General features: G+C 44.4%; 2 protein-coding genes across 2 annotated transcripts; both read left to right on the top strand.

Moving 5' to 3' along the window:
- The first annotated feature begins 772 nt into the window (after positions 1-772).
- LOC148091490 (FERM and PDZ domain-containing protein 2-like) lies at positions 773-49,451 on the top strand. Its single transcript, XM_087824230.1, has 13 exons — positions 773-860; positions 4,518-4,665; positions 5,037-5,175; positions 11,925-12,077; positions 15,572-15,757; positions 21,247-21,394; positions 23,050-23,166; positions 25,504-25,714; positions 35,059-35,159; positions 37,008-37,115; positions 37,203-37,319; positions 48,250-48,320; positions 49,335-49,451. The coding sequence occupies exons 1-13, from the start codon at positions 773-775 to the stop codon at positions 49,449-49,451; spliced, it is 1,704 nt and encodes a 567-aa protein (XP_087680356.1).
- A 740-nt stretch (positions 49,452-50,191) lies between these two features.
- LOC107527942 (putative protein FRMPD2-like) lies at positions 50,192-63,553 on the top strand. The gene is made up of 6 exons (XM_016200843.2): positions 50,192-50,299; positions 52,544-52,691; positions 54,391-54,605; positions 55,977-56,075; positions 60,843-61,180; positions 63,505-63,553. Exons 1-6 carry the CDS (start codon positions 50,192-50,194, stop codon positions 63,551-63,553), a joined length of 957 nt encoding a protein of 318 aa, XP_016056329.2.
- Positions 63,554-121,896: the final 58,343 nt, after the last annotated feature.

The raw sequence follows: 121,896 nt of genomic DNA, 5'->3' as shown, positions 1-121,896 counted from the left end.
CCAAGAACTTGCCATGTGGACAGGTGGAGGGACAAGCGCTCCATGCAGTGGGCGGTGTGTGCAGAGCCCCAGGCTGGGGGCAGTGGAATGTGGGCATCTGGGCTGCTGAGCAGGGCCGTGGTGGTCAGGCTGAGGCTGTGGCGGTGATGAGTCTGGAATTAATCTGAGCTGGTGAAGAGGCAGAAGGCTGACTGCTGCGTGTTTTTGAATGGGGCTCTGCTGACCTCTTGCTTCAGCCTTCATTGGGTCTCTGCCAGCCCAAGTTCACCCTGCTGGGCTCTGGGGAACCTGGGGGACAGTATAGGTGGAGTAAATCACCCAGGGGTATATGACTTGTTAATAAAGCCCTGGCAGTCTTTTTGCGAAGCAAGGTCCGAGGGACACCTGGGCTTTGGGCAGGATAGTGGCATCAGCTTCCCCAGCCTTCCTGGCTCCCGCAGAGCTGGCCAAGGATGCTATTTGAGTCCAGCTCTGCCTGTTACATACTGTAACACTGGAAATAAGTCCCTTACCATTGCTGAGCCCCATTTATCTGCTGAACAGCGTCATAAACATACTCATCCTCAGGGTCTTATGTCAGCTAAATGAGATGATGCATAGTAAGTGCTTAGCGTAGCAGCGAGCCCATGGTGAAGACTCCATGTCCTGTAGTTGTTGTTACAATTAATACTATTATTGTTTTCAGACCAGAAAAGGGAAATCCTGCTGGACCCTCAGGGACCTCTGTGTGGTGCTGCTGAGTGGGCAGTGTCTGGAGGTGACATGTGACATCATGTCCACAGTGGGGGCTGTCTTCAATGCTGTTATGTCCTTTGCCCATCTTAGGGAGCTCACCTACTTTGGCTTAGCTTACATGAAAGGTAAGTGTCTCCTGGGTAGCCCACAGCTGGCCTGGTGCCTCAGGTAACCCAGGTATCTAGGTATCTGAGCACTAGTCCTTCTAAAGGTGGGACTGGGCCACCTGACCTTGCATACCTGGACACCAGTGAGCCGGGTGATGGCTCCAGTGCTTGTGCGCAAGGTTGAGTAAGTGCAGAAGATTGTAATGACTAGTGGTAGGAGATTGTAATGACCAGTGGTAGGGCTTCTGTGGTTTGCTGGTCTGGTTGATGGATCTCAATGAACTGATAAGCAAATGTTAAAAATGTTGAAATATTAAAAACATTTCCATCTAGATTGGATTATAAATGGTGCAGCCACTGTGGAAAACAGTATGATGGTTCCTCAAAAAATTACAAATAGTTTTACCATATGATCCAGCAATTTTACTTTTGCATACATCCTCAAAATAATTGAAAATGGGTCTCTCAGAGGTATTTGTATGTCCATGTTTGTAGCAGCATTACCCACAGTAGCTAAAATGTGGAAGCAACCCAAGTATGTCTCCATGAATGAATGGATAAACACAATGGGGCCTATACATACAATGGAGTATAATTCAACCTTAAAAAGGAAGGGGGTCCTGACATAGGCTATGACATGGACAAACCTTGAGGACATTGCACTAAGTAAACTAGTTGCAGAAAGACAAATACCATATGATTCCATTTATGTAAGGCTCCTAGAGTAGTCACATTCACAGAGGCAAAGTAGAATGGTGGTGGCCGGGGTGGGGGAAGTGGGGTGGAGGATTATTGTTTAATGGGTATAGAGTTGCAGTTTTGCCAGATGGAAGGGTCTGGAGATGGATGGTGGTAATGGTTGCTTAACCATATGAATGTACAGTGGTACATCGGTTTTTGAACATTTCAGAACTTGGACGGTCTTCCGGAACAGATTACATTTGAAAACCGAGGTACTTAACATTACTGAACTGTGCACTTAACTATGGCTAAGATGGTAAATTTTATGCTGTGTATTTTATCACAACCAAAAATTAAAAAATTTTCATCTAATGCCCAGCCAGACATGGCGCAGCAGTTGAGCATCGAGCTAGGATTCAGGGGATTGCAATTCGATTCCCAATCAGGGCATATGCCCGAGTTACGGGCTTGATCCCCAGTCAAGGGGTATGCAGGAGGCAACCGATCAATGACGATTCTCTCATTGTTGATGTTTCTCTCTCTCTCCCTCTCCCTTCCTCTCTCTGAAATCAAGAAAGATATATTTTTTAAAAAATGTTTCCTCTAGCCATGCAGTACTAATGGGAAAACAGCACCCTAACCCTGCAAGCCAAGGATCCATTCTGAAGATCCAAAGACAAGGGTTTCCCCACCTTCTTTTCATCTCCGCCCTCTCATTAAGGGGCTCTTTATTTCCATCGACCTCAAATGTCCCTTTGCTGTAGTTGGAGCCCCTTAACCACTTTGCTGTGGAGTAATGGGAAGGCAGCCAAGTCGGGATCACACGGGCCTTCAGGTTGATCCTGGGCTCCCAGCCCACCTTGCCAGCTGTCATAATCTCGCTGTTCCTCTCTTCTTCCATCTCCAGTGGGAGGAGCGCGCTAGCTTCAGTGGGTCATTCAGTGTGCTGTGCCACGTGCCTCGGGGGCCTAGGAGAGTGACTCATCTCCCCATAGTTCTCAGCAGACCTATGAAAGGTCTCTCTCCTGAGTGAAAAGAGCAAACACTATCTGCTTTGGTGGGAACAGTTGATGTTTGCTCAATCTTTTGTAAAATGTGAACAGAAGAATCTTTAGGAAACGTTGTGTTTTGACTGATCTGTCACATGCAGTCTAAGCCAAACCAGCGAGCTTGCTCTGGGAGTACAACCAGGGCTTCCCCTTACTGCCTGCTCCCAGCCGGGTGCTGGCCCAGCACCCCTCCCACCCAGACACCTGAGAGCTGCTTAGCTGGGCCTCCCGGGTAAATCACTCAAAAGGACCCGGCTGGGGTCTGGATGTAGACCCACTCGGGAAGGTTTGCCAGCCAAACTGCGACAGGCGCCCAGCATCCCTTGGGGGACGTGACCCTAAGGGAAGGGTGAGCTGCTGTGGAGAGTCAGATTCAGCTGCAAAGATGAAAGTGTGGGGGCAGGTTCAGAGGAGGTATCTTGTTTTTTTTAATGGCATTTCCAGATTTCTTTACCAAGATCTGGTGCTTTGTCACTATCAAGAGCCTCTGGTGTCCCCCTCCCCCATGTGGGCAGTAAGTGGGGTGAAAATTAGTTGGCATATGCTAGAAGCCATTTCTCAAAATCATTATATTCACTCCTGCCTTTTTTTAGAGTTGTGCTCCCCTAAAATGTTTTAAGCACTTAATTTTGCTTTTATACCATTGTTTTCATTAAATCAAACCATCAATAAAACATTTTACTAACTGGAAATTAATATGTATCATCAAAATCAGACACTGGCACTGTGTGGTGACTATTGCTTGAACTTCTCTGGACACTTCCTTCCCCCTCCCCGGCATGCATGTCCCCTCCCCAGTGTGCATGTCCCCTCCCCAACATGCATGTGCCTTTGGAAGGAAAGGCTTAAAAGCTTTGCCTCCCCAAACGTGGCAGGACTCCTATGGCCAGGCAACCTGCTGTAAGAGCATCACTGTGCTGAGAGGGTGGAGCATGGACAAGGGTGTGGGGCAGAGCAGGCCTGGGACAGATCTGCAGGAGGCCTGGGAGAGGGGCCAGGGCACCCAGGCAGAGTGGGGAGGGGTCTTTGCCTTGAAGAGAGCAGGGGTGGAAGCAGGGCCTTAAGAGGCTAGAGCTGATTCCACCTCCCTCCCAGAGGGGCTCAAGCACAAACTCAACAGGAGCTGAAGTCCTGAGCTTGGATTGATGGAGTTTTCGAGTTGGCAATGTTCAGGCCAAAAGGCAAATGTGACTCTACTTATTCCCTATCTTAGTCAGCTTGGGCCTCTGAGAAAAAAATACCGGGTGGCTTAAACATCAGACATTTATTTCTCACAGCTCTGGAGGCTGGGAGTCCAAGGTCAGGGTTTGAGATGGGCAGGTTTAGGGATCTCTTCCTAGCTTGCAGACCTTCTCCTGTCCTCACATAGCAGAGAGCTCTAGGCCCTTCCTTTTATTACATTAATCCCTCCATGAGGGTCTGCCCTTAGGATCTTATCTAAATCTAATCACCTCCAAAGGTCCCACCTCCAAATACCATCTAATTGAGGGTTAGGGCTTGAATATATGTATTTGGGGGGGGACACAAACATTCAGGCTATAACACAGATATCTCTTGGGATGCTTGGGGACCATCCAGTTGATGAAGAGGGCCTGGCCCATGGCAGGAATGGAATAAATACTCATTCATTTGTTTTTCATTTTATCTCCAGAAGATGGTGGCTGGAAAGCAGATAGTAGAGATATCTTCTCTAAGACAAATAATCACATTTTCTCCTCTTGGTGCTGTTTCTCTAACTTGACGCTTTCCTCTTTGCCTCCCACTCCAGCCCCTCACAGACCCAGCAAAGGCCCCGCAGTGGCAGGTGTCCAAAAGGCTTGCTTCTTTCTCTCCTGAGCTGAGAACACTCCTGTGCCACCTTCTGGGCGGGTCCCAGGGCTGTGGAGCTGAGGCATGGTGCCTCCCTGACTTCTTTCCCTCCAAACACACTCTACTTCCATTTCAGGCAAAGAGTTCTTTTTCTTGGACAATGAAACCAGGTTGTGCAAAATAGCCCCTGAAGGCTGGAGGGAGCAGCTGCAGAAGCCACCCTCGAGGGTCTTCACACTCTTCCTGAGGGTCAAGTTCTTTGTCAGTCACTTCGGGCTGCTCCAGTGAGTGCTGCAGACCTGCCCTTGTTCCATAGGGATGGGTACATCCAGGCTGACATTAGAGACAGTGCATGGGCACGTGTTTGGTGAGCTTTAACTTATAGAAATAACAGTTATTGTGATTGTTCTATTGACTGGATCCCAATCTGATGGAAAAGGGGAAAAGTCAGTGTTTGGGGACAAGCTCTGGTCAAAATGAGAACCTGACCCTTTGTTTCAAGCTTATTCCACTCCAGGTCAACGTTCTCTCTCCCCTACCCCAACACACTCCTCCCCCAGCAGCAGGACAGGGTCAGGGCTTTGGAGTTCAGTCACTGCCTCATTGTTCCTTTGCTTACTAGAAAAAAATCTTTATTCCTGCATTTCTTTCCCAGGCAGAGTCGGACAAGACATCAATTTTACTTGCAGCTTCGGAAAGATATCCTGGAGGAGAAGCTGTACTGCGATGATGAGACACTGCTGCAGCTGGGGGTCCTTGCCTTGCAGGCTGAGTTTGGCAGTTACCCGGAGGAGGTAGGGGTGGAAACCTGGGTCTGTGGTGGGGCCAGCAGAGAAGCAACTATGGGACAAGGTGAAAATGTTGGAAATGTGGAGACTGAAAATTTGAGAAGTATTGCTAGCATCTACCACTGAGATTGGAGTAAACATCCACCATCCATGCATCTGTCTATCCATACATCCATCCATCCATGCATCTGCCCATCCCTGCATCCATCCATCCATGCATCCGCCCATCCATGCTTCTGTCCATCCCTGCATCCATTCATCCATGCATCCATCCATCCATGTATCCATCCATGTATCCATCCATGCATCCACGCATCCATGCATCCATGCATCCATGCATCCATCCATCCATCCATCCATCCATCCATACAATAAGCATTCACCAAGTGATCTTTGCTAGGCTCCGGGGGATACGAAGATGAACGAGTCAAGTGTACACATTGCAATGCAGTTCTAGTCTAAGACTCCTTCTAAAAACAATAATTTACTAACTTATTGAGTTATTATCATCATCATCCTCATCATTAGTAGTTAACAGTCAACCTTTATTAAGATCACTGTGTACCTGCCATTGACCTAGACATTTTCTATAGTGTTAACTCACTTATCCATTAAAACAAAATCACATTTTCTAGAAGAGCAATTTGACACTCATGTGTCAAGAAAATGGTAAAGTCTAAATTTGAGCCCAGGTGCATCTGACTCCATGGCCAGACCCACTACCCCTTGAACGGCAGCTCTGATCTTGTTGGCCAAGCCCTTGTCCCTGCAGCAGAATCACATGTAAGTGTCTTTGTTTTAATTTCCCTCTGATGGTCCTAGAGGACAGTCCTCAGGGACTTAGTAGAGGCTACTGGTTATTTAATTTGCAAATACATCAATATAGGGAGGGATAATGCTAATATATTTATTAGTCAATTAGGACTTAAAATGAAGATGCTGGGCAGGAGGGAGGGAACCAGCAGGTGAACTGTGACAGAGAGCAGTGCAGCTCTTCTCTTGGGTTCATGAAGGCTGCCTACCCATGTTCAAGATGAAGGGTAGGGGGTTGGCAACAGACTTCAACAAAGACCCAAACCATGTGACCTAGCAGTGTGACCTGGCATCCAGATTTGGAGCCTGTCTCTGGCTGCATCAGTAGGAGCAGAGAGGGAAGAGCCAGGGAGGTGGTCTCACTGATCTCTTCCCAGGGCAGCCAGTGCACTAGGTTTTATCTTGGAGGGCATCACCACTACCACATGATAAAAACTGACTGCCTCTGGGGGGCACTTAATTTGGAGAAGAGATGCTCTAAAGAGGACATGAGAGCTGTGTGAAGGAGGAATCCATTGCTTGAAAGAAAACATGAGGTTTAATCCCTATGTCCTTGGTCCTTTGACGGCTTTCTCTGTAGGGTCAGCATGTCCATCCCAATCTCACCTACCCTCCAAGACCAACCCCAACCCCAACCCCAACCCCAACCCCAACCCCAACCCTAACCCCAACCCCAGCCGCACAGCTTTCCTGGCCTTGCCACAAGTAGAAAGAAATCCTCCCTGTACCCTCTGGATCCTTTTGAACAGCCCCCCACACCCTTGTCAGGACAGGTGATTACTCAGTGTTCTCTTGATAGCAAGTGACAGAAAAGCTCAGATTAGCTTGAATGAAACATTTTTGTAATTTTTTGGCTCCCAAAACTAAAGTGTCCAGGCTTCTCTACCCCTTTGACAAGCCCTAGTCCTATCACTACTTATCTTGTAGCTTCCTCCTGTCTCCTTGGCCCCCAGGTCCCCTTGGCCTCCTGTCTCCTTGGCCTCCTGTCTCCTTGCCTAGGGCTTGCTGGGTATAGGGACCCAAATGGCATCAGCAGGACTTGGGCTTTCTGCATCTCTGGGCTGCGTGCTCTCCTGGATCAGGTTGCCTTCAACAGCTTCTAGATCCCCTACCCCCACCAGGTTGCAGCCCAGCACCAGGAGGAGAGGCCCTCTCTCAGCCATGCTGTGAAAATCCTGTTGTTCTGTCTCTTTGACTCTGAAAGGGTCATGTGCCTACCCTACACCAGTCACTGTGCAAGGAGATGCTGTGCTCTGATTGACTGGACTTGAGTGACATGGCCACCCTGGGAGCCAGGGGTACAGCTTACACTAAGCAAAATGTTTGCACTGACAGGGAGGAAGGTGGTTCCAACTTCCAGAAAAAGGGGCACAGTTGCATGTAACTGAAAATACATGTCCACCAGCCGTGAGCATTCTGTGGTTAGGAACACACCATCTGTGGTTAGCAAAGGAGATGCACTTGGCTGAAGTTCTGAGTCTGCTGGGATCATCTGGGTCTGGTCTTGTGTTATGCGTTGCATTATGTTCCCCATGACTCATATGTTGAAGCCCTAACTCTCGGTACCTCAGAATGTGACTTTATTTGGAGAGAGGTCTTTAAAGTAGTGACTCAATTAAAATGAGGCTTTCTGGGTGGGCCCACAATCCAATATGACTGTGTCCTTATAAGAAGAGGGAACTGGGACACACAGAGGGACAGCAGGCATGCAGATGAATGGGAAAGACCGTGAGAGGGCGCGGTAAGAAGGCGGCTGCCTGCAAGCCAGGCTAAGAGGCCCCAGAGAAACCAATCCTGTTGACACTTTCGTCTCGGACTTCTAGGCTCTAGAACTGTGAGAAAATTAATTTCGGTTGATTAACCCAATTAGTCTGTTGTGTTTGTCATGGAAGCCCCGACACACTTACTTACCTGCGTGTGGGAAGGAGAAGCTGCAACCACACAGAGTGTGGGCGCCTCGGCAGCTTCTCCGGTCCTCCTTCTCACACAGTGCGGGTGGAGAGGGCAAGGGTGGGACCTGTCATATGAGTCTGCTTTGTCCCAGTAACTGGAATTAAGAGCAAGGACAAGCTCAAGAGTTAGAATGGCTCTTTGAGAACAGTGATTTTCAAAATTTCTATGCTGTGACCCATGGTAAAAAAAATGATAGATGTTATAACCCAACACACACGTGTGTATGTATAACAGAACTGAGGCAAAGGTTTAAGAAATAAGATGCATCCTTTCTGTGTGTCTTGACATCTGTATTTCCTATTCTGTTCTAGTTAATTTAAAAGTTCTGGTTATGAACCACTAAACTGATTTCATAGCTGCAGTTTGAAAATCACTTTTTAGCTATATTAACAGCGTCTTGCTTCCTCCGGTACATTTTCAGAAGAGGCTGCTGTGTCTGCAGTCTTCACAGTTCCTCTCCATCCCCTCAGGCTGTGTTTTTCTTTATAACATTTCTCACCACCTGGCAGGGTATATTCCTTTTATTTGTGAGTCTCAACCTAGTTCTCTCCATTCGAATGAAACCCGCCTGAGAGTGAAGGCTTTGTGTGTTTTGTTCTGCCCTTTCCCTAGCACCAAAGTGCACCTGAGACACAGGGAGTTTGCTCCTGAGCTCTTGATGTAAAGGGTGGATGAATGAGTGGAGTACAGGCTCCTGGACTGGATGACACTGTGGAGAAACGTCACCCATCAGGAAAGTTTCACCTTGCTTGTCAGGTGATAACTGTAACTCAATCCCAGCACCTCCCTCTGCCCTCACACCCGCGTGCCCCCATCCTTCTTATGGGATCACTTGTCCCAACGCTCAGGTGCCCAGACCTGTCTCTAGGTGCCCCGTTGGTGACTCCCCATGCCTGTCCAGTTTCTGACTGACCTCACCCATCCCCTACCTTATCCTAATCTCACCCTCCACCTCTGGCTCCTGCCCCAGATCCTGCCTAGCCTCAACCTGTCCCACGTCCCTGGGATCAGTCGTTCTGTTCTGCGAGCTCTGATGCTCCCATGTGGCCCCCAAAGGCTGACCTTTTCCCTTTCTCTGCATGTGTAAAGGCAACAGATTACACAAACTCCTTCATTTGTGCACTTTCTCACTCAGTCCTATTCGTGGAGGACCTGCTCAGTGCTTGGCATCACCTCAGCCTGTGTCAGCCCCGCAGAGCCAGTGTGATTTCCATTTGCAGTTGAGAAAAGCTGTGCCTCTGTGAGGCCGAGCTGGTGAGAGCAGTGAGGACTTGCTCTAGGGCTTGCTCTCTACGCTGCAGGCACTGTGGAGGGCACATCAGAGGATGCTAGGGGAGACTCGGAGGAAGACTCAAGGACTCTTGTCCTTGAGTGCCTAGGACAAGAGGGCTGCCTGGTCAGGGAGCTGTGGGCACTCCACTGCAACCCTGCCTGCAGGGCACTGCCAGTTAGCCCAGGAGAACCTACAGTGCCCTCCTAAGGGGCTTGCATTTGTCTCATAAATGGTTTTGGTGATGGAGAAACAATAATTTGAAAACCACTATAGTGAGAGATGGGGAGCCACTGATGAATTCTAAGCAGGGAAGTGACATGATTACATTTGCATTTTAAAAAGAGAGACAAAGACAATTTGGTATAAAAATAAATCTAAATCACATCCTTGCAGCAGAACAGCTTTCCTCCAGCGCCTCCCCGCAGGCTCTTGCATGCGGAGGTTCACACAGTGTAGACACTGCACGCTCGATTGGTGTTCTGCTCTCTCACGCGATGGCCAATGTCTCCCGTGGCTTCCTAGTGACCCTGTGGGACAGCTCTGTGGGACCCTACAGGGCTGGATTCCGTTACTTGTCAGTAAGAGTGCTGCAGCATCACCTAGAAGGCCATGGAAGTGACAACTCCTGTTGTTATCGCAGTTCTATCTAATCTTCCTTTTAAATAAGTGACATAGAAATAAATGTTTGTGCCAGAGCTTTTTTAGTTCCACATCGACTTCTTCTCTTGGACATATTCCTGGCAATGAGATGCTGGGTTAAATGTCTTAAATACTTAAAAAAATGTTTAATCATTTTAAGTTCACAGCAAAATTGAATGGGAGGTACAAAGAGTTCCCAAATACCGCCTGCCTCCCGCCCATGCGCGGCCTCCCCCATTCTCAACAGCCCCCACTGAACAGAGTGGTACATTTGTTATGATGATGAACCTGCAGACACATTGCAGTCACCCCAAATCCATAGCTTACATTAGGGCTCCCTGTTGCTGTTGTATATTCTATGGGTTTGGAAAAAATTCTAATGACACATACCTACTGCTGTAGTATCATACGGAGCAGTTCACTGCCCTAAAAATCCCCTGTGCTCCACCTGTTCCTGCCTTCTCCCTCTTTCCCTGGTGACCACTGAGGCTTTTACACTCTTTATAGTTTTGCCCTTTCCAGAATGTCATATGGTTGGAATCCTAGAGTACTGAGTCTTTTCAGGTGGCTTCTCTTACTTGGTAATATGCATTTAACTTTCCTCCATGTCTTTTTGTGACTTGGTGGCTCATTTCTTCTTAGCTCTGAATAGTGTTTCATTGTTGGTTGTGCACAGCTTGTTTATCTGTTGCTCACTGAAGGGCATCTTTTGCTTCAGGTGTTGGCAATTGTGAATAGAGCCGCTATAAACACGCACAGGCAGGTTTCTGTGTGGACATGTTTTTAACTCCTTTGGTAAATACCAAGGAGCATGATTGCTGGATGGTTTGTAAGAGTTTGTGTGGTTTTGTAAGAAACCAACAAACGGTCTTCTGAAGCGGCTGCAGCACTTTGCATTCCCACCACCAGTGTTGCTCCACACTTGTCAGTACTCGGTATTTTCAACGTTCTGGATCTTGGCCATTCTGATAGCAATCTGAATGCCTTTTCATGCACTAGATTGCTGAGCAATTTTTTTTCCTTTGTGTTTCTGAGCTGAGCTCAGAGCCGGCATGAACCAGTCCTAGGCTAGAGGATTCAGTCCAAGGCCACGTGGAGACTGGCCTGTGCCATGTCAGGAGCTTGCAGATGTAGTGGACACTGCTCTCCCTCAGATCCCTCGTCAGGTCAACTTGCCCCTCCCCTGGGGTGAGAAGGCCAGATGCTCCGGCTTCCAGCTGCCTTCACGAGGGTGGTTGGGTAGTTGCCCTCAGCGTGGGGAATATATTGCCTAGGGTTAGGCTGGGACCGGCTGCCTGAGACCACAGGTGCTGATCCAGGAACACAAGGGCAGGGTCACCTTCTCCTCCTGTCAAGTCCTTCCTCCCCCATTTTTACAGGGGACCCCAAGACCGCTCCCCCAAAACTTGCCCATACCCATTTGTGCCCGTGTGTATCAGGGAATCTGGTGTCAGGCAGGGCGGTGCCGCCTCTAGCCCTGCCGGTGGGCTGCAGCCCAGGTCTGCTGAAGAGCAGACTTGATGAAGGTTCTGGCCTGGCGCGCAGTGGGGCTGTCAGTCTCCCCTTGTTCATGGGCAGCTTCTTGATCTTCTGTGGACAGATAGTGTCATAGGCCAGACCACCTTGTAAAAGGGGACAGTGCACCAGGAGCACATGTACACAGAAATGCTGAATGAAGGGTTTTCTGTGCCTTGGGAAGCGGCGTGGCATCACGGTGGTGTCACCTGGGCCCCTTTGAGTGACCTCCCCGCTGGTTCATTGTGTTCATCTTGGCAGTGGCAATAATAGTGCCCCCATAGGATTACCCAGAGAGCCAGAAGAGCTAGAGTGTTCTGAGGAGCAACTGGTATACAGAAGGGGCTCAAAACAGGTCGTCCCTCTTTTGTCTCCCTTCTGTTCATGGCATGTGGTTTGACCCAGCCTCTAATAGGGGAGAGATGTGCCGGGCGGCACTCTGAAGGAGCGCCCTTGCCCGGGCCCTCGCCTGGGCCCTCGCCTGCAGCAGGCTTCCGTCCTGCCCGGGTCCCGCAGAAGGCAGCCCGGTCACGCCCCTTTTCTCTGGATCTGTTCCCAGCAGGCAGAAACCGAGGCCTATTTCTGCGTCGAAGACTACATCCCAGCAGGTCTGATCGAGAAGATGACAGCTCGCAGGGCCCAGGCCCACGTCTCAGAGATGCACCGCCTCAGTCCTGTGCTCTGGGGAGAGGACGCCGAGCGAGAGTTCCTGAGGGTGAGGCCTTGTAGCCCTGGAAGGCGTGTTGGTGCTCAAGGGCTCACAAAGTCATCGCTGAGGGCTGATGGTCTCAGACCCAGGAGGAGGTACAAGCGAGGCTCGGGGAGAAAGGAAGCTCCAATGCCCCGTGGGGCAAAGAGAGGCTTCTGGAAGCAGGTGGGATCGCAAAAGAGGGGTAGGACTTAGTGGGCCGGGGCAGTGTGGCAGACCTCCCTTCAACCCTAGGCTCACAGTCACTTTTCTAAGGGTGGGGAGATCACGTTTCTTATAGACGACATATGGGACAACCGAAGTACTTGATTGGGGTGTGAGCCCAAAGCAAAGCCATCAGAAGACCCCAAGTTTGTAGCCTTCCAGAAAACCTGTCCTCAGCACAGCACAGATAGTGTGGTCCGTGCATCTGGGTGCCTCTCTGGCCCACTCGCTCCTCAGCCCTGAACCAAAGGAGCAGCATTCCAGGGCCCCTGTCTGTGGGCACATACAGAGCCTGCAACGAATAGGCTTTGCTCACTCCCGAACTCAAACCTGCCTGAGCCAGGCACTGCGGCAAGGGGAAGTACATGCTGCCTGCCCCCAGGGAGTCCACGTCTCCTGGGGGGGCGGCAGACAGGTGCCCAGAGGTGTGCGACACTGTGATGACTGCCCCAGGAGAAGGGTAGCAATAGCGGCTACTCTCAGGGTGGGAGGAAGCGACTATTATGCCCCTGGAGACAGAGCTGGGGGCATGTGGGAGGAGTCCCCACCAGGCTTCCCCAGGGCAGGGTACCTGCCTGGGCCTTTAGGGTTGGGAGCAGTTTTAAAAGGAAGTTCTGAGACATGCGTTTCTCTGTAGTAAGTCTCCTGAGGCAGACAGAAATATTCTGTCATTGTTTTTGCCTTAAATAAAGACAGGCATTAGGAAGCCAAGCTGCTGAGGGGGTTCTGGTCTTTCCTTTTTTTTTTTTTTTCTTTTTCATATGTGTTTATTGATTTCAGAGAGAAGAAGGGAAAGGGAGAGAGAGAGATAAAAATATCAATGATGAGAGAGTCACTGATCGGCTGCCTTCTGCACGCCTCTTATTGGGGATCAAGCTTGTGCCCTGACCAGGAATCAAACCATGATCTCCTGGATCATACATAGGTCGATGCCCAACTTCTGAGCCATGCCGGCCAGGCTGGTCTTTCCTTTTTGCTGGGTCACTTAGGACTGTTTGCAACATCAAGCATGGTGTAACCTGCAGGCAGATCACTGAGAAGCCCAGGCAGATCGGTGCTCATCACTTTTCAGAGGCTGGCCTCCTGGTGCTCCGTGTCAGGAGGGGGCAGCATTCCCTGGACAGGGCCGGTGGGGCTGCTAGGCCATCAGCACACACCTGGTGGAGAGTGACCACAGACCACAGAGCCAGTGGGGAGGCCCAGGACTCAGGACTGGCTTTGTGGCCCGGCTCACAGTGTCCCTCCCTGCCCCCGTTGAAGAATGAAAAATGATTGTAAAGGAAGCCACCATCTCACAAGCAAAACCCTGAATAGATCTGATTTCATTTGCATGAGATCTTACCAGTTTGCTTGGTTGGTTTGCTGACACTGTGTGCCACCTGAGGTACAGAGGCGGGACCCAGAGGGCACGGCAGCCCTGAGTACCACGGGACCCTTCCTGTTAGAGTCAACATTTGTTAAAGCCCTTCCCCCCATGACTGTAAAGCAACATTGGTTCCTGGTTATGCCCCTGGAGGTAGCACAGCGTACTGGGTTGTATTTACCCTCCCCTCTCTGTTCTGGGGATTCACCGGTGGATGTGCAAATATATTTAAAATCTGGTTTATACTATAGATACAGTTTTGTGTATTTTTATAATCCCATCTCACTAAAATGTTGAAACTATTTTAAATCAACACATTGTGTACCCTAAATTTTTTTTAATACTCTGGTTTAGCACATATATGATTTTAAATGTGGGACTATTTTAAATGATACTGAGATTAGTATTTTTTTTTACATGAGTCTTTCGCTTCACTTCTGCTCAATCCCTTAGGAACAGAATCTCATGAATGGAATTGCAGGGCTGAAGATGTGAGCATTTTGAACATGTAAACATGCTAAGACATTACATTGAAGTAATCTCTGTACATTTCTTGTTCCCTCTACTAGGTTGTAAATGTCAAAGGGACCATTTCAGAGCCCAGTTGCTCCATAAACAGGCACCGGGTTATTCAATTACAGGTCCTCGTGTCTCCCTTTACCTGATCAGATGGAGCCTTTGGCCCTCGGTTCACTGATGACTAATTCTGCCAGTTCATCATCCCACACAAGGAGACTGGCAGGGGTCCTGTTTGGTGATGCTGAAAAACATACTCTGTCTGGAAGATTCACAACTACATTAGCATGTTAATCCCAGAACAACCTGTTCAGGGTTAACTCAGTGTTTTCCAAAGTCCCCCAACTGTGGAACCATTTCCCACACAACTAGGGGTTGTGATATGCTATCAAAACATTTTTGTTGTTGAAATCATACTGATTGTATCTTGTATTTTCCTCCACTTAGCATTATAACATATGCATTCCCCAGATAATTACAAAGGCTTTGTTAAGACTGCCTGACAATCCCTATAAGGCAGCACAGCCTTTAGGAAACCATTCACCTCTGGGATCTGGTCCTGCCAACCCCATCTTGCAAGTCGGTACCAAATATTTCTATGAGGAGGGTTTGTATTGATTATATAGTATATTCTCTCAGGGCAGATTCCCAGGAGTGGAACTATAGGGTCAAAGGATATGAACTGTGAATCTCTTGATGAATAATAAACAGTCCATTTGTTCCAACAGTTTTCAATATAGAGGGTGCCGTGTGGGCTGGGAGCCAGGAGAGCCTGGGTCCAGCCTCAATTTTGCTGCCCCTTTTGGGAGAAAGGGGAAATAAGGGAGACGGTCCTAAGCATGTGGGGAAGAAGTGGCCCTGACAAAATTCAGTCTCTTAACCTGGTAAACTGGCAAACTAAGGACAGACCTTGGGCTGTGGGGCCCCACTGATGCACTGCCACATGGTAAGAAATACCAGTGATTGGTCCTGGGCCATAATTTTGCCATCTGTAAAACGAAGGGGTAGGACCAGGTAATGTTGCAGTTGACTTTGATTGATGCAATTAGAAAAGGAATCTCTTACTGTGAGATTACCCAGAAGAGTGAATTCTAAAAACCTGTCCAGAATATTATCATGCTATTGTGACATTTTCATAATTACAGCATTCCAGGTGTTGTTTTAAAAAGGTGCTCCATGAGAAAAGAATTCCTTGGGTTAAAAATATAGAAAAATGCTATCCTATCAGAGCTGCAGAGAAATTCTGGAGTAAGGAGATCTGTTTATCTCAGTGTTCCATGAAATTATTTGGCAATCCTACTCTTTCCTTCTTTCTTTGTTTTTAGAACATCTGTTGAGGTTTTTTCATGGCTGGCTTGAGGCCCTTCATTTACAACAGTTGCCTGTCTGCTCTAAACTGCCCTGTTTTTGGTTCCAGGTCTCTCAGCAGCTCCCAGAATACGGTGTGCTGCTTCACCAGGTTCTCCCAGCCAAGACGGGGCTCGGAGGGGACATGGCCTTGGGGATCTGTGCGAAGGGGCTCGTAATATATGAAATGAAAAACCACCGCAGAATTGCAACTTTACGACTTCAGTGGAGAGAAATTGGGAAGATTTCAACTTACGTGAGTGTAGCTCAGTTGAAAAATGGCCAGTGCTTCATTTTCCTTTGACCTGTTGCCTCTTTGAAGGACCATGGGTCATGTGGCTTTCTCCGGCCGGGTCACGCTCACAGCCTGCCGCTAGCCTGTGCTGGATGCACTGTGGCGTGTTTGGAAGAAGTCTCCCCGGGGGTTTGAGCGTCCCCAGGAGGCCTCTCTTCCCTCCAGCCTCTCGCCCAGCCCCCAGGGACAGCCATTAGCCTAGAGGCTACACTTCCCTCTGCCTAAGGCCACGTCGATGTGGAGAACCACCGATGTTGACGAGGTTGGAGGTCGCAGGCGGGGGAGAAAGGCGTACTGTAGGTGCCGTGCAGTCTGCAAGGTTTTAAAACATTTCTCTCGTGTTTTCCTTTTGCCTCCGCACAGTGCGCCGAGGCACCTGGCCTGTCTCCCACGGGCTGCAGGACACTGGCGACGGCAAACCTTTGATGCCCACTGCAAGTCTTAAAAGCCTTTTCTTAAAAAAAAATCCCTAATGAACAATAAGCATTTGAAATTGCATTTGAACAGCATTTACCTGAGTCCATGCCCTTCCTGAATTCAGTTACAATAAATCTGGCACCAAAGAACATGTGTCCCCACAGCAGAGAGTGTGCTCTGGAGCCTGCCCGCAGGCCATCCCAGTCTGTGCCACAGCCTCGCAGTGACTTCAGGGTCAGACATGAAGCTCTTTGTCCTGTGGCCCGCGAAAAATTTACTTTTTCTTCCTAGTGCATTCTCTCTCATGGTTTTTAAGTGTTTCCTACTAACCAGATTGCTGTTTTTATTGTCATTATCTGATGTTAGAGTTTCCTGAGTAGAACATAATTGGATTTATTAATTTTCCCTGATTCTTTTGTTCCTTCCATCTTGGCTGTTGAAGTTAACATATTGTTAAAGTGTGATTCTTGATAAAATTTTACAAGACTTTGACTTTAAACAAAAAGCTTACATTTAAAAGTAAATAATAACAGTATATTTTAATTGAGTTCATTAAAGTGGCCTTCATACTGTCAGGAAAGTGATTTTTTCCCCCTAAATATTTTTAAACATACCTAAAAATAAACAATATTTATATTTGGGAATTGTTCAGAATTTTTTTTTTACTTCTCACCTGAGGATATTTTTTACATTGCTTTTCAGAGAGAGTTGGGGGGAGACAGAGAGAGAGAGAGAAACATCGATGTGATCGGTTGCCTCCTACACTCACTCTGACCGGGGCCAGGGATCAAGCCCGCAACTGAGGGATGTGCCCTTGGTCGGAATCCAACCCGGGACCCTTCAGTTTGCGGACTGATGCTCTAACCACGGAGCAAAACCAGTTAGGGTGGGAACTGTTCAGAATTTCTAAAAATATATCTTTTATTGATTTCAGAGAGAGGAACAGAAAGGGAGAGAGAGATAGAAACGTCAATGATGCAAGAGAATCATTGATGGGCTGCCTCTTGCATGCCCCCTACTGGGGATTGAGCCCGCGACCTGGGCGTGTGCCCTGACCGGGAACCAAACCCTGACCTCCGGGTACATGGGTCAATGCTCAACCGCTGAGCCACACCAGCCAGACAATTGTTCAGAATTTTAATGACAAATTATTTCAATTCGATTGAAAGATTATTTGAAGAATTTTTATTATTGAATTAATTCAATACTATTGCATTACTCCCTATTTTCTTTACATCATGTTTAATTGTTCGAAATTTTCAATGTAATTTGTTTTAAAACAAATTTATAAAAATGCAGATAGCCTAAAAAGTAATTTTGAAAAATAGAATTTTTTGAAGTTGTAAAGTTTAACAATTCCCTTAAGTAATACTTTATATTTCAGTCAGTTTAATTTTTACAGATGTTTATTTTACCAGCAACCAAGAATAATTTCTTGATTACAGCTGAGAAGTCATCAGGTTCACAAGACAAACTTAGTAGCTTGAAGGAAGCATTGCACTGATTAGGATTTCGATGCCCTAGTGACCACCCTGTCTTAGCAGTAATGTCTTTCAGTCACCAGATGAAGTAAGTCCACCGGCTGCTTACCACACACCAGGGATCTTACAGAAGATGACCTGGACTCTTTGCGCTTCTGCAAGCACGAAAGGGGGACTCTATGACCAACAGGGGAATGAGTTCAGGAAGCTGGTTTGAAATTCCCTTAATTAATAGTGGGAGCCAAAATGCTTCAAACAATCACAGATCACAGATCATTCATCCTGCTGCCTGCAGGGAAGTAGCAAAGGAAATAGAGGAAAATGCCCTTTTCAAAGAATATGACTTGTAGATGTGTTGGCAGCCTGTCTATGATAGAGAAACACCAGTTCAGAAGGTTACTCTGTCGAGAAAGTGTTCGTCGTAGGGTGATGCTGGTAGCTGTTCTTGGTTATTAGCAAGAGCTAAATGCCTGAAGAGGGAAATGCAGGCTTTGTGGGCCTCTCTCTAAGAAAGAGAACAGAAAGTTCAAAATACAAACTACAGTGTGCAAGTGAATATTCATTGAGGATGAGAAAGAAAATACCACGACTTGTGAATTAAAAAAAACTGAACAAAGGCTGCAAAACCACAAAAGCCAAAAAATAATGTTTTTATTAACACCCTGAAAAACTCTATAATTTTTTTTTTCTTTCAAATTTTTCTTGGCATACACTGATTATGTTTTTATATGATGACACTTTTGTAATATATTTTTTCCCAGAGAAAATAGGAATGTAATTCAGTCTTTCTCTAGCATGGCTGATTGAAGATTGTTTTTATATTTGATGCATAAAACATGTAGCTCTGCCCAGAGCACAGTTGCTCTTTGTAGTGCTGAGATAGGTTTCTGTGCCAACACTAGACGTCTAATAAATTCAATTTCGTGTGATTGCCATCAAGAAAGAAAATTGTGTGGTGTACTACTAATGCAGTATATAAGTTGTATAAGGCAGCCCGATAGGACAGAGCTTCCACCTGCTTGGGCGTTTTGAGAACTAAACTGCAGTTTCTCGTTTCTGACGGCTGGAGGGATGTCCTGCAGCCTGGCTCTGCGTGTCTGGCTCTCGCACGTTCCCTTCTGCGCTGCCCGGTGCTCCCGGGGGGCGCGCCGTGGAGCAGTCGGTGTCATGGGGCATCTGGCTTGATGTCCTCAGACTCCGGGGAGCTGCCCAGTGGAGGGAGTGTTCTGGGACGACTAACAATAAATTATTGCAGGACAGACTGCAAACCACATAAGTAAATCCCGCCGTCTCCACTGGCTGTTTTCTCATCTCAGCTTCTCCTTAGCGGGACCTGCTGGGTGCCACACGTCGCCGCGGCCAGGAGCTGTGGGCGCCAGCCGGGCTTGGAAGGAAGGACCATGGTCTCCGCTGACTGTGGTGAAACACAGCCTTCGCCACACTTTACAAGAAACGCCAAGACTTTGCCCAGGCCACCCTGGCAAGTGGCCAACCCAAGCGAGGGCCCCGGGGCCTCCGCTTCTTGGCCTCAAGGCCGATCACCTCTGCCTGGAACACGGCTGCTCTGCAAAGATGCCCAAAGCAACCCAACGAGACGGAGCGGCGGCGACAGGCCAGCTGCGGGGGGGCAGCCGCCACGTGAGGGTTTCCCGCAGATGTGACTTTCTCGTTAAATGCTGTTATCAAGACGGAAAAAAAGTCTGAGCCATACAGTCAAGGCTGTTTGCAGCTTTATGCCAAGAAGTGGCATCAGGATCCCGTTGTCTGTGGTGTTCAATACCTTAGAGCAGCGATTTCCAGCTGTTTTCATCTTGTGGCACATAGAACTATATATAGTTTTTGCTGATCTGACAAAAAAATAGGTATAATTTAGATTCATTCACAGTGGATGGCTATTGTTGTGTTGGCTGTGGTCATTTTTTTATTTGACAATCTAAGAGAAAAGAGGTCAGTGCCCCTGACTAAATATCAGGTACTGCATGTTTTAAAGTTTTTTGCACCACACGGGTTGAAAATTGCTGCCTTAGAACATTGATGTTCAAAAGGAGAGTTTTGCTGAGAGTTTATGAGCTGAAAGAAAGAGCGAGGTGTGTGTGGTGGTGTGTGTGCGTGCGCCTATGTGTGTGAGAAAGATTTTCTCTTTTCAGATTTGTTGAAGAATAGCTATTAGATTTTAAAAAATGACATCAAAAAATTTTAACACCTGAGTGAACTCAATATAAAGTTGTCAGGACTGTAGGAAAGCATATCAATTGTACTGACAAAGGAGGTGAATTGCAGGCAGTTGTTCAACGTTGGCAACGTGCGGCTAGAATGACCCACTACTGGAGGTTAGGCATTGTTGTAATCTGAATTCTAGGGAAGAATTCCTAAGGCTAGTAGGACAGCCTCTATAAATGTTTGAGAAAATACATCATTTAAAACATAGTAGATATAGTATAGTTCAGTTGGATTCAAAACCCATCACATTAATATAATGAGGTTCACCACTACACTTGTCAGTACAAGAACAGAGAATTTAGATACTGCTCAAATTGTCTGAAGTCAGGTTAATGGTAAAAAGGAGTTTCTCAGAGGGAATGCGATGAGTAGTTCCCTGCCTTTTGCTAACGTCTATTCGTGTGGATGGTGTTCCTTCGAAATGGTGAGGACTGTGACTTGAAGGGGTTGGCATGGAAGAGGACCGGGAGTTTTGGGGAGCCCTTTTTAGCATAAGCCTTGTATTTATAAGGTTATCTGCAGGAGAAACTCAAGGTTCTTACGGAAATAGCTAGAGTATAGATTTTATTTGGAAGTTATATATAAATTTATATTTAATGTCATCTCTATTACTTTGTATTGTATTCTTCTTCTTAGAATTATATGTTGCAAAAGTTATGAGTTTTTCCATGAAGCCCCATATAGATAATCCTCTCCAGCTTATCCCAACGCGCTGTACAAATGTTATCACTTTGTATGGGGGCATTGAAGGTACAAGTGTGAGGAAGTGTTTCGTGGTGACGTGGCCTGAATCCCTGCTGCATCCGAAGAACTGGTGGTCCGCTCCCTCACCTGTAGAAGGACAGTGCTAGCTCATCCCTCATCTGGAGCTTTGAGGAGGAATGAATCAATACCCAGAAAGCGCTTAGAGCAGAGCTTGGCTCCTATTGTAAGAAATATGAGAACATATACAGTGCTCTTATCTTTTCTATAACCCTGCTAGCTGAGATTTTGTCTGCAAATGGCCTTCAAAGTGTGCACTGAGGACCATGTTCACTCCTTGCTCAGGGGCAGTGTGCATGTAGTGGACTCATTTTATATTATTTTTGCCTCGCGCACCTTGGCAGATCACCTGATAAGCAAATGTTTGACTTATGAATGATGGAGAAATGGGAGGGATTTCTCTTAATCAGAGAAAAAATAGGGAGCCATAGTCAGCAGCATGTGCCACTCACTTCTTCTGCCCAAAACCTTGATATTGAACTGCGGCCCAGCTTTGGCTACTCTCTGGGCAGTTGTGCTTTAATGTGTAAGGATGATCAATATATTAATGTCCATGTTTGCTTCCTTCAGCGAAAGAAGTTCACCATCACAAGTAGCATCACTGGGAGAAAGCACACGCTTGTCACTGATTCCGCCAAGACCTGTAAATATTTGCTGGGCCTCTGCTCCGCCCAGCATGGCTTTAATGCTCGGATGACCGCACCCCAAGTTGCAGCTGGTGAGTAGACGCTATGTTCTCAGTCTGGAGAGATTTGACATTGAGTATGGACTTACCATGTTTGCTGTTGACCTCTCCTCATCATTTCTTATTTGGTTATAAAGGGAACAATATAATGGATTGTTGCAGAAGGCGAGATTTCCCTTTTTTTTTAATGGCTACATAATATTTCACTGTGTATATAACCACATTTTCTTGTTCCATTCATCGTCGATGGACACTTAGTTTGTTTCTGTATGTTGGCTGTTGTGAATAGTGCTGCAATGGACATGTGAGTGTGGGTATCTCTTCAATAGCCTGTTTTCACTTCCTTCAAGTATAGACCAGAAGTAAAGTTGCTGAATCATGAGGTAGCTCTATTTTTAAATTTTGGAGGGACCTCCATGCTCTTTTTCATAGTTGACTGTACCAGTTTACATTCCCATCAACATGGCACAAGGGCTCCCTTTCATCCACAGCCTCACCAGTTCGTTACCTTTTGCCTTTTTGATAACAGCCATCCTGACAGGTGTGAGGTGATACCTCATTGTGGTTTTGATTTTTATTTCCCTGATGATTAGTGATGTTGAACATCTGTTCATGTACATGTTGAACATTTGTGTACCTTCTTTAGGAAAATGAAACATTTTTTCTTTGTCTTTTAAATGTTCTCTTCATAGTAGAAACTCTCTGTACAGACACCATTTTTAATGACTGCATCCAGGTAAGAACGAGCATCTTCATCTGATGGCCCCATAGAGTCCTCAGACTCAGTGTACTCACAGCTGACCTCATCCTCCCACACAGATTTCTTCACCATGATCTTTGTCCTGTTCAACTGAGACCACTCATCCACCTTGTAAGAAACTGGGAGGGTCTGGACTGCACCCTCTCTTCCCATCCCACCTGTCACCAAGTCCTGGGAGTCATGTCCCCCAAAGACATCTTGCTCTCAGCCTTCCAAGTGACTAAAGGGCCAATGAGAACTTGTCAGTGGCTCTCTGCTATCTGTGAGGACAAGCCAAGACTTCTTAGGTTGGCATGTCAGGCTTTTGTCATTTGGCCAAGCCCTGACTTAGCTCTTGCTGTGACCCCTTCACTCTGCTCCCTGGCTACACTGTGTGGCTTGCAGACCACTGAGCACACAAGGATGGCTCAGGCCTGAGGCCTGTGTGCTTAGTATGGCCTCTGCCTGCATAGCTGTTCCAGCCCCTCCCAGACTCAGACCACCAACATAAGCCCATTTCTCCAAGGATGAGTTCAAGGTCAGCCTTTCCTAAGTTCTCCTGCTTGACTGGCCCTGCCCTCCCTTCGCAGGTGTTGACCACTCCTCTTTCGTGCAGACTCCATCTTTTCACCTGTTTCCTCTGCCCCTTATGTTTGTGGGCCTGTCTGCCTCCAGTCTGCAGGGCAGGGACAGTGTCCCACTGGGACACTGCTCCAGCGTGGAACAGGTGTGTCAAGTGGGAGGTGGTCCATGCAGGGCTTTTGAATGAATGGATGATCAGTGTGGAAATATAAACTTCCACTTAATCATTTCCCTATTTTGATTTTAAGTTGCTTTTCATTCTCTAATATTCTAAGGAGTATCTCAATAAACATCATTGAAAGAAAACTTCTTTTGTACCTGTAAGACCTTTAAGCTGGACTTGAAGTGTAATCATTGGGTGCGAAAGGCTGGGGCATTGTTCAGGTCCTTGCTGTTCCCCGAGTTCCCGGGCCCAGCATCATCCGCCTGTTCTGCATCCCTGCTGGAATAGGCTCTGTCATGTCTACCTCTGTCCATTTCACAGGTAAAATGACTTCTCGCTGATAATTTGTTTGGTATTTCTTTGATTGTTTAGAAGCTGAACAGTTCCCAAATGTTTGTTAGTCATTTTCTGGTGAATTGTCTCAGCCTATTCCTTTATATTTGTTATACTTGCGAGAGAAATCACCATGTTTTTACAAGTGCACAGTTTCAGGACGAAATCGGGCTGGCCTTGTCAGCTCTGCTCTCGCTCTTATAGCGCTGGCTATAAGACACAATCTTCCGTGGGCTGCCCAGGATCTGGCCCTGGTCCCTTTCCAGTTTCTTCTTGGTCTTTGGCCCTGGTGGCTCCTGTGCTCTTCAAACACTGTAACTGACCTGGATTACAGTGTGGCTGTCCAGACGAGTTGGGACATTTGTTAGCTGCCTTCCTGGTGCCACAGTCATGCTATGAATCCCCCCTAGCCAGTGGACAGAAAGCATCCACTACCCTTGGCTTGCCAGTTGGTGGCTTTGGAACATTCTTGGCAATACTTCCTTCTGTTCCTGAAAAGTTATCAACTCTTGGCTCCCCTACCTACCAATCATTCCTTCCTTCGCAGCTTGTCTAGCCAGTCGGACTCCTAAGCTATGGCCAGGTAATGGTGAAGCTCCCCATCAGTCCCGCTGCCCGGCTTGGTGCTGAGTGATGATGCTAACTGCTGACCATTCCCTGGCTCACTGTGTGGCCTCTGTCCTCCCAGTGCCCAGATGTTCTGGGGCTTCTTGCTGGGACAACCCTGCCTGGACCCCCCTGGGGCTCTCCCCCGCTACCTTCCATGAGCCCCCCCTCCCAGGGGACAGCCCCTTCTCTCTGTACCCTCAACCTCTGTGCGAAGGCTTCCTTCAAACCCCCGAACCTCTCTGAGCTGAGACCCTGGCACCACCTCTCCCTAGAGTGTCCTCCTGTGGGTATGAGTGTCCACCCTGATTGAGCTAAGCTCCCAGTCCTGCTGGGCCTGGTGGTCGGAAGCGAGGCCTGTGCTGCTGTTGGTCTCTGCATTCCCAGCGTATCCATTTTTGGTGTGGGCTGTGGGTGAGGCGACCTGAGGGTGAGTCTGCTCTACCACTCACCAGCCTGGCCCTTGAGGAAATTATGAACTAGCTCGAGCCTCACGATTCTCACCTATAAAATGGGTGTACTCATATCTACTGTGCTGGGTTATGGTGAGGACTGATTGATGACCCGAAGACCGTGTTTGCCTCTGTGCCTGGCACATAGTAAGCATTCAGCACATGTGAGTTGTCGGTGTTGAGGACGCCACTGTGGTTCTCTGTGCCTGAAAAGATCCAAACTCTGGGGGAAGGTACTATGCAGTTTGTGCAAAAGCTGCGGTCATATTTGAATTACTTAGGTTGCTCTGTTCTTTCTTGTTCACTGTATGTGAGTCATGATACCAAATGCCTCATACACATAGACAGTTTTCAAAAAACAGTTTTTAAAGGTCACCTACTTCAGTAAGCAGAGCCCTAGCGATGAACCAGACTCCGGGGGGGAAGGTGGGTCTGCCTGCGGAGCAGGGCCCACGGACGCCTCCCAGGGAGGCAGGTCACGCACCTGAGCGCACTTTCCTTCTGGGTTTTAGCAGGGAGCCGGTGGCCACGATATAGTCCCTAGTTTCCTGTTTTCAAAATACAAACTAGGCTTTGTAGAGATGACTAACTTGCAGGATCTACCCATCAAATCCCAGTTTCTTCTCAACAATGTGAAGAGTGAAGCGGTGAGAGTCTCCACTCGTGGTCTCAGGTTAGGGCTTCATTCAGACCATTTATTACATCTTCTCCGTGAGGGGGAGGGGGTGTGAAGGCTGGGGGCTCAGCACATGTGGTATGTATACATATTTCATAAAACCCGACCTCAGTCGGGGAGCTAAACTGTACAGACAGTGAAGATTCTACTCCACAGGGCAAAGCCTAATTGGGGAGCCCAGGTAACTGAAGACCTACTGGGTACAACAAAGTCTGTGAGGACAGTTTTGCGAGGGCAGCAAGCAGAGCGATGGTGGCAGCTAAGTTTATACGGGGCTCTGCTGGCCGGGAGGCATTGCTGTGGGCCTGTAGGGTTCAGCACGCAGAACCTCGGACCCCAGTCCTGTCGGCCACGGGGAGGGCGAGCGTCTCCTTTATCCTTTATGTCTCAGGGTCTCTCTCATTAGTGAGTGTTAATTAGGGAGACGGCAATCTCAGGGCCAATCCCAAGAGCTCCACAGGTGCCTGGGAGGGAATCAGCGGGAGAAGAGAGGAGAGAGCAGAGGGGGCTGGGAGGTGTTGCTGCGCAGAGCGATGGAGCCAGCACCATTCATGTGTTTTTTTCTTTTTATCTTTTCCTGCCAAATTTCAGACTATGATACGTGTGTGCAAATGGGCAATTTGAGCCTTGCACACCTGGCCCAGTCCAAGCCCCTCACTTGGATTCGGAGACTGTCACGCTCAGAAAACACGCTGCCTGCATCGGGGCTGGAGGACCCCGCAGGGGGCCCGCTGGGCACCCCGCTGGACAGCTTCCCCGTGGACGCCCCCAGGGACACGGGCGCACCAGAAGTTGGAGGCAGGTGGGTTTAAACATCTGTTCCTGGGCCCAAACCAGCATGTACTTGGTGCTGCAGAGCGATCTGTCCCTAGAGAAATTGTTTAAAGGACGTCAGATGTCCAGAGGAAGTATACGGTCACGGGGCAACTGTCAACTAACTCCACGAAGGTTTCCTGAGGGCCGGCTACGGGAAAGTCCACGCCGAGCACCGTAGGCGGGCAGCCCATCTCCCTGCTCCATCGCGCCAGTGGTGGTGGGGAAGAACTGGGTGATGGAGTGAAATTGAAGGAGACAAAATAACTGAGTGGTCTTAGGCCTATGTGGTCTTATCCTGAGCACTGCCTACACTTCCTCAGCCTCACAGCCCCCTGCGGGAGTTGCTGTTGTTCTACTGGCTCTGCAGGGCAGGAGCAGAGCTTGGATTCGAACACACACAGCAGCCCTGGAGGCTGTTACTCCTAACCTCTGCTCCAGGCGACCTTCTCTTTAACAGGTTGCCTGTAATTTAATTTACAAGTGAAAACAATGAGCTTATAAACGCAACTTGACATTATAACAAAGATTCAGAAATTTAAAAATAGCCTAGAAATTGGCTTACGCTTACTTGGCAAGCTATAAAAATAGCACCGATTCCCAGGCAGCAGCACATGGCAGCTGAAGGGTGCTGAAGAAGCCACTTTTTTGCTTCAGCAAGAGGGTATGGATGATTCATTTGAACTTTGACACCTTAAAGTAATTCTTAAAAATTATTGTCCTATATTCTGTCAACGCAGATATGTGTCACCACGTACTGCAAACTAGATCAATAATGATGAAGTGAAACTGCCAAAGTATCTATTGCTCCGCAGCAAACCACGGGGAGGCACAGTGGCTGAGAATAAGCACCGCTTTGCTGCTCTGTCTCACAGTTTTCCGGTTAGAAAATCAAGCCTGGCTCTACTGGCTGAATCTTCTGCTTCATGTGCTGTCTGCTGGAGTCACTTGACTGCAGTCAGCAGGGCTGTCTGGAGGCTTCAAGCAGCTATGCTCATTGCCCGCCCCTGGGACAGTGAGCGCCGCTGGGCCCCCTCTCTCTCCCACACTCTCGGGTCCTCTCCAAGGGGTGCCTCCCGCAAGGTGGCCAGGCTTCTGCATGGCAGATCAGGTCTCCAAGGGCCCACGCTGAGGCTGCTAGACTTCAAGGCTGGGCCTGGAGCTGGCACAGAGAACTGCCATTCTCTTTCAGTCGAGTAGCCACAGATCAACACAGATACAAGGGATGCAGAAACAGACTCTACCGCTTGATGTAGGAGTGTCAAAAATGTGTGGCCATCTTTAATCTGTCATTCACAGCAATAATACTTGATAGCACTTTATAGTTCAAAAGCCTGAAGAAGCTGTGGCTGGCTCAAGGTCACCTTGAGAATGTGTTGATTGCAAAGTATCCTTCCTGAGGACAGTGGGGCTTCCATTGACCTGCCAGTGGGTGCACACAGTAGGGGTTTTGAGGCATTTCATGGCAGCCAGCCTTCTCAATAGAAAACTGAGTCAGTGTCCTCAGTAAATCCTATACTATTTCTAATTTTAGTTTACAAATGCCAAAGTTTTACAATTCTAAATAGCTCACTTCAGAGCTTACTATTAACCCTTATGTGAAAAGGGAAGTGTGAGGTCCTTGGTCATCTGGAAGGCTCTGGAACACAGCCTGAGACAATGACCTGGATGCAGGTGGGTTTTGTGGAGGTGACTCCAGGGCCTAGGAGTGAGTATGGAGAGTGAGGTGGGGAAGAGAGAAGGTCAAAAAGGGGTGGGGCATCATCATCAAGGTAGTTGTGGGCATCAGGGCCTAATTTCAGTAAGATTGCTCAGGAGGCCCCTGGAATTGTTCGTCTAAAGGACAGAAGTGTGGACGCTTGTGCACAACTCCCACCCCTTCTTGTGGAAGGTCATCTGGGAGGTACTAACTCTCCTATACTTTTGGGCAAGGTGGGAGCTGTGGAGGTGGGGGGGCCCCAAGATGTATAAGAAACTCTAGGACAGGAAGACCAAATCTGAAACAAGATGTTGTCAGCATGGGCTGAGCCTGAGCTCACATGGAGCTGCCCACCATTGCTATAGTCAAAGTCTGGGGTGGGCCCAGGGCTGACAGCCTCCCGGCCTGTGGATCCCTGTGACATGGATGACACGTTCAGCATTTCCGCTGTGGCCGGTATGAAGATGGCTCAGCCGTGGATCCCCTTTAGACAGAGTTCTGGAGCGAGCCCAGTGTTTTGAAAGCCATTACCAATGCCTGCTCAGCTGTCTACTGCGCTGTCATCTTGACCCAGTTATTTAACACATCTTTGCTTCAGTTTTCCTCTTTTGTCTGGTGATGATAACAGGGCCCCCACTGCACTGGGTGTCTGTGGGAACTAAATGTGTTATAAAATAATGAACTTGGGCTGACTCAGAGGTGAGTGTCCTACTGTTGGTGCCCTTCTTCTTGTCTCTAGCGGAGGTGGTGGGAACACAACCCTTCTTAAGGGGGATAGAATGGGTTTGGCATCTAAGGCAGACACATATATAGCAGTGCTATGGCTCCCTTGACAGGGAGGCTGTTTCTAAGCAAAGGGACTGGGGGGGGGGGCCTGCATGGGGAGTGGGACGGCAGTAGGGTGAGGAGGGAAGATGGGTAGGACACTGTGAGCGGGGGCTGAGCAGTCCTGCTAGAAAAGTTAGTTGAGCACCTGCTGTGTGCCTGCCCTGGGTTCGGTGCTGAGGAATCGTTGATGAGCAGGACAGACACAGTCCCTGCCCCATCGTGCTCTCAAAGGTGACAAAACAGGGCCTGTGTGGGCAGGAGCAGTTCATGCTGTTGGTCTGGAGCCCAGGGCATATGACTAAATGGTCCAGAGCCAGGACAGGACGGGTGGGACTGCATGCAGGCATTCACATGGAAGAGATGGGGCTCCATCCCAGAGCCACTCCTGAGCAGCTGTTTACTCAGCTACACTTAGACTAAGGATACCAGGGGGTGCTAACCCTGGTACACAACCCGCCCCGCCCTTCTCCACCAAGAAGCCCTTCATCTGCTTCCCACCACCTTTGCTGTGAAGCTCTGGCAAAGGGGTGGCTCCTTGACATCACTGGCTCCCTTTAGAGGAGTCCTCCACCCTCCGCACCCCAACATCCACAAGCACTTATCTGTCTGTTGGTTAAACAGTGAACTTCCAGACAACACAACATGCCTGTTTTTCCCTCAGCTCCAAGACTAACATGTGGAGGCTTTCAGTAAATGGCTTTTTTAAAGGTTTGCATTTTTAAAAGTTTAACTGTGGTCAAATACATGTAACTTAAAGATGACCATCTTAACCATTTAAAAACATTTTTAAAAACATATCTTTATTGATTTCAGAGAGAGGAAAGGAGAGGGAGAGGGAGAGAGAGAGATAGAAACATCAATGATGAGAGAGTCATTGATCAGCTGCCTAGCCTGCAACCTGGGCGTGTGCCCTGACCGGGAATTGAACCCCGATTGCCTGGATCCTAGTTTGACACTCAACTGCTGAGCCACGCCCAGCTGGACTAAAAAAATTTTTTAAATTAAATTTATTGGGGTGGCATTGGTTAATAAGTTATATAGGTTTCAAGTGTACATTTCTATGATACATCATCCTGTATTGCATTGCGTGTTTACCACCCAAGGTCAAATCTCCTTCCATCACCATATATTTGACCCCCTTTACCCTATACTACTTCCCCCTCCCCCCAGTCCCTTTCCCCCTGGTAACCACCATACTCTTGTCTGTGTCTGTGAGTTTTTGTTTGTCTGTCTTGTTAGTTCATGTGTCACTTTCAGTTTTATATCCCACCTGTGAGTGAAAGCATATGGTTCTGACTTTTCTGCCTGACTTATTTTACTTAGCATGATATTCTCAAGGTCCATCCGTGTTGCCACAAATGGCAATGTTTCATCTTTTCTTATGGCCGAGCAGCATTCCACTGTGTGCGTGTCCCACATCTCCTTTACCCAATCATCTCTTGAAGGACACTTTAGTTTTCCCGCGACATGGCCACCATGAATAATGCTGCAGTGAACTAAGAGGTGCATAATATCTTTGTGAATAAATAGTTTCACATTTTTCAGATATCTATCAAGAAAGACTGCTGGGTCATATGGTAACTTTATTCTTAATATTTTGAGGAACCACCAGACTGTTTCCCATAGTGGCTGCCCCAGTCTACAATCCCATGAACAGTGAAGGAGGGTTCCTGTTTCTCCACAGCCTCTCCAACACTTGCTATTTGTCTTGTTGATAACAGCCACTCGAACAGGTGTGAGGTGGTGTCTCATTGTAGTTTGGATTTGCATTTCCCTAATAGCCAGTGAAGCTGAGCATCTATTCATATATCTGTTGGCCATTTGTATGTCTTCTTGGGAGAGGTGTCTGTTCAGGTCCTCTGCCCATTTTTTAATTGGATTTTCTTGTTGTTAAGTTGTATGAATTTATATATATATATATATATATATATATATATATATATATATATAAGTTAATATATATAAATTATATATATATTGGATATTAACCCCTTATTGGAGGTGTTGTTTGCAAATATCTTCTCCCATTTTTCCTTTTTGACTTGTTGGTGGTTCCTTTTGCTGAGCAGGAGCTTTCTAGTTTGATACAGTCCCATTCATTTATTTTTGTTTTTGCTTCCCTTGCCTTTGAAGTCAAATTTATAAAATCCTCTCTAAGACCAATGTCCGTAAGTTCAGTATGTTTTCTTCTATGTATTTTACTGTTTCAGGTCTTATATTTAGGTCTTTGATCTATTTTGAGTTAATTTTTGTGTTTGGTGACAAATAGTCTAGTTTTATTTATTTATTAATAAATAAATAACATTTTATTTATGTTTGCATGTAGCTTTTCAGTTTTCCCAGAACCACTTAGTGAAGAGGCTTCCTTTTCTTTTTCTTTTCTTTTTTTAAATTTTAGAAGACTGGGGACAGTGGACCAAGGAAGGGCCTAGGATAACAGGGGAAGGACTAGGTGGGGAAATGAGCCTGGGCTGGTCTGCTTTGGCTAAGAAGTCAGAGAAAAGGGGGTCTTGGGGACAGGTGCAGGGGTTTTGCCCAGGAGGAACTGCCCTTGCCCATTGCTGTCCTGGTTGCAAACCTCATGGCTTTCCTTAGAGTAGATGAGTGCCTGTGGCGGAAGGAGAGGGGGAAAGAGAAGGGAAAGACGCAGGTGCTGGGACCTTTTTGAGGGTTTTTAAAGGCTGGGAGTTTAGGGGAGGTCTTAAGGGAGGATCTCAATAGACGATTTGTCAGCTTTATGCTGCTGCGCCAAAATGAGATTCATTCCCTTAACTTATCTGTCCTTGGGTGTGTTGGCACAAATGGCACTAACTGGATTTCTGCTGTCTGTCTCCCTGAGTCGGGTGATTTAGCTTTTTACCCTCCGGTAGGGGAGGAGAAGTGCAAACCATTTACTGTCAAATGTCCTTGGTCAGGGAAGTAGGATTTTGCCATTTACCAGATGGCTGTAAACCGCTTGGCGGTTTAATTCTCTGTCTCAGTTTCCCTATTCCAGTTGCCCTGGCTTACTGCCCTGGCTCATTCACCCCTCAGAGGCTTCCATCCCTGAAATCTTTTCGGGGTGACGAGGAAGGACGGTCTGTCTTCAGTAGCCGCTTCCTGTGACAAGGGCGGTGGCTCCAGCCTGATAGGGGATGGACGGCTCTCCCTGCCTGATCTAAGGGGACGAGGGAATGGGATCCAGACTGGACCTGAGGGGCTGTGAGCTGATTCTCCCAAAGTTGGACAGGCTGGAATCCCTGAAGCGCATCCTCTTGACATGGGATTGCTGTATCATTCCAGAAACAAAGTTGGTAAACTGTTCCATATTTCATTGACTGAATTATTTAGTCCTGGAAAGACTGCCATGAACCAAGTGAATTATCAAGGTACCAGGCCATTTCTCCAAGGGACTCTTATCAGCTTCAAAGTCAATCTTCATTCCTGAAAGCTTTCTGGTGACATTCAGAGTTCAGGCATGTCTCTCTTGACCATGACATTCCAGTCAAAGACTTGGTTAATAAAACCACAATTGGAAACTGTTTCTTGTGTGTCCAGTGATGAAATAGTTCAAGCCACTGCACTAAAATGTTACCAGAGATGTTGACTATGAAATGGCGCCAGTCGCTACTGGCAAAGTTGAAAGTTACAGAGGCAAAAAGAGGGGCCCTTGGGGTTTAGGAGATGGAAAGGCAAGGGTAATGGCGCACCTGGGAGTCGGGGGAGAAGAGGGAAAAGGAAAGACACAGGCAGGCTCCAGGGTTGCCATCTGGAGGTCCCACGTGAGTTACCAGAAAATGTTACTAGAAAGGGGGCCTGGATTTGAGGGAGTCTGTCCAGGGCCAGCTGGTATTTTGTGGGTTCTTGACTTTGTGCAGGAAAGATTTCACAATACAAGTCCCGGTGATTTTTAGAGGATGTTTATTAAAGCTGGGGACAGTGACACAAGAAAGGGCCTAGGATAGAAGCAACAGGATAGACACTAGATGGGGAAATGAGCCTGGGCTGAGCTGCTTTGGCTCACCAAGAAGTCAGAAAAAAGGGGGCCTTGGGGACAGGTTCAGGAGTTAGCCTGGGATGAGTTACCATTGCCCATTGTTCCCTCGTTGCAAGTCTCATGGAGTACCTTAGAATTTAGGAGATGCATGCAATTGGGAAAAGATGAGAGGGAAGTCTCTTTTCTTTACTGTGTGATTTTGGCTCCTTTGTAGGAAATTATTTACCCATGTACATGTGGGTTTACTTATGGACTTTCAATTCTGTTCCTTTGTTCTATGTGTCTGTTTTTCTGCCAATACCATACTGTTTTGATTACTGTTGCTTTGTTGTTATAATTTGAAGTCAGGGAGTGTGATATCTTTGGCTTCATTCTTTTTTCGCAGGATTTCTTTGGCTCTTTGGAGTCTTTTGTGGGTCCATACAAATCTGATGATTTTTTGTTATATTTCTTTAAAGAATGCCATTGGAATTTTGATTGCATTAAATATGTATATTGCTTTAGGTAATATGGACATTTTAGCTATGTCAGTTCTTCCAATCCATGAACATGAAATATCTTTACATTACTTTGTGTCTTTTTCAATTTCTTTTAATAACGTCTTGTAGTTTTCAGTATACAGGTCCTTCACATCCTTTGTTAACTTTATTCCTAGGTATTTTATTTTTTTAGTTGCAATTGCAAAAGGAATTGTTTTTTCATTTTTTTTCCTAAAATTTAGTATGTGGGAATGCAGTGGATTTTTGTCCAATGATTTTGTATCCTGAAACTCTATTTGTTTATTGTTTCTAATAGTTTTTTGGTGGAATCTTTAGGGTTTTCTATATAAACAATCATATTGTCTGCAAAAAGTGACAATTTTACTTCCTCATTTTCAATTTGGATGTCTTTTATTTCTTTTTCTTGCCTGATTGCTCTGACCCGGACTTCCAGAACTATGTTGAATAACAGTGGGCATTCTTGTCTTGTTTCTGATCTTAGAGGAAAAGCTTTCAGTTTTTCACTATTGAGTATGATATTAGTTGAGGGTTTGTCATATATGACCTTTATTATGTTGAGTGTTTTAATTATAAATGGGATGTTGTATCTTGTTGAATGCTTTTTCTGAATCTCTTGATATGATCATATAATTTTTAGCCTTTATTTTGTTAATGTGGTGCATCACATTGATTGATTTGTCTATCTATCCTTGTGCTCCTGGAATGAACCCCATGTGATTGTAATCTGTTATCTTTTTAATGTATTGTTGTATTCTATTTGCTAGTATTTTGTTTACGATCTTTGCATCTGAATTCATCAGAGGTATTGGTCTGTAGTTTTCTTTTTTGTGTTATCCTTGCCAGGCTTTGGTATCAGGGTTATGATGGCCTCATAAAATGTGTTAGGAAGTATTGCCTCTTCAATTTTTTGGAAGAGTTTGAGCAGGACAGGTTTTGAATCTTTGAATATTTGGTAGAATTCACTGGTGAAGCCATCTGGTCCTGGGTTTTTACTTTTGGGAGGTTTCTGATGCTTGTTTCAATGTTTTCACTGTTGATCAGTCTATTCAGATTTTCCAGCTTATTGTGATTCAGTCTAGAAAAGTTTTATATTTCTAAGAACTTATCCATTTTTTCTAGGTTATTGAATTTGGCAGCATAGTCTTTTGTAGCATTCTTGTACGATCCTTTGTATTTCTGTGGTATCTGTCATAACTTTTCCTCTTTCATTTTTGATTTTGCTTATTTGAGTCTTTAAACTTTTTTTCCTTAGTGCCTAGCCTGAGACTTGTCAACTGTACTAATGTTTTCAAATAAGCAGCCATTTTAACCATTTTTAAATTTACAATTTAGTATATTCACATTATTGTGCGACCAATCTCCAGAATTCTTATTACTTAGCAAAACTGAAACTATATCCACTAAGCAATGACTCCCCAAACCCCTCTCCCAGGCCCCCGGCAACAGCCCTTCTGCAGTCTGTTTCTGAATTGACTGCTTTGGGCTCCTCTTGGGTGGAACGGTTCAGCGTTTGTCCTTTAGCAACTGGCAGCATTTGTAGGTCCTTGTCCCTTTTAAACAGTAGAGCTGCATGTGTGGCACAGGCTACATGGCTTTTTCTAGGGCCCTGAACCCTGTGGCTTTGCATCTGCTCATCTCATTCTCTGCTCTCCTCACCCCTGTATGGAGCTTGTCTCATGCAGAGCTGACCTTTGGGGTGTGGCAGGGTTTCCATTTAATTCATTGTTCTCCTAGTGTCTGGAATATTCTTTGTTTACTTTGAGAATCCTGGCTCAGCAAAAGCCATTTGAATGCCAGCATGAGAGGTTTTTGTTCTCAGCTTCTTATAATTAAGGGACAGCCATCCCAAAAGCCTGTGAGGATCTGATAGGAGCCCTCAGGGGCACATCACGGTTGGGGAGCTAGAGCACGCCCAGCCCAGCTGAGAACAAAGCAGACAGCAAAATTCAGAACCCCCTAAAAGACTCATGATTTACACTGACTACCGCCTCATTGTAGAGCTGTCACTAACCTGGGACTAGGAACATGATTCTTATTTAGTGGTTAAGGAAAAGGAGATTTTGAAGGGCCACAAATCCAATCCAAAGGAGAGATGGTGGGAGGTTCATAGGAAGCCTGTGTGGCTTTAAGGTTCCCTCTAAGAAAGAGAGACCCCAAAGCCATTCTTCCTGGTACACTCCTCATAACCAGATCCACCCTTGAACAGGTCTGTCTACAGAGCTGCTGGTGACAGGCATAGGGCTGCCTTCCCCCGCCACCATCCACACTCAGAAATGCCAGGAAGTTGCTCCCAGGGACATCTTATCTCATCTTGCCGTCTTTCCCTGCAGCCCCAGCACTGGCCGGGAGCAGCTGGGGAGCATCCATTTGGCCCAGCAGCCAACAACTTGTGACCCTCTCTCCAGGCTGCCTGCTCGGAGTGTGTGCACAGGTACGGCCAGGTGGTGGGCTAGGTCATGGACCAGGTTTGGGGGAAGGGAAGCCTCACACATGATGCTGACTTTAAATCTTTTGCCACCACTTCGATTTGCTTCCCCAGTAATGTTTATAATCATTTTGTTTTGAAAAATTATCTTCAAAACCACTTTTGGTTGCGAAGAGCTCCTGCAGCCCCCCGGTGGCTTGGGCATGCCGCCTGGGCTTCATGTGGGCTGGTGTTGGTGACTCCCCAGCGCTCCAGCCCAGCATGAGGACTGCCTGCCAGAGAGCAGGTGCTTTGGAAAATGCAGTCTTAGTTACAGCTCTTCTCGTAGGCCCAGAGCAGTCTCCCATACTCACCGGAGAACACATGCAGGGTCCACACCATTCCCCTCTGTCATAATCCTCTGAGCAAGTCCCTAAAGGCAGGTAGAGACAAAGACATTCCAGAACCAGAAAAATACTTCTACTCAATGAGCATTAAACCCGGGGATTGGGTCTGAAACACTGCCAGCGGCTCTTTGCCATGGACTGTCTGCCAGGTTTCACTGTGGCCCCAGGGGAGGGACAGATGTGGAAAGCATTTGGGGTGTGTTACCATTTGGTAATTTTCCCATGTGCTCTTGTTGGGCCTTAGAGTGCCTGCCCCAGGACCCCAGCCTGCCTAGAACAGCCTCACGGCTCTGCTGTGGGTTTCCTCCAGGACCGACGCTGGGGGAAGCCCTGCAGGGCTCCAGCACTGGCTGTGGAACCATATCATCCCTTGATCAGAGGCCCAGAAGGGGAAGGCTTTGGTGTCTCACCTCTGTGCTCTAATTATAACTTTACTTTTCACTGCCATCAAGTACATTGCTGCTCAGATTCTGTCTTGTCCCAAGATCAATCCGAGACCAATGCAGAAAACAGCTATAGTAAGTCATACAGAAAATAAGCAGGTGGCCCATCCCACACTTGCCTCTGCACCTGCGCAACACTGGCTGAGTGAGCTCGTCAGAACCACGTGTTCAGTTGTCCATTCCCAGTATCGCGTGTGTGTACGCATGCGTGTGTGTGCCTGGGCACTTGTTCACCCCTATGGTATTAGGTCTCAGGTAATTTGGTGGAAAAGCCAAATATGGGGCTCTGTTTTAATTTTTAGGGTCACAAAATAAGAGAACAAACGTCACAGCTAAATGGGATCAAGAAATCGTGTGTGTGACACTGACCCGGGATCCACACCGTGGTTTTGGTAAGAGGGCTCCTGGCAGGTGAGACGCAGTCTCTGCCTCTGGACAGGGTGTGTGCCAGCTTCCTGCTTGACTTTTCTACTCCCCTTTTCTGCCTCTCCTCTCCCAGCTTGTCTTTTTCAGTGATTGCTTCTGCTCTTTCTTCCCTTTAAGTGTCCCTGAAGAGCAATGAGACTTTTGGGTCCAAGTTTTCCTTTTAGGCCTGATGAGGTTTTGGGGTACATAGATTGAGAATCTGAGAACAAGATAGAAACAGATTTCCCACCCCCCAATATCATGTAACATCCTTTCTCTAGTATATTTAGATTCTTAGTGATGGGAAGGAATGGTGCGTTTTGACCACCTCTTACTATCTACCACATCTGAGGACTCTAAACCACGTAAGAAACAAGACACCGTGGAGACAGCACTTCCTCTCTGCTGTCTGCTGGAGCAGCTGCAGCTGCTGGGCTGCGCTCCGGCCTCCAGCTGTGCTCACCGGGCCAGACGGCTCTTCTCCAGGGACGTGGCGAGTAGAAAGAGCTGTTTGAGGGTCAGGGGACTGGTACAGAGATCAATGATGCCACCTGTAGCTGTGTGATCTCTGAGCTGCAAAATCATTAAGCATCATCTTTCTAAATATCATTGGGTTGCAGGTTTTGTCATTAATGAGGGAGAAGACGTAGGCAAAGCTGACCCTGGAATCTTTATATCCTCAGTACTGCCCGGGGGACCAGCTGAAAGGGCGGAACGGATCAGCCCAGGTATGCACTTTCAATCGCCCGAGGTGCAGCTTTAAGGAACTGCTCTTTCTTATTTCCTCCCCGGTATTAAGGTGCTTTATTTTCCAGGAGCACGGATCCTAGCCTTGAATCACATCAGTCTGGAGGGCTTCACCTTCGACATGGCTGTGAGGATGATTCAGAATTCCCCTGACACCATAGAATTAATCATTTCTCAGTCAAAAGGTATGTCTTCGCCTGCTTTCGGAAGCTGGCTGGCTTTCTCCATTTTCAGGGGTGCACTTTACCTCAGGGTTCTGGATCCTTGAGTCCACGGAGGTCTTTTGCTTTGCTTTCCTTGTGGTCGTGGGTGGCAAAGCAGCGCCAAAGTGGCAAAAGGAAGGCTGTGCCGGTGCAGGGGCAGGATGGGCTCGGGGGCTTGCCCCCTGAACGGAGCAGCCGGCTCCGCTCTGCACTAGACGCGGTGGGCGCAGCCACTGCGTGCTTCTCTGCCCACGCCTGTGGCACAGGGAGGGCATTCTTCATGTCACCCCAGTCCTTACTGACAGTGGCCGCTCCAGGATCCCACCTGGTGGAGCTTAGCTGTGGCAGTCAGGTGGGAGGAAGACTGGGGACTGTCCTCGGATTACTTGGTTAAGATTTGCCATGTTAGAGGTCAACATGCAGAGTGAAGTTTTTGAAGACGCTTTCATTCACCCTCGGGTAAGTTTGAGAGAGCACAACAATCGCATACCAAACAATGGTATTACCGTGTTTGTTCGGGGCGGGTCTGGGGAGCGATGGAGGTGACGGGGAGGTTAACATCTCCTTTGCTCCCAGTTACCTGGGACCACCGCTGCTTTTTGGTTGCATGATTGTGTAATTTAACAGCAGGTTGCCTGTGTATCCACGCTCATGGATTTCTTTCTCAAAGTTCGGGCTCAGTGTGTGACTTCCCCTTATGTAAAAAAATAATTCACATCGCACCAGCCAGCATGTCCTAGGTGCCTCACCTTTTGAAAACCACACATACTCTCTCACGCTTGCACACGAACGCACCATCACCAGGTGGCTTTCCCAGGCCTTGCAGCTGCCTGTGGGCCATAGAGGATGGCAGGTGGCAGAGCTGGACCCTCAGCCATGTGCCTCTCATCCTGTGGTTGGAGCTGACCCAGGGGCCTGCCCAGCGCGCCCACAGCAGCAGCCCCAGCTCACTGTGTCTGTTGGACTTTCCAACATTGTCACAGATCTTCCCAGTGTTTAGCTCTTCCCCCTACACTTTGCACAGGGGTAGGACTAGAAGGAGCAATATGAACATCCTTTTTTTGATCAAGAAACATAATGCAGCGGAGCTGGGATCCTTCGTGTTCAGGGATGGACTGCTGTGTTAAAGGGTGCCAACGCATGGACACCAGGCACCTCATATTCTTGGCCTCTAGGTGGTCCTCAAGCTGCAGCTAAGTGGATTGGCCTTTGACAACCACACGGGAGGAAGAAGACCAGGCTGATGCTGGTGCACAGAGAGACACGTTTCAGCCCCAAGATTCACAAGGAGTTTTTCATGGTGCCTGTGGATTAGATGTCCTCCCATTATTGGTGCCCAGTCACCAGTAGGTACAGTTGCCCCATCACAGCTGAGGCTTCTTACATAGCTTCTACCACTGCTGGAGGAAGATCTTTCCCCAGTGATGCTGCTGGGTCATCGTGGCCAGAGGCTTGACCACCATGAATTTCCACTTGGTTAGGCTGCTGTTGGGGCAGGTGGTCTAGATTGGAGGTCAGGGATGAGACATAACATTCCCATCAGGAGCGGCCATCAGGGTCTACAATAGATGGAGTTTTAGTCACCTGCAGAGTTCTCCTAGCTTGTATTTCCATTAGGCAGGACAGGGGTTGCACAGCTTGCCTTTTGAATTCAGTTCTAAGTCCTGCCTTCATTTCTCGTGGAGAGTGTGGAAGAAAATGAACAGATGCTTACAACATTGGCAGAAGGATAGTGACTCTGAGTGAAATAGCCAGAAATCAGGCATTACAGAACAGTGGCCCTGCATTATCTACCGAATACCTTTAGTTTGCAGAACTTCAAATCTAATTCAGCAAAGTGAGTTAATTCAGCATGTGAGTTTGGGCACTTCTCTGGGTGCTAATGAGTCTGTATCAAAAGCAGCAAGCCTACTTGTATGTTTCCATATCCAGATCTAAAGAAAATCGAACTAGTTTGCTTTCCTCCCACTCTGAGCAGCTAATATTAACATATTAACAATCAATACATTTATTGAGGCTGTACCAGGTACTAAGTTGTAATTTCTCCTATCTCTCTCCATGTGTAAAATCTCTCTATATAGCTTGTAAGCCTCACCAACCCTATCGGGTAGCTGGCATTATCTCTCTTTTAGGTATAAGGAACTCGAGGCCCAGAATTAAGTACCTCCCCAAGGTTTTACACTTTGATTCCCTCTGTTCTGTGCCAGGCCAACAGTCAAGTGTGGGGTGAATAGAAACCAGTGACTAGTCTCCACCCATAGGGAGTCCACCATATGATTATCATCAAGTGCCCCAAGCAGACCTGACATGCTGGTCTCACCTCACACAGTGATTACAGATGTGCCCCCAGGGTGCCAGAAGAGGCGGCTTTGCGAACACCACCCCACGCGGGTTGTGGGATCTTGTGAAACCTACTTAATCTTTTTTACTCTACTTTCTCATGATTGAACTTGGATAACACCTTCCTTGTGCATATGTTGAAAATATGGAAAGGTGCGCATATGTGTGTTTGTGTGTGTGTGTGTGTGTGTGTTGCTCATCACATGGCAAGAGCTTCACCAGGGAGCTGGCATTATTAACTCTCTGTTGCTCCCATATTTTTTTTTTGGTTGTGTTGCAAAGCTCAGTTTAGCTTTCTAAATCACATCCAGCGTCTTCCTTTCCTTAATTCTAAATGCATCATGAGGTGCTAAACTCGCATCCTTCCCAGCAGCTGTAAAAGGCCTTTCTGTCATTGGTGAAAATGCTGTGCCTCATACAGAGGTGTCACCGAGATGCCAGCTTTCTAAGCTTCGACTTCTTGGCTTGTTTGTACAGGTGTTGGAAATACCCCGAGTGAGGAGAAGAGTAGCACAGCCAATTCTGGGGTCTCCTCTACAGGCAGCCTGAGCACCGGGCACCAGGGCAGTTCTTCATCACACACACAAGACCAGGGGAGAAATCTCGGAGAGCTAGGAATGGCTGGGACTCAGAGCTCACTGTCCAGGAGGAGGCCTCAGCTATGTGCTCTCCCATTAAAGGTAAGTGTACCTGTGGCTCACTCTGTAGACACTGAAGGAGAGAGAATGGGCTGTGGAGCCCAGCAGCCCTGGCTTCAAAGTCCATCTTTGCTCTCTGTTTACCTGTCGGGTGGAAGGAGATGATTTAATCCTTCTGGCCCTCAGCTTTCATTTGCAAAATGGCAATAGGTGCCTACACTGCATGGTTGTTGAGAAGAACACAAAGGGAGAAAGGCAAAGCCCCCAGCACAGTGCCACAGGCTCAGTGTTTTAGCCGCTAGTGTCCTTAGTCACTAATTACAATTGTTACTGGTAATAACATTTGCATGGACAACCAGGCGTCTCATATTCTTGGCCTCTAGCTGGTCCTCTAGCTGCAGCTAAGCGGCTTGGCTCTTGACAACCACACAAGAGGAAGAAGACCAGGCTGACGCTGGTGCACAGAGAGCCTTGTGTGACCCCTCCGGCTGTGTCTCCTCGGACGTGGGGTAGCACAGTCTCCTTTTCCCCCTCCAGACCTTTTTCCCTTTTGCTCTGGGCCCTGCGAAGCTGACACTTATGGCCTATGTGCCCTTCTGCCTTCTAATTGACTCTGCCCCGGAGAAGCCCTGTGTCCAGAAACAACGCCCTGGTTTCCTTTACTCTCTCATTCTACCCCACTCACAACACTGTGACATCAGATGTGTGGCTTTCTAGACCAAGTAACTCCGACACTAACTGCCTGGAGGTAGCAACAGATCCCACAGGTTAAGGACTCAGTCCCACAACACTGCCCAACTTCAGATGCCAATATCAGGTGGTTCCCCAGACTTCTGCCTGACTTGCTACAAACTGAGGTTCTACAACCTCCTCCTTAGCTTTGATAATTTCCTAGAGCAGCTCACAGAACCCAGGCAAGTAGTTTACTTGCTGTTGCCAATTTATTACAAAGAATATTTTAAAGGCTACAAATGAACAGCCAGATGAAAAGATGCATAGGGCGAAGTCTAGAGGGGTCTCAAGAGCAGACACGTTTGTCCTTGTGGAGTCGGGTGTGCCCTCCTCCTGGCACACAGATGTGTTTACCAATGTGGACATTCTCTGAACCCCACACTTTTGGAATTTTTATGGAGGCTTCATCACATGATCGATCATTATTAACTCAGTCTCCAGCTCCTCTCACCTCCCTGGAGGATGGGGGCTGGGGTGGAGTGGAAAGTTCTGAGCTTACAAGCATGGTTTGGTCTTTCTGGTGACCATCCACCATCCTGAAGCTACCCAGGAGCCCACCAAGAGTTATCTGTCTAGATCAAAGGACACTTCCATCACCCAGGAAGTCTGAGGGATTTCAGAGCTCTGTCAGGAATCCAGGTGAAAGATCAAATATTGGAACAAGTCTCTCATCACTTAGGAAATTGCAAGCGTTTAAGGACCTCTTTGCCGGGAATGAGGAACAGAGATCAGTATATATATTTTTTCTATTATTTCACACCCTGGTGGAAGCCTACAGCTGGGGGATGAGTGAGGACAGGCTCATCACTCTCTGCCTGTGCTCCCTGTGTCCTTCCACTGAAGAGCGTGTGCTGCTTTGCCATAGAACTGCCCTTTAGGCTCCACCAGCCGCGCCCTCCTTCACTCATCAGGCTCAGAGCAGGAGCAGCACCTGCCGTTCTAGCTCAGGGTGCTTAGCTCTCCTTATTGGTTCCTCTAAGAGTTGCTAACACCTGTGTGAGTGCTCCTCGGTTAACCAGGTTGAGTGTGTGTGCCTTCTCTTATTTGCTGGGACTCTGGTTCACATAACCAAGTTACCCCGCCTCTCTCAACCTCATTTTTTCCCCAGGTTTTAAAAAAAAGTATTTTTTATTTTATAATTACAGTTGACATATAATATTAGTTTCAGGTGTACAATCACATGATTAGATATTTATATAACTTACAAAGTGGTCACCCCAATAAATTTAGTACCCATATGACAACATATATAGTTATCACAATATTATTGACTATATCCTCTATGCTGTACTTTACATCCTTATGAATGTTCTGGGACTAGCAATTTGTACTTAATCCTTTCATCTTTTCGCCCATCCCCCAACTTCCTCCCATCCAGCAACCTTCAAAATGTTCTCTGTATCTACAAGTCTGTTTCTGTTCCACTTGCGTCTTTATTTTGCTTTTTAGATTCCATACACAAATGAAATTGTCTGGCATTTGTCTTTCTATTTCTGACTTATTTCACTCAGCACAATACTCTCTAGATTTATCCATGTTGTTTCAAATGGCAAGATTTCATTCTTTTTTATGGCTCAATCATACTCCATTGTATATATGTACCACTTATTTATCCACTCATCTATTGATGGACACTTAGGTTGCTTCCATATCTTGGCCATTTTAAGTAATGCTGCAGTGCATATATGGCTGTATATGTCTTTTTGATTTAGTGTTTTTGGTTTCATCAGATCAATACCCAGAAGTGCAGTGGCTGGGTCCTTCTTTGTCTCATTATAGTCTCTTTTTTTTAATGTTTTATTGATTTCAGAGAGAGAAAGGGAGAGAGAGAAACATCAGTGAAGAGAGAGAGTCAATGACCAGCTGCCTCCTGCACACCCCCTTCTGGGGATCGAGTCCACAACCCAGGCATGTGCCCTGACTGGGAACCGATCAGTGACTTCCTGGTTCATAGGTTGACACGCAACCACTGAGCCATGCCAGCCAGGCTAGTCTTTGTTTTAAAGTCTGTTTTATCTGGTATAAGTGTTGCTATCCTAGCTTTTTAGCTTGTTTGTTTTCATTTTCATGAAATATCTTTATCTATCCCTTTACTTTCAACCTGTGTGTGTCTTTTGATCTGAAGCGAGTCTCTTGTAGACTGTGTACATAAGGGTCTTGTTTTCTTATCCATTCAGCCACCCTATGTCTTTTGATTGAAGCATTTAATCCATTTACATTTAAAGAAATTATTGAACAGATGTGTTTTTATTGCCATTTTATTATTTATATTTTTAATTTTTTTCCTTGTTCTTAAAAAAACATACCCTTTAACATTTCATGTAACACTGGTTTGGGGGTGATGAACTCCGTTAGCTTTTTCTTTTCTGGGAAGCTCTTTATCTGTCCTTTGATTCTAAATGACAGCTTTGCTGGGTAGAGTAATCTTGGTTGTAGATCCTTGCTTTTCATAACTTTGAATGTTTTGTGCCAATCCCTTCTGGCCTGCAAAGATTCTGTTGAGAAATCAGCTGACAGTCTTATGGGAGCTCCCTTGTAGGTAACTACTTGCTTTTCTCTTGCTGCTTTTAAGATTCTTTCTTTGTAACCTTTGCCATTTTAATTATGATGTGTCTTGGTCTGGCCCTCCTTGGGTTCATTGTTTGGGACTCTCTGTGCTTCCTGGACTTGTATGTCTATTTCCTTCACCAGGTTAGGAAAGTTTTCCATTCTTATTTTTGCAAATTGGGTTTCAATTTCTTGCTCTCTTTCTTCTCCTTACTGATCTTCCATGATGTGAATTTTGGTATATTTGAAGTTGTCCCAGAGACTCCTTACACTGTCCTCATTTTTTGTTATTCTGATTGGTTGTTTTCTGCTTTCTTATCTTTCAAATCTCTGATTTGATTCTCTGCTTCATCTACTCTACTGTTACAGTAAAACCTTGATATAACAGATTAATTTGGGTAAGGGGGTGTCTGTTAAAGCCAAAAGTCCATCATATAATAAAGTAGGTTTACCAAATGCTTAGTTAAAAAATTGAAAAATTAGTTAGTTTACCTGTTTTCACTTTTGTAGACATGTTTATGTAATTAAAATTAAGTATGTATGAAAAGTTTAATTTTACAGACAGGTTTTCTATACGTATTACTGTAATTTTAAATTTACACTGAATAGGTCTAGTAAATATGTGCATTCACCAGCTACTGTGAGTAAACAAATGTACACAGCTGGGGCATGGCTTAGCACATGTCAGAACATCAGCCCGCACACATTAAAACTGCTGCATAAAGTCATACCATGCCCTAGCTGGTTTGGCTCAGTAGTTAGAACGTTGACCCATGGACTGAAGGGTCTGGATTCAATTCTGGCCAAGGGCATGTACCTTGGTTGCATGCTCAATCCCTGGCCCTGGTCAGACTTGAGCGGGAGGCAGCCAATCATTGTGTCCCTCTTATATCAATGTTTCTTTCTCTCTCTCTCTCTCTCTCTCTCCCCTTCCACTCTCTCTGAAAAGCAATGGAAAAAATATCCTCTGGTGAGGATAAAAAAATAAATAAATAAAAAAAAATAAATTAAAAAAAATAGAAAGTCATACCATGCAACAACAGAACCAATTACTGTGTGCAATGCTGTGTGATCATGTGCTAATCATTTGCCGAATATTGTTTATGAATAGTCACTTTTGGATTTAAACATGTAGACTACAGTTGTAGATATGTAATATGTATTTATGTCAGAGATATTACTACAGCGTTTTCTCCAACTTATGGCCTATTCACTAAAATTTGTTAAAAATAACAGTGAATTAATAACAAAAAATAACTTGCTAATTTAATTATAACAAATCTTGGTTAAAAGCATTTTAGAATTAACAGGTCTTAATTTTCACATATGATATGTGGACCAGAAATTTTGTCCATTAAATTCAAAGTCTGTTAAATAGAGGTCCGCAAAACTGAGGGTTTACTGTAGTTCCTTGTAATGTACTCTTCATTTCAGTTAGTGCATTCTTCACTTCTGACTGGTTCTTCTTTATGTTTTCTATCTCCATCTTTATGTTTCCTGTCTCTTTGCTGAAGTTCTAAGTTTCTCTACTCGTCCCCTAAGTTCCCTGAACATCCTTATAACCAGTGCTTTGAACTCTGCATTAGTAGATTGCTTTTGTCCATTTTGTTTTTTTCTGGAGTTTTGTTCTGTGCTTTTATTTGGGACATGTTTCTTTGTCTTCTCATCTTGGCTTCCTCCCTGTCTTTGTTTCTATGTATTAGGTAGATCTTCTACATCTCCTGGTCTTGGTAAAGAGGCCTTATGTAATAAGTGTCCTGCAGGGCCCAGTGGTGAAGCCTCTAGGGTCACCTGAGCTGGGTGCTCCAGGTGAGCCCCCCTGGTGTAGGCTATGTACATCCTTCTGTTGTAGTTGAGCCTTGATTGTTGTTGGCACATCAATGAGAGGGATTTACCCCCGCAGGCCGATCAGCTGCAAGGACTGGCTATGACAACCGTGGAGGATCAGCTGTGCAGGGGCGCATCCCACAGAGCAGCACTCACTTCAGCTGGGCTCAGGTACCCACTGAATTCACTCCTTGAGTGTGTCACTCATGGACATGGTTAGGTGGTGCTTCAGCTTGGTCTGAAGCTGTCCACTGGGTGTGCTGGCTCTGGGACCTCCAGGGAGGTGCAGGCCAAGGTCAGCTGCCACCTGTGCCCTGCCTGGGGCTACCTGGCACGAGCTACAAAGCAATGTGCAGATGGCTACTACTTTGCTCCCCTTGGAGGTGATCAGGAAAGACCAAGCTGTGAACCAAGGCCAGCTGCTGCTAGTGCTGGGCTGAGGCTACTTAGCAAGAGGTACAGGGCATGCTGAGTCCAGATGCTGCTTGTTTGAGAGATTTGGGGAAAGTTTGCAGCATGACCTAAGACAGGCCATTTGTATGAAAAAGCCACTAAGAAGGGCTTGGGTGGATCCAAAAGTTGGGTGGGGTGATGTCTCAGGGAATCATTAGGGCAGGGCTAACAGCATGAGCCAGGCTGATGGAGAGACTTAGATATGGCGTTCTGTGTGGGGAGGGCTCTTCTAAGCAACAACAGTCTCTGCCAGCACTTCTGCCTGGGAAAAAGCTGACCCTCCAGCCCTCTCCCTGATGCCAGACAATTCAGTTCCTCCCCATATGTCTAAAGCACCTTTCAAGCTGCTGCCCCAGTGCTGGAGCTCAGAGGGAGTGAGTCTGAGTAAGTCCGTGCATGGGCCCTTTAGGAGGAATGTCTATGGTTCCAGCAGCCTGTGTGTCACTTATCCAGAATCGCTGCTGGTTTTCACAGGCAGAAGTTATGGGGATTTCTCTTCCTAGCACTGGAACCCTGGGTTGGGGGGCCTGGTGTGAGGCTGAGGCCCCTTGTTCCTAGGGTAGGGCCTCAGCCGCTGAGATACCCCTGCCAATTTTTGACTGCCACACATGGGTGTGGGACCAGCCTGTTCCACTTCTCCATCCCTCCTACCAGTCTTGATGTGGCTTCTTCTTTATATCCTTAATTATAAGACTTCTGTTCAGATAGATTTCATGTGATTCTGAATGATGATTGATCTGTAGTTTAGTTGTAATTCTGATGTGGCTGTGAGAGGTTCCAAGTACTGTGTTTACCTACACTATCATCTTTTTTTAAAAAATTCTCACCTGAGGATGTTTTTATTGATGTTTAGCGAGAGAGGAAGGGAAAGGGGGGGAGAGAGAGAGAGAGAGAGAGAGAGAGAGAGGGACATTAATGTGAGAGAGAAACATCAATCTGTTGTCTCCCATACACATCCTAACTGGGGTTGAACCCACAACCTGAGCATGTGCCCTGACTGGGAATTGAACCCGGGAGCTTTCGGTGCACAGGACGACGTTCAGCCAACTGAGCTACAGCAGCCAGGGCCTATGTTACCATCTTGACTTGAAGCTCTGAACCTCATTTTCATCTTTGGTGGTTGAGGTAATGATGTCTATTCACAGAGCTGTGCAGGGAAAAGTGCCCAGGACTGGCTCACAGTAGATATTTACTGAGTGTTTAACAATGTGTGGGGGAGGGGCCGGGGCACTTGGATGTGTATCTCACATAAGCTTCATGACAAGCCTATGAGATAATTACTATCATCACTCCTTTTTTTGGGTGGGCATAGAGAGGAAAGGGACATGCCTATGGTCTCTCAGCAAGCGACAGAGCTGGGATTTGAATCTGAGGAGGAGACTCCAGAGCAGAAACCTTCACCCTGGGCTGCACTATGGAAGGCCCCCTTTTGTAGGAAGTGGGGCATAGAGGCCTTCTCTTAAGCTGATATATTTTTAGCTTACTTTATCTCATTTAGTTTCCTAGGTGTTGTGTTTTCCAACATGGTAGACTAGGAAGCAGCTAAGCAAAGGGGCCAGATAGGACAAAGGCCGGGAGTGTCTATGGCCCCATATTCTGGGCACAGTTCATTAAAAGTCCCTCCTCCACTAGACAGCAGTTTGATATGGGCAGGTCTGTCTGATCACTGCCATCTCCCTGGAAACTTCCACAGTGCCTGGCACATAATAGGTGCTCAATTAATGTTGTACATGATTGGACAAATAAATAAATTCTACGTAGTTTTTGTCATAATACCGAGCAAAGCTTGGCACATGGTAGGTAATTCTTCTCTTGTTCTCTCAAGGCTTCATCCACTGTAAAGTGGATACCCAGGGCAGCTGCTCTTGCCGGGATGACTGAAGGTCCTCTTGAGGTTTTCTTCTGCTCAAGAAGCTGCTATTTGGTGTCCAGCATGCCAGCATGTGGCTGGTGTCATATGTGCAGCTACCAGGAAGTACCTGGATTGCTTCAGTTCTCATAATGATATTTGCATCTTGAGCAGAAATGGGAGGGGACTTACAGTTTTTGAGTCTCTGCTATGTGCTGGGCATCATTCACTGTCACAGTTAGAAGAGGAGCTCTCATTCCAGTTCTGTGGACTGGAAATCAAGAATGGGGAGACCAAGACACTGGTCCAGGGCCATATAGGGAGGAACTGATAAAACTGGGAACAAATCCCCTGCTGCCCAACCCTGAAGCTCATGCCCCTTTTGGTGTGTGATGCTCTCAGTCCCTGAGAGCAGGTGAGAGCTAAGAGGTGCATCTGCTTAGGCAGGACAAGTGTCCTCATGCTTTCTTTATTTTTGTTTCTTTGGGGCAGGGTGCTGGATCTTCTTGTCCTCCATCACTTGCAGAAACCAATGCCAGTGGAATCTACTTTGTGGAACTAGTTAAAGAAGATGGGACACTTGGATTCAGCATAACTGTAAGAATTATTGGGTAGCTCAGAAAGCAAATAGTTAATAAGATGTTCATCTGGAGCCTCGGTGGGCATTCCACGCCTGTGGCAACCTTTGATAATGTGCTCATGGGAAATAGGTGAACCATGAAAGCAGCAGGGGCCTTTGTGGGGGGAGATAGCTCAAAACAAGCTGGGAGACACAGGACAGACTTGGCATGAGCAGTGCAAGTGGGATTCGGTGGTGGGTCCTAACTGTGAGGTTAGGCTGGGCAATAAGGAGAGGGCAGCAGAGTGGGGCTGGAGGGACACGAGCCAAAGGTGAGAGGGATAATCTATGGCCATCCAGAGAAGGGTCACGATAGAGCCTGGAGCCCCCACTTCCAAGGCAGGACGAAGCAGGTTGGCAAGGCCTCTGTTCAGAATGGGCGCTTTGCATTTGGTTTGTGAGCTCCATCTGGCAGACTCTGGAGGAGAGAGGAAAAAACTATACAGGAGCGATGAAATCCCACTGATCTAAGGATCTGTATAGATGTGTATATACCTGCATGAAGTAATTAGAGGTAAAAGGTAGAGTTAGATCTTTATTTAGTGACCTGTAGTGATGTTCATGATCAACTATTAACTTAAAAAAGGTAGTTGCAGAATGCTGTGTAGTTTAATTCTACGTTTGTATCCACAAACCAACACATAAGCATACAGGATATGCCAGGCCCCAGCCTGTCGCTGTATCCGCCTATGCTGGTTGTTGCTTATGGAGAGACAGTGTGGCACTGATGAGGCTCCGATTTTCGAGCACCTGCTGTGGGCCATTGCTGGGGCAGGACAGGCACCGCTCCCTCACACGGCTCGTATTGTGGTACCCAACCTTGCTGCTCGTGGACGGCGTGGGATGAGCGAACGAGTGAAAATATAGATGGTGTGACATGGCGATGAGTAATGAGACAATGGCAGGCAGATGGGGCTCTTTTAGTCATGAAGGTGGGGGAGGCCCTCCAGGAGAAGGCAGACAGGTAGTGAGTTTTTTGTTGTGTTTTCCAGGGTGGCATTAACACAGGTGTGCCCTATGGAGGGATCTATGTGAAATCCATTGTTCCTGGAGGACCAGCTGCCAAGGAAGGGCAGATCCTGCAGGGTGAGGATGCTGCCGCATGCTGAGCCCTGGCCTGGAGGTGCAGCACGCTCCCACTCTGAGGCCCTGTGCAGATGATGGCCTTGCTGGGTCCTGGCTTCTTCACCAAAAAAAGGGTCAGGTTAGCCTGGCCCACCAGCCCGATAGGTTCCTGTAGCAACCAGATGTCTGTAGTGGCACATTAGGAACCAACCATAAGGGGATCTAAAAATGTAAGATTTTAAATAAGCGTGTTACTGTCTGGCCTTTGTGGGAGAAAGCAGTGCTTCCCGTAGGAGACTGAGTGCACATTGGCGATGCTCACCTTACTGTCGGGGAGGACGCTGCTGAGCCTCCCCTTTGCCTTCCTCATGCCCACTGTTCTAAAGGAACGGGGTGGGTTATGCTGTTCTCCAAACAGCCATAACCGAACCAGAAAGAGCACTTAGGACCTTACTTCCTCTCCCCTAGAATTCCAGTGCCTCTGGCACCAACCACATCTCCCTCACCTTTTCTGAAATAAAAATACATCCTGGAGATAAATGTTATTCCAAAGGGACTTGAAGAAACTTTCAAAAACAGTTTCTCAGGAAACCAGGAGAAAGGATGGGGTTGCACAGAGAGGGCTGACCCATCAGAGGAGTTCTCTGCTGCTGGTCTGTGGAGGTGTTTGGAGCAGCCCTGGCAGTCAGGGCCACAGTACTCCTCGCAGCCTTGCTTCCCGCCTCTCCTGAAGCTGCAGGGAATCCCAGAGGCATCCTTCCTGTAGCCTCAGCAACCCATGGACATGACACCTGTCTCCCTCCCAGGTGACAGGCTCCTGCAAGTAGACGGAACAAGTCTGTGTGGCCTCACCCACAAGCAGGCCGTGCAGTGCCTCAGGGGCTCCGGGCAGGTGAGTGCACCGTCACCCATAACTAGGGGCTCCCCTTCCTTCCAGAGCTGTCCTGGACAACAGTAGACGCTGCAGTGGCCTCTGGGTGGGAGGCAGCAGGCAGAAGCAAAACAAGACTTTCTTCTCTGTCGTTTTCTCTTTTGCTTCTTCCTTCACCACCGCTTTTCTGCGCGGATGGAAAGCCAGGAGGAAGCAGACAGGTGCTCCCAAGCAGAAAACCTAACACCTATAAATAGCCTTGAAAAACTCACCTGACATTAGCCTACATTCTGGAATCACAAGGCTGGACAGAGCCAATGGAGTGTGGCCACTTCCCCCGCCTGGCTCTGGCCACCCTTCCCGCTCTGCTCCCTTTCTGACCAGTATGCCGCCAGCTCTCAACCCCTCTCGCTAACCTGCCTTTGCACATGCTGACCCCTGCCTCCCCCAGTTCATGCCATTCCCATCGTGCTGTGTGATAAAGGCCACAGTGTCCGGGGAATCCTTTCATTGCAATGAGGTAGAAATTCCAGACGCGGAGGGCGGGAGGCATTCACCACTATGTGCCCAGGGGGCGTCTGGGCACTGCCACATTGTGCTCCACCCTCTGCCGGAGGTGGCAGGCTTTGCTTGCCCCAGTATCCTAAACTACAGAGCTAGCATTGCTCTCCTGGTAACTGGGGAGTCAGCAGAGACAAAGAGGTCTCCTGGGGCCCCTTCTAGCAAACGTTGTTCCTTTGCCAAAGCCGTGTTCTGGTTTGCGGCCATTTACTTATGTTGATGACCTTGGCTCACTTATCTTGAGAACAGAATCATAATTTATTAATACTCTCTGTTCTTTAGACCTTTGATAATTAACATGATTCTGAAGGTACTTGGCCAGCCTACTGGTGGTGATGATAGGAAGGAATTGTCACTCTGGGATCAGGGGCTTAGTGCTAAGTGACAAGTGCAGCAGAAAAATGTTAGTCGGACAGAGTCCCCTGCATGGAACCTTGGCATTTCTGAACGCGTCCCGGTGATACCTAGCCGCTGGCTCTTGAACCATGCTTTGGGTAACAAGGGTTAGAGTGTGTGGGGAAGAGGGATGGAAATCACCCAGGAGGAAAGGGGCCAAGCTGGCATGGGCATGGTATACCATGGTAGGCGGTGGGACTTTAGCTGATGGGAAACATTGAAAACTCTATATCATTACTATGTTTTTTTATTGACTCTAGAGAGCAGGAGGCAGAGAGCAAGAGAGCAAGAGAGAGGGAACCGATTTGGTGTTTCACTTATTTCTGCATCATTGGTCGATTCTTGTATGTGCCCTGACCAGGGATTGAACCTGCAACCTTGGTGTATCACGACGATGCTCTAACTGCTGAGCTGTCTGGCCAGGGCTGCACTGGAGACTCTTAATCAAGAGTGCTGCGTGTTGGCCCTGGCCGGTGTGGCTCAGAGTATCGGCTCATGCACTGAAGGGTCTCAGGTTCTATCCCCAGCCCTGGTTGGGGTGCATCCTGGGGGCAACCAATTGATGTGTCCCTCCCTCCCTCCCTCCCTCCCTCCCTCCCTCCCTCCCTCCCTCCCTCCCTCCCTCCCTCCTTCCCTCTCTCCCTTCCACTCTCTCTGAAAGTCAATGGAAAAAATATCCTCGCATGATGATTAACAAAAACCAAAAGCAAAAGGAGTGTTGCATATTCAATTGTGTCTTTGATCAGTCCCTGGGAAGCCACAAGGAGGTAGACCGCAGGGGGAAAACATAGGGTCCAGCAAGCCGAGGCGCTTGCCACAGTCCAGCTGGGCACTGGCAGCAGCAGAGGGAGTGGAGAAGCAGGGAGCACTGAGGAGATGTTTCTGATGGAGAGCATTCAAGCCTTGGAAATCAGGGGGAAATTTGGAGGGCAGGAGGGGGAGAGCTGAACCACTGCAAGTGTGGCCCCTGGGAGATTAATTGAGGGATGGCTCCATGTTCCGGGAGAGCAAATGCACAGGGAGAAATGTTTTAGGCAAAACAAGGGGGAGGAAGTGAGGAGGAGTGAGGGGAGAAGATGAATTTGACCTTGAATACACTGAAATAGGGGCACACACATTACTTCCAGGAGCATTTGTCCATAAGCAGTGGAAATAGGCTCTGGATCCCAGCAAACAGGCTAGCTTGATTTGAGATTCAAATGAAGCATCTACTAAAAGTATCAGAAAATTCAAAAGCATTTGCAAGGTGAAAGGGGAGCCTCCTGGGTGCCATATGAAGTATATATTGAGTTTGTTCATCCATCCTAGGTTGCAAGACTGGCCTTAGAGAGAAGAGGCCCCAGGACTGCACAGCAGTGTCCTTCTGTTAATAACAGGACGGGGGCTGGATGCACGGCTGTTTCCTTGGCAACAGCCTTGCCTGGCAGGCCTGCAAGCTGTGTCTCGGCGACAGATGGTGAGAGGAGAGAGAACTAAGTGTTACTATTGTCATGTTGTCCTGTGCTGCTTTTGAATTGTCAACTCAAAAGGGACACAGGGGGCTTCCTCTGGGTTCTCCAAAGGTCATGAGCAGTGGTGGTCATGATGTAGCCAGTTTTTTGAAGCCAATCTAACAAAATATGTTTCTGGAAAAATAATGCATCATCCCCAAATGATTATCAGACATAATTCTGTCCCTAAACCTTTTGAGGTTTTCTGATCAGCTGCTGGAATGTTTGTGTGTAATATTTGGGGCTGAAATGGAAATGAAAGGGTCATGCATTTTCTGATCAAAGCTCCACATCCAAGCCAAGACATTTGTAACAAGAGATCAGAAGAATGGTGAAGCAGGTTGGGAGAGAGAGGTGCTCAGAACTAGCCTTTGTATCAGCATCATTTTAAAGGCAGAGCCATGGCCAGTGTACTTGGGCATCATTGCCCATTTTATGATGGGTGGCCCTTCGGCATGTCCCTATGGTTTTGTTTCCTGCTAGGAAAGGCTTATTTCTTTAGGATATCATGATTTGGAGTTTACCCATTTTTAAATCCCTTTATAAGATTTTCTGGAAGGTGTGAGTCAGATTGAATGCAAGGTAGCCATAGTGAGTGACAGGGCTGGGTGGAGGGGCACACATGTGCCTAAAACAAGTCTGTCCCCTTTCATTGCTCCTCTGCTGCCTCCAGTGAGGATCCTGAGAGACTGACGACACAGTGAGCTGAAGGGGCCAGATGATGGTGAAGGCGAAATTAGTTACACAGCACACTTGATCCTAAGAGCTTCTGGTGCTTTTATTCTCGCCCCAAGTCAAAGTTCACAGACAGTGAGCGCTCTGTCCCTCCATTGACCGATTGCCAGCTTGAGCTGGTGAAGGGAAATGAGGGGAGGCTGAGAGCCCTCTCTGGCTGCCAGGCCACCTAGGTTCCTGGCACTGTGTCCATTTGGGTGCCCAGAGGCAGCTGTTCTGTCTAATGGTCAGTTCACACGGCTAAACAAAACAGCAGCTAAAACATTTCCATAGAATTGCCCGTAATTGTCTCTCTAGTCTAATTATGCAAAACTTAGTTTCAGGTATATTAAAAAACGGCTGAAGTTGTAAAGAAGCATGAGAAGTGCATGTGATGCTAGTTTTACTAAGTGTCGTGGGCATGTGGTATATGTCCATGAACTGCATCTTTACAGGTAGACTGCTGATCGTCTGTAATTGTGCCGTCTGATATGACTGCCATTTGTCACATGTGTCCATTAAGCACTTGAAATGTGGCCAATCCAAATGGACAAAACACGCTCTCAATTTCTGAAGACTTAGTTAATGAGAGGAGTGTAAAATGTCTCATTATTTTGTGTTGATTACAAGGTGAAATGGTTATACTTTAGGTATATTTAGGTATATAATCATAAAACATAAGACTAAGTTTACCTGGTTCACTTTTTAAAATGTAGCTCTTTGAAAACTTTGAAATTACATATGTAGTTTACATTTGCCGCTCACATTATATTTCCATTGGACAGCACTGATCTATAATGTATGTGTATGAGACTGTCATAAAAATTAGCAAAATGAAGTCTTTTTATGTAAAGCACACAATTCACCTGCCTGGCAGTTCGCATCCCGAGGCTGGCCGGTTTCGCTTGTCATCTGCTGAAGGACTGATCTTGTTCACACCCTACAATACAGGTGTGAAGTTTGAAGTCAGACTGAAAAAGAATGCCGGTGGCTTGGGATTCAGTTTCGTGCAGATGGAGAGAGGGAGCTGCAGCCACCTTGAGAATGACCTTGTGAGGATTAAGCGGCTCTTCCCAGGGCAGCCAGCTGAGGAGAACGGGGCCATCCAGCCTGGTGACATTCTCCTGGCCGTGAATGGGAAGCCCACCGAAGGCCTCGTCTTCCAGGTGGGGGCCGTGAGCGATGCAGCCTGTGTGCAAGCTGATGCCAGCCATGCTCTTTTGAGGCCCCCCCACCGTAGGAAATGCCCTGGGCTCTTGAAATCACACCTGGAGCCTACGCTTTGATCACCCAAAGGGAGCAGTTGGCAGAACATTCTCACATTTAATTTCTCATCTTAGTTTTTAAATATCTGACCTTGAGCCAGCCTTGCTTCTAATTAGGTTCATAATAAAATGGAAGATAAAACCCTGGCTTTCGTGCTGAAAGTCTCCTGACACATATTCTGGGAGGTGAGTGTGAGGATGAAGGGATACAGTGGCCTCTTCTGTCCTTTCCCCCCTTTTCTACCAAATTTACAGTTGTCGATGCACAGTGTTGCTCTGGTTATCCTGTGTGACCAAAAATGTAATTTACAAAGGAGTGAAAGTGGATGCTTCTCAATGCTTGTAGCACAAAAGCTTGATGAAGTATTGTACATACCAGCCAGGGTTCTGGCTGAAAATAGAGTAATTTGAAGAGCGTTTAATAAAGGAGTGGGCAAGGCAGGGAGCGCTGGGGACGGGAGCAGGGGCGCAGTTTTCCACTCCTCCAAGTCCAAAGGGGTGCGGGAAGGTGCAATCACCCAACCCCAGAAGCTGAAAGAGCCGGACGGAGCAAACCTGCTGAAATGAGCTGTGACATTAACAGAGGTCCCCCACGGGGGACTGCAGGCGCACACACGGGCCTGCCTCTCCTCCTGGCCTCTGGCCCCTGCCCCTGCTCCAGCTGGCAGCCCAACAGGGAGCCCACCTGCTGCCCGCACAGGCCCAGCCCCCGAGCTCAGGGCATGCTGGGTGGGGTGAAGCTGGAGAAGGGCTCCGGTGGGGTGGGGAGGGTGGAGAATCCCCAGAGCAGCGCATGTTTGGGTGGGCCTGTCTGTCCATCCAGCTTCGGATCTCAGAGCTGTCCTTTGAGACCTGCGGCAACAGTCCAGCTGGGAGGCTCCAAGGCACCAGCTGAGCCTTGGCTGGCAGCGCCCACAGGACTGGTGGTACTGAGAGGGGGGGTGGGAAGCTGAGACGGCAGCAGCCCTGTGCCTGAGTCACTGTGCCTCTGGGGAAAGGCGTTACCATCGGCAGATGCTGTCAGGCGAAGGCCTGGCGGGCTCTGGCCATCTCCGGCCCAGTGTTGGCGCACTGCCTTTGCCAGGGCTGCAGGCTCGTAGCCTGGTCACCTTACGCTTGGGAAGTCCGGTCCATAGTGGTCTCTGAAGTTTTTTGGAACTTAGGAACTTATCAAGGTGGGTAGAGGAGTCGGCCCAGGGAGGTGGTGGAGAGCACAGAAGAGGAGATCCGCAGCCACAGGGCCCCGCTCTAACCATCTGGTTGCTTTCATAGGACGTGCTCCATTTACTGCGAGGAGCCTCTCAGGAGGTCACGCTCCTGCTCTGCCGACCCCCCCCAGGCTTCTTGCCTGAGATAGGCCCGGGATGGCAGGTAAGACACGGTGCCCAGCTCTCCACATGCCTCTGCTCAGATGCCCTTTTCCTGGCAGGTGGCTCTGAGAAGCCCAGCTCTGCCTTAGGTAGGGTTCAAGCCACCTCCTCGCACTGGGGCAGGAAAATAGCTGGTCTCCAAGCCCCAACTGGCTGGCAGCAAGTTCATGAGGTCATCTCTGCCTTTTCCTTCCCCTCCCTGCTTCCACCCCTCCTGACGTTTGAAGCTTCCTGTGATGGTCGCATGTGCAGATCTTGGCCGGGAGAGCTCTAGAGCCAGGCTCTCTGGCAGCTCAAGCTGCTTGCGGGGGAACCGGAAGCAAGGGGAGCACTGCAGCGCCAGAGCGAGGGAAGGCAGGGGTTTCCATCCCGAGGAATGAAGCGGGGAACAGGATGTTATCCCCTCCTAAAGCATGAGTTAGATGTGTGGGGTCTCGTGTGACAAAGGCATTGAATTGGGAAAATTCAGAGAAACAGAACCAATAAGCTGTGTCTGTGGGTATGTATATATGTGTGCCAATAGCGGGTGCATATATATGGGTAGAGAGGGAGGGAGAGAGGGGGGAGAGAGAGATGGCGGGGGTGGGGGAAGGAGGGGAGAGGGAAAGGCTAGGAAGGGGAGGAGAAAGGAGAGGAGAGAAATTTTAAGGAATGGGCTCACATGATTGTGGGGGCTGGTTAGTCTAATCCTGCAGGCACGCAGGCAGTCTGGAAGCCCAGGGAGGAGGGGATGTTATAGCATGTGTCCTCAGGCACCCTGGAGGCAGCATTTCTTTCTTTCTTGGAGATCTCAGCCTTTTCTTTTAAAACCTACACCTGATTGATGAGGCACACACCCATGATGGAGGGCGGTCTGCTTTACTCACAGTCCACTGATTTAACATTAATCTCACCTAAAAAATGCCTTCACAGAAACATCTAGACTAGTGTTTGACCAAATTCTGGGTACTGTGGCTTGGCCAAGTTACCACTTAAAATCAACCATTGCAGTGCTGCATGCTGGGCCCCCAGGACACAGACTCTGCAGCAGAGATCTGAGTGCAGGGGGCTTGTGGGGCTGGCTCTTGGGAATACTCCTGGGAGAGTGAGGGAAGCAGGTCCGGAGGGGGAAGGAATATAGTACAGCTGTAACAGGGGCCTTGGCTGACCCACAGGGATCTCTGGAGCTGGGGTGGCCTCTCTGAGCTGTCTTTAAGTGGGGCAAGAGAGCCTGTGCCTTTTCATGAGCATCAACCAGCACCGGGGCGTGGGCTGCCCCGAGGGAGGGGCTGACCCTGACTTTGGCTGAGGAAGCTCCCTTGAGCTCCAAAAGGGGCTAGCTGGGTGCAGTCTGCAGCTGGCACTCCTGGCAGTGGGGGGGCCTCGGTCCTGGAGGGCTCTGGGTGACGCCCTGCAGTCTCCCGCACCTGCTCTGCTACTCGCTTGCTGCAGGGGCTCTGGGTGGCTGCCGCCTTCTCTAGGGCTCGTGATTCCTCATCTGCAAGGTGAGGATAAGCGACCACTTGTCACTGAGGGCACAGTCACTAGAGACAGCACCGGGACTTGGTGACTCAGATCTCTTGATACTTGGACTTGAAGAGGTTGTTTGATACTGACTTTGGTGAGAAAAGAGCTATAAAAAGGAAATAAAGTCACCAATTTGGAAAAAAGCTTAGCTGACAGCAATTGTATTAGGCAACTGAACAGGGTGAGAGAGGGTCGAGTTTTGCACACACAGGTCAGGCCGAGGGGCTTGGTACCATGGGTTTTGTTGGGATATCTAGCAAATGGCAGGGGCAAAGTTGTCCTTCTGTCCTGGAGAATAGGTCCACCCCGGAGAACCCAGAGGAGCTTGGTAGGAAGGCTCGGGTAAGGTGCGGTGGGCATGCTTTCTCTCTCCCACCTGGCGCCAAGTGCAGAGGAATTTTTATTCATTTGTGTGACTCCAGAGGTCAGATTGAAGACCAACAAAGGGAACATTTAATTCAGAGCTAGAATGAGGCGGTTATGAGAAGGAGGCAGCTGCACTCACATTCTGAGCCAGGTCATCCCAGGCAGAAGGAGTAGCAAGCGAAAGGCTCTGGGACGGAACGACCTGGGTGCTTGAGGGACAAAAGCTAACAGTTGGCGTCTGGACTACGGTTAATGAAGGGGAGATGGAAGAAGTGTAGAGGCAGTCGGGCCACGTTATGTAGGACCTTGGTAATGTGACGATTCCAGCCGGCTGCCATGGGAGCCACTGGGGGTGGCGGTGGGGGGACGAGGGGTTAAGCGGGAACGTGCCCTCATCTGGCCTGAGCTCTAGAAGGTCGCTCAGGCTGCTGGTGGGGACGGACTGGAGGAGTGAGCAGCAGTCATTCAGGGAAGATGTTGCTGTGGCTTGGACTCGGGTTGAAGCTGAACAGTTGGTAAGAAGTAGTCAGATTTGGGGTACGCCTGAGAGGTAGAGCCCATAGGATCACTTTTCCATCAGATATGGGTTTGAGGAAAGAAAACGAAGTTTGGCTTGAGAACCTGGATGAATGGTGGCACCACCGTCCAAGGCAGGGGTGCGCAGGGGCGTAGTTTACAGCACACGGAGAAGCCGCGGCTCTCGGTAGCACCAAACCTGCGGTGCTTACGAACAGCCAGTGCACGTCTAGTAAGCAGGTCTTTGTGGAGAACTGGCATGAGGGCAGGGCTGGAAAAAGCGGATTTGGGAATTTTCAGCAAATAATGCCATTTAAAGCCATGAAATGGATGGTACCGCCTTGGGAAAGAGTACAGAAAAAGTCAAGATAAGGACTGAAAAGTAAGCCACGGGACACTTCAGCACTGAGAGGTCTGGTTCAAAGAACTGAGACAGCAGCTGGGACTGAGCAGTGGCCTGGAGGTGGAAGGGAAGCCAGGTGAGCATGGAGTTCAGAGTAGGCTTGGCGTTTAACTAGAATAGATAAGTAAGGACACCCCCAAGAAGGATGGGGGGCCAAGTAGGTTCACTGTTGCTGAGAGGTAGTGAGGTGAGAGAATTGTCCTTTGGCTTTAGAAAGAGGCCCTGGTTACAGTGATTTCAGTTGGGGACCGAATGAAGGGGACAGAAGCCCTATTAGGGGGTGCAAAGGGAGAAGGGGGAGGTACAGAGCTCACTTGAAGAGCAGAGCCGGGTGGTGGCTGGGAGGTGAGGAGGGCGCTTGGGGTAGGGCCGCCAGGAGGAGAGTTTACCAGGGAGAGGAAGGGTCCTCGCCCGACCCTGACCAAGCTCATCTCACTGTGAGGCAGGGACAGGGCGGGCCCCAGGGCAGTGGCGGTAAGTCACGCAGAGGCAGGGAGCACGGGAAAGGGCGTCTGCTGAGGAAGTGGGGAGGACTCTCTGGGCGTCCTGAGTGTCCTTTGACCCCCGCACTCATACCTTTGATATCAGACCGTGTCTCAGAGGCGGCGTGAAGTCCCCTGTAGTCCCCCGGGAACCGCGGTTACCAGACGGCCCTGCAGGCAGCTGGAGGGGGCAGAGCCGGAGCCGGAGGGCGGCTCGGGCTCCTTACCTGCAGGGAGTGTTTCTGGGGTGGGCTGCCCTGGCTCCAAGCGGGGAGGGGGCAGTGAGGACGGGTGGCTGGGGGACAGGGGCAGTGGAAATGCAGCAGGTCACCCGCAAAGCCTCCCCGAGGTTGGAGGCTGCTGGGAGCCCATGCCGGGGTGACAAGCAGGTTAAAACGGTTGGAATATGAGACAAAAAATAATTGCTTCTCCTATTTTTCTTTTGTCTCATCCATTTCAAATTTTGCTATACCCTTTATAATGTACGCTGTAATGAACAGAGTCATAGAGTTTATGGTTCATGCTGAAATAAAAGACCGTAGCTGGGGCCCCACTCATTGCGGAGAGTGAGCAGGCGGCGGGCGAGGGCACTTGGGCTGGAGGAAGCGCTGCGCTCTCACGGGGGACGGCAGGTGCAGGCGTCCGCCCGCCTGCTCGGAAGCTCCTGTGCCGTCACACCATGGGTGTAGGTCACGGGGGGGAAGTAATAGAAGACAATTTTCAGGAAAGGGTAAAATGACTCCAGGTCGATATAAAAATGAGCACATGTTGAAGATTTTATCTAACTCATTCGATGAAGGAACCAGGCAGATACTAAAACTGGGCAGAAGGGATTTCAAGGAACAACGTGTTTGTTTGCATGGTTATGAAGTGTCCCAGGGCCGTGAGCCCAGCTGGAGCAGGTAACCCACGGGCTGTGTGTGGGCCGTGCGGTTTTCCACTGCAGCCCAGGTCCTTTTCCCCTGGAAAGCTGAGCCACGTTGTGCACCACAGCAGGCGTCAGAGTCAGAACCCACAAGGCCCAAGGGCACTGTAAACAGCTGAGGAGGATCCAGCAATGTTGGGAGAGTGAGGAGCGACCCAGGAAAGGGCACTGTGACAGGAGGGGGGCTGCGGAATAGGCCATCTGGGATGAGGGAGGGTGAAAACGAAGGAAGTTAAACAACATTTTCTGTTGGAAAGCAGGGTGAAGAGACATTGTTACTTCTATTTTCACACTGTCTAAGTTTTTAAAATATTTTTTACTAATAAACCCCACATTTATCAAGAACTTCCAAGGGCCCAAAGCTAAGGGGCTTAGGGATGGCTTAGCGTGTTGTCTACGCCAGCGGGGGCTGGGGTCCTGACAGAGGAGGTGACCCCAAAGCCCACGTCTTAACTGCTCTGTTCTACAATCACATGAAAAAACCGCCGCACTATTTTTTAAAGAAACAGTTTTTAGATTCTGCCCAGTGTGCACCATGGATCTATTCATCTGTAGCATTTCTTTTAATAGACACCAGTTGCAGACAAAGAATCTACCAGGGCGACCTGCACCGACTCAGAGCAGAGCCCCAGTCTGGATCCAGAGGACGGCCAGAGAGATAGTGCCTCCCCAGACGCAGGGGCAGGCCTGGCCCCCAGGACGGGGCCTTCCCAGCAGGCCACCAGAGAGACAAAATGGGACCACGACACAAAGCGACCCTGGGCCGCCTCCCTGACTTGTCCTGGGGCTTCCCACCCTCGCCTGTGCGGACCGCAGCAGGAAGCAGAGGCTGTGGCACCAGCTACCGCGTTGGAAAAGGGTGGGAGGCAAAACTGCTGCTCAGTTTGTGATATCAGAAGACTTGACAGGTAAGGCTCACATTTGCAGATGATTTGTAAGGTGCGTGCATTTCATTGCTGGAAACTCCAGTCGAGCAATCGATGACTGCGCTCAGACGCTTACTCGGCCCGGGACTGTCTGAGGCGTGTGGAGGGGAGGCAAACACAGGAGAAGATGAGACCTGGCGCTGCCGTGACCACGGCTTGCGAACTCCTGGGAAGGCACCTCGCCAGTGCCCTCCGGCACCCTAGGGGGCTACAGGTGAGGCCTGGAGGTGTTTTGCAGCACACAGACCTTTAGCCTGCCTCCCTAGTGGCCTCTTGAAGCTCTGTGGTCAGAAAGAATCCCCCACGTTCATCATCGTTTCTATTGCTAATATAGTGCTTTATAATCACCTTAAAAAACACACAGGTCTACACTTTGAAAACTCAACTGAAACATCCATTTTAATAGCCATAACTTAGCTTTATTTTTGTGCCCATCCACCCCGAGGTATTTCCAGTTCTCAGCCCTGTCCTGATGAAAAACACACTATTTGATTCAGTTTGACAGTCCTTATTACAGATGCCAAGGTGCGTGGAGACCTGTTACAGTGCAGAGAGGGCACAGACACCGAGGAAGGGGGGCACGCGTGTGGGGCACGCGTGAGGCAGAAGCACAGGCGCAAAGCACACAGTCATGAGCAGTGGTGCTCGCGTGGACACCGTTCAAGCCACTGAGATTCCATGGCTCCCTTTTATTCATCATCTTAGAAGACTGGCAAGGGTAGGTCTACAGGGCCTGGTAGGTGACCTGAAATATGAAGTAGCCATAATGCTGTTAGGCAGGTGAGGTCTGTAACCAACAGGAGCCAGATATATGTTCCCTAAAAGTATTCAGACACGTTTTAAAAAGAATTCTGTGCCAGACAAACAAAAACCAACTAGTCCGCAAAGTAGAACCCAGTGGGTAGGCACATTAGTCAGTGGCATTCACATCACGGTCTGAAAATGCGCAGACACAAGTACATTCTAGGCAGTAATTGGAATAGTTGCTTAAATGATCAAAGAAATAATGTTCAGAGATTTTTCTAAGGACAACTATTAGTATGATCTTATAGGAAACATAAAGGGAACTGTGCTTCCATGTATGAGGGTCCCGTCTGGGGTTTAAAGGTTTTACTGCCAGATAGTTTGGGGTGATAGACAGAGACCCTGAGAACTGGGTTAAAAAGTGACTCTGGGTTTAGGTACAAGCCTGGAGTGTGACTTGTCATGTGCCTTTAATATAACAAGATTATCAGTTATTAATAATAGTATTTTTTACTAATTATTAGCATAGGTAGTCACTGTTTCATTCATTGGCTCAAGAAGCTCAGGGTCATTCAATATAAAAATGATCACATCCAACCTCACAGCCCTTGCTGGGTGCTGCTCTGTGACATCCTGAAGTAGGTGCCTGCTTTTGCTTAAATACCTCCAGGGGTGCAACATTCGCTTCCTCTTGCGGTGGCCCATTTTATCATCATGTTTCCAAAATTAGGGAGTAAGGTAAAAATCGCATCAAGACATATTACCCTTGAACATCACTTTGGAAGATGGGAGCAGATCATTTTGTCTTTGGTTGAGCCTCAGATGAAGTCTGGTGACCTGTGTCATGGGCTCTGCAAAATGGTTATCTGTAGACTCTGGTCTTGAAGGAATGATGGGACGACAGGTTCAAGTTCCCTCCCACCCATGTTCACTTCAGGATTTACACTCATTGAGTGGAAAGCTGGTCATCGCAGAATGTTTAAAGTTATTTCTCCTCTCTCCCCTCTCTCCCCTCTCTATCTCTCCCCCCAACCCCCAGCACCTGTAGTTAAATTCATGTATTTAAAACACATGTAGTTTCAGTTACCATCATGTAGTGAAGGAGATGATAGAAGTCTTCATAGCCATTTAAGAATGTAAAGTGAAGCCAGAGTCCTGGGGGGGGGGGGGGGGCACTGTTCCTGGAATAGCAAAGGCTGAGGAGGCTGACGGCCAGGTGTGTCATCAGAGCAGCTGGCTGGGGCATAAATGAGGCTGCAGGGAGGGCTGTTGGTCAGATGGGAGGGCACAGGGGCCCACGAGGCTGAGGGGAACCAGTGAGGCAGATGCCTGGCTTGGAATGGGAGTGGTCTAGCAGCAGAGCAGAGACCTCAGCAGGCTGGGGCCTTCAGCAGGGGAACATATAGGCTCCCAGGGGACACCCCCCCATACACACCACTCTGCCAACTCCTAAATACTGATCTCCAAAGCCAGTCCATTGATTTGGAGGTGGGAAAGGAAGCTAATAAACGAAGACTCATGTATTTGATAAAAAGCTAAATCTGTGTGCATTTTTTTTTTAGATTTTCCTACTCACCATCTCTAACCAGACTTTCAACAGATATTTTCTGAGCACCTTCTCTACATGTTTAAACTGTGCAAAATGCTATTCCATCTGCACGGGCTGCTCTTTTTAATAAAAAATCATGCATGGCGACTTTGGGCAGCCTCTAGAAGGCTATTCTTTCATTGTTGTGTCTGTGTCTTCGCTGCCAGACGTGGAGTCTCAGCATTCACCTGCCTCTTGTGTCACAGGGAGTAAATGTCACTGTAGCTGGCTGCCTTCAAATAGGCACTTTTTCAATGCTCAGGAAAGGACCTGATATTTGCAAAAAGTGCTTTGAAGGTCATCTGCTTGAGTTGCGTGTGCCCAGCCTCCTGCTTTCTCCCTTTCCATCTAATTCCTCTGTTGAAATAACAGTCATAATCAGTATAGTAACAATGGCAGCTCCTACTTTCTGAGACCTTGTTCTGTACTAGGAACCATAGGTGACTGTATCAGAGTTATTTCATTTAAGCATCCCAACATCCTATAAGTTTCTTCATCTTCCCATTTTTTAGGTGAGAAACCTGAGATTCCAGATGAGTTAATAAACTTGCCTGAGGTCTTGCCATGTGAAGAGTTAGCCCTAGAAATGGGTCATAGCTTCATTTTCTACGCTATGCCCTTTGGCAAGTCCCCCATGGTCTCCTGGGTTTGGCCAGGAGCTTCCTCTACCCACAATGCTTTGTACTGCCTCTACTATAGCACTTACTACCTGAACTGTGACATTTACTGATCACTGTTCCCATTAAGTTGGGGGCTCTGCAAGGACAAGGGTCATGCCTTATCACTGTTTAGCTCCTGGCCACAGAGCAGTCTCTGGCAAACACTGTTTGCACCCTGGCTGGCTCTCCTGTGATGTGCCGTGATGACAATCTTGAAAGGCAAGGGAAGATGGGAAAATTAATTTCTGATCAGCGCTAGGAGACACATGGGTTTATGTTTTCTAGTCCTGAATTGGTCAAGGACAATGAGGAGGTGACATGTGCCATCCACCTGAAGTCCCTTCTCCCACCATGGAGTATGAAGGGTGTCTCCCCATCAACTGTACATCAGAAGAGCAACTACCCTGTAGAAAATGTCTGGAGACAGGTTCAGGGACCACTCCCTTGCCACAGTTCTGTTCTTGGGGTGCTCTCTCAGAGTCCCTGCCTCCGGAAGAGTCCCATGATAGTGAGAGCGAATGGGAAGACCTAGAGGACACCACGGACCCAGAGGATGGCACCTCCAGGTGGGTATCACTTTGGGCAGATGAGGCTGTACTGAGTTCTTCAAGTGGGGCTCGCTGTTTCCGTCCGCCCTGGCTGGCAGATGGTCAGGGCGCAGCACTGTGTTCACCTCGCATCCCTTCTGGGGGTCACAGATCCTCATGCAGGTGTTTTCACTGAGCACTTACCGTGGTCCACGTCCACGAAAACCACCCCATAAGAAAAGGTTATTATCATTCACATTTTAGAGATGATACATTTGGGACTTCGCCAGGGTCACTCAGTGACAGAGTCATAACTCACCTCCAAGTCTCCTACACCGGGGACCACATGTTCAGTGCTGTCCTCTGCCTCCTCTGCACCAGCTGGGCACACCTCTCCCCTCAGGGCTCCCCAGGTCTCTTCTGGCCTCAGGCCCAGCCCTCTCCCCTCTGGCCTTTCTCTCTGCTGTGCTGCCTGTGAAGTACTGATTCCTGCTTTGCCTCCTCCTGTCTACCTCTGTTTTGATACTGAAAACCTCAGAAAAAAAGTCTTGGTATCATGTCCTGTGGCCCTTCTTGTTGAGTCACCGTGGCTCAACACAAGTTCTTTCTTGATCAAGATAGTCAAACTGTTAACCAAGACACCACCAGAAGTTGGGACTTGCTCACCAAGCTGTGGTCCCATCATCCTGACGAATACACGGTAGGAGGAGGGTAACAAAGGTGTCAGGCTGTGAGTAGGGCGTGTTCAAAGCTTGACAGGCTGCTAATGCACCTCCCATTCTGTTAAAAGGCCTGTACACCCAGTCTTTCAAAAGCACTGAGTGTTCATGTGAGTTTCTTGAAACTGCATTGAAACTCCCTGGAGCATTGGCTCATGAGGAATGAGCTGCAAGCAAAACACACACGTTCACTTTCATCCCATCGTGGCCCAGCTATATTTGCACCACAGACCACTGATCTGGATTCTTAGAGGACAGTGGCAGGCAAGCTGATAATGTGGGTGGATATTTGAAACTCAAATAGGCCAAAGCGGCTGGTCTTTATCTGAAATAGGAAACAAATTCATAGAGGGCGGGACATGGAAGCTTTGAAGACCGCACATGCTATTTATGGGGAAGCTGGACACTGACAACTTTGGGAATGATACATATGGCTTCACCTGGTGTGGAGCAGGCAGGGAGCAGCTTATATGTGCAGGGCAGTCTTCTGGAGGGAGCTCCTTGGGGCTAGGTGCTAAGAGAGGACAGTGAGCAATGCTTTGAGGACCCAGAGAAGCAACTGAGCACCATGCGTGTCCGTACTTATGAAACAGCCCATGAGTTCTGCAGTGCCCCGGAGGGAGGCTGTGGAGAACAGAGCAGTGAGAAAAGGGCTTCGTGGTTGGAGGGGCTCAGGCTCCAAACCACGCTCCACCGCTCAGTAAGGGAGTGACCTGCAAGACAGCTCTTCAACCAGCTAAGACTCAGCTAACTGACTGCCGAATGGAGATAACAAAACCCACCTCATGCTGTTCTGGTAAGAGTTAGAGAACAATCTGTGTCAGGTGACTGGCACACTGCTTGGCATGTGGTAAGGACTGAAAAGGTGTTAGCTATTTCTATTATAAATCATAAAGGAGGAAACAAGTTCAGTGAGATGATGCAACCTTATGAAAGCATTCAGTCTTGTTGGATTTTTTCCATGTAGACAAAGGAACGAGGCCGTCAGACTCGTGCCCTGACATGAGGTGTGGAGCGGGGTGGGGAGAAGCGCTGGTTTATGGGAAGCCGTCAGGGTCTGGGATGAACTGAACAGCCCTCAGCTATGGACAACGGCTTAGGATGTAATTAGGCTGAGTCTTGTCACCGCCACTCATCCTTTCCTGCTGATGGAAGGCGGGGTGCAGGTGTGAGTGCGCAAGGCCTGGGTTCGCGGCCTAGGCTCCACTGAGCAGCCCGCAGATGTGCTTCAAGGCAGCCTGGACCTCTGCACCTGAATGTTGACTTGTGTGGTTCTTTTGGAGAAAGCAGCTCTCAACATTCTTTAAATTTTCTCAGAGACCCATAACCCCGAAAGATCGTAAAGGACCTCTGTAGTAAATATTTCCACTGTTATTCTGGAAGTGGGGAGAAGTCTTGGAGGTATAGAGGACTTTGCTTATGGATGGAGCAGTGCATCCTTTAAACCTGTATAACAAATTATTTTATTTTGTCCTGTTAGACAGGTGTATAAATTATTTAATTGAATCCTTACATCAGCTTTGAATGGTATTTTTATTCCTGTTTTATATATGGGGTTTAGGATGATTCTTTAATTATTCCAAGATCATGCAGCTAGGAGAGGCAGGTTCACACTGCATCTCTCTGATTCTACTTTTAGTGCATTTTTGCATTTCCCCTTGAAAGTGTCTTTTAGTGTGAACTTATATAACACAGATGTCTTTCCATCACGTGTCTTTCCATCATGAGTCCTACTTTTCCCTTATAGAACATTTCTCTCTGATGAGGCTAAAACAAGCCCTGCTATCCAGAGGGATTAGGAGTCAATGCAGGTGTTCTCTTTAGGATCGGCTGCCGGCCACCCAGTAAAAGCTGCACATCGTGTTAGGTGAACTCAGTCTCCTGAGGGAGAACCTGAAGGTTTCTGCATGGATGTCCTTTTGACTGAGATCGCATGGAAGAGCCCTTGGATGCCGCTGGTCCAGAGAATGTGCCCAGACGCTCCACCACCAGGAAAAAGAAGGTGCCTGAGAAAATGACCTCTAGTGGAGGGTCTGGCCCAGTTTTTAAGAAGTAATGTTGAAAAGATTGTGCCTGTCACTTCTGAGACTCATTTGGGTAGTGTCTGTGACCTTTCTTCAGTTCTGGAGTGTATGTCAAGTGTGTATGTGTGTGTGTGTTTACCCTTGCACTCATGGCTGGGGGTGGGGGACTTGCATTTGTGAAAGATGTCAAGAACCAACCTCCTACATCAAGATAAACTGGGACAAGGGGAGGCGCTGGTGCACACTTTCTGGCACAGATGCAATGTTCCAGTTTGCACCTTTTAGTTCTCCATTAGTTGAAGCAGTTTTCATGATTTCCAAAGTGTCCCTAGTTCCCTCAAAGGAATCGGCTAAGGGTCTTGGCTCCAAGGCCATGAGAGTAATGTGTTTTGACGTCTTTCTGTGTTTTTCCTATGTAACTCCATATGGGTATACATTCTTTTGAAGGTATTTTCTTTTGGGATTCAACAACCTAATTCTAAAGATTATATCAAGGAAAAATAAGATGGGAACATATAATAAAAAAGGAAGAGTGAAGTGGTAGATCCAGCATTACCAGGTATTAGACATATAGCCAACACCATGACAAAATCTAAACCCATGTGGGATTAGCAGGTGCACAAAAGAAACAGACGTGATGGACCCCAGTGTGAGCCGAGGAGCACACTCAGCACTGTACAGTGGGACACACGCAGCAGTCAGCATCAGTGTGGGGCCTGGAGGACACCCCAGAGAGAGAGCAGGATGGTTGAAACATGATTTAGGCTCAAAGATACTTCATCTTGCCCGGCCGGGCGTGGCTCAGCGGTTGAGCATCAACCTAGGATCCAGGCGATCGGGGTTCGATTCCCGGTCAGGGCACATGCCCGGGTTGCGGGCTGTAGCCGATCAATGACTCTCTCATCATTGATGTTTCTCTCTCTCTCCCTCTCCTTTCCTCTCTCTGAAATCAATAAAGATATATTAAAAAACAAACAAACAAAAAACAAACAAACAAAAAAACCTTAAAAAAAAAAAAAGATCATCTACGAAAAGTACATACAGGTGGATTAAGTGCAGAAACGCATGTCAGAAAAAAGCTGGTAGAAAACAGACTCTCATTGTGCCGGATCTACAGAGGAACAGTAAGCTTAATTCTGGCTTACAGTGATAAATAAAAAGCCCAACAAAGAAGAGCTGCAAAGCTGTGGCACGGAAATAACGATGAAAACCTAATGTAACAATGGGAATGGCTTGGGGATCGTTTACATAAGTGTGAATAAAGATGCATATCTATAATGTTTGTAAAGCCCACTGTGATTTGTAATACATTAATAAAAGATTTCAAAATGCAATGTATACAATGAAATACAAATGGTGGACAAACACATATTCTAATAAAAATAATGTTAATGTATTAATTTACACTCAACGATATTTGCAAAATTAAAAAGATATCCAATTTTGGCAAAATTTTGCTGAAGCTGATATAGTCAGAATTATTAAAAGCCACAGATATGCGTCTATCCAGTGACTTAACAATGCCATTCCTGAGAATTTACCCCAAAGAAATTCAAAATCAGAAATGAAACCTGTATATTTTAAGATGTTTATTGCAGTGTTTTTGGTAAAAACAACAAATTGAGAATGGCTAACACGCCTTAGAATATGGTAATATGAAAGGCAATTATGTCCACATGGTGAAAAATGAACAGAATAGAGTAGAAATGATGACAGAAGGAAACACTAATATTAAAGACAATGTGGTGAACAAAAGAGGCAGTTACGGGACAGCAGCATAAAGGAGTGTTATGCAGCCCAGAAAACAATTAGATACAAAAAGTCACAACTTGGAAAGGTGTTTGGCACAGCAGCTGGGAATCTGCACTGACTGACGCCAGCCACGGAGCAGCAGTGAGAGGAAGGAACGCTCGGCAATGAAACTGAAATCACCTGTGCTTGGCGATGGGGTCCCGGGACTGTACTTTATCTTGTTAAAATTCCTTTACTTCTACATATTTATTACATATGTAATGAATTTTACATTAAAAATAACGAGACTGAAACAGCCAAAAAAACCAAAAAAAACAAAACTAAGAAGAAAGCAACAAACAAACAAGAACAAGGACAAAGATTTAAAAATGTCTGTGCTCCAAAACTTAACTTATGCACTCTCCCCCGTGTGCTTTTACTTCTAATTTCCTGTGCTCTTCATGATGAAGTCTTCGGGTCACCTGGCTGGTTCTGCCGCGCGTGAAGTAGTTTCGAGGCCGAGCTGCGCGGTCCCAGGCCAGGCTGCGCGGATCCAGGCCGAGCTGCGCGGATCCAGGCCGAGCTGCGCGGTTCCAGGCCGAGCTGTGCGGTCCCAGGCCTGGGCGCCCCAGCCGGCTCCCTCCCTTCAGTGCCCTCTTCCCAGCACGTGGGCCCCCAGCTTAGGGAACTGGTCAGGCCCCCAGTGGGTGAGTAAATAACACACTGCTTGCAGCTGCCTGCACTCTGCGGGACTCTGGCTGCGCATTTCCTCTTTGGAAAAGAAATGGTGGCTAGGAGTTCAAAATGCCTCTAGCCTCCCCTTCCCCCATGCTTTTTACTCATTTTGAATCCTGTCTTAGGGAGAACTTGTTCGTTTGTCTCATGCAAACCTGATTGCAGCTGCCACTTGCTTTGTTTCAGGGCAAATGTCCGAAAGACCGGTGCAGTCCCGAGGGGCTCATCCCCTTGCCTGAGAACTGCGGCCACGTCTGGCTTCTCCATCCTGCATTCCCAAACCTGGCTGCACCTGACAGTCAACTCGAGTGCGTTTTAAAAATACTGGGTAAAAAGGGGTCAACTCTATGGTAACAGATGGAAACTAGACTTTTGATTGTGAGCACACAATAGAGTAGGCGGATATTGAATTATTATTTTCTGTACCTGAAATTTATATAATGTTATTAACCAGTGTTGCTTCAATTACAAAAACTAATTTGAAAAAAGAAAAACAATCAGCTTCAGAGCACCATCCCTGGGGATTCCGAGTCAGCAGGCCTGGGGTGAGCCCCGGAAATCTATGCTTCCATGAAGCTCGGCAGAGGGTGTGGGCATGGCCAGATTTGGGAACCAATGACCCAAACTTCAAGAATTTTCTTGGCCTTCCCATCTTCCCTCCCTGCCACAAACATTTATTAAGCCCCTATTATGTGCCAGCACACTATTTGCATGAGGTTGCTCAAACATGTATGTTCACCACTAAATTTTAAAGCAAAAGTGAGCTTTTCAATTCAATACAGTAAAGATGTCAATTCTCTCCAAATTAAGTTAGAGGTCCAATGCGATTCCTATCAAGTTCCAAGCAAGGTATTTCGTAAACAGAGACATTCTTATTCTAAAATTCATTTTATATATTTTATATTTTTAATACAATTTACATCATAGAAATAAAACAATATGTCCTGAAATTTATAGGAAAAGGCACAAACCCTATAATACAAAAATATCTTGAAATAGTGGAATAAAGTGGGAGAAATCACTGTACCCAATATTTTATAAAGCAACTGCAACCAAGACATTGTAGTACAGGCAGATGGATAGACATATAGGTCAATGGAATAGAATAAAGGACCCAGAAATAGACCTGCACAGACATTCCCTACTGACCTTTGACAAAGCTGCAGAAGGAATTTAATGGAGAAAAAAACTGTCTTTCAACAAATGGTACTGGAACAACTGGATATCCATAGACAAAAAAAGAACATGGACATAAACGTCACACCTTGTGCAAACTGAACTCAAAATGGATCACGAATTTAAAAGTAAACTAAAATTATAAGATTTTTAGAAAAAAATAGAAAATCTCTGGGATTTAGGACTAGGCAAAGAGTTCTTAGGCATGACATCAAAAGCATGGTCCATAAAAAAGATGAACCGGTCTCTCCCCTTATCCAACAGAGCAGCGTCCGGAATGCATAAAGACCTCTCAAAGGCAAGCAGTGAAAACCCAGAAATCCAGTCAGAAAAGAGGCAGAAGGCATTGCGCTCAGGATGAAAAGCAGATGGCAAACTAGCCTGCAAAACCAAGCCTCAGTGAGATGTCTCTATATATGTACCAGAAAGGTAAAAAAAATAGTGAGGGTGACGTCGGCCACTCACTCGTTGCTGGTGGGCGTGTAAAGTGGATCAGGCACTCTGGAAACCAGTTTGGCAGTTTCTTATTAAAAAGTAAACATGCGATTACTCTAAGACCCAGAAATTGCATGTTAGGCATTTATCTCAAAGAAATGGGAAACATGTTCGCACAAAAACCTGAGCGTGAATGTTCATAGCAGCTTTATTTGTAATAGCTGAAAACTGGAAGCAATCCTGGTGCCCCGAGCCGGGGGATGGTTGAAGGTACTCTGGTACATCCATACCAAAAGGAGCAAACTGTTGGAACATGCTTGGATGGTTCTGCAGAGAATGAGGCTGAGAAAAGCCAATTCCAAAAGTTTGCTCAGTATGATTCCATTTTTACGACATTCTTAAAACGACAAATTATAGAAATGGAGAGCAGGTCTGTGGTGACCACAGGCTAAGGAGCTGAGCAGGGGAGCAGGGGCAGGTGGGAGGGAAGTGGGTGTGGCTGTAAAGGGCACTAGGAGGGGTCCTGGTGGTGTCTTGACCGTGGTGGTGGACACATGAACCTGCCCATGTGGTAAAACTGCATAGAACTTAATACACACACACATACACACACAAATGAGTACAAACAAAAGAAATCTAAACAAGAGGGATGGCTTGTCTCAATGTCAATATCCTGGTTGTGATACTGTACTATAGTTTTGTAAGATATTACCTTTGGGGAAAAGTGGATAAAGGGTAAAGGCAATCATCTGCGTTATTTCTTATAATTGTGTGTGAATCAATTACTATCTCAAAAAGTTTAATTGAAAGAATGGTCTTCCCAACTCCGCTTTAACCACGCCGAGGCTGCTGACTGGAAGATTCTCTGAATATTGCTTATTAACATTCTTAGCTCACACAAAAGAAGTCTCCACTTTCAGCACAACTTTCCACACGCACCCAAAGAAAGCACACTGTCAGTCCATCCCTTCGGCATCCCTCAGACTCTTTCTCACGCAGTCAGACGGAGCTCCTGGAATACGCTCTGCTCCCATCCCCTCCCTGTGCCGCTCCGTGCTCGACGTACCCGTATGGCACACTCTCCCTTCTTCACCCAGTTAACACCTACGCATGCTGTGAGTGTGACTTCCTCCAGCAAGCCAGTAGCACAGGTGATCACCCATAGCCTGTGCGGGTGGAGAGGGTTAGGTGGCCAGGGGTGGGAAAGTTCTCTGAGAAGAGTTGTTGCAACTCTATGGCTTTCCCCATTCCACACCTGTTTCCCCTTCTTGCAGAAGGAGAGAGAGGAAGACAGAGGTGCTTCTCCTGCACATCTGCCTTCATGAGAGAGTCTTTAAGAGAATAATTTATGAGTCTTGACATTTGTCTTCTGCATGTGGGGGGACACAAGGGCTTGGTGTCAGACCTATGCCTGAGAATCTAAAGGTGAGAGGCGATGGCTGCACACCTGGTGCAAGAGCAACAAGAAGGCCCAGGAGTGACCTGCCAGCACCTTGCTAGGGTAGGGACATGCCAGCGCCCCCTTTTAAAATGCTGTTTTTGTTTTTTTAAAATGTTTTTATTGATGTCAGAAGGAGAGAGAGATAGAAACATCAATGACAAGAATCGTTGATTGGCTGCCTCATGCACGCCCCTACCGGGGACTGAGACTGCAACCCGGGCATGTGCCCTGACCTGAATCAAAGCGTGATCTCCTGGTTCATGGGTAGAAGCTCAAATACTGAGCCACGCTGTCCAGGCAGGTGCCAGCCCTTTTTATAGCCAAGAGGACCTACAGGCAGGGCACAGCCTGAAGCTGCTGCAAAATAAGCAAGAGTGATGTGGACCGGAACAGAGAGGGAGAGCCAAGGCCTCGGCTCACCCCGAGGCTTTACTGGTGAGAATCACAGAAAAGCACCTCCTGTAGCTCATGAACTACATAAAAGTGGCCCTTCCTCCCTTTGAGAATCCCTCACTGGGACACAAAACCTTCTAGCACCTTTATTTTTGGCACAAACTATGTAAACACATTGGTGCTCTGGAGCGAGCCCACAGAACACAGGAGCGGAGGGAGGGTGCTGTGAACAGCCGGCCAAGGGCAGCACCGCCCAGGCGGTGGCGTTGCACTTGGACACGTCTCCAGGGGAGTTCTTAGGGAAACCACAAGATTCTCTCTCAGGACACCTGCCAGCTCAAAATATCTGCCAAGCCCAGAGGGTTAGTGCTGGATGCCAAGTGCAGAGGCATCAGGCGCTGAGTCTGGAGGGTGCGAAGCGGGTGAGAAAAGAGAAACTGACATTCCAACTTCCCATGCCTCTTTCCAACCAAAAGCAGTCCCGGCCTCGAGGCAGAGAGAACTTAACACCTAGGTAAGAAGTCAGAGCAAGCCTGGCACTGATATGGGACTGTCTGGGTGCTCAATGTTCTGGGCCTGCCCAAGATTTTATATGCCAGGGCCCAGGGAAAAAATGCATCTGGGCACTGAGTTTGGATGGCCTCAAAAGGAAAAAGAAGTTGTCTTCTGCATGCACCCTGTCCTGTCTCGCTAACAAGATTCAGTAAGATGGTGACATTTGTATTCTTGCTGTGAAGCACAGGGCTTGGTGCAGACCAACTGGTGAGACATGAGGAATGAAAGCCAAGCATCCAGTCCTCTGCTAGAATTTGGCAGTGCTTGCAGGTCACTTCCTGCCACACCACTATTTTACTGTGAATAAGTAGAGCTTGAAGTGAAAGGCATGGACATTTATTACATGAGTTTGTGGCAGGCTTGCCTGCCAACTTAGCCACTCTCCCTTAAAAGCCCACGGATTTTTCTCTCCTTGTGGTGTGTGCATGCAGAGCTGTGGATGGTTGAAGCTCTGAAAATGGGTGCACTTACCTTGCTGTGAATTCAAACAAATAAAATAGTTTTCAGCCTCCACTGGAATTTTAATTGGCATTGTACTTCCCACAATTTATTTTTATAGAGTCTTTTATGTGAAGTCTCTCAAAGCTGAGGAGAGAGAAAGAAACACACAGAAAAGCCCCACAGCTTTTTCCAAGCTCAGGCCCGCATTGACTGACGCTTGGCGGTGTTGGGCGTGAGGAACACAATCTAAAAATAAACTGGGTGCCCTCACTGGTGGCTCAGTTTGTTGGGGCATCACCCTGTACACCAAGAAGGTTGCAGGTTTGGTTCCTGGTCAGGGCACACACCTAGGTTGTGGGTTTGGTCCCTGGTCGGGGAGCGTACAGGGGGCAACCGATCGATGTTTCTGTCTCACATTGATGCCCCCCCCCCCCCCTTGCTCTCTTTAAAATCAATAAACATATCCTTGGGTAAGGATTTAAAAAATAAAGTTAAAAATATAAAAATCAACTGGGCTGCAAAGCTGAGGCCTGTACCATGGTGAATCCTGTGGAAGTGTAGTGTCACTGAAATGATTTTTTTCCTGTCACTGTTTCTTATTCTTAGTTATCTGCTCTTCTCTGGCCCCAAGCCAGGTTTAAAAAACCCTGAACTTGAGCATGGGCCTTGGAGACTGTGAAGAAATGAAGTTCTGGGTGTGATCTGTCTGAGGTCTGGGGAGCCCTCAGGCATGGGTCCTCTCTGTGTCTGGAGACCCATGCTTGGGATGAGGGGTCATTCTGGTAGTAAATTCTTACACTCGAGAGGAGCAGACAGGCCCCCCTTCAGCAGACAGCAGGCATGTGCCAGGCCCTCAGGGTTCATCCCAGAGGGAGTCTAGATGCCCAGGCCAGGGGCAGGGATGCAGAGAGTGAGAGCCCAGAGTCAGCATTCCCTCTCTGTGCTGGTCAGTGCTGCTCCCCACTTGAGCTTCCCCAGGGATCTTCAGTGAGTGTAGGGCCAAGCAAGACATGCACAGGTGTATCTGGGGGCGGGCGGCAGCAGAGGGGAAAACCAAGAGACTTTCCAGTCACGCTAGAAAAGGGACCCGGAGGAATGGACCAGGAGAGGCAAAGCTGAGGCCTGGGCTGGAGGGCCACAGAGGGACCAGGCCTGCACTGAGGACCGAGGGGCTGCGGTTGTGCCGTAGGAAGTCCTATGAGGTTCGAGTCCTGGAACCAAGAGGAAAGGAAACATTGGCAACCTGGTCTTCTAGATTCTGCTTTTGAAATGTCTGTCTGATACATGAATACGTCTGACCTGATGTATTCAAGGGTAGCCAACCTCACTCAGAGCAGAACAGAGACCGTGACTGTGGCAGGTCCTCTGCTGAGAGAGAAACAGGCAGTGGGAGAGAGGGACAGTGAGCACAGAAACTCCTGGAGCCACAACCCTGGGGAAATGTGTGGGTCGAACTTCCTGGGAAAGGAAAGCAGCATTTAATGCCGGGCATGGTGCCGCATACTTCTATCCTCTGTCTCACTGCACACTCAAAACCCTATGTCTTCTTCAACTTAAAAAAAAAAAGAGAAACTAAGGCAGAGGTTGGGAAGTTAACGTGCCGAGGGCACCGGCTATTCAGCAGCAGAGCAGGACTCAGTGCAGGCCTGCAAGACTCTCGCAGACCGATAACTGCAAGACAGAGGATTTTAAATGGCCTCCAAAGGACGGTAAAACCTTGAGAAAGCACTAGATTTTTCACTAGTAAAAAAAGCAGCAGCCAAAAAGAATCTTCTGGGCCAGCGGTTTCTGGGAGTGATGCTGGTTCAGCGGGAAGCTGGGAGGGGTAAGGCAAGGCGCCCACCCGTGTCCACGTCATCGCCCGTCCTGACGCTGCGGCTGGCATCTTCCCTGTGGGTCCCCACGCCACCCATCCCCGTGGGAAGTCAGCTGTACACATAACGTCTGGATTCTGTCAGGCTCGAGTGTGTGCAGCGATGACCACCCGCAGTTCCGATTTGGACACCACGAGAAACAAACGATGCCGGGCCGTCTCTGTGGGGAGTCCCGCCCGGGCTGGCAGCACCGCCCGGAGGGCGCCCTGGAGGCCGGGAGGTGAGGCCTCTGACGGAGAAAGCCTCCCCTTCAGGGACTCAGAGCAGCTGCTGCCCACGAGCCTGCAGAGAGGGGCCTGCTCCCCCGGGCCTGCAGAGAGGGGGCCTGCTCCCCGCGGGCCTGCAGAGAGGGGGCCTGGTCCCCGGGCCTGCAGAGAGGGGGCCTGGTCCCCGGGCCTGCAGAGAGGGGCCTGGTCCCCGCGGGCCTGCAGAGAGGGGCCTGGTCCCCGCGGGCCTGCAGAGAGGGGGCCTGCTCCCCGGGCCTGCAGAGAGGGGGCCTGCTCCCCGGGCCTGCAGAGAGGGGCCCTGCTCCCCGGGCCTGCAGAGAGGGGCCCGGTCCCCCGGGCCTGCAGAGAGGGGCCTGCTCCCCGGGCCTGCAGAGAGGGGCCCGGTCCCCCGGGCCTGCAGAGAGGGGCCCGCTCCCCCGGGCCTGCAGAGAGGGGCCCGCTCCCCGGGCCTGCAGAGAGGGGCCCGCTCCCCGGGCCTGCAGAGAGGGGCCCGCTCCCCGGGCCTGCAGAGAGGGGCCCGGTCCCCGCGGGCCTGCAGAGAGGGGCCCGGTCCCCCGGGCCTGCAGAGAGGGGGCCTGCTCCCCGGGGGCCTGCAGAGAGGGGCCCTGCTCCCCGGGCCTGCAGAGAGGGGCCCGCTCCCCCGGGCCTGCAGAGAGGGGCCCGCTCCCCCGGGCCTGCAGAGAGGGGCCCGCTCCCCGGGCCTGCAGAGAGGGGCCCGGTCCCCGCGGGCCTGCAGAGAGGGGCCCGCTCCCCGGGCCTGCAGAGAGGGGCCCGGTCCCCGCGGGCCTGCAGAGAGGGGCCCGGTCCCCGCGGGCCTGCAGAGAGGGGCCCGGTCCCCGCGGGCCTGCAGAGAGGGGCCCGGTGCCCCGGGCCTGCCGAGCAGCGCCGGGTCCTGCGCAGCCCAGCTCAGCGCCAGCACGCGGCCCTCGCCCCGCCCGGCGCCAGGGAAACCTAGCCGACCCTCTCAAAAACGCAGTGGCCAGCGGACCTTCACGCTGCAGCGCAGGCGAGCGGCTCCTTCCGCAATAATCTTGGTCCCAAGCGCCCCAGCCCTCTCTCCGCCCGGCTCTGACACTGTGCACAGGCCCCCGAGCCCTGCCCTCTGTGACTCAGGACTGGGCTCGGGGCAGTAGGCGCTGGGGGCTGCGGCGCTGGGGGCCTGGCGGGGGCGCTGCAGCGCCTGGGGCGGCCAGCAGAGGGCGCCGGGGGCTCTGGTCAGGACAGCGAGGCCGCACAGGGTGAGGCTCTCGTGCGCAGGCCCGTGGGCGCCACTAGGATTGGACTACGCTGATCCCGCGGGATCGTGGGCTCCCGCGAGAACCCAACTGGCGAGGCAGGCAGGGTAGGCGGGGCACGTGGCGCCAGGTGAGGAAAGTGCGGGTTCAGGTGGGCCGGGGGAGAGGCCCGAGGGCGCTGCGCTGCGTCCTGAGCCGGCGGTGTTGGGCCCCCCGGGGCTCTCGAGGGGAAGGTGCCTCTGCCGCCCCGGCGCCGAGGGCGGGCTGGGCTCCCGGACACCGGGGCTGCCCCGGGATTCGGGCGGCGCCGAGCAGGGGGAGGCCGGGCAGTGTGATGTCGGCTGTACTGTGACATGCGCGCGGTTCTGTGCGTGACAGGCGTGGGCAGGGAACACGCTGGTTGGCTGGCAAAGAAAGGGCTTGGACTGGGCGCTGAAGAGCATGGAGCTGGTATGACTGGTGAGCAGCCATGTCGGGGCCGAGGCGTGGCCCGCGCGGGCCTGGCCGGGGGGCGCCGGAGGCCGAGGGGCGCCGGAGGCCGGGACTTCGCTTCTGCGGCAGGGCCGGCGGGGGCGGAGGGACAGAGGGAAACAGCATCATTTCATCAGTTAATTCAACAGCTGTTTTGAACACCTGTGTGCCAGGAGCTGTTCTAGAATTTGGGATTAGCAATGAACAAGATAGTCAAGGTTTCTGATTTTTTAGAATCCATAATTGTGTTTTGAATATGTTGCGTTTCAGATGTCTAGTAGGGTTTTTTTTCCCAACACGCAATATACAAACAGTATAGGTGGAAACAATTTCCCAGTGAACTCCGTATACCCACCGCCTAGATCCCACCATTAGCATTTAGTTACACTTGTTTTTTCACACATCTGTTCATCTCTCCAGCCCTCTTCCTTCAATCGCCTGTAGATTTAGTTTTTAATTGTGGTAAAATATATGTAACAAATCACCTAGTAGATATTTGAGATGTCAGATAGGCTATGCGTCTGAGGTCCTGGGGGACGTCAGGGCTAGAGTTGATATTTGGAATCATCACCATATACATGGTATTTAAACTAAGGGACTGGATGAAACCATCTAGGTTGAGAGTATACACAAAGAAGAGGAGGGGAAGCTGGAAAAGGGGGAAGGTGGTGGTCACCTGGTGAATCCTACTATGTAAGGTGGACTTGGCAATTAGGAGGATTTTACTTATTTTAACAAGAACAGCTTTAGTGGAGTAAGGGCCTTAAGGTCAAGGGGAATTTTTTTAAGATAGGAAAAAACAATATGTTTATATGTCAGTGGGACTGAACTCATAGAAATGGAAACATACACATGAGGGGAACATTGCACAGGGAGGTCCTTGAACACCTGAGAGTACCTGAGAAGCCATAGAGCAGGTGGATACTTGGCTTTGAAATGAGCAAGAATGCATATTTTACTGTAGCTGGAGGGGACACGGAGACTATGGGTGCCTGCAGATAGTGGTAGAGGCAGCGTCTGTGAAGGCCGTCATTGGCTGTGAGTAAAGACGGCAGAGGACAGGAGAACAGACATTAGAACTTGGAGGAGAGACTTGTGATGCAGTCCTGGAGAGTGGGAAAGGGAACTAACTAGGGATGGAGCTGGATTGTTAGGTAGTGTTGAGCACCTGTTTGAGATGTGTCGTCATGAATTTAAAGTGAGACCAACCGTTGGGGGTTGTGTGGTTTTCTGTGGGACTCTTCAGCCTTGGAAGGGTGTCGTGAGGATTAACTGAGATAATGCATGGGAAACACTGAATACAGTGAGAGGCATGTGATGAATGTTACCTACTTTTGTTCGAGTCCTCATTTTTCTTTGGTTTATGTAAATGTGACTGAGGAGGGCTGACATTTACCTTCTGACGGGACCTTCTGTCACATGTTCTCCAGTCAAACCAGAGTCCACTGCAGTTTGCAGCTACTTGGAGTCTGACTCCTTGTGTAGTTGCATTTATATAGCTTGAAAATTCAGGGTGTTTTTTAAAAATAAACTATAGTAAATAGTGCTCTCCATTGTCAGACTAACTCATAGTCTTGGACTGGATGCACTGCGGGTTTGTCACAGTGGCAATTCATGTCTTTGTGAAAATCTTTTATCACTTATTTCGTATTGAATCTGAAGTACTGGGAGTCTAAAGAATCTACACCTCTAAGATTACCAGGGCAATTTTCAGTTTTATAGGTTGTCATTTCTCCCTGACCACTTGGGCTGTATTATGATACTGTACAAATAATAATAATGGCTGACATAGACAACTCTTAAAAGTGCCCAACACTGTTCTAAGCACATCATATGCATAATCTTGAGACCTTGACTCTGTAAGGCAAGTACTATTATTATATTTATATTTCAGATACAAACATAGGCTCAGAGAATTTAAGTAACTTGTCCAAGGTACATATAGTTTGATCGCCATTTTCTTGCTGCACACTTTAACTTTTTAAAAAAGATTGCTGGGCCATCACTTATCTGCATTGTAGTGCAGTAAAGGTAAAGGACTGATGCAGATTGCCTGGGTTCAAAAGCTGCCACTTACTAGCTGTGTGACTTGGAGCAAATCATTTAACCCCTGTGTGCCTTTGTTTCTATATCCCTGAAATGGGAATAATAATAGTCCTTCCTGAAGGGTTATTGTGAGAATCACATGAGTTAATGCATGTAATAAGCCTAAAGCACTGCCTGGTTGTTTAAATGCTGCTACTATCATCTGCCTGGTCCTGCAACCATGGTGGTATGTGTACTGATTGATTGACTTCTTATAATCATTCTCTAAGGGCCCTGTGACTGTGTCTAGGTAGAATTTAAAAATTGCAGTGCATTCTGCCCTATCTGGTTTGGCTCATTGGTTAGAGCATCAGCCTTCAGACTGAAGGATCCAGGATTCGATTCTGGCCAAGGGCATGTACCTCAGTGGCAGGCTCGATCCCAAGCCTCAGTCACATTGATGTGCCTGCCCCCCCTTTCTCTCTCTCTCCACCTCTCTCTCTCTCTCCCTTCCACTCTCACTCTTCTTTCTTCTGTCTCTGAAAAGCAATGGAAAATATATCCTTGGGTGAGGATTAAAAAAAAATAAAAAAAAAATTGCAGGGTATTCTGCTAATGCTCCTAACTCAGGTATGACCTCTGTTTCCTTTGATTCTATTGTCTCTGTGACAGAAGCAAACATAACAACTTGCTTCTCAGTGCAGTAAACAACCTGGACTTCATTCAGACAAATTTGACCAGTGAGGTGTATTTCATTAATCTAGGTATTGCATGCCGCTTAGAAATAAGGCTTAATGTGATACCATTTTGTCTTTCCCAAATGGGCAGCCAATGGGAGGGATTGTTAGAAATGCCAATGGACTACATAGCTGGTGTTGGGCATAGCATATGGTGAATGTTGGGGTCAGTGGACTGTACATGAAAGTGTTCTGAAAAGATCTGTAAAATTTAAACTTACTGTGATGTGTGGTATCAGTTACTGATTAAAAGCAACTTGGCAGCCATGGCATAGGAAGCCACAAGAGTTCACAAAAGGGAGAGTAAATGCATGATATGAAGCAGGGTTCCCAGTGGGTTTGCATCAGAATTGCCAGGGGGAGTTTTATGAAACTTTGCAAAATATAGGCTCCACGTCCACAGATTCTAAATCAGTAAGTTATGGCAGGATTATGAAATCAATCTATTTTTTAGACCTCCCCAAGTGAGTCTGATGTGCAGTTAGCATGTGATATCAGCAACACTTTTTAGCCCTGAAGCTGTTTTAGAATCACTGTTCAATTAGCTTTTAAAAAAATACCAATGATGTTCCTGACTCACCCCAGGGATTCTGGTTTAATTGACCTGGACAAGGTCTGGACATTTCATATTGGTATTTTGAAAAAAAAAAAAAAAAGCCTCTTACATAATTCTAACTTGCACCCAGATTTGAGAATCATTGGCTTAAATAATCTGCTAGATTTCCTTCCAGAGTTTAGTTACTCCTAGATTTAAAATAGACTTAACTTCAGGCAACATCTTATCAGAAAAGTGAAAAAAATAAGCATTTCTAAGCTTGCACAGTGCAAATGTTCAGTCTAATAATAAGGCAAACAGTGAAAGATATGAACTGATGATTGAATTAGCATTTACCACACTATACAATGAAGATTTCATCAAGTTTGCCCTGGAGAGGAGTATTGACATTTACTGAGAGCTTTATATATAATCTCAATCTAACAGCAGCCGGGAGGTGTGTATTATTTTCATTTGTAGATGAGAATTTTAGGTCTGAGGAAAGTTAAGTAGCTTGCCCAAGATTTACATCAAGGTATGCATAGCTCCAAAGCCTAGGTTCCATTTCCTCAATGCTTCTCAACCTAGATTACACAATTGGACCACCCAGGGAATTTAAATGACTAGTGCTTGGGTCCTGTTCTCAGAGATTCTGATTTTATTGGTTTGGTATGGCCTGAAATTGGGATTTTGCAAAGTTCTCTAGTGTGCAGCCCCTGGTGGTCTAAATTTATTTTCTTACACACCAGCAGATTGTCTCTCTGTAGACTGCTGTGACTGGGCATTTCACCTCTGTATATTTACTTAGCTCAGTGTCTTTTCTTTCTGCTCCTTCCTACCTTTTAATAAATACGTACTGAATGCACAGTTAGTGCCATTCTTCTTGGTGTTGAGGTGACACAGTGGGTGACCAGAGACTGAGTCACCAACCTCACTGAGGGAGATGGACAGTAAATGTGTGAGCAGATTCTTATGGACTTACATATATAAGCAGACTTTAAGGTAATGAAAAGCGCTTTTAAGAAATAAAGCAGGGTAATGAGTAGAGTGAACCTAACTGCAATGCATGAGAGTTCCAGTTGCTCATGTCCTCACCAGAACTGCTGTGTATTATTTGTGCGTGTTTCACTTTAGCCATTCTAGCAGGTGCATAGAGGTTTCTCATTATTGTTTTCTTTTACATTTTTCTATTGACCAATTGTTGTTGAATATCTTCTCATGTGTTTACCATTTGTATTTCTTTGGTGAAGTGTCTGTTCAAGTCTTTTGCCCATTGAAAAAAATTGGGTTATCTTTTTGAGTTACAAAGGTCTTCATATGTTTGGATACAAGTCTATTTTTAGATACTGTAGTATGTCTTTGTATTTTCTTAATGGTATCTTTTTTAAAAAAATGTTTTTACTGACTTTTGCAGAGAGAGAGAAGGAGATAGAGAAACATTGATGAGAGAGAGAAACATGGATCGGCTGCCTCCCACATGCCCCCTACTGAGGATTGAGCCCGAAACTCAGGCATGTGCCCTGATGGGGAATTGAACCGGTGACCTCTTTTTGCATGGGGCCATGCTCAACCAACTGAGCCATGCTGGCCAGGGTTTAATAATATCTTTTGAAGAGCAGAAGCTTTTAATTTTAATGAGTCTGATCTATTTTTTTCTTTTTGTGGTTTGTGTTCATAGTGTCTTAAGATATGTATTTTCTTCTAGTCCTGGAAGCTTAAAGTCTGAAATCAAGGTGTCACCAAGGCCATGCTCTCTCTGAAGGCTCCAGGGGAGGATCCTTCTGAATTTATTGGGGTGACTTTGGTTGATAAAATGATATAGGTTTCAAGTGTGCAATTCTGTAATACATCATCTGTATATTATGTGTTCACTGCCCCAAGTCAGGTCTCCTTTCATCGCCATTGATGCCCCATTGCTACCTGCCTCCACTCCTCTTTCCCTCTGACAGCTGTCAGTCTGTTCTCTGAGTCTGCTTCTATTTTGTTTGTTTGTTTGTTTGTTTCCATTAGATTCCACATGTAAGTGAAATCATATGGTATTTGTCTTTCTCTGACTGGCTTAATTCACTTAACATAATACTCTCTAGGTTCATCCATGCTGTCACAAAAGGTAAGATTTCTTTTTAATCCACTCATCTGTTTATAGGCACTTAGGCTGCTTCCAAAGCTTGGCTGTTAGAAATAACCCTGCAGTGAACATGGGGTGCATATATTCTTTCAAATCAGTGTTTCAGGTTTCTTCAGGTATATTCACAGAAGTGGAATTGCTGGGTCATAGGCAGTTTCTTTTTTAAGCATTATTGAGATAGGGTTTCAATGTTTTTAATACAAACAGGATAATAAAGACCCATGAAGGGTGACAGTTCTCTGTTATTTCTATGATTGGAGGATAACCATTTTTTAATGTTTAAACTGTCATCAATAATTTGATTTTTAAAATTTCTTTTACGTAATTATCTCTATATATTTTACTTTAGTCTTATTGAAGTACATGATCTTTTTATGGCTTTTTAAAAATTATCTTTACTGAAGTATAATTATGTGCAAACACCTAAATCTTGTGAGTAAGGACAGTTTTATTTTATCTTTCCCAATTCGAATACCTTTATTTCTTTTTCTTGCCTGATTGCACTGGCTAGAACTGCCAGTGGCTCTTGAAGTAGCACTTTAGCACTTTATTTCTCCCTTCTTCACAGACCCCAACCCTTACACACACACATACACACACAGATTTCAGAGAATGATTGACTACTGATCAAAAATGAAATTTTTGATAACTTTACTTTCTACATAAATATTGGTTTTTCTCTATAATTAGAAAAACACAGCAAGATTATTCCTATAAAAAACTATTTACCCACCTCTCCCATGCTTGGCAGAGTAAGCCTTTTATCAATGCTTCCCCTATGATTTGTTTTTATAATGATTTCTGGACTCATCTCCCCACATTGAACTATAAGCATCTCAAGGGCATGTCCTGTAACTTTTTCATTTTTGGGTCTTTAGTGACTAGCACATTCTAGACCCTAAAGAAATGTTTGATGATTTAACTAATGAGCAGACCTCAGAGATACTGTGGTTTCAGTTCCAGACCACCACAATAAAGTGAGTATCTCAGTAAAGCCACCACTTGCATTTTTTGGTTTCCAAGTACATACACTATACTGTACTCTATTAAGTTTACAGGGGTATTATGTTTTAAAAAACAATATACATACCTTAATTAAAAATACTTTATTGCTAAAAAATGCTAAACATTATCTAAACCTATTGGAAAATGGTGCCGACAGACTTGCTTGACACAGATTTGCTACGGGCCTTTGGTTTGTAAAAAATGCAATTATCTGTGAAGGGCAATAAAGCAAAGTGCAATAAAATGAGGTGCCTGTAATTCCATGAAAAATATGTATATGTCACCAAGCAATCTGCATAAACATATCAGGAATTCTGGAAGTCATGGAAATCAGATTCCCAAATTAAATGTTTCCTCCTACTCCTAGGGAAGGTGTAGAAAATCAGGAAATTAACCCTCAGATGGGAGAACCTGAAAAAGTATTACTGTTTTGTGATACAGCATTAAGAATAGAAGGAAAAAAACTCAAATATGCTGTAAATAAGAGGAAGAAAACACAAGTGTTCGGTTTGCCCATCAACAAAAATAGGACAGTTTTCTTCAGGAGTTAGAATGACACAGAAGAGCCAGTGAACTCTGTACATATTCTCATCTGGGTGCTATTTTCAGTTTATCTCAAACTCTCTTAAAACTAAAGCAGATGCTAGCAAAGACCACTTCTTCATCTTGGACTTCATGTTGGATACAAGATGCCAAAATATAGAATTTTAATCTGAGACCACTCTCAGTTCTTTTGAAAATTCTGTCTTGTCCCACTCTGAGACCTAGACTGATCTGGAGAGAAGGGAATCAAAGACAGCCCAAATGCCCAATATTGAGTAATCTTGCTGCCCTACCTGATGTCACCTTGGATAAGAGTTCCCTCCTGTGAAATCTATGATTCCTGTGATCCAATTCCCAGTATAAGTTTTTTGGACTATTATTATTCAGCATATTTTATACCTTTTTAGATTCGTTTTTAATTAATTTTTTTTTAAGGAATAGTGTTGTTGCTTTTTCTAATTATAAAGAAAAACAATATTTATGTAGAAAGTAAAGTTCCCATTACAATGGTTAATATCTAACAGGACAATAAATTATAATCTTTGGTGTTTTCTATTAGATAGAAATTATTTGTATTACTACTGGAAAAAATCTAAGGTCACATGTAGTTGACTAAGTCTAGGACTCTTAATCGACAGTAAACAATAATTTGAACAAAGTACAATAATACATAAGTATTTATGTGTTATCTACATAATTAAATAATCCTTGAGAGGGCCTGTTAAACATCATCCTCATGTAACGTTGAAAGGACATGCCACCTACCTTTTTGCCTTACTTCCATGTTTTAAATAATCTTTCTTAATATCCTATATCTAAAATTTAAATATATGTTTCAAAACATTAACTTTTAGATTCAGATTATAGTAATCCCATTTCATATGGGGGTAGCTAATTGCAAGGTCATCAGACAAAATATACTCTACGTTTTAACCAGTGTGGGCAATGCAACATGGTTTTATAGGCCTATATGGAAAGATTAGAAAAGAAACACTACTTACCCTAAGTGAGGACTTTTTATAGACTGAACGTGAACTCCTTGAAGACATACTCTATAATTAAGTCTTATATCCATTCAGTATTGTATTCCTAAGCATCTATTTCAGCATAAGTGTGAAATTAAAAGAATTAAGTCACTGAGTGACAGTGGTAATGAGTAATATGTCAAAGCTGTGAAAACTTCAGTGGTCTAATAGAAAATCCTTTGCATTGTGTGTTTGACCAGGTAAACAATTTCATGCTGGCCACAGGATACTAGTTAGATGTTCTGCTGAGTCTCAGGACACAAGAAGCCTTTCTTTATCCATCGCATCTGCACATGGGGACATGTCTTCACCCACAAAGGCTGCAGCAGAGCCTGGTAGGTTGTCACGCAGTACACCCTTTGGGTGTGTGGGGACTTGAAGGAACTAGAGTAGTGATTCTCAGACTGTAAATATGCGCGGAAACCTGCACATTTGTTATTTGTTAACCTGTGGATTTGTTAACCTGCTGATTCTGATTCACTGGGTCTGTGGTAGGGCCCAAGAGTCCGAATTTGTAAAAAGGCTATATACTTAGAGTAGCAAGGATTAGACTCTTGGGTTTTATTTTCTCTTTACAAATAACATTTTTATGATTATAAATATATTTATTGTGGAGAATTTGGGAAGTACAAAGCAGCAGAAAAATACAAAGTAGAAAACTCTTGTACATAATCCTAATGCAGTGTTTTAATTAGATGTCAACTCTCGCCCAGCTGACTCATATTGCCATTGTCTTGCCTCAAACACGAGTAGCTTGCTTTCATTTTTCAACCTCCCTTATATATCTTTCTTCATTCTTCTATATTCAGCTCAGCTCTGTTCCGTCTTCTGCCCTGCCTTCCTCATTGTCATCGTTGCTCAAGCAGGTTTCAGCTTGAGCTCTGCATGGGGCAGTCCATGCCAGGCTGCTCCTCTGGCCTTGCAGCTCCAACTCCAGAAGTCCTCTGGTCCTGTTTTCACTCTAAGACCTGGAGGCAGCTTGCTTTCTAATTGTGATATCACTGATCCATAGCGCGTATGTTGCTTGCAGTTTTTTTGCCTTCTGCTATTGGCGTTACTATTGACAGTTTGTTAATATTAATAGATTTTATTCTTTGGTTGAATTCTTTAGGATAAATTCTCAGGATTGGAATTCTTGAGCTAGTAAGTCTGAATTTTGTATAGCTTTTACTATCTATTGCCATATTATTTTCCAGAAGAGGTTAAGCATGTTATCAGCAGTTTACCAGTTGTAACCTCACCACACAAGAAGAAATGTTCCTAATTTAGTTGTTATGAAATAATGCCTTGAGCTTTCTTAATTTACATTTCTGTGATTACTCTCCAGGATTATTTATTTTTCTTTGTGTAACCTGATTTTTAAAAATTGATTTTAGAGACAGAGAGGAAGAGAGAGAGAGAGAGAGGGAAAGAGAGAGAAACATCAATTTGCCGTTCCCCTTATTTATGCATTTATTGGTCAATTCTTGTATGTGCCCTGACTGGGGATTGAACCTGCAACCATGGCATATCGGAACAATGCTTTAACCAACTGAACTATCTGGCCAGCGCTTTGTCACCTGATTTTTAAAAAATTCTGTTTGATACTTTTTTCTTTTTGAATTTACTTGTTAATTATCTTCTGACTGTCTACTCAAGAGTCTGATGAAATTACAAATTTTACTGGAGTCTTTTTAAATATAATTTTGACTCAACTTCTTTTCTACTTTTATGTTTTAAACGCTTTATTCCTTTATTTTAACTTCCGTACAAGGAAAAAATGGTTGAGGCAGCTATTAAGACATTTGCAGATAATTAGGAAAGTGGCCACAATGGGTAGATTCCATTAAAAGAAATTACAATGAAAGTAGCAATTCTTATATTTTATTGGCAAGACATTTTAGATTATAAATTTATTTTTCTGTATTCAAAAAGTACTATGTATGTTACGGTAATTTATAGTTTTGTTTTTTATTGCCATCTAGTGAGTGGTCTCTTTTCTCAAGAAAAGAGAATACTTTGTAAAATTGAAAAGTTAATATATAGATGAATTTAAAGTCCTATATAAGAGAAAAACAGAGACAAAGAGAGGAAACCAAATTACTTTAAATAAATTAAAATCTTTAGCTCCAGACATAGTCCCAAAATCACTTATTAAAAGCAGTTATAGTTTTCATAGAATTCCAGTTGGAATTATCTTTTCTGGGCTTCCCATAAGTCTTTATTTATAAGAGTGCTATTCATTGTCTCATATTATACTTATTTTTATATTTCCCTGTTGAAGTACAAACTCCTCGAGGATTGAAGTCATCTTTTTCTTCTTTGCCCAAGGAAGTGCAGTACTTTGTATATTGTAGATGTTTAATAAATGCTTGTTGAGTTGAACTTTGTCTCAGAGCTGCTCTTAGTGATGGAAGAAAGCAGAGAACAGAAAAGGCACTAATAATCTGTGGTTTCTACAATATACTGGCCTTTAAGAAAGGACAGATTAGCAACTTTGCCTTATGACAAATTTCTGTTACCAAACAGATGGTTTGTGAGCCCGTAGTAAAAAACTGAAGTGGTCTTTAAGAACTATGTTTCACTCAGAATAAGGCAGGTTAAACCAGCCTCTGACTGGAGAAGTCTAGAGCAGCTTTGGATCAAGAGGAAACTCCTCATTCTGGATTGATGGTAGGCACTCTTCTTCCTGGCCCCTAAGATTATGATGATCCAAACTACCAAACCCCAGGGGCACCTGGTGGCCATAAAATCTCCCTGGAACCCCATTACAAGGACAAACAAATAGGTGGTTGAACCTAACAATGCTTGCTGAAATCAGAAATTATCCTTTTAGATTCTGAAAATGGTGGAATAGTTTGCTAGCCACTTAGATGTACCATTGACAGAGTCTCTGGGAACATTCTCAGCCTTCTTCATGCTTCAGGACTTCTTTAAAACATAACCATGATGACCTGAAATTTCTGGTGATCTTACTGCATCAAGTCCAAAATTCAGAATTATACAGAACCATCTAGGACTTGAGCTAGCTGGCCCAGGGTTATGCCACTTTGTCAATTCCTGAGTATCCTAGAAGAGAACACAATTCTCATTATAGTCATTATTAATGCTAAAACAGACTAATAGGTTGTGGTTCTTTATGCTGCTTTATCTTTAATTTATCCAGTGAACCCCACTATTTCTTGAGATATTTCTTTCTGACCTTCCCACCCATGTGTCTGAGAGAGGCCACATTTGTATTTTGTACTTTATTTTTAAAAATTTATTTATTTACCTATTTATTTATTTACCTATTTATTTATTTATTTATTTATGTATTTTTGAGGTTATTACAGATGTCCCCCATTTTACCCCTTTGCCTCCCTCCACCCATCTCCCCCTGCCAAGCTTTCACCTGTCCATTGTATCCAAGTGCTGTGCATATATGCTTATAAGTTCTTTGATTAATCTCTTCCCACCCTCCTTCCCGCCTTCCCTCTGAGATTCCTCAGTCTGTTGTATGCTTCCATGTCTGTGGTCTTATCTTCTTAGTCAATTTATTTTGTTCCTTAGATTCCACATATAAGTGAGATCATGTGATGTTTGTCTTTCTCTGCCTGGCTTATTTTGCTTAGCATAATATTCTCCAGGTACATTCATGCTGTCTCAAAGGGTAAGATTTCTTTCTTTTTTACAGTTGCATAGTATTCCATGGTGTAAATGCACCACAGCTTTTTTACACACTCATCTACTGATGGGCACTTGGGCTGTTTTCAAATCTTAGCTATTGTAAATAATGTTGCTATTAACGTAGGGGTGCATATATTCTTTCTGATTGGTGTTTTAGGAATCTCAGGATATATTCCTAGAAATGGGGTCACTGAGTCAAATGGCAGTTCCATTTTTAATTTTTGGAGGAAACTCTATACTGTTTTCCATAGTGACTGCAATAGTCTGCATTCCCAGCAGCAGTGTACCAGGGTTCCCTTTTCTCCACACACTCACCAGCACTTGTCCTTTATTGATATGTTGATGGAGCCATTCTGACAGGTGTGAGGTGATATTGTGGTTTTAATTTGCATCTCTCTGATGAGAGAGACGCTAAGCATTTTTTCGTATGTCTGTTGGCCATCTGTATGTCCTCTTTGGAGAAGTGTCTATTTGTGTCTTTTGCCCATTTTCTTTTTAGTCCTCACCTGAGGATATTTTTCCATTGCTTTTCAGAGAGAGGGGAAGGGGGGTGAGAGAAAGAGAGAGAGAGAGAGAGAGAGAGAGAGAGAGAGAGAGCTATGAGAGAGACATATCAATTGGTTGCCTCCCGCATTGCCCCAACTAGGGCTGAAGTTCGAGCCTGAAGTCAGGGTATGTGCCCTTTGTGGGAATTGAGCCCAGTACCCTTCAGTCTGTGGGCCAGTGCTGTAACCACTGAGCAAACCCATCTAGGGATTGTTTACCCATTTTTTAATTAGATAGTTTGTCTTCCTCTTGTTGAGTTGTATGAGTTCTTTTTATGTTTTGGAAATCAACCCCTCATCCCATGTATCATTGGAAAATATGTTCTCCCATACTGTCCATTCCCTTTGCATTTTGAGGATGGTTTCTTTTGCTGTGCAGAAGCTTTTTAGTTACATGTAGTCCCATTTGTTTATTTTTTCCTTTGTTTCTCTTGACTGAGGAGATGTATCAGTAAAAATTCTGCTACATGAGATGTCTGTGATTTTACTGCCTGTGTTTTCTAATAGAATATTTATGGTTTCACAGCGTATATTTAAGTCTTTTATCCATTTTGAGTTTATTCTTGTGTACGGTGTAAGTTGGTGGTCTGGTTTCTTTTTTTTGCATGTACCTGCTCACTTTCTCCAACACCATTTATTGAAGAGACTGTCTTTACTCCATTGTATGCACTTGCCTCCTTTGTCAAATATTAATAGACCATATGATATGTGTTGATTTCTGGGGGTCTCTGTTCTGTTCCATTGATCTATATGCCTGCTCTTGTGCCAGTAGCAGGCTGTTTTGATTATAATTGCTTTGTAGTATAGTTTGATATCAGATGTTGTGATCTCTCCAACTTTCTTCTTTCTCAAGATTGCTGTGACTATCTGGGGTCTTTTTTGGTTCCATATAAATTTTTGGAATATTTGTTCTAGATCTGTGAAATATGCTGTTGGTATTTTAGTAGGGATTGCATTGAATCTGTAGATTGCTTTGGGTAGTATGGACATTTTAATGATGTTAATTCTTCCAATTCATGAACACGGTATATTCTTCCACTTGTTTGTATCTTCCTCTGATTGCTGTGGCTGGGACTTCCAGTACTATGTTGAATAAAAGTGGTGAATGTGGACATTCCTGTCTTGTTCCTGTTGTTAAGGGAAATGCTTTTAGTTTTTGCCTGTTGAGTATGATGGTTGTAAGTTTGTCATATATGGCCTTTATTATGTTGAGGTATGATACCTCTATTCCCACTTTCCTAAGAGTTTTTTGTCAAAAATTGGTGCTGGATTTTATCAAGTGCTTTTTCTGTATGTTACTGATATGATCATATGATTTTTAGCTTTCATTTTGTTTATATGATATATCACATCTATTGATTTGCAAGTATTGTACCAGCCTTGCATCCCTGGATTAAATCCTATTTGATTATGGTTTTTGGTCTTTTTAATGTATTGCTGTATCCAATTTGCTAATGTTTTGTTGAGGATTTTAGTATCTTATGTTTATCAGGGATATTGGCCTATAATGTTCTTTCTTTGTAGTGTCTTTATCTGGTTTTGGAATTAGGATAACCCTAGCCTCCTAAAAAGAGCCTGAAAGTGTTCCTTCCTCTTGGAATTTTGGAGTAGTTTGAAGGAGGACAGGTGTTAGCTCTTCCTTGAATGTTTGGTAAAAGTCACCTATGAAGCTGTCTGAACCAGGGCTTTTGTTTACTGGGAGTTTTGTGATTACTACTTCAGTTTCTTTAGTTGACATCTACCTGGTCAGGTTTTCTGATTCTTCCTGATTAAGTTTTGGAAGATTGTATTTTTCTAGGAATTTGTCCATTTCCTTCAGGTTGTCCAGCTTGTTGGCATATAGTTCATAGTATTTTCTTCAGTCCTTTGTATTTCTATAGAGTCAGTTGTTACTTCATCTCTTTTGTTTCTGATTTATTTATTTGGGTCCTCTCTCTTTGTTTCTTGATGTGTCTGGCTAAAGGTTCATCTATCTTGTTTATCTTTTCAAAGGAACAGCTCTTGGTTTCATTGATCTTTTGTATTGTTTTCTTTTTGTGTGTTTTTTTTTAAGTCTATGTCATTTATTTTTGCTCTGATCTTTATTATTTCCTTCTTTCTACTTACTCTGGGATTTTATTGTTATTCTTTTTCTAATTCTTTTAGTTGTAGGATTAGATAGTTTATTAGAAATTTTTCTTATTTTTTGAGTTAAGCCTGTAGTGCTCTGAACTTCCCTCTTAGGACTGCTTTTGCTGTGTCCCATAGATTTTGGGTTGTTGTGTGTTCATTTTCATTTGTTGCATTGGTAACCTATTCATTGTTTAATAACATGTTATTTAGTCTCCATGTTTTTGAATGTTTTTGAGTGTTTTTATTGTAGTTGATTTCTAATTTCATGCCATTGTGATTCTGAGAAGATGCTTGATATGATTACAGTCTTCTTGAACTTGTAGAGATTTACTTTGGGTCCTAACATGTGGTCTGTCTTTGAGAATGACCCATGTGCACTTGAGAAGAATGTATATTCTGCAGTTTTGGGGTGAAATGTTCTGTAAAGGTCAGTTAATTCCATCTGATCTAGTGTGTCATTTAGGATCGCTGTTTCCTTGTTGATTTTTTTGTCTAGAAGACCTATCTAGTGTTGTCAGTGGGGTGTTAAATTCCCCTACTTTGATTGTAATGCTGTCTCTCTCCCTTAAAATCCTCCAGAAGTTTTTTTTTATATGTTTAGGTGCTCCTATATTGGGTGCATATATGTTAATAATGGCTATATTTTCTAGTTGGATTGACCTGTTTAGTATTATGTAGTCACCTTGATTGTCTCTTGTTATGGCTTTCATTTTGAAGTCTATTTTGTCTGATATGAGTATTGCTACTTCAGCTTTTTTTTCATTTCCATTGCATGGAAAATTTTTTTTCATCCCTTCACTTTCATCCTGCATGAGTTTTTTGTTCTGAGGTGGGTCTCTTGTAGACAGCATATATGTGGGTCTTTCTTATCCATTCAGCTATCCTATGTCTTTTTTTGGAGCATTTAAGCCATTTACATTTAATGTTATTATTGATAGGTACTAATTTATTGACATTTTAATTCTTTATACCTGTGTTTCTATTTTTTATTATTATAGCAGTTACTGTATCATTTCTTGCAATGCTGGTTTGGTGGTAATAACCTCCGTTTGCCTTTTTTTTTTTTTTTTTTTGGTCTAGGAAGCTATTTCACCATCTATTTTGAATGAAGGTCTTGCTGGATAGAGTAGTCTTGGTTTCAAATCCTTGCTTTTCCATTAACTTGAAATTTCTTGCCATTCCTTTCTGGCATTAGAGTTTCTGTTGAGAACTCAGCTGACAGCCTTATGGGAACTCCTTTGTAGGTAACAAATTGCTTTTCTCTTGGTGCTTTTAAGATTCTGTCTTTAACTTTTGGCATTTTTGTGCTTAGGCATGTGCCTCTTTGGGTTCTTCTTGCTTTGGACTCTGTGCCTCCTGAACTTTTGTGACTTTTTTCTTCACCAGGTTAGAGAAATTTTCTGTCATCATTTTTTCAAAGATGTTCTCTATCCCTTGCTTACTTTATTCTCCTTCTGGTATTCCTATGATGTAGATATTGTTACATTCATGGTGTTCTACAGTTCCTTTAAATTGTTTTTCTGTTTTTTAATTGTGTTGTTTTTTCTTTGGTTCTCTGATTGGGTGATTTTTTTCCTACTCTGTCTTATATTTCGCTTATTTGATCCTCAAGTTCCTCTAATCTGCTGCTTATTCCTTCCAGTGTATTCTTTATTTCTGCTATGTCATTTTTCATTTCCGACTGGTTGTTTTTTATTGTTTCTTTATCTTTTTTCATGCTATTGATCATCTTTATAATTATTCCTCTGAACTCTATGTCTGATAAACTGCTTATCTCTATTTCATTTATCTCTTCTCCTGGAGAATTTTCTTGTTCCTTCATTTGGGTCTTGTTTTTTGTCTCCCCATTTTGGCTGCCTCTTTGTGTTTCTTCCTGTGTATTAGGGAGATCTGCTACAACTCCCAGTCTTTTAGGAGGGCTTCTGGTGTAGACCAATATCAGATGCTCTTTGTGACTGGTTCTGAGTAATCTGTTTGGAACTATCAGCAATCCACAGATGGTGAATCGCTTGTTGGGGCTGGGCACATTTGGAAAGGACCAACATGGACACCAAGGTCTGGTTTTCCTCGCCCTGTATCCAGAAGTAGATCAGGCAAAGACTCAAAGCACCCAGAGAACCACATTTTCCTACACACTAATAGTTATTCTCAGTCAATTTTATTCTCAGTCTGTAGATAACAGAAAGATATAAACTCCACAGGGTGGGGTGAGAGGTTTTCCAGTGGGTGGGGCAATTGCTTTCTCCCCAGGCAAAAGCTGCCTGGATGATAAAAGTCTGCCTGAGAAAGACATCTTCTGCAGTATGGGGGAATGACTCCACAGGAATCCAGGTGGCTGCCCTCTGAGCTCTATCCCCAGAGCCACCAATCCTGATTTTTCCTCATACAGCTCTAGTTCACTCTGCCCTCCCTCTGCTGGAGCCCAGGATGAATGGCTGCACACGAAACTTTATGCATTGGCCCTTTAAGTGGGTTTCTGCATTTCCAGCTGTCTTTTCTTGGCAGAAAGAAATCCCACTGCTTTTCACAGCCAGATGTTATATGGACACCTTTTTCAGATCTAGTGCTCTGGGATGAGGACCCCAGCTTGGGGTTTAGTCCCCAGACTTCTTGGATAATCCCGCACACCTGAGATATCCCTCTAGAACTTCAGCTACTGCCTGTGGGAGCCCATCCTGCTCTCTTGGATCTCTGCACTTCTTACCAGTCTCAATGTGGCCTCCTTTTTGTTGTTCTTGGCTATAAGGGTTCTCTCCAGCTAGTCTTCAGTTGGTTATTCAGGATGATTTTTCTGTGTTTTAGTTGTAATTCCAGGTTTCTTCTGGGAGACTGTCAGTGTAGCTTCCACTTAATCTGCCACCATCTTGGAATCTCATATTGTGGTTTTAATTTCTATTCCCTGGTTAAGGAGTGAAGTTGAGCACTTTTTTTTTTTTTTTTTTTTAATATATTTTTATTGATTTCAGAGAAAGGAAGGGAGAGGGAGAGAGAGAGAGAATCAATGATGAGAAAGTCATCATTGATAGGCTGCCTCCTGCATGCCCCCAACTGGGAACTGAGCCTGTAACCGGGGCATGTGCCCTGACCGGGAATTGAACTGCAATCTCCTGGATCTTATGTCGATGTTCAACCGCTGAGCCACACCTGGCCAGGCTGACACCTTTTTTATATGAGTATTGGGCCCTTGGATGTCCTCCCTAATCTGTTGTTTTATCTTTTAAGAATTTTTTTTTCCCAAATACTTTTTCTATCGAGTTGTCTAATATTCATTGTAAAAGTTTTTTTATTTCTTCCATATGAGTCTGTATATGATATACATATTGCAAATAGCTTTTCCACTCCGTGGTTTGCCTTTTTTACTTTACTTTCTTAACAGTAGCTTTTTAATTTAAAATTTTTATTGTTGACACTATTGCAGATGTCCCCCATTTTCCCCCCGTTTTCTCATCTCAGCCAAGCCCCCAGCACCCCTCCCTTGGCCCTCACCACACTATTGTCTGTGTCCATGGGCTATGCATATATGTTCTTTAAGTAGCTTTTGATGAACAGAAATTCTTAATTTAATGGATTCCAGTTTTTCAATATTTTCTTTTATGGCTAAAGTTTATTTAAGAAATATTGTCTTTTTCCAAGGTCATGAAGATAGTCTCCTATATTTTTTCTAAAAGCTTTATTGTTTAACATTTAAAATTTATGATCATTTATGATCATTTAAGATCTGTGATCATTGTGGAATTGAGGTTTGACCATGGGTATCCGATTGAACCTGCAAGAAGTATTGAAAGACTATTTTTTATATGTTTATAATGGGTGCTGATATTGTTTTCTTCTGATATTTTATCTGTTTTTATTAACAAGGTAATTATGGTGTTATAAAATATTTTGAGAAGTATTCTCTCTTTTATTTTCTGGAATAATTTGTTTAGATTGCTATAATTTCTAGGTTGTAATTTTAATGATGAACAGGATATGTGTATGGTTGCAAACTACCTCCCTACAGACTATTCCCTGAGAGAATAAAATAAAACAATAATTTTATAGGAGAAAAATTAACACCTTGAATAAGTGGTCAGAATTAACATCACAAACGGAGAGATGGACAGTGTAAGCTTTTAGATGTGAAACCCTGAGAAAGGAATATCACCTATGCGGTATTCCAGCTGAGAATGAATAATATGAATTTAACCTCAGATCAAACTGAAATAAGGAGCATTCTATTAAAAACAAACAAAAGTGGGACAGGAACAATATTCTATTAAAATACTCATGTCCAAAAAAATTAGCTTTGAAGAAATTTTTTTCTCTAAATTGTTAATTTTATTAGCATAAAGTTTTAAATAATATTTTCTTATTGTCCATTTAATATCTTGTTTCCTCTTTTACCTCAAGGCAATGCAAACCTAAGTACCTTCTCATTCCATTTTCTTCACCAAATTTCTCCATTTGTATACCATGTATATATCCTGTTTTAATTCCATATATTTGTTATTATAATTGTTTTACAGTCAATATTTAAGTAGCTTGACCTGTGTGACTGGTGTTACTCAGTGGTTGAGCATCGGCCCATGAACTAGGAAGTCACTGTTTTGATTCCCAGTCAGGGCACACGTCCAGATTGTGGGCTCAATCCCCAGTAGGGAGCGTGCAGAAGGCAGCGATCAATGTTTCTCTCCCTTTGCCTCTCCCTTCCTCTCTCTTTAAAAAATCAATAAAAACATATTTTAAAAAGTATGTAGCTTGACCTGTATATGTACCATTTTTGTTTTTCTGTATGCCTTTTGACATCTTTGACCTTTCATGGGAGATTTTTTTTGCGTTCTGCTAGAAAATACTCTTTACTATTTCCTTTTGTGCAGGTCTGTTGCTTTTTGAAGTCTCTCAGATTTGAAAAAATATATATTACCTTTGTATTTGTTGGATAGTTTCCCTGGGTATAGAATTCTAATTTGGCAGTTTTTTTATTTCAACAGTGTCTACTGGTTTCATTTTTGTTATTGAGAAGTCAGCTTCAGTCTAATCATTGCTTATTTAAAGGTAATTGGTCTTTTTTGGGGGGGGAATGTCAGTCTTTATCTGTTCACATTATTTCTGTCTTGTCTCCCTACTGAGTTTCCAGTTTTATCTATTTCAGACTTTCTTACTGTGTCCTCTATTTCTTCTCCTCTCTTCTTTGTTTTGTTTTCTTTTTTTTTTGTCCATGTTTCTTTTGTCTTTTTTTTTTCAGTTAATTTTTTGTTTTTGTTTAGCTGTATGCAGTCTGCTATTAAATACACCATTGGTGTCTTAGTTTCAGTTGCTAATTTTTTAATATTGTTCTGTTGAGTTCCTTTTCAACCACAGAAGTCTTCATTCAATTCCTAAAATTTTCAATTTGTCTTTTATGCCTTAACCATAGAACTTTTAAAGTCTTTAATTGTTAATGTCACTATATGGAACTCCTTTCTGTCTGTTTCTATTATCTGTTATTTCTCTGGCTTCAGTGTTAAGAATATATTGGATTGATAATAAGAGTGGAAATAGGCTTAAGAGGCTGTGGCAGCCCTGGCCGGTTTGGCTCCGTGGTTAGAGCATTGGCCCATGGACTGAAGGGTCCCTGGTTTGATTTCGGCCAAGGACACATGCCTCAGTTGCAGGCTTGATTCCCAGCCCCAGTCAGGGTGCATGAGGGAGGCAACCAATCTATGTGTCTCTCTCACATTGATGTTTCTCTCTCTTCCCCCCCCCTTCCACTCTCTCTGAAAAAGTAATGGAAAAAATATCCTTTGGTGGTGAGGATAAAAAAAAAGAAGCTGTGGCAGTAATCAGCACAAATGCTGGTAGCTTGGACAACTGTTCTGGCATTAGAAAATGAAAGGGGCCAAACAACAAGTTTGATGATGAGTCACACTCAGGGACAAGTGAGAGATGTATCTGAAAGATGATTAAGTTTTCAAACTGCATAACTGTGTATTGGTGGCATTAACTTTTACTGAGGAAAGAACAGTTGAAAAGGTTCAATTATTGTTGGTGATGGTTATTGTTTGGGAGATATTATGGAAGTTATGAGTTCAGATTTGGTTATAATAAAGTTGAGATGATTATGAGACATCCAAGTGGAGCTATGTAGTAAGATGTATTCTGTCTAGGAAATAGTTGACATGTTTGTGTCAGAAATACACATTTGTGATTTATTTGTGTATAAATATAGTTTAAGATTTGGGTATGGATGACATTATCCAGGGAAATATTATACATCTTGAGGAGAGAATAGTTTTTAGAATTAAAACATTTTATATCTAGGTAGAGGGAGAAGATCTGGCAAAGGTGATAAGAATGAGTTATGGGATGATAGGAGAAGAAACAGAAGTAGTGTCCCATGGAAGCCAAGATGAGACTTAATAGGGAGGTGATGGTCAACAACCTGATAGCTTCTGAGAGATATACAGTCAAACCTTGGTTCTTGACCTTCTCACGTCTTGAACAGTTTGGTTCTCGACCAAGTTGTTTACAGAACAAATGTCTCAGTTATCAAACAAAACTTCGGTTCTGGACCCAACAACCTTTTCATGCTGATACTGTACCTGTATTATCAGTCACATGTTTCTCAGGTGACAAACAAAGGAGGGAATGCACAAGTATAAGTCAGTTTATTGCTAAACCTTGCATTGTTAACATCTCAGTAAATTGTGCTGTGAATATATTTGTGCTTTTTTTGCTTTTGTTGTTGCTTATTATTATTAAATATGTACAGTAAGCCACCATGGGTCCTAAGAAAGTTAGTGATAGCAGCAAAGTGAAAAGGAAAGTTGTGAGAACAACGATAGAGCTTAAAAAAAAATTGCTAAGTATAATAGAGGTCTTCGTATATCTGGTCTGGCTACTGAATATGGCATGGCAAAATAGACGATTAACACAATTTTAAAACATACAGGGGTGCTGATGTTGCTAAGGGTATGAAAGTTTTCATGAAGTGACAATTTCAGGCAGTTGAGAAAGTTTAAAACGGAATCATTTGGAGGCCTGGAACAGATTAATTCAATTTACATTATTTCTAATGGGAAAAAAACAATTCCATTTTTGAAAAAATAGCTTCTTGAGCAGCCTTCTGGAACAAGTTAAGTTTGAGAACCAGGGTTCTACTGTATAAGCAAAATAAGACACTTTTAAAAAACCAGTTGGATTTAGTAACACTGAAGTCATTGGTAACTTTGGAGAGAAACATTTTATTGCTGGTTGTGGCCAGAATACAGATTTGAGTGGGATGAAGAATAAGTGGGAGATGATCACATGAAGACAGTAAATAGTTGAGACAACTCTTTCAAGAAATTCTTCTAAGAAGAGAGAAATGGGTGGTATCTGGAGTAGGTTGTGAGGATGAAGGAATATTTTCTAAAACTTGAGTGAGACCTATTTTGTAAAAGGGAGAAGTTGAATAAATGAGAAAGAGAAAGGGCAGGGTAGGGATAGGGATCTACAGCCTAAATGGAAGGAATGGTTCCTGTGTTATCACACTGAAAAGAACATCAGGTGTACAGAGGTGGTGGATTGGCCTGTTATATAGCAAGAAGACAAGAGAATTCCACCTGATGGCTTTATTTATTCTGGGAAGTGCAGACCAGTCATCTGCTGAGAGTGAGAGGGAGATGCTAGAGGTTTAGGAGAATAGGAAAGAGTGGGTATAAACTTCAGGAGGTGTAGGAGAGTAACTTAAAAACCCAAATCCACTATACCACATTGAAAGACCATTAGAAGTTGATGTAAGCTGGTCAGGATTAGTACAGTTGTGAATAGCAGAAAAACTAAAACATCTATGGCTTTAAAAAGCTGTACGTTTATTTATCGCCCATATAAAAGTCTGAAGTAGACAGTCCAGGCCTAGAATGTTGGCTCTGCTCCAAGAAGTTTTTATTGTTTGTTTTTTATTGAATTTATTTCACACATAACATTATGTAAATTTAAGGTGTACAGCATGTTAATTTGATATACTTATTCATTGTAATATGATTACCATAATAGTGATATTTAGCATCTCTATCACATTACATAATTATTCTTTCTCTTTAGTGGTTGAAGTAATTAAGGTCTAATAGACTCTTAGCAAGTTTGATGATTATAGTAAAATGTTGTTGTCTATATTTATTATACTGTGCATGAGATCTCTATGGCTTGTTTACTACTTGTTACAAGTTTGTACCCTTAAACAGCATCTGTCTTATTCCCTCAGGAAGTTTTATGCCTCAGACTGCTTCCATCTTTCTGCTTAACAACCCTTAGAATATTGTCCTCATGGTCCAAAGGAGGCTGTAGCCGTTTACAATTTCGAGCAACATGATAGAAGCAGAGGACAAGAAGGGTTAAAGGGCATAAAAGGTTCTTTTAAGGAACCTTCCTGGAAGCTGATATATGATATTTCTACTTCTATCCCGTTGGCCAGAGATTAGTCACATGGCCATTCTTAAGTGCAAGGAAGGCTGGGAATATTTATTGTAGGTAGCCATGTGCACAACTTAAATAAAACTCTGAGGAGAGTGATATCTTGGAATAACAAGTTGTGCCTGCCTAAGTGATTATTAATTTTGAATGAATTTATTTTGTCCTTTGAATTTTTGCTTGGGTACAAGGTACAAGAAAAGTAGATTGATGAATTCATTCAATGTTGAGGTTTGGCCAAGTGGGTAATGAAAAGAAACAAGGGTAAAGAACTTGTTTCAGGTTAAAAAACAACCAAGACCAAAGAAACAGAAACTGACCACTTGGAAATAAAAATAAATAAATATAAATAAAATTCATCCATGTAACAATTGTAAATTGTAAAGTACCCTAAACAATTTTGAAAATAATGTAAATAAAAATCCTACATATGTGATACAGTTTAAGGTATACTCAGAAGTAAATCTGTACCCTTAAATGCTTTTACTAATAAATAAGAAAGAAAATAAATGAACTAATTATTCACCTCAATATCTTAGAAAATGGATGAAGAATCTGAAGGAATAATACCACATAAATGAATTTGAAGACAGAAAACTAGAGAAATTTGAAAGAGTAGGAAAAAAATCTAGCAAACTAATAAGCCAAAGGCAAATAATTATACAAATTATAATTTAGAAGATGGCAATGAAAATATATGAAGGAAATTTAATTTTTTTTCTTTTGTTTAAACAGCTTTTATTTTAGAATAATTTTAGATTTATAGACAAATAGAGATAGTACATAGCATTCCCAAAACTTCTCATACAGTGTCCCCTATTGTTAGCATCTCCTTTTACCATGGTACATCTTTCAAAACTGACCTTTATGAAACTAACTAAATTCCAGATTCTATTTGAATTTCACCATTTTTCCTTATTAGTGTTCTCTTTCTGTTTCAGAATCCAGTCCAGGATATTATATTACATTTAGTTGATATGTCTCCCCAGTCGTTTCTGGTCTGTGACAGTTCTGTCTTTCTGTGTTTTTCATGACCTTGACAGGCTGAGGAGAAGTATCCAGGTATCCTATAGAATCGCTCTCAATCTAGGTTTGTCTGATGTTTTTCTTATAATTAGCCTCGAGTTACGGGTTTGGGGGAGGAATACCACAGAAGTGAAGTACCCTTCTGGTCATATATCAAGTGGCCAATGACATCTATGATAATGTTAACCTTCATCACTTGGCTAAGGTGGTGTTTGCCAGTGGTGTTTTCTCTACTGTAAACTTACTTTGTTTCCCTTTCCTTACTCTTATCTTTGGAATTGAGTCATTAAGTATAGCCCACTCTCATATATTGGGAAGGCGGGGCAAAATTAAGCTCTACCTTCTGGGAGACGGAGTATGTATACATTATTTGGGATTACTCTATAAAGAATATTTCTCTCTTCCTCCCCTACTTATTTATTTATTCAGTCATTTGTTTATATCAGTATGGACTCACGTATATTTATCTTAAGCTTTGTATTGTAATCTAGTTGTTATTTATTTATTGTTCAAATTGTTCTAGTCCTGACCTTTGGGGGCTCTTTCAGGTTGACTCCTATGTCCCTTTGACATACCCCACCCTTTTGTGTTTTCAGCACTACATTACTTTATTGCATTACAAGATACTCGAGGCTTATGTTGCATTTTCCCTGCCCAGCCCTAGATTCAGCCATTTATCCAAAGAGCTTTGTTTTCTTTTATTGGAGAATAGTATTTAGAAACCAAGATCTGGGTACTGGGCATGCTTGTTGCTATTATAGTATCATTGTTTCTAGGCTTTGGGTATTTCTTCTTAATATATTGAAAGGTAATCACATGGTTCAATTGAATAAATATTTCTTGAAAAAGATAGAAGAAAGTGAATTATGGAAACTCTAACAGAAGAAATCAACACGTTCAATTCTGACCCTTTGTCAAGCACTGTGCTGAACGCTTTACTACGTTCTGTACCCCCTTTCATTGTAACATCCTTATGACACAGGCACTGTTAGTACTTCTGTTCTGTAGATGATGAAAGTGCGACATAGAGAGGTTAGGGCATTTCATCAAGATCATGCATCACAAGTGACAGAATTGGGATTGAAAAGGTGAAATTAAAGTATGACCATTGGAAATTGATGATGTCTAAAATCTAAGAGAAAGCTTCTGAGAAATTGTTAGAATTAATCAAACTGTGATTTTGAGGAAACTGAATTTATCCTTCATGCTTTTTGTGTACTAAGATATATTTGCATGATTTCAAATTACAAACATTTTTTCCTGTTTATTTTTACAGTTTTATAGTTTTGGCTATTACATTTAGATCTGTGATTTATTTTGTTTCTTTGTTTAACGGCGTGACTATAAGGATTGAGGTTCTTTTTATTTCATGTGGATATTTAATTATTCTAGCACTTTTGAAACATCTGTACTTTCTATGTTAAATAACCTAGGCATCTTTGCTAAAATCAATTGAATATGTATGTGTAGAATTATATCTGGAATTTTTATTCTGTTCCACTGATCTATACATCGAGTCTTATTCCAGTGTCATAGCATCTTGATTATTGTACTTCTGTAATAAGTCTAGAACTCAAGTGTAAGTCCCCTGGTGTTAATTCGTTTTCAAAATTATGGTTGGTAGTGTAGGCCCTTTTACAGTCCATGTAAATTTTAGAACTAACTTATTAGTTTCTACAAAAAAATCCTGAAGGAATTTTGATTGAGATTATGTTGAATCTGTAGATCAATGTGGGGAGATTTCACATTCTAACAATATTGAGCCTTCCAATCTAAAGACAGTGTGTAGCTCTCCATTTATTTAGGTATTCTTTTTCTTTTTTCAGGTACTTTATATTTTTTAATTTTTAAAGTTAATTTTTTTCTTTATTTTTTCTCATCACCATTTATCCCCCCATACTCTTTTCTACCCCCCCCCCATCACCACAACAATGCTTTTTACTTTTCAGTGTAGAAGTCTTAATCGTGTTTTAGGTTTATTTCCAAGTATTTTAATCATGCAGATGTATTATTTCTGAGTGCTCAACAATAATTAAAATTTTTAAATTTTAATAATTTAGATTATTCCCTGCTAACATACAGAAATACAATTAAGAGTTTTATACTTCTTTAGCAGTAATTTTTTCTTTTTGTTCTTGCCTCACATTACTGGCTAATACTAGCTTAGTAAAATGTTGAAAAAATGTGGTAACAGCAGACATGTTCCACTTGTTTTGGATCTTTGGGGGAAAAATTAAATCTTTCACTGTAAATATGTTGTTAGTCATAGGTTTCATGTAGATGTCCTTTATCTACAGGAGAGGGTTCCCTTTAATTCATAGTTTGCTGAGGTTATTTTTTTAGTAAGTGAGAATTGAATTTTGTCATTTTTTTTTGCATTTGTTGAGATGATTATATTTGATTTTAGGTATATTCATATAGTGAATAACACTTGATTACCCTTCGGGTGCTAACCAACTTTACATTCTTGGACAAACCCCATTTGGTCATAATGTACTGTCATTTTCATATATTTGTGGATTTGATTTGCTGAATTTTTTAAAGGATTTTTGCATGTCTGTTCATGAGAGGATGTTGATCTGTAGTTTTCTTCTAGTATCTTTGATACTGGTATCAAAATAGTTATTATGAACTGAAATATGTTTTCCCCAAATTCACAGGAAGTCCTAATCTCCAATGTGACTGCCTCTAAAGAGGTTACTAAGGGTAAATAACATCATAACAGTGGGGCCCTAATCAAGTACGATTACTGTCCTTACAAAAAGAGGAAAAGATGCCAGGGCTTTGCATGCACAGAGAAAAGGCCACATGGGCTGCAGCCATCTAAAAGCCAAGAAGAAACTCCTCAGGAGAAACCAAACCTCCTGGCACCTTGATCTTGGACTTCCAACCTATAGAACCGTTGATATTTCTTCATATATACTTATAAAAATTTATGTTAGTTTATAATTTTGATTTGATTTCCTTTTAAGCACATTCAAGAATGCACTTTTTAGTGTTCAGAGTACTGTATTTTTATTATTGATTTTGTAATATGCTGTGTTACAAAATTTCTAAATTATAATATTTAAGGCTTCCATGATATGGGAAACAGTACTCTAAGTGCTCAATTCTAAGATCAGAGAAAAATCTCTCTTTTGGCTTCTATCTGAAAGATTCTGTGCAGTAGAATTAACAGAGTAATTAGCAAAACTCTTGTAATAAAACCAGCAATGGGTTTTGTAGGGATGATTCATATTATGTTCTTTAATAAAGCCCCAACTTTCTGTACACATTACTTGTTGGTAATTTATTTATTATTAATAAGATGTTAATGAGAGACTTTATATAACATTATTTTTTTATCCAAGAAGTAGACTATGAAAAACAGAATTATTCTATAGATTCCAATGCATAGTTTCTGTAGCTTGTATATATTTAGGATTTACCTGAAGAGTACTTTCTTGAATAATATAGAAGCAGAACAAAGGGACTGCTGAAAATCAATTTCCATGTTAGTTTTTCAAAGCGGGGAGAAAAGTGACTATAGCATAGGAGAGGAAGATGAATCTGAGAGAGGAAAGGCAGGTGCAGATTCCCTCATTCAGACGCAGTCCTGTGTAACTCTTTGCATTTGATCAGTTCTTTCCTTCTCTTTGTTCAGGAAAAGATAAGAACGGGGATGACTCTGACACTGAAGACCAGAATTCCTGGAAGACTTTGCCTTCATCAAGTCAGAAAAAGACACATATATCAGCGACCGATGAGGTAAAACTAGAAAAAGAGTGATCTCTGCTAATTAACTGGCTAATACCCAAGTCCTTGCCTAAGCTCCCGAGAAACCGGCATCCACTCTGCTCCCCTTACCACAATGAAGGTGACTAAAGTAAGGGATTTGAAAGACTGGGACTTTTTGCAGATCTAAAGAAAACTCCCGTTGATGCCGTTCTGGAACTTTTACTTATTTTGACATCTATTTTATTTTATGTTAATAACAGATAAAAAATTTCACATACAATTTGAAGCAACTTTAAATATATGGATGGTGGAATTTTTAATTGATAAAGGCAGCATGGTGCAGTCTCCAAACTATGGAAAAGGAGAGAGTTGTGAAAAATCAGGCAAAAAACTCTCACCTTGATACATTACCTTCCTGTGGAGATACCACAGGTTTAGAGTACAAAAAGGGAAATGCATTTTCATCCTGGGGGTGCCTCACATTATTCTCTCATCTCACCTGCTGGAGCTTTGGGACTTCCATCATGTTGCTGTCCTTATACTCACTTCCTGTAAGTTCCAGCCTTAATAGAGATACAAGTCAGTGTCAAGAATAAGCACTGCTTCCTCCACTTTGCAATTTGGCTGCCACCTCCACTCAGGGGTTGCACTGTGTTGCTGCTTTGAAAAGCAACTTTCAAGATGGGTAGATTTTTGTGTGACATGTCAAGTGTCCTTATCAAGGGCACCAGCACGTCTAGAGCATCTCCAGCTAGCAGTCTTTGACTTTCAGTGTCCTGCTGGGCTCTCAGCCCCACTATTGACACTTTGATAAGAGTGATTTTCTGCTGGAAGGAGAGACAACTTAGAAGTGAACAGCTTCACAGAATATCCTGAGTAGACCTTTGACTGCCTCTAGAACTGAGAACATTTTAATTTTTTTCTCTTCTATTTTATGACTTATCTAAAGTGAGTTTTGATATACTTTACAGTTTCCTTTTAGAAAAAAGTATATTAGTACATTTCTGAATGGTTTTTAGAGTATGTTGGGAAAATCAACTGATTTTTATCGGAATTTGCTTTTTTATATTTCATGAAGAATTAAATAGCCACTTAATGACCTTTTGGTTATGATGCTGTTTCTAGGAATTGTCTAGACTCATAGACTTGTAGATGGTTAAATTTGGAAGACATATGAAGAAATTTTTATTCATTTTATTTATTTTAGAGGTGAAGAAACTAAGTCCTAGAGAGAGCTGCAATGATTTGTCTGTGACCATACAGCTCTTCAGTCAGAGAGAGGACTAGAAACCAGACTCCTATCTTCTAGTATTACTTTATTTTCATAAAATCCTTGGCATATGTAGTGCAGAAAGCTATCTTAGCCTTGTCAGAAAAATTTGCCCAGTCTTTTTTCTAATTTGGCATTAATTTGATTCAGTGAGCAATCAATCTATGAGGAGATCTGGCACCTTGTGCCTTCTTGAGATTGTTAGCCAAGTCACATGTCATTCAATCAGACATAGTAAGAGTCCTAATGAGCCTTTAGTCTGAACTACAGCCATCTAGAACAGTTTGCTTCTTTGATAAATGTAATCAAGTTGACTTTGAAGCATGACTTGAAATAAGTCTCAGGTTTAAATTATGCTAGGACTTCTCACTCAGGTGTTGTCACTTTTTTTAAGTAAATGAGGTATATGCCACTGGCTCTTTAAATGTGTTGTCCTGGTATTGGGAGAGTCTCTGACATAAAGAAATTCAATTAGAAGTCAATCACAAAAGGTTAAAACAAACATTTAGAATTTAAAGACACGTACTTCTAAACTCATGGGTCAAAGAAGAAATCATAAATGAAATATAAAGTATTTAGAACAGAATAAATGCAAAATTACTATATATGACAACTGGTGGTTTTCTCATTATGCAGTAGTTAGCAAATATAATGGTGTAATCTATATCATTACATTTACAATGGTACCAGCTAGTAAGAATATAGGAGTAAATCTGACAAAAGGTGTGAATTGCCTTTATTGAGAATATCATAAAATATTATAATAGCTATATCATATTAATGGATAATAAGACTTAATATAATAAAGATAACAGTTATCCTTAATTTAAACTACAAATTAGTTTAACTTAATTTCATAAAAATTTTCATACAAATTTGAAATTTATTATTATTCCATTAGGAAAAATAATTCCACTGCAGAAAATAAAACTACATTACTACCTATGAGTAAAGGTCAAAGGAACCTCTACTTCACAATGAGGAAATGCTCTCATGTTAGCCTTCTGTCATCCTGTTTCCCTGGCATCCCGTTTCTCTGGCATCCAGTTTCTCTGGCCCTGATAAAGGTGGAATATTGTTTTGTTACCAGCCAGGATTGGTTATGGTAAAAATGACTCCTGGGCTGGAAGGATTATGACTAGGACAATAAATATCTTGTTAAAATACAAATGGGGTGAATGTGATCGCTTCCTGTGATCCCCAGAGGTTAGGTTCCTGAATTGTTGCAAGAGATACTGGTTCCTTTGCAGCTTGAGGCTTCTAATCCAGGATGACTTAGGTACCCACCCATGTGATCTCACTGCCTTCACCTGACCTGACACTAGAAAGCTGTTAGGACTCCTGATGAGGGCAAGCATAAGACTGTCCTGCTGACATGTTGTGGCTCCTCTTCTGTGTCCTTCGGCAAAGCTCACCTGTTGTCAGGTATAGCCTGTTGGATCTTGTCAATGTCCAGTTGAATGCAAGATAATTGTTGGTGGTTGAGCAGATTCTAGGTGAATTAAATCCCCCAATATTAAAAGCAAAGCTTAAAATACTTTAGAAAAATGTATGAGAATTGACATTTTTCTTACCTGCGTAGGGAAGGATTTTTAAAACTTACGTTTTATATATAATTCAAAATGACAATTAGCTAATCTACTAGAAATTAGTATGTTCTAAAATGGTAAAGTTATTGCTAAAATATAAGTTAACTTTATATTTTAGGCAGTGCTTAGTCATGTTATGCTAAAAACTTAAGTTATATGTTTTGACTTGTTGAGCAAAATTATGCTTGATAGGGGTGCTGGGTAGTTGTTTATGTCTTTCCATTAATGTGCTTGGTTTAAAATTGATTGTGTTTGGGTTCATGTTCTGGAATGATTGCTGTATATATGCCCACAAGAGGCATTCCAGCTCTAGGAAGTGTTATAGAATCAATCAAAACACATACACCTAGCAAGAGGGGAAAAGATTAAGAAGTTTTACAAAAATCAGAGTCACCAAGTAAACTTAAAAGATGAAAATATAGTACATAGGCTGTGGCTGGAGATGCTGCATGAGAAATAGAGAGGCCTGAGATGAGGGGGGGAAATTAGGCAGCATCCAGACCATGGAAGGCTGCCTGGACATTGGACTGCTTCTTTTGCTCAGGATCCTCCTTTGCTTAGCCCTTCCTTGTATTTTTTAGGTAAGTGGGTGTTATTTATCACCATACTCTGTTACTACATTAACAATATCACCAGCTGTGATTCTATATGCTTGCTTGTGTATTTCTTCTCCCCCCATGAGAACATGGAACAACACAGGGCAGGACACTGGCCTTTCTTGTTTAGCATTTCATCAGGAGCATTTAGAACAGTGTCTGCACATCATAGGCCCCCAGAAAAGAACTGTCCAGTGAATAGATTAATTGAAGCAGAATTGAGGGCCAAAATATTGATTACTGAATCTTAATTTTAACGTTTCTTTTTCCATTTAATTATATTCAGTTTTGTTTACTGATGGGCTAGGTACTGTACCGGAGGCTGCAAATGCAACAAAGTGGCCTTAAAGTCCATCGGACAGTAGTGCTAACCCTAATGGCAGCGACAGGCTTAGAATTACTGTATTAGATTATGCAAGTTCTAAAATAAAGATAAATATAATGTTGGGAATTTTATATTTACAGTAAACTCAACACTCTAAGAATCTCTGGGCTGAAGTCATAATTTTATTTTTTAATTTTTATGAAAAATGAAGCTTAGCCCTGGCTGGTGTGGCTCAGTTGGTTGAGCATTATCCTGGACACCCAGAGGTCACTGGTTTGATTCCTGGTCAGGGCACATTCCCAGGTTGTGGGCGGGGTATGTGCAGGAGGCAGCTGATTGGTGGTGTTCTCTCATTGATGTTTCTCTCTCTCTCTTCTTCTCTTTTCCTCTCTCCCTCTAAAAATCAAGAAGAACACATTTTTAAAAAAAGGAAAATAAGAAAAAAGCTTATTTTTTAATTAACTTTTGGAAAATAACTTGGATGATTCAATAAAAATCACTTGTATATGCATAGTACTCTACAGTCTGTTTTGACTGATTGGAAAACATTTACTAGGGAGATGCACATTTCGAGTGATTTTCTAGGAGTAAGATATCACACTGCGATTATGGTTTTAATTATGTCATTGAAGACCTTATTTTTAAAAATATGAAAAAAAATTTTAAATTACATTTGATATATAATATTACATTAGTTTCAGGTGCACAACACAGTGATTAGATATTTATATACCTTACGAAGTGATTATCCTAGTAAGTTTAGTAATCACCTGTCACATACATAGTTATTACAATATTATTGACTATGTCCCCTGTGCTGTATTTTACTTCCCCGTGACTATTCTGTAGCTACCAATTTGTACTTCTTAGTCCTTCATTTTTTTCACCCAGACCCCACACCCCACCCTCATCTGGCAATAGTCAAAATGTTCCCTGTATCTAGGAGTCTGTTTCTGTTTGGTTTGTTTCTTTATGTAGCTCTTTAGATTCCACATAAGTGAAATCATGATATTTGTCCCTCTCTACCTGACTTATTTCACTTGGCGTAATACCCGTCCATGTTGTAGCAAATACGATTTTATTTTTTTTTATGACCGAATAGTATTCCATTATATATATGCACCACATCTTCTTTATCCAGTCCTCTATTGATGGACTCTTGGGTTGCTTTCATATATTGGCTATTGTAAATAATGCTACAGGGAACATGTGGGTGCATATATCTTTTCAAATTGTGTTTTGGATTTTTTCGCATAAATCCCCAGAAGTGGAATTGCTGGGTCATAAGATAGTTCTAGTTTTAATTTTTGAGGAACTGCCATACTGTTTTTCACAGTGGATGTACCATTTATTTTCCTATCAACCGTGCACAACCTCCACATCCTAGTGAACACTTGTTGTTTGTGGATTTGTTGATGGAGCCATTCTGACAGGTGTGAGCTGATACCTCATTGTGGTTTTAATTTGGATTTCTCTGATGAGTGACATTGAGCATCTTTTCATATATCTCTTGGCCATCTGTGTGTCCTCTTTGTAGAAATGTCTGTTCAGGTCTTTTGCACACTTTTAAATTGGGTTTTTTATCCTCACCTCAGGATATGTTTATTGGTTTTTTGTTTTTTTTTTTGAGAGGGAGAGAAAGAGAGATTGAGTGTATGCACCCCAACCGGGGACTGAACCCAGGATGATGCTCTAAACAACTGAGCTGCCCGGCCAGGGCAGATTTTTTTGGTGTGTGTTGAGATGTATGAATTCTTTATAAATTTTGGATATTAACCCTTTACGGATGTATCATTGGTGAATATGTCCTCCCATTCAATAGGTTGTCTTTTTGTTTTGTTGATGGTTTTCTTTGTTGTGCAAAAACCTTTTAGTTTGATATAGTTCCATTTGTTAATTTTCTTTTGTTTCTCTTGTCCAAGGAGATATATCAGAAAAAATATTACTAAGAGAAATGTCAGAGAGTTTACCACCTATGTCTTCTTTTAGGAGTTTTATGCTTTTGGGTTTCATATTTAAGTGTTTAATCCATTTTGAGTTTATTCTTGTATATGGTATAAGAAGGTGGACTACTTTCATTTTTTGCATGTGTATATCTAATTTCCCCAGTATCATTTATTGAGTGGACTGTTTTTACCCCATTGTGGGTTCTTTCCTCCTTTGTCATGTATTAATTGACCATATAGGAGTGGGTTTATTTCTGAGTTCTCTATTCTGTTCCATTGATCTATGTGTCCATTTTTATGATAGTGCCATGCTGTTATTTTTAAATAAGTTTTTTCTTTTTCAACTACAGCTGACATACAATATTATATTAGTTTCAGGTGTACAACATAATGACTAGACATTTATGTAACTTATGAAGTAATTATTCAGATAAATCTAGTGCCCATCTGACACCATACATAGTTATTACAGTTTTATTGACTGTACTCCCTGTGCTGTACTTTACATCCTTGTGACTGTTTTTATAACTGTCAATTTGTACTTCTTACTGTATTTTAAGAAGCTATAGAAATCATATTTTGAAACTATATGTTTCTGAAATCATAGCCTTAATTTTCTATTATTTTTTATTCTTGTAGGTTTTTGGAAATGAAGTTAACTTAGAGAAGGTAAAATCCTCTCTTCAGGATTTCCGACATGATTCAGTGGATCTTTTACAAGAGCCCACAGAAAGGTATAACTGACAAGATTAGTTAGCTTTCTGTTGATTTATATTAATAGCTAGCCTGGAGTAGAGACAATGAAGAGCAGCCCTCAAATGTATGGTGTATCTTTTTCAAGATGCAGCTTTTCTAAGTAAGTACAAGCTGGTTTGGCTACAAATAGGATGTATTTATGACCTCAGAAATATGGTATTAACACAAGAAAAAGATATTCCTACAGATTTGCATTTCTCTGCCATCTCAGCAATTCCACAGCTCCAAAGCTTTGTAACTGTGTCCAGAGCTCCTGAGGGGCCGTTGTATGTGTGGTAAGGTAAAACTCAGTACACAGTGACATTTTATCGGACACTGTGCCTGATTCTAGAAAGAAAGTAATGTGCTAGAAACAATAGAACTCTTAGTATGGTGAATTCTTTATACTTTATATGAAAAAAGATTAAAGAACCAGGAGAAATATAAATCTCCATCAGAAAAACAAAAGAAACAGCAGCTCCCTATGCTCATAAAATGTTCAGATTTAGGTGTTATATGTAAAACCATATCAAATAAGGAAACACCTTATTGTGATGCTTCCTTAGAGATTTGTAAGTAGTATTACCTACGGTCACTGGGATAGCACTGCGTAATAATGTGTACAGTACAAATCTTGTCTGTAAAACTTTCAGAAGTGCATTAAATGAACAAACTATATGCCAATAGTATACACTAAGTAGTAGATACTAATTATATACTGAGCACTGTGTACAAATACAAAATATTGCATAGTTCTTGCCCTTTAGTTTACAATTTAATTAGGGAAACAGACATGAAAAAGAAAAGTTTAAATACAGTGTAGTAAATATTATAGAGTCAATGTCTGAGGGGTGTGAGTTCAGAAGACAGAGAACCATGGAAGGAGGAGTTTCTTACCAGCTCTTTGAAGAAAAGATATTTTGGTTTGATTTAGGATCTTAAATAAATAGAAATCTAGCAGGTGAAAAGAGAGGGAAGGGAATTTCAGTCTGGGTGAGGAAGTTTGAGGAAAGGTAAGGAGTTGTGCAAATATCTTATTAATGGTGAGAAATGGTATGTATGAAGAGTTGTAGGGTGTGTGTGAATGGGAATGCCAGGAAGCTTGAGAAGATGAGAGGTAGAGCCAAAAATATCTATGGGTCAGAGTGTGAAGGAATTTGATATATGTGAAACCAGAAGAATGCATTTTAGTCCACTGTTAGAATGCAAATAAAGCACGGATGAAGTCTTTGTTTTATTTGTTCACCCATCCATCCATCCATCCATGTACCCACCTACCTACCTACCTATCTGGAGGATTTTTGGTGGCAAGGTGGAAGATAGCTGGCAGGAAATGGGGGAGGAGAAAGAGCAGGAAACCGGACATTACCCACAGAAGCAGAAGAAAAGAGCATTTCTTTCGCTAAGGCTAAAGCTTGAAGTACATGAAGGAAAGTAGTAGAGAGGACAGTGGAAAAGTAGACAGGACCACACTGCCAGCATCCTAAAATTATGTGTCCAGGAAGGAGCCTTGGTTTATCCTGAAGTTGGTGGACAGGTATAATAAAATTTAGATTTGAGTGAGAATTTTATCTAGACATTAAAGATTAAACCCAGCGCCCGGCCGGGCCTTGCTCAGCGGTTGAGCGTCAACCTAGGATCCAGGCGATCGGGGTTCGATTCCCGGACAGGGAACATGCCCGGGTTGCAGGCTGGATCAATGACTCTGTCATCATTGATGTTTCTGTCTCTCTCCCTCTCCTTTCCTCTCTCTGAAATCAATAAAGATATATTTAAAAAAAAAAAAAGTTAAACCCAAAAGTCAAATTAGTAGGCTTTTTGAAAGTGGGTTGTAAATGAAAGTGCAACAAAAGCCAAGCAGACAGCACAGGTGCATAGACGGAGTCACAGTGAGAAGTTGGAAAGAAAACAAATGAGTGTGGATTTGTATTTGAAAAATCTGTTAGAAATAGAGCAATAATTAGAGGGATAGAAAGTTTAAAGGGTTTTCTATCTTTACATGAGAGAGAATCAAGTATCCTTATAATATGGAAGAATTTGTAGATAGGGAGAGATGATACATATACATATACATATTATATATATGTAAAGAAATTTTAGAAAAATGTCTCAGGAGACAGAAGGCATGGTAGTTGAGAATGTGGGTGGATTAATTCTGAACAGGAAGAAAGTAAGAGTAATGAAGAAGGTTGATACATTTAAGTAAACATTTTCAAAGTAAGTAAGTTGAAGGAGGAATGGTATAGAAATCTGAACAGAGATGTACCAGTGTTTTCCAAATGGTTCTTTGCTGGTACTAGAGAGCCCAGTGTACTGCCCCCCCACAGCCTATGTAAAGGGGGAAAGAAGGTGGGTATGTGAATAGATCCAAGGTGGCTACTAGTTTGCAAGCCAGGTAAAAGTTGGAGGAAATGGAACTTGTGGTCAGACATTGGGATTTTGAAATTATCTCTTTGGAAGTGGGCCAGCTCCAGGTGCTGACAATGGAAGCGGGTGCCTGAACATAAATGAACGTCAGTTTAATAATTGTTGTAGATTATCAGAGATTCTTAAACGTATACATTGTTTAACATCATGAGCAAATAAAAATTTATTTTCTAGTAAGACTGATCACAGTGTGTGGACAGCTGATGGCTCCGTGCTCAGAGACACGTGTTGCAGTAAGGAGGAACTTGCGGGACCATCCCAGACTGTTTCTCCTCCTCTGCACGGTAGGACACCATCCTGTTTCTATTAGCCAGTTCTTGAACAGGCTCTATTTCAGAGTATGCACAAAGATATTTCTAATATAAATGCAGGGAAGAGCTAGGAAAGTTTTTAAAATGGGGAAAACATGATTTTTTGGTTTTTCTTGCTGCACACCCCACATTCATAAGGGCAAATTTATATCCTTTCTTTAAATATTTTAATATATAAAACATGACAGGTTAAAAATGAGCTATTCTATATTTTCTTAAACTAGGGATTATAGATTTGTTTAGACTTGAATCTGACCTCCCTCATTTACCTGATGTTAATTTGTTGCACAGTATGTATTTTGTAAGTAAAATAATAACTTTTGGATTACACATAATCACATATTGTAGAGAAAAAAGAAAATGCAAGTATATATAATAAAATAAATCATAATACTAAAGAATATTCCAAGTTTTTTCTGCTATATGTATCTACATGTATACATAATATAAACATAAATATAACCATGAACAACTATATTCATTTATACATATAGAAAAGTTGTGTGTGTGAGGCTGGGGGTCACATGCATACTTTGGAGTTTGAGAGGAATTTAGAGATTACCCATCTCAACCTCCCATCAAGTACCAGAATCATCTTCTCTAATGATTTTTTAATTAAAAAATGTCAGATCTAACTAAGGCAGTATCACACTATGCAGTTATTAAAATGCAGGTCTCACACAAAAATAATTTATTAGAATGTAGTTTTAAAATACCGAAGTATAATTTACATACGGTGAAATTCACCCTGTTGGCATACAGTCCTGTGAGATTACACCGAGGTCTGCTCCCACCCTCAAGGTGTAGTCCATTCCTTCACCCCTCCTTCTTCTGTGCTCTTTCGTAGTCAGCCACCAGCCCCTGGCAACCAGCAATCTGTTTCATTCTCTTTCCTTTGTTTTTTTCAAGGTCGTATAAATGGACTCATAAATATGTTGCCTTTGGAGTCCAGCTTCTTTCATTTTGCATATGCTGTTGATAATCACCCATGCTTTGCATTTATCAGTATTGACTTTTTTCTCTGCTGAATAATATTCCACTGTATGACTGTACCTTTTTTTTTTTTTTTTTTAAATCCATTCACCAGTTGAAGGACATTTGGGTTGGATTTTAGGTTTTGGCAATTACGGATAAAAGTACTACAAACATTCACATTCTGTTGGGCTCAGTTTCACTGTTGTTAACCCTTCAGGGTGGGTATCTATAGAGGTAAACCTTGATCAGCATGTATGAGATGCTGTGCACGCACTGCCCCCTGAGGTGGGTTGTTTCTAAGAGGGTCTGGAGCCTGCTGGGATCCCCCTTTGCCTATGCCAATTGTGTGTCTAGTTGGGTAGAGCTCTTGTGTAGTGTGAAGCCCACCACTGGTTGTTTTGGTTCTGGGTCCTCTTGGATGGGTTTCAGATGCAGATCTTTCTCGGACGTTGTGTCTAACTGGCCTTGGCTGCCTGTCTATAGCTACCACTCTGTTCACTGTTTGTGTCTGTGTCTGCTAGACCTGTGGGTTAACGGGAGGAACCAATCTGTATAAATGAGTCGGCTTCTTCCAGCTTAAAGCTGCGGCCAGATCTGTGGTCTGTCCAAGGCTTCCTGAGGTTTGCCTCCATCTGTCAGCTCCCCTGCCTTCCTGCTGAGGTTGCCTGGTCTTCCTCCAGAGTCTCTGAAGAGAGTCTGTGAATCAACCCAGACTAGCCTAGCTGGGCTAGTGGGCCCCCTGCTTGGGGATCATGCAGTCAGGCATTCAATGAAGGGAAATTAGTTCCTGAGTCAAAGCCACACACCTCAGTCTCTGCCAGAGTCTCCAACTCTAGGTCCCCCTAAGGGGGCTCACTGCAGGTTCAGGTTTGGTACAACCAGCAGTCTCCTCTGTAGGAGCAGGTTCAGCCGTCCTGGACTCAGGATAGGTCAGGAGTCTCTCACTGAGGATGTTGCTGGTTCAGCCCTCAGGAGGGTTAAGCACTTCCAGGCCCAAACAATAGCCTCTGAAGGTCTCACACTTTGAATGTTCCCCATGAACCTCGCCCAGTGGGGTTGTCCAGAACTTCACACAGCTGCACTTTCCTGTTGGGGGTGGAGTCCACAGCCTGCCAGATGGGGGGACTGGCACTACCTCTCCTTCCTGAAGCTGTGCATGGGAACTCTCAGTAAGCTCGGATCTGCCTTCCCACAGTGCAGTCACAGACCCTGTACTTGCCTGTCTCTTCTCCTGACAGAAGCCTCTCTGGGAGAGACAGTTCAAAAATCTCATCTCTTCTCTAGCACCAGAGCCCCTTGCCACTGAACCAAACAGGATGGGGCAGAAAATCAGCCCTATGTGGGACTTCCATTTCTCCACACTGCTGGTCTCAGCAAAGCAGGGTCGAAGTTCCCAGCTCTGCTCTGGCTCCAAACCCCGCAGTGTGGGCCAAAAACCCCAGACCTGCGCTGCTCCCAGGTGCTGCCCTCCCAGCACTGTGGTCAGGTGGGTGGTTCCACAGGTGGAGCAGGGGTTCCCACTGTGCACTGGACCTGGGAGGGACTGCTCCTTTTCCCCGAAGCCACATGGTTTAGTCACTGGCAGGAGCTCTGCTCAATGCCTTTCCAGAAAGTAGAGGGTCCCTCAAAGCACTGCTGGGTGCAGCCCACAGGCCCCTCAGCCGGACCCAGACACGAGTGTGCAGCCTTTCCAGCCATCAGAGTCAGGAGTGAACTCAGGGCTGCTCACTATAGGAGTGCCCCTTTACTGGGAAGGTGTGGTCCGAGCATCCCAGATGGACAGAATCCCCTGGTTCCCTCTGCCTGTGCTCTGCAGGCTCTTCTTCTGTTGTTCTAGGTTGGGAATCTCTGTGTGGTGTTGAGACCCCACACTCCCAGGGAGAGGGGACTTTGCAGCCATGATATCCCTCTGGCCTCTCAGCGGCCGCACCTGCTTGAGAGGGTCTTTCCCTTTCCTGGCTCCACTCTTACCAGTCTCTACGTGGTTTCTTCAGTTCTCCTTAGGTATAATATTTCAGATATAATATTTCAGATCAGCTACACTTAATTTGCTTTTCAAGTTGATTGCACAGTAGTTTTGTTGTAAATCCTGTCCATGGCTGGGAGCAGGCTCACGCAGCCTCAGCTACTCTGCAGCTGTCTCACATCCTCCTAGAAGTGTGCTTTTTACTTTCCAAACATTTGAGGATTTTCCAGATGTGTTACTGACTTTCCAGATATATTATTGAAAATATTGATTTCCAAATATTTGGAAAGTTTAATCTCATTATGGCCCAAGGGCATACTTATATTAATTTCTTTTAATTTATTAAGTTTTGACTTTTGGCCTAGAATATTGTCTGTGTGGTGAAGATTCCAGGTGCACTTGAAAAGAATTTTTATTCCGTTGTTGGAAGGAGTGTTTTATAAAGGTCAGTTAGGTCAAGTTCAGTTGTTTTTCCTTGTTCCATTGATTTCTGAGCGATGAGTATTGAAATTTTCAACTATAAAATGAATTTTTTTGTTTTTCCTTTCAATATTATCAGTCTTAATGTGTTTTGAAATTCTGTTAGGTGTGTACACATTTAGCATTCTTATGTCTTCTCTGTAAATTGACTCCTTTATCATTATTCATGATCTTTTTTAAAAATAGATTTTATTTTTTAGAGCAGTTTTACATTCACGGCAATATTGAGCAGAAGGTACAGAGATTCTCCATATACTCCCTGCCTCCACACATGCCTAGTCTCCACACTGTCAGCCTCCTGTACCAGGTGGTGTGTCTGTGACAGCTGCTGCACCAGCGCAGGTGCATCTTCACCCAGAGCCCATAGTTTACATTAGGTTCACTCTTGGTGGTGTAGATTCTGTGGACTTGGACAAAATGTATAATGACATGTATCCACCATTATAGTGTCAAACAGAATGGTCTCACTGACCTAAAAGTGCACTTATTCGTCCCCCCCGCCCCGCAGTGATGACGGTTTTATCTGTAATGTTCTTCTGAAGTCTACTTTGTTGCTGATATATATGCTGATATTAAGGTAGCCACTCCACTTTCTTTTGATTAGTGTTCCCATGGTATATATTTTTTCATCCTTTTACTTTTAACCGGCCTATGTTTTTGTATTTAAAGTGGTTTGTTGTAGGCATTACGTGGTTGGGCCTTCTTTTTCACCCAGTGTACAAATATCTGTCCTTTAATTGGTGAATTTAGACTGTTTCCTTTTATATCTACCATCTTAGATTTAACTATCATTTGTTAATTGTTTTCTATTTATTCCTTCTATTTTTAAAATCTTTTTTCCTATTTTTCCACCTTGGATTATTTTGTGATTTATTTTATCTTCCCAATTGTCTTATTTATACCTCTTTTAAAAATATTTTCTTGGTTACTCTAGAATATACATTTTTAATTTCTCATAGTATCTTTTCTGGTATAAAAACCTTATAATACTGTCTTCCTAATTTCTCCCATTCATCTTTTGTGCAATTGTTGTCAAACATTTTAATTTTACATAACAATAATCCTAAAATACATCTTTACTGTTTTTGTTTAAATAGCCTGTTATCCTTCAGAAAAGTGAAAATTAAGAAAAGAAGAATTTTATATTGAACTGTATTTATGGAAGGTTTAGAACTCCTCATTTCTTTGTGTTGATTCAGTTTTCTGTATTGTAATTTATTCCTTATGCCTGAAGATCTTCCTTGAACATTTCTTATAGTGCAGGTTTGCTGCTAATAACCTCTCTCAGTTTTTGTTTGTCTATAAAAGTGTTTATTTCTCCTTTTTTTTTTTCAGAAAGATATTTTTGTTATATATTTGGTTATAGGATTCTGGGTTGTCTTCTGACTTGTATTGTTTGTGATGAGCTTTTGGATCTGAGACTTAGTGTCATTCATTCATTTTGGAAAATCCCCAACCATTATCATTTCAGATATTCTCCCATTCTCTTTCTCTTTGTCTCTCTCTCTTCCTATTTTGAGATTCCAATTACAGGAATATTAGTCTGTTTGATATTGGCCTGTAGCTCTTGGATGGTCTCTTCTATGCCTTCCTGTCCCCTACTCTTTTTTTTCTTTCAGTTTGGGTAATGCCTATTGACCTATTTTTAAATTTGCTGATTCTTTTCTTTCTGGTATTAGGCCTACTGATGAGCCCATTGGTGGCTTTACTTCTATTACATTCATTTACTTCATTTTTAGCATTTCTCCATTTTTATGCTTTTCATCTCTTTGATGCAATTCCCCATTTGTTCATGCATGTTGTCAGCTTTTTCCAGTAAAGCCTTTAAACATTGATCTTATTTTAAATTCATTGTCTGATAGTTTTAGCATTGATGTCATATCTCTGCCTGGTTCTGTTGATTGCTTTGTCTACTGACAGGTGTTTTTTTTTCTTACTCCTTTATATGTCATATAGCTTTTGTTGTTGTTGTTGAAATATGGATATCTTATGTTCTGGAGACTGAGGTAAATAGGAATGGACATGCCTCTTCCCTTGGTAGGCCTTCAGTGAGAGGAGTAGAGTCAGTTTAGTTAGGATTTGAGCAGGGTTTGGGTTATGCTCTTGATGTTGCTATGGTTACTCTCAGTGCACCACCAGTTCACATTCTGGTATCATTGCCTTATGCTTAGAATGGAAAATGGCATGGCAGAGGTTTACTTCAGTGTCTACTCTACCCTTTACTTTAGGTCTCCCCATTGTCCTTACACCTAAGAGAAGGTTCCTGTCCATGATCTGGCCCATTCCTTAGCAATAGAGTGCTCTTACTTGTAATTCTGTTGTTGCTAATTTGGTTGGAGATGGGATTTGCATTCTCTGTTGTCCTTGTTCAGCCTTGTTCAGGTGCATGTCCCTGGGATGGTGCCTTCTCAGGTACTCCGCTCTTTCTTCATGGGGAGGGAATATGTTACAGTCTGAGCCTAGGATGCTTTCCTACCTTCTCTAACTCCAGTGTAGGGGCTTTTAACCTGTGCTTTGAGGGTAATAGGATTGTCTTCCCTTTTCCCAACTTCTTATGCTTTTGATACCTAGGGAATATAGGGGGAATGGAACTGGCCACCCAGAAAGGCTGTATGCCTTTCCTGCAGAAGTTGCTGCTCCCCTGTCTAAGCTTGCACAACAAGAGAGGATTTCTTGAGTTCCTCACCTTGTCTCCAGTTTTTCTCTGACCTTCTGATGAGGTCCTTATATGCATTATCTTTTGTTTTTTTTCCCTTTTCTTATTAGTTTATGTACACCTGTCTTTGTCCTAGAAACAAGTTAATTCTTAATTGTCTACTTTATTTATTGCAGTGTTTGATTTAATTATTAGTTCTCTAATAAATGTACTTTTGACCTTTTAATTTATTTTATTAGGCCTATGAACTTATTTTTTACCTCATTCTGTTTTATCTCATTTTGTCCTATTATTTAAAATAATTCATATTCTTACCAATTCCTATTCATATTTCTTCCTAAGATGGTGGATCTACAGTTTAGTTTATGTTCCATTCAGAATGGATTAAAAATTTTTGCATGCCGCCTGGCCAGGCGTGGCTCAGTGGTTGAGTGTCAACCTAAGATCCAGGCGATCGGGGTTCGATTCCCGGTCAGGGCACCTGCCTGGGTTGTGGGCTTGATCAGTGACTCTGTCATCATTGATGTTTCTATCTCTCTCTCCCCCTCTCCTTTCCTCTCTCTGAAACCAATAAAGATATATTTAAAAAAAAAAAATTTTGCATACCATATCGCATTACTCATTTTTCCCACATCTCATGTTTTATTTTCATCTTATTTATAACATGTATAGCTCTACATTTCTTTGATTTTGCTAATTGAGCATGAGTGAATTCTTCTCAATTCTCACTCCACTGAACTTGAATCTAAAATCTTTCTTTATAAACTACACTTTGAAGGTGGATTTGGACTGAGGACAGTGATGGGTGTGCAGAAGGTTAGCGGAACAGGAGCAGAAAACTGAAGGTTGAGGTTGGATTGTTGTGCAGCATATAGTGCAGAGTAGCCTGCCCAGCATTGCTTACACCTTCCCTCTTGTGTACCTTTCTGTATGGCTCAGGCGGAAAAACTAAAAATTAAATCTCAGACATCCTAGTAGCTAGGCTTTGACAG

Source organism: Miniopterus natalensis, chromosome 14 (genome assembly GCF_054644295.1).
Source record: "Miniopterus natalensis isolate mMinNat1 chromosome 14, mMinNat1.hap1, whole genome shotgun sequence".
Classification (NCBI taxonomy): Eukaryota; Metazoa; Chordata; class Mammalia; order Chiroptera; family Miniopteridae; genus Miniopterus; species Miniopterus natalensis.
The sequence above is the reverse complement of the archived record's forward strand: the minus strand, read 5'-3'. Positions and strand labels throughout refer to the sequence as shown.

Excerpts from the sequence above, each read along its gene's own strand:
- LOC148091490 (XM_087824230.1), top strand. The coding sequence starts at position 773 with ATGTCCACAGTGGGGGCTGTCTTCAATGCTGTTATGTCCTTTGCCCAT. Across the intron at positions 15,758-21,246 it reads TTGGGAAGATTTCAACTTAC|CGAAAGAAGTTCACCATCAC; the intron begins GTGAGTGTAGCT and ends TGCTTCCTTCAG. Across the intron at positions 37,116-37,202 it reads GGCGGAACGGATCAGCCCAG|GAGCACGGATCCTAGCCTTG; the intron begins GTATGCACTTTC and ends TTTATTTTCCAG.
- LOC107527942 (XM_016200843.2), top strand. The coding sequence starts at position 50,192 with ATGACACCTGTCTCCCTCCCAGGTGACAGGCTCCTGCAAGTAGACGGA. Across the intron at positions 50,300-52,543 it reads GCCTCAGGGGCTCCGGGCAG|GTTGCAAGACTGGCCTTAGA; the intron begins GTGAGTGCACCG and ends CATCCATCCTAG. Across the intron at positions 54,606-55,976 it reads CCGAAGGCCTCGTCTTCCAG|GACGTGCTCCATTTACTGCG; the intron begins GTGGGGGCCGTG and ends TTGCTTTCATAG.